The 141739-nt window shown below is 54.0% G+C and overlaps 1 protein-coding gene and 1 long non-coding RNA gene across 2 annotated transcripts; one reads left to right on the top strand and one right to left on the bottom strand.

Annotated features, from left to right (window-relative positions):
- The first annotated feature begins 9373 nt into the window (after positions 1-9373).
- LOC112920840 (uncharacterized) lies at positions 9374-20507 on the top strand. The gene is made up of 3 exons (XR_003235144.2): positions 9374-10787; positions 10889-11001; positions 16518-20507. It is a non-coding gene; the product is annotated as an uncharacterized lncRNA (long non-coding RNA).
- Positions 20508-46626: 26119 nt separating this feature from the next.
- Positions 46627-117722, bottom strand: MGAT5B (alpha-1,6-mannosylglycoprotein 6-beta-N-acetylglucosaminyltransferase B). The gene is made up of 17 exons (XM_025999844.2): positions 117447-117722; positions 113612-113724; positions 105218-105365; positions 91300-91415; positions 90719-90792; positions 89537-89707; positions 88623-88787; positions 87661-87830; positions 70277-70408; positions 68691-68824; positions 64804-64934; positions 56928-57083; positions 55703-55849; positions 55437-55553; positions 50126-50200; positions 48638-48894; positions 46627-48154 (listed from the first exon to the last, which is right to left on the bottom strand). Exons 1-17 carry the CDS (start codon positions 117512-117514, stop codon positions 47956-47958), a joined length of 2373 nt encoding a protein of 790 aa, XP_025855629.1. The 5' UTR covers positions 117515-117722; the 3' UTR covers positions 46627-47955.
- Positions 117723-141739: the final 24017 nt, after the last annotated feature.

A 141739-nucleotide genomic window follows, 5' to 3' on the forward strand; every position in this document is an offset into this window, starting at 1 on the left:
GCTGTCTGGTCACGTACTTGTTCTTCTAGACCTTCTCTGTCTCACTCGTACTCCTGCAAAGCCTGTGCTGGAGGGCCTCTTGCCCGCAGCCTTGCTGATGGACACCGGCTGCCACGGCCATCAACCCAGTTACCCCGGCCAGTCCGATTGGTAAAAAAAAAAAAAAAAAACATGGTGTCTCGGTGTCGTTGGTGGAAAAAATGGTATCTTGGTGTCGTTTTTTGCAAGTGAAGTAAAAATCGCAGAATGCTAACGTTAACCATTTTTTAAAAAGTATTTTATTTATTTATTAGAGAGAAAGAGAGAGGGAGCACAAGCAGGGGGAGCGGGAGCAGAGGGAGGAGAAGGAGCAGCTGGCCTCCTGCTGAGCGGGACCCTGGGATCGTGACCCGAGCCCAAGGTAGATGCTCAACTGACTGAGCCACCCAGATGCCCCTAAAGTCACCATTTTTTAATCAAAGATTTTATTTTTCAGAGCAGTTTTAGGTTCAGAGCAAACTTGAGCAGAAGGTGCAGAGATTTCCCCTGGCCTGCCCCTGCTGCGTGCCCAGCCGGCCCCCCCATCAGAGGGCATGCTTGTTACTCGGCATGAACCTGCACGAACACGTCACCCCTGGAGTCCACAGGGTACGTGAGGCCTCCTCCCGGAGTTGGGCATGCTGGGGGTTTGGACAAATATGACCTGGTGCCATCACAGTGCCATGCAGGAATTTCACTGCCCAAAACATTCTCTGTGCCCCCCTGTTCATCCCTCCCTCCCCGCCCTACCCCCCAACGACGGATCTTTTCATGGTCTCCATAGTTTTGCCCAAATTAGCCCTTTTAAAGTGAACAACTCCGTGGCATTTCATACATTCGCAGTGTTGTGCAACCACCACCTCCAACTAGTTCCAAAACGTTGTCATCACCCCAAAATAAACCTCCATACCCATCAGCACTCACTCCCCATCCCCCTCCCCCACCCCGGCCCCTGGCAACCACCAATCTGCTTCCTGCCGCTATAGATTTGTCTTTTCTGGGCATTTCATATAAATGGAATCATATAATATGTGGCCCTTTTTAAATAATTTCCTCCTCTTAAGTATGGAGTTTCCAAGGTCCATCGTGTTGTAGTGTGTACGACACTCCCTGTGGCTGAGGACCGGTCAGTGATACGGCCAGGCCACATTTTGTGGATCTCTCCATCCGCTGGTAGACTTTTGGGTTGTTTCCATTTCAGTGTAGTTTTAACCTCCCTTTCCCTGGACATGGGCGAGGCTGAGCTGCTTCTCATGCTTTAGATGCTCTTCAGGGTGACCTCCAAACCTGAGGGTGGTGACGGGGGGACAGGATGAAGGGGCTGAGCTGGGGCTGTGCTAGTGTCTCTGGTTCCCATGCTGGTGTCCTCTTGGGGACCAGGGCCTTCTGGGTGTCAGAGGAGAGTGGGCTTCTCTTGGGGATGTCATGCCTGGGCGTCGGGCCTGGTGGTGGGGGGCGCCCAGTGAGTTCACCGCAAAGAGCCACCGTTTATTGAGTGGGTACTGTGCATCTGGAACTCTCTTCATGTATCATCTCCTTCAACCCTTGCAGCAGCTAGAGGTTGGTTTGTGACTCTCCTTCGAAGCCCAGGGGACTGACATGGGAGGCCTTGTGCAACTTGTCGGTGGGTGGCCAGCAGGTGCCGGTTCTGTCAGCAGGCCTGTTGGACATATGCACTGAGTGTGTGCCGCGCACCCTGGGAGGTCTCACCCTCAGGAGGGCTGCCTCGGGGAAACTCATTCTTGGCCTCCCTTCCCCAGCACCTCAGCTCCAGCCCTCTAGGGAGGAACAGGATTTCTCTTTCTCATACATCCTGTATTCATCAGCTACTACGGCTTAACAAAATACTGCAAAGCGTAGCAGCTTAAAACAACAGAAATTCACTATCTCACAGCATCAGAGGGTCAGGATCTGGAGGAGGCTTAGCTGGCCTGGGTTCTAGCTCAGGTTCCCTGATGAGGCTCTGGTCAAACCATCAGCCAAGGCTGCGGTCATCTGAAGGTTTGACTGTGGCTGGAGGACCCGATTCCAAGGGGGCCCCTCACATAGTTAATACATCGGAGGCCTCGATTCCTTGCTGGTTGTTGGCAGGATGCCCCAGTCCCCTGGCATGTGGAGCTCTGTGAGGAGCTGAATGGGTGCCCCGACAATGTGGTCCTGACTTCCACAGAGCAAGTGATCCAGGGGAGAGAACCAGGAGGAAGCCACAGTGCCTTTTGTGACTCATCTTGACGATGACACCTCAACCCTTTTACCTCTTTCTGTCCATTAGAAGTGAGTCCCCAAGTCTAGCCCAGACTCAAAGGGAAGAGAACAAAGCTCCACTTCTAGGAGGGGGAGGAGGGGATCAAAGGATTTGTGGGCACATTTGAAACTTCCACACCCCTCTGTCCCTCGGTTTTGCTCTGGGTCTTGAGTCTGTGCCCAGGTGGTAACCATGCGTGCATGAGTGTGGTGGGCACAGGCCTCAGACTGTGGGCACAGGATGGGGTAAGACGGTTATCCCTCAGTTATCTGGATTTGGGGGTGGTTGGCAAAACTTCTATAGTGGTTGACTACCACAAAATGACTGTGGTGCTTAAGCCATCCGCTGGGTAGTGCTATTTAATGCACTAGTGAAAAAAAAAAAAAAAAAAAAAAACAACACAGCTTTTCTGCTGGTTTGTAAATATTTTGATAACTGTATTTCAATATAATTGGAAGTTGTCTGCTTGGAGGGGGTCCTGGTAGTAAATAGTTCATTCTTACCATCCTTCAGTAGGGGTCCAGGTGTCCATTTACCTACTACCTCCCACCCCGTCTGTGGGCGTGATGTCCGAGCAACTCAACTCGCCTCCTAACCTCTGCCCCCTGACCGGCCCGCTCCACTCTCTCTTTCCCAGCCATGACCTTTTCCCCTTGCCTTCCAGGAAGCTCCTGGCCATCCTTCAAATCCCAGCCCACCTATGACTAATGGTGCCTCCAGAGAGTATTGGCCGCTCCCATGACTCGCTCCTCTGTGGGCACGTCGTGCTGACTGTTTCACAGCCACACCAACTCCCTCAGGAGCTGAGAGCTTCCCGGGTGCCTCAGTCTACTCGTGTTTGAAATTCCAATCCTTGGCACACCATCTGATGCCTACAGAATACATGTTATGAAGGAAGGGAGTTGGCTGAACAATAAATGAACACATCCCAGCCTGCATGAAGCCAGCTCTCCCCCTTCCCCAAATAAGTGTACCCTCTGATTCACACATCACTCATCTGGAATTTGGGGGAAATAAGAGAAGGCCAGACAGGCGGTTACGTTAGCACTGTCCATAATAAATGACCTAACCTTTCGGATCTCCACCGGTAAAACCGGAGGTGTTCTAGAGATTAGAAGGGATCATGCGCAGAGTGCCTGGTACACAGTAAGTGCTCAGGAGAGACGAGTTAGTGTGAATCCTACAAGACAGCCACAGATCACTGGCAGAAAGGTGGTGTAGGTGAGCCCCGTGAGTTCGGAGGAGGGATAAGTCGCACCTGATGAGGCGCGGGAAGATGTGAGAGCAGGAGTTGGATCCCGGTCCTAGAAGGTGCCTGGTGGAAGTGGCAAGGCCGTTTCCATTTCTGAGGAAGGACGGAGCTCTCGGTGGGGCTTGGGTGCCAGGGAGACGAATGAGCGTTCGCTTCTCCATCATCCCCAAGCATCTCATTCGTACATGATGGAGATGCTGATTGCAAATTGTCTCTTTCCATTCATTCCAGAAGTCAGCAAGAAATGGGAGTAGGCAAATTCTATTTTGTTAGCTGTGTTGCCGTGTGGGTTTAAAAAGTTCTTTGAAAGATTGTCCGACAGTGTGTAATTCAGCCTTTTCCCTTAGTAAGACAGCTCGGCCCCAGCGCGTCTACATCAGGGCCGGTTTTGGAAGATGCGAGCCGACAGCTACGGAGGGGACCTCCTGCTGCCCTGGTCCCCTCCTCGGAGATGATCTTGCAGCGCTTGGGGTGACCTCGATCCACGGTCCCTCCCCTTGCTCCCTAGGAGCGGGAAGCTGCAGCCACCCTAAGGCTTGCTGGGCAGTGGGACCTGGTGGGAAGAGTGCCCATCAGCCTGCTTCCAGTCCTGGCCTCTGCCCACTCTTGACTGTGGGGCCTTGAACAGGTTCCTTCCGTGCCTCAGTTTCCACACCTATAAAATGACCATAATAACGGCGCCAGCTTTGCAAGGTGGTTGTAAACATTTGATGAAGGAATGATTGTAAAGTTCGTAGACTAATGTCTGGCCCAGAGAACGCTCTGCCTAAATGTTTGTGAAATTATAATTGGCCATTCACTCAGTATTTATTTATCGTGGCCCCATTCTTTAATTATTATGATTTTTTCTCTTATTACTCATTCAGTTATGAGGCTTCATTTATCCCATGGGCACTGAGTGCCTGCTGAAGCCCAGGCCCTGACTTCTGTAATAGAGACACAAGGATGAACAGGTGGATGCAGCTCCTGCCCTGGGGAGCTTGACCAAGGGCCACATCACACACACACACACCTTGCAGGAAGCATCACTGCACGTTTTCACACTTGAGAACAGTAGGCCTTGTCAGTCTTAAGTGCCCGGCCCAGATTTCACAGCTGGCAGGTGGCAGAGAAGGGTCTGATCCTTGGGGCAGCCTATCTTGTTAGTCCCCCCAGACTCTTGGAGCCCCCCCACCAGCCAGCTGTTGGCAGGAGGCGTCTGAATGAATCTGACATGTTCCTATCAAATGCAAGCGGGGACAGATGGTTCTCAGCCTGGCTCCTGCCCTCCCCGCCACGCACCTGTGGAGCTGCCTGGGACACACGGAAACCCTGGGAAGGAGAGTGGTTACAGGGAGGCTAGACAGGCCTAGCTTCTGGTTCCAGAAAGGCAGCTGGGAAAGCCGTCCGTGGGCACACTTTTGGAGCAGCCCTGCTGAGCATTAATGGTAGAAACACTCGAGGTGTCAGAAAGATTAGCCATCCTCCCCTTCGTATTCAACACTGCAGTTGCTTTGCAGAATCTTCCCTTTGGCGCAGAGCAGGGGAGCCAACAACCCCCAGAATCCTCCAAATCTGCAATAAGTGGGCAGTCCCTATGGCAGATCCCTTGCCCCCGAATCCCTCCCTCACCAAGCTGGCCAGAGTCCCCGATTTCCCAAAGACTCTTGTCCTGGGGGATGCAGTTGCCACTGGGATGCAAAGATTCTTAAACTCTCAGTTGTGTGTGAGTGCGGAGTGTTCTCAGGCCCCGCCTAGGAGGCAGGTGTGAGAGTAGGGGGGTGTGGGGGGAGAGCCCACAGGCCTGGGGCTCTGCACGGAAGGGTCAAGGTTGCAGACTCTGGACCCAGGAGCCTGGTTCCCCGGCCTGCTGGCTCTGGACTGTCCTTAGCTGGGGGGGCTCTGAGTCTTGGCTGCCCTCGAGCCTCTGAAAGGACTGATTCTGCTGACACCTTGATTTCCAGAAGGACGAGGGGGGAGATCTGTGCTGTCTTAGGCTCCAGGTCTGTGGTGCTCTGTTAAGCAGCCCCCAGGAGCCCGGCTGCAGGGTCCCTCTGGCATCTCCCAGCAGGAAGCTCTGCCGGTGAGGTCAGCGCTGTTGGCCAGAGAGGGACCCGTGTGGCCTGTGGCCGTGAAGAATGAGCTTACCCAGGGCAGACCAGACTTGCAGCCCCAAGCATCGGCCCTTGTGGGCTGGGGTGGGGGCAGGAGGCAACCCTCTGGGTGCTGCCAGAGAATCTGGCTGGTTCTCTCTGGCCCGGCCAGAGCCTGTGCCCTCGGGACGTCATGGGCCTCCGCTCAGGTACCAGTTCTGGGGGCCGTTGGAGACAAGGTGGTTGATTCTGGGAGGGTTCAGGGCTGGAGCCACCGACCTACAGGTAGACTATAGAATCTGTCCACCCCACATCCTGGGGAAAGGATTTCTGTTTTGAGATCCAGCAAAGATGAGCGAGGTCTCATACCTGTTTTGGCCAGACTCCCTCCTGCCTCTGGGCACATTTCTGTGAATTTGGTTCCTACTTTCACTAATCCCTGAACAAATAAAAGAACTTAATCAGCATGGATTCCTACATGATTTAAATGACTCCAAATTCTTACAATATTGATTGATGTGCATTTATACACTTTGGAAATAAGCGAGATTAGCCGATGCGCCTTGCTGGCACACCGATAAAGCAGAGTCTGTATTATTTCACCTAAATATTCCTGCGTGCACGTTTTGACGTTTGATCTCTGTGCCTCCTTCCACCGCGCTAAAATACCAGGATTTACTACTACCCGTGGCCCACGTTTGGGTGAATGCTTTTTGCAAAGGCCTTTCTGAGGTCATGGCCTAGAGCATTAATTCTGGAAGAATATGCACAATGACAGCAGGACACGCATCACTGCAGCCCGAGACTGGCCCAGAACTGCCTTAACCAGTTCATGCCCAAAAAACGGTTCCACAATCACAAAGCACCCTGTGAATTAATTAGCACACTCTTTCCAGTTACTCCCGCACAGTCCGGCATGTCTGTTTGTCTCGACCTGGCCCACCCGGCTGCTCACCTGGTACCTGGGCACTTGAAGATCACAGTCAGTGGTGGGCACTAGGGCTGACAGGGCACTGAGCAACTGGCCTGGGGTCTCTGCCATCAGAGCACCAGATGGTACCCTATCCCCCTTCAAGGTCACTAGGTAGATGGGGGACAGACTTTGGTAAAGTACTCACATGCTACTGTTGATGGGGTAGGTTCGAGTGGTATCTGGGAGGGAGCCTGGGGTGAGGCGGGGAGCCCAGTAAAGTCAAGAAAGGTTTGGGGGGCTTCTCTGCAACTTGTAACCCAGCTGCTAGAGAAGACCCAGGGCTGGTGAATTCGATGACATGAACCTCTTGGTATAAACATCCGTCAGGATTGGCCCAGCCATTTAAATATGCAGATTCCTAGGCCCCTCCTGGACCTGCATCTCTTGGGGAATCTGCACTCAGTGCTCACTTTCCAGGGTGAGGCCAACGCTCACTAGTGTTAATGGTCATGCTTGAAAGATGGTGCCCCTCTGGGCAGGGCCAGGGCTCCATTCTCACTGTCATATGCCCTTTGACCTTGGGCCTTCTCACCCCCATCACCCCCAGCTCCTGGTCTCTATGTTCTGGGCTCCAAACCAGTGGAGATACTTCTTTATTAGACAGCGTGCTTTGAATGTTCCTGTCCGTTTTTCCTTTACTGTGGCTGCTGTGACAGGTGGCTCAGTGGCTTAAACAACACAAATGTGTCACCTGACAGTTCTGTAGGTCGTAAGTCAGATGCAGGTCTCACTGGGCTCAAATCAAGGTGGGTTCTGTTCTGGAGGCTCTGAGGAGAACCCATGTCCTTGTTCATTCTTATGCTAGAATTCGGTCTCTTGTGGTTGTAGGACTGAGGTCCCTTGTTTCTTGCTGGCTGTCAACTGAGGCTTGCTCTCATCTGTCGGAAGCCACCACATTCCCTGGCTCCTGGCCCCTTCCTCCATCTTCTAAGGCAGCGATGTCATGTCACTATAAGCCTTCTTTCCCATCATAGCAGGGAAAGCGTCTCCACTTGTGCGGGTCTCAGGGGAAGAGAAGCTTCCCTCTGTCCTCATGTCCTCTGTCCATGACCAGGGCCCGGGAGCTGGGCTGACAAGGGCATTTCATGGAAGAAAGGGCACACAAATGTTATTTGATGTGAATATTTTCATTGTTCTGGGTGCAAATTATATCAGAGTAAGAAGTCAAAGGCCCGAAGAGGCAGTGAGACTCAGGGCACTTATGCATCATTTTAACAGAAGACCATAAACAGGTCACAGAGAAGAGACAAGACAAAGGAAAGCTCTTTGAGCTTCTAGGGGCAGAAGGCAAACATGTGGGGGGAACTAATGGAAGATAGGGTTGCTTGGTGAGGATTTGTTCGTGTGGACTCATCTTGGCCATCCCCATCTCCAGTGACAAAGGTTGCTCCTCCCTTCCAGGTACAAGACGCCTGGCTTCCTGGGAGGCCCCTGGTGTTTAATGCCCCACTGGTGCCCACCTGAAACCCTTAATAATATTTGAACAAGGGACCCCACGTTTTCATTCAGGGGGGCTGAGAATTATGTAGCCGGTCCTGCTCCTTGCATATTCTTATATGCACCCAGTCTGGGAATTTTTGGCTTTCTTGGCTGTGTCTCCTTCTGCAGGCACATGACCCTCAAGTCCCTGTTTTATCTACACCCAGTTCCCAGGAAGCACCTAGTCTATTATGGGAACTGGTGAGTGTGATGCCGAATGGATGAGCTCTCCAAGCAGCAGAGACCGGTCAGGTCTCAGACAGATTCAAAGCCAGCACCCTCCCGCCTCCAACAGATCTGAGGGGAACCCCTTCTTGTGGTTCCAGGTCAGTGGCTCCCCACTGGCTGCCGGCGGGGCCGGGGGTGGAGGGTCTGGAATGCTCCATTTTGTGGGCAGCTAGAGTGAGCATCTGGTTTGAACTCTGCTCCTGGGGGAGAATTTGGCAGCTGGGTTCACAGTGAAATATCCTAAAATCGATACTATGAGATTAATCTAGGGTAGATTTTCACTCATGCAAATGAAGCATCACTTTGCTCATGTAGTGAGCTTGGCAGAAAAACATTCGGGGAACAAAGCGGGCTGGGTGCGTGAGGCGTGTGGGCGAGAGAGCGAGCTGATCCAAACAGAGGGGCCGGGCCCAGAAGGGGCAGCCATGTGTCCCGCCGTCGGCAGATGGGGACAGGCCCGGCCTTCCCAGCAGGCGAAGCAGGTGAAGGTAAGAAGCCGGGGCTTTGGCATGTCTGCCAGGCTCTGTGTGCCAGGCGCCAAAAATAAGGCACAAACGAATAAATTTGTGGTTTTGACACTCTAATTTCATCCTTTTCTCCTGAAGCTCCAGACTGAGCAGCTGTGTACCAGGAAAGGACATTCAGAGCAAGGTAATAAAAAAGTTCCCAAGATGGGGAGCAGTAAGCGGCGTGTGACCGTACCCGCTGCATTTCCAGTTTCTGGAAGACTCCGGGCCCGGAACGTCTGCCCTGCGTGCATATGCCAGACCCACCTCCTCCTGGACCCTCCTGCTCCCTTGCCAGCTTCTGCCTGCCTCCTCCTTTTTTTTTTTTTTTTTTTAAGATTATATTTATTGGGCAGCCCAGGTGGCTCAGTGGCTTCAGTCCAGGTCGTGATCCTGGAGACCCGGGATCGAGTCCCATGTGGGGCTCCCTGCCTGGAGCCTGTTTCTTCCTCTGCCTGTGTCTCCGTCTCTCTCTCTCTCTGTGTCGCTCATGAACAAATAAATAAAATCTTTTTTTTTCCTAAATATTTTTTTTATTTATTCATGAGTGACACAGAGAGAGAGAGAGAGAGAGAGGCGGAGGGGACACAGGCAGAGGAGCAGGGAGCCCGAGGTGGGACTCGATCCAGGGTCTCCAGGATCAGGCCCTGGGCCGAAGGCGGCCCTAAGCCGCTGCACCACTGGGGCTGCCCTGCCCTCCTTCTTCTACCTCGTCCCCTGGTCAGAGGGGAGTCCTCCTCCTCAGGGACATATCAATCCATCCAGAGACACCCCACCTCCCGCCAAGCTCCTTCCCTATCAGGCTCACACTCCAGGTCACCAGGTCACCGTACACCTGCCCTAATCCCTCTAGCACCAGGTGTCAGACGCCTCCAGACTGGCTCCAACCCCCTGGGGCCTGCTGAGATTATTCAGAACAGCCCATCCCAAACCTGCTCACCCTGCGTCGCTAGTTCCTTTCGGTGGGTAACCACCATAGAGGCAGAGGCCCCCCCTCTCCTTGTACCTCCTCACCGGGCCTGGTGCTCCCCGTGGGGCTCCCCTGGCGTGGCGTGTCCCTCCTCTCCCGGGGCCTGTGAGTAATGAGCTAGCGTCCCGACGGTGGTCATCAGAACTGTTTCCTTCCCATAGCTCAAACTCTCTATTCATACACTCTATTTTAAAAACAGTAACACTAAAAAAAAAAACCAAAAAAACAAAACAAAACAAAAAACCCCAGTAACACTCAGGCTCCTTGCCCACCGCGCGGAGAGGCAGGAGAAGTAAACAGATGCCTCTTTCCAACGGTCCATCCATGTACATACTCGTCCAATATTTATTGAGCAATATGGTGCTTGTAAAACATCTCCCGGAGTGAAGCTTGTCCTTTTACTTTGTCACACTGTCCTTAAATTTCAGCGACGTCAAAGATATTTCTCTGATTCTGTATAATTTACGCTCTGGGGATCCGAAGGCCTTCTCTATCTCGGCGTCATAAAGATGTTGTGTATCTTCTCCAAAAAAGATTTAGAGTTTGGCTTTTTTTCACATTTAGGTTTTTAATTCATCCGACTCTTATTTTCGTGCGTCGTATAAGGTAAATACCCATTTTATGTTTGCCTTGGTGGATGGACGGGTGTCCCAACAGCCCTTATGGTATGATGGCTCACTCTCCCCCTCCCCCCAACTGATCGTACTTCCACTTGCTCAGTTTCCACAAACTGATCATCTGCTTCTCGGGTCCCCATTCCACCCTGTTGGTCTGTTTTTCTTAGATCTAAACCGCACTGTCTTATTACCACGTAGCCCTTCGTAATGAGTATGTACGTCTGGAAGGGCAAATGTCTCATCATCTCTTTCAAAATAGTGTTGGCAGTTCTTGGACTTTCATCTGCAGACACGGTGGCAGGCATGTGGACCACGGGAGGAGGACGGTGCTCCACGGATGGTGACACATCCAGATAAACGGGGTCTGGGTCTCTGGACAACCTCACGGATCACCAGTGTTGGCCCTGGAGCACCTCCAGAAGCTCATGTGAGCAAGAAACATCCATTTCGTTGAGGTCACATTCAATTTGCCTTGATACCAATTCAATGCGGCCACGTATTTACCCCAAGTCATTTTTTTTCTTATAGATTAGTATCCTGGTAAAATACTGAATCAAAATGACAGAACAGGAATCCTCATGTTCTTCTTGGCTTTAAGGAAAATAATTCTAATGGTTTATCATGAAGTGTGATGCTTTTAGGTAGGTGTGTCTTATCAGTTTAAGAAAATTTCTGTCTATTCTCAGTTGGCTCAGAATTTTCCTTAAAAAAAAAATCACAAGTGGATACTGCATTTTATCAAATGGCTTCTCTGCATCAAATAAGATGATTATATATATGGACTTTCTCCTTTAATCTTTTTAATGTGATGAATTACTTTAGCAGAAATTTCAGTGTTAAACTGTCTTATATTCCTGAGTTAGAGACTGTGCGCTCACGATAAAGTATTTATATATAGACTACTGGATTTGGTTTGCTAATTTTGATATAGGATTTGTGCATCTGTGTTCCTATTTTCCCTGTAGGTACTGTTTCTGCCTGTTTCGGGCATCAAAACTCAGCTACCCTTATAAAAGGAGCTGGGGAGTCCCTCCTCCTGCCCTTGTCCTATATTTCCCCAAAGGAAATTTCTATGGAACAATTTGTGTTGAATAGGGGTTATGTATTCCTTGAAGGCTTGGTAAAACTTGCTTGTAATACTGTCTGGTCTGATGCTTTTTTTGCAAGTAGATTTATGACTGCTGATTTAATGTCCTAAATGCTTCCAGGTTTTCTATTACTTTTTGAGATCATTTTGATCATTTTTAATTTTTTTTCTATGCATTCGTCTATTTCATCTCTTACAACTCTTAAATCTTTTTGACATAAAGTTGTTCATAGTGCTTATTTTGCTAAAGAATTCTACTGTGTGTTTACGTCTTTCTTTGCGTTCCTGATAAAATTCATTTGATTTCTTTTCTTTTTTTCAATCTTTATTTCCAATAGTCTTTTCACTTTGCCTTCTTGGAGAATTAACTGTGCATTTGTCAATTCTTTCTTTTGTATATTTCCTGTTTTGTTACCTTCTGTACTTATCTTTAGTATTTCCTTCCTCCTATTAAACATTTCTTTCCGGTATTTTTCCCCCAATTTCTTGTGTTAAATACTTCCTTTATTAATTTTCACTATTACTTCCTAATGACGGTTTGCTCTTATGACTGTCTTTTTTTGGAAATCTTATCCTTTCACTGTCTTAATTGTAAATACTTGAGACTTTTTATATTATGCTTTATTTTCTGAATTACTTAGAAGTATGCTTTTTAGCTTGCAAACATTTGGGATTTCTCATTTTATTATTTAGTGTTAGGGGGTGATCTGTATGATATCAGTTGAAACCTCCTTTGCAACCTAATATCAAATTCAGTATTGTTAAATGTCAGATTCGAGTTTGAAAGGAATATTTAGCACCTATGTACGTCTAGCTCAAGCTTGTTAATTATGAGGTTCAAATTAAGCTATGATTTTCTGACAGACACATGCTAAAATTTTCCCCTGTGGATGTGAGTTGTTGGTTTCTTTTGCAGTTTTATTTTCTATATTTGAGACCGAATGGTTAAAGGCATGGAGTTTCAGCATTGGCGTGTTTTCTTAAAGAATTAGTTTATTAGTGAGTAAACACTTTCTGTCTTTTTTTTAAAACAGACTTAATTTATTTATTTGAAGGAGAGACAGTGAGTGAGAGAGAGAGCACAAGCCGGTGGGGAGAGGCAGAGGGAAAAGTAGACTCCCTGCTGAGCAGGGAGCCCAACTCAGGGTTGGATCCCTGGACCTAGAGATCATGACCCAAGCCGAGGGCAGATGCTTAGTAGACTGAACCCCCCAAGTGCCCCACGCATTTTGTCTTAATGACCCCTTTGTTAGTAATATTGCTTTTACTTTCTTTTGTATATATTTTAGGTATACATATCAGCATTTTTTATATGCATTTTTTCAACCTCTCTGTGGTTTCTACTGTATCTACAAATCTTTTGTATAGATAGATTTTTTTCATCCAATCAGTTAGTCTCTGTAATTAATAGGTAAGTTTAATACATTTACTATTATCATAGTTACTAACATACTTGGACTTAATCGATACATTTGGACTTACATTATTATCTTACTTATGTCTTTTCTCCAATTTCCCCTCCCATCTTGCGTATCTTTGTCCAGTAGCATTTTCGTTTCACTTTGTTTTTAACCCCCTTGATTCAGACTGATTATAATTATTATTACTATTAATTACAGTCAATTTCTTATTAGGTTGACTATCATTTAAACCCTTCTGGATTTAAAAACCACTACAACTGAAGTTCTTTCAGTGAGGATCCATGAATAGTAGACTCTTTATTTTCTTTTTTTATTTGAAGATCTAATTGGCTTTATCATGTGATTCATGAGTCAGGCGGCATCCCACCTAGTAGGTGGAGGGGAGCCTCAGTAGGCTCTCTTTTATTTCTATCTGAAAATCTCTCTAGGACATCCCTCACTTTTGGAGGACAGCTTAGCTGGACATATAATTTGTTTTTTTTTTTTTAAGATTTATTTATTTATTTATTCAGAGAGAGTGAGAGAGGCAGAGACACAGGCAGAGGGAGAAGCAGGCTCCATGCAGGGAGCCTGACGTGGGACTCGATCCTGGGTCTCCAGGATCACACTGCAGGTTGCAGGCAGCGCTAAACTGCTGCACCACAGGGGCTGCCCTGGACATATAATTTGGGATAACAGATACACCCCCTCAGTCCTTGACCAACAGGCTAGCATTGTCTTCTGGCATCTATTGGTGATGCTGAGCATTCCATCAATCCAGTTGTCATTTCTTTCCAGGTAGATAATCTTATCTTTTTGGTTGCTTTTAAGATTTCTGTGTCTTTGATGTTTTCTGGTTTCTCCACCATGTATCTCAATGCGTGTTTACCTTTACTTATCCTGTTGGGATAATGTGACACTTCACTCTAATGACTTGGTCTTTTGATTATGGAAAAATCTCATTATGTTTTCATTTTGTATTTGCCCCCACCCCCGTCTTTATCTTCTTCTTCTAGACCATCTATAAGATAGATATTCCACCTACTGATTTTATTTTCCACATTTTTTTATTGTGTTTTTCTTTTTCTTCATCTCTTCATATCTTTGTGCTGCATTTTGGATGATTTCCTTCTATTTCTTTTTTTTTTTTTAATTTTATTTATTTATTCATGAGAGACAGAGAGAGAGAGGCAGAGACATAGGCAGAGGGAGAAGCAGGCTTCATGCAGGGAGCCTGACGTGGGACTCAATCATGGATCCAGGATCACACCCTGAGTGGAAGAGAGAAGCTCAACCACTGAGCCACCCAGGCATCCCTTTTCTTCTATTTCTTGAATTCTCTCTTTGGTGTTGTTACTTCTATTTATCTCATACATTTAGTTTATAATTTCAATGAAGATATTTTTACTTCTATGACTACTTCATTATTTTTTATGTCCACTTATTCTTTTCAAAATGTCCAATTCTCTCCAATTCCTCATTTTAGTTCCCATATCATTTTAAATCCACTTTAATTATATTTCAGGTGTCCAGACTGTGAAAATTAATAAAAGGAAACCTTTGAGCACCTGGTGGCTCAGTGGTTGAGTGTCTACCTTTGGCTCAGGCCCTGATCCTGGGGTCCTGGGATCGAGTCCTGGATCCGGCTCCCCGTAAGGAGCCTGCTTCTCCCTCTGCCTATGTCTCTGCCTCTCTCTGTGTGTCTCTCATGATTAAATAAATAAAATCTTAAAAAAAAAAAAAAAAGGAAACCTCCTTTAGAATGGAGCCTAGAGACCACAGGGAAAGCTCTCACTTTCTATCACTCTTGTCCACTGTCAGCCCAGCAGGAAAAGACTGGGGGCACAAGTACTTACTACCTTAGCCACTACTTTGCTATCCCAGCAGGAGAGAGGAGGTTTTTCTCCTTCCCTAGCAACAGCCCAGGTGGTGAGAGACAGTCACAGCCCAGCCAATGAGAAGCCCTGATACTTTCAATTCTCAGTGTCCTCCAACAGACTTTCTGTTTACAACAGCCCTCCGAGCATCCTCTCTCCTCTATAAAAGAACCAACTCTGCTTGCTCTTTGCACCTGCCTGTGGGTGTGTCCTGGCTTCTGTTTCCTGAAATGTGTCTCTCTGCTATTTCAGAATAAACCCATTTCTGCTGGTTAAGTGACTGGCAGTTTTATTTTTTAAGGGTAACAAGATTTTCTATGAACTCCAGCTATCACGGAGGTAATTTTTGTCCTGTTACTTCTAATGTCTCCTGTTTATGGTGGTTTATGTACAGGTTTTGTAAATTCTCCATTGTGGGTTCATATGAGAGTGCCCCAGCCCTGTGGGAATCTGGTGTGCTTTAGGCCGCAGAATTGTCCCCGTGGAGCGATTTCATATCTGCTTCTGCCAGGGCTCAGGTGCTTAAATGGCTTGGGAATGGTTTTTATGTTGCTCTGTGACTTGGGCTTTTTCCACCTCTCAGTGTGACATCACACCTTGCTCCTCTTTCTGGGACAGGCCCATGGTTTAGATTCCTGATGGGCAAGTTTATTTTCTTTCCAAATCCCTAAATCCTTGGCTCAGGAATTGGAGTTTTGCTGGCCCCCTTTGTGCCGTCTTCAGAGCAGCAACCAGCAGCTCTGAAGACTCCAAGCTTTGAGTTGGGGCTCTGTTCAGGCTGCTTCACCTTGCGTGAGCTCCAGATGTCACCTCAGGTCCCTGTGCTGGAACCTCAGCTCTCCATCTCCAGATCTGAGCAGTGTTGGCGTGTTGACCTCTGCTTTCCTGCTCTAACCTTTAACTCTCAGTCTCCCATCCTGAGGACTTTCCTCTCTTTCTTTTGAGTGTGAATATTTATTATGAAAACCATTTGGTGGTGGCGGCGTATTTTGTTCTACTCATGTCTGCACTTGGTCTGCCATGTGGCTGGAAGCCTGTCTCTCTTCCACTCACCTGTCCTCCACCTGGTTTTAACACAGACACACGTTTCAAAGACCCTTTAGATGGAAGAAGTCAGAGGCAGGGATTGGGACCATCCAGGGAGAAAAAGAGTAGGTAATGAGGGAGGGACTCATGGGCTGAGTGGCCACAGGGGCAATCTCTAGGGTGGATTTGGGGAGGCCCAGTTTGGGGCCAGAGAAGGGCTTACTTACATAGGCAACTCAGGCAGGGCGATCTGAGGGGCCCCTTCCAAACTGTAGATGCCCTGTGTCTAACTGGTACCTCTTCAACTGTAGCACAACCTCGTGGGAATCAGAACGGTGGTTACCTTAGGTCAGCACCACGTGTGGCCAGGGGGAGCCACCTCCCTCCCCCAGAGACCCAGCCTGCAGAGCATCCTGGCCCCCAGCGGGCACACGGAGGCCCACAGCTTTAGAATTGGGGCTGGAAAGAGGACACCAGAGGGAGAGTTTCACAGAGAGCCAGAAAAGTGCTAGGGAGAAGGCATCAATCTCTCATAAAATGGAAAGCTGCCCACTTCCGATCTCCAATCAAGCAAAGGAGACAGAAGTGGCGGCTGTCGCCAAGCTGCCACATCTCCAGAATCACTGCTGAGTAATTGCTGGGTACTTCAAGTCCGGGATGGGGGCTCTTTAAGCAATATTTCATGGGAGAGATATTGAGCCCTCATCAGGACAAGAAATATGGTCGTTAAACAGGCAGCTAATGGTATATCATTCATCCGGTGGCAGATCCGTGAGGTTCATTAAGCTGACCAGCCCAGCTCCTGAAGAGGGATGCAAAATTAGCCAGAGGAAGGAAGAGGTAGGAAGACACTGGAAGGAGGTGGAGTGAAGAAGCTTGTCTTCCAGGTGGTGATTCTGGAACGTGGAAGGGAAGGGATGGGAAGCTCGTCTTCTTCCCTGCTCCTCACAACGTTTTGACTCAGCGGAGCAGATTGCTAGAAGGAATCCCCAGTCAACGCATCTGACCAGTACGCCCCGAAGATCACCAACTTCCATTGTTAAATTCTCACCCGGTGCCACTTTCCCAAACCCGGAAAGCTGCTCTGCAAAAAACCTGCCCAATCAACCCGACCTCTGGGTAATCAGAAAATCAAGAACAAACTTGCCTCATCAGGCAAGAGCCGGGCACCTACCTGCCCTGGGAAATCTATATGTAAATTCAGGCCCATCTGCAGTGTTCCTGTGGCAGGGGTCTTGGTCTCCAGCCAGGTCCCAAGCTCAGATAAGACAAAGCTGGTCCAGAGTGTGGTTCAGAGCAGGAACTGGCAGGGCGACGGTTTGCTGTTCAGGTAGGACAGGAAGAGCGAGGTCAAGGTTTCTTCCCAAAGCCCTGTCAAATGGCCTCTGCTTTGTCCCAGAGAGCCCCAGCTTACAGCTCGATTTCGGTTCTTGTTATTAACACTTGAAAAAAAAAACACGGGTGGAAGAAAATAAAATTGTTTCAGATATTGCAAAGCAAAGCCTTTTCACAGCCAGGCATTCCTCAGCGGTGTGCTGTGTCCCCTTGTCACCATTCGAGTCACCAGGTCACTGGCCACACCCAGGGCCTATGTGCTTGGAGACGTGCAGGCTGCGTCTCCAGGGTGTCACTTCACGTTTACTGTCACTCAGCAAGGCTGTGCTGTGTTATGGTGCAAACTACCCCCCGACTCTCCGTGGATTGTCAGTGGCTCATGGGGAGCAAGGTTTGTGTTTAGCTCACACTGAACGTCCATCACAGTCAGCTCCAGCGGTGCCCCAGGAGGTGATGGAGGCAGAGACTAGAGTCAGGAGACCCCAAGAGCTGGAAGGGGTCTTCCCTAGAACCTTCAGAGCTGACACAGTCCTGTGACACCCTGATTTCTGACTTCCGGCCTCCAGAAGTGTGAGAAAATAAATTGTGCTATCTTAAGTTTGTGGTGCTTTGTTACCTCAAGCACAGAAAACTAATACAGATTTTATCTTTGCTCCAGGACTCAGGCTGATGGAGCAGCCTCTACCCAGACCACTGGGAGTTTTCATCAAAGGGAAAGAAGACAAGGCACAGCGCAGGGGCTGGTTCTCAAGGCTTCCACACAAAGCTGACCCAATCATTCTGCTCACGTTTCACAGGCTGCAACAGGTCTCCTGGAGACCTAAGCATTCAAGAAATAGGGAAATGGGGCAGCCGGGGTGGCCCAGCAGTTTAGTGCCGCCTTCAGCCCAGGACCTGATCCTGGAGACCCGGGATCGAGTCCCACATCGGGCTCCCTGCATGGAGCCTGCTTCTCCCTCTCCTGTGCCTCTGCCTCTCTCTGTGTGTCTCTCATGAATAAATAAATAAAATCTTAAAAAAAGAAAAAGAAAAAAAGAAAAGAAATAGGGAAATGTAATCCCCTACCTCAGAATTTGGCAAACTTCTGTATAAGGCCACATGGTAAGTATTTTATACTGTGGGCTGCATGGTCACTGTTATAGCCACTCAATTCTACCATTTTCATGAGAAAGCAGGGATAGATGAATATAAATAAATGTATGTGTGCACCAATAAAACTTTATTTATAAAACCAGGCAGCGGGCCATATTCTGCTGAAGGAAGGGGCAGTGGACATTGCTGAGTAACGGGACAATCTAGCACACATTCCTTTGTGTTTTTTACTTCCTCTTCTGGTTAACGCTTGCTGTGTAGCAAATCACCCCAAGACTCAGTGGCTCAGAACAACATCCACACTTAGCATCGTCTCTCACAGTCCTGGGGGCTGACTGGGCCCAGGGAGGGGGCTCTTACTGGGGTCTGTCGTATGGTGGTTGTCAGGCAGTGGCTGGAGCTGCAAGCATCAGAAAGCTCACTCAGGTTCGCAAGTCTAGACTAGCCACCGGCTCCCTGGCTTCCTTATGTTTTTGTGTTTCTCCTCGTGCTTTCTACGGCATGGTACCTCTTCCTGGGCAGCTCAGGGCTTCACAGGTCAATGGAGAGAGAGCGAGCAAGAGAGCAACATATGTGGTATTTTGATGGAATTCAATTAAAATTAGATAAAATTTAAAGTTCGGCTGCTGAGGCATCCCAGCCACATTTCAAGTTTTCTTGGGGGCTACTGTGACTGCGAGACAGTGCACCAGGCCAAGGGGGAGCCAGGTAGCCTTTACTGATCTAGTCTCAGAAGTCACACAGCATCATTTTGGACTCATTCTGCTGCCAGGCTCGCCCAGGTCCAAAGGGAGGGAGACTTAGATCTCACCTCCTGATGCAGGGTGGCCAGGTTCTGGAAGAGCACAGGGGACCCAAAATACTGCTATGGCCATTTTTAGAAAGAAATAGGCCCACGAGGCAGGACATTGTAAGAGCCTAGAGATCACCTCCAGGAAGCCTTGAGGGCAGAGGCCAGACCCCTCGCTGGGTGAGGTGAATGCTTCTCTACACAGTACCTAATTCCCGGGTGGTGAGGATGCAGGGAGCTAATCCCGTAGTGTGGTGCCTGACACAGAGTGAGCGCTCAGTAAGTGTAGCTGACATTGTGTCCCAATTTTATTTATTTTATTTTATTTTATTTTATTTTATTTTATTTTATTTTTATTTGTATTTTTAAGATCTTATTTATTTATTTATTCATGAGAGACACACAGGGAGAGGCAGAGACACAGGGAGAAGCAGGCTCCCTGCGGGGATCCCCATATGGGAATCAATTCCAGGACCCCAGGATCATGCCCTGAGCCAAAGGCAGATGCTCAACCACTGATCCACCCAGGTGCCTCCGTGTCCCAATTTTAGACACAGAGCGAAAGCCACGTTGGAACTGGGGTAGAGAATGCCTGTGTCTCTCCAAAACTCCTCTGTTGTAAGCCCAATCCCAAAGAGATGGTGTTTGAAAGTGAGGCCTTTAGGAACCCAGTAGGTCATGAGGGTGGAGCCCCCGTGAATGGGATGTGTGTCCTTCTAGAAGAGACCCCAGAAAGGTCCCTTGAACCATCCATTGCGTGGGCTACCCACACCCCCACTTCCCACCCCGCACCCCAGTCTGAGCTGAGGGAAGGGAAAAACAACCAAGTTCATTTCATTTTTAAAAAGATTAATAAAAAATATTGAAAAAATTATTTTTTCATCTTATATTTGTAAAGATAATACAATTCAGAAGTTTCTTAGAAAACAGACCAGGAACTGCCATCCAGTTTCATCTTTTTATAAAATGAAACTCCTATGATCGATTAAGGAAGGTGGTTATGGCTGGGGAAGGTGGTTTGTGGGAGTTTGTGTTTTCTTTTCTTTTTTTTTTTTAATTAACCATAAGCTTTAAGTTGAAACATTCTTGGATGTTTGGGGGGAAAACATCCTCTTAAAATGGGTCCTTGTGCTTGCCTTCTGGGGAGGCGGTCCTGAGCAGGTGAATCATATGGCATTTATGCATATGTTATATGCGGACTGCACCCACCTCGCCCCCCCCCCCAACCTTTGCCTCTTGGGTTGTTGTGCTTCTTTCCCCTTACTTTGCTGCATTTCTATAGTTAAGTTGGTTTTACTTGAATGATTCATGTTTAAGGGAAAAAAAAATGAAAACACCTTTAAAATTTGTTTCAACTCCTCCTGCAAATAAAAAAAAAAAAAAAGAAAAAAAAGACAACCAAGTTCAGTTGGGGGATGTGACTAATATTATGGGCTGTGTCCGTGACCTGAAGTGGCCATGGGGCTACCATCTTACCATCTGAAAAAGGCCTTGGCATTTGCCAGCCTTTTTCTCTGAGGGATGGGGGACAATGGCTAAGGGGCAGAGGGAGACACAAATGAGGAAGCTCTGCCTTGACAAGAGTCAGCAGGCACATTACATCTAGAAGGAGGACTGGGGTTATCCCCCCAAGCACGAGCGGTGGTTATTTGGGCCAGGGTACGTCTGATAATTGGCTTTGCTTTATTCTGTCTGTTTTTCTCTATTTTGTGACTTTTTTCTACTGGGGAATCTGCATTACTTACATAATTGGGAAAAAAATACTTTTTCTTTTTTTAATTGTGCAAAAAGTATGCCTGCAGAATAGGGAGGTTTTTCTGTGCGGCCAATCCTAGAGTGTTGCCACCACCAAAGGGGCAAAGCGTGGTTACCATCCTGCCTGCTGGGGGGGCCTCCTTGACCCCCGGGCAGCCCCCCTTGTGGGGCACCGGGATTCTCTCTTTTTGAGCTGCATTTGCTCTGCACCTGGATCCCTCCCCAGGGCAGGAGCCCAGTAAGGCGATCTGAAGTGGGCCCAAGATCGTGGGAGAGGAGGAGGAAAATAAAACCTCATTGTCTGGGAGATTTCTGGAGGGCTCTGGGTTAACTGGGGTGCCAGGAACCGTGTGTGGGATCTACAAAGCCCACTCCTCCGCCGTGGCCCCGGCAACTTCTGGAATACTCTTTAATTAATATCTGTCCTTTTCTGCAGTGGTTTCCGGGTCCCTGATCAGACAATTGAAATGTTCTCCTGGAAACAAAGACTCGTTCGGAGGTGCTGGGCTTCCAGTAATTTCTTTCCAGGATCTATTTGTCTGGAGAGGAGTTCACTGAACGGCACATCCATAAATGGAATCACAAAAACACTGGGGGAGGAGGGTGTGGTTGCTACGGTGACAGGGATGGGGTCACACTATTAATTTATAGGGAAGGATGGTGGAGGTCGCTGACCCGCGGCAGGAAGTCCCAGGTTGAAATGACCAAGGTCTCTTCCATTCCCCTCCCGCCCTGTCCCGGTGATGGGGCCATGGGGGGCCCAGTCGGTGCCAGCGCAAGGTAAGAAAATTGCCCCGACTTCTGGGGACCTGTGGGTTCCCTGCTCCTAGTTCTCTGCAAATGTGTTTGCATGATGCATCCCGTTTGCAGCTCTCCCGGGAGCCGCTGCACATGTGGGGGCTGTGCGTTCATTTTTTAAAATTTTTTATTTTTTAGAGGCTGTGCGTTTAAACAAACAAACATCCACCAACTCCGAAGTACAAACTGGGGGTGGATGGGGTGGGGAGACCGACTAGCTCCCTAAGGCTGGGAGGAGGGGGGCTGGGTGGCCTCGGAAGGATTTTCTGGCATCCTGGAGCCTTCACAGTTCTGCAAAACTGATGGTGATTTTCCTTTGATCTGAGCAAGATGCGGAGCAGGAAGGAGAAGCACAGCGGCAAAGGGGAGCCCAGATGAAGCCCCAAGCCCACCTCTGTGGAGCCTGAGGCCCGACTATGCTCACGGAACCCAAAGGGCCTCCCACTTCGTGGCCTCCAGCAACCCCATCCCGGGACCTGGGGCCTGACGGGGTGCGTGGTCTGTGCCCTCCATCCCCAGAACCCATAAAACTTGAATCACACCCAGTCCTGATTCCAGAAAAGCCCAAGGCCAGTCGTGGGGTGTCATCAGCAGTGACCCCGAAAGATTTTCACACCAACTTCTAACAGCTTCTCCCCTCTGCTCCCCATTGATGGACAAAGCGGAGAACAAAGCACACTGACAAGTCCTCGAGACAGGCAGAGGGACCTTCCTCTAGGGACCAACTGCCTCGATGTTCATACTTTGCTGAGGGCGAAAGGCAATCCTAGCCCAACCCCAGGATCCTGTGAATCTACTTTAACATATAAATTTCCTTCAGAAATTTCCTTTATCTCTAAACCCCCAAGGTACGTGTTGGCGATCACCCCCCAGGCACATGACCCACAGATACGCATCTGAAGGTCTCATGACTCAGGTTTTATTAGGCGGTAATGAGTGACCTTTTCCCAACATAAGCCAGCCCCCCCCCCCCCCCCCCAAGGTCCTGGGAACCTTGCTTCCAAGATTCCTTAGAGGCTTGCACTCTCCCTAACCCCCTCCCGGCTCCGGCTCCGGGATATAATCAGCCACCCCTCACAGGCCGGGCAGCCTTCCCCACGGGGCCTGTCCCCGGGCTTTCATAAAACCACCGTTTTGCACCAAAGATGTCTCAAGAATTCTTTCTTGGTCGTCAGCTCTGGACCTCGCCCCCCCAAACCTCACCTGTACTCCCAAAACTTCATCACCATGAAGCCAAGGGCCCGGAGCACCTCCAGAGAGCACCCCGTGGGGTGGGGGACACACAGGTGAAGGAGGCGACTTCTGTCCCCAGGTATCACTGGTCTGGGAGCTGGTGGGACAGGAGACGCGAAGGGAGGCCAGAGCCCGGGGTGGGCAGCTGCCTCTGTGTGCGGCCCACGGGTGGCCGGAGGCTTCTTAGGGCCCGATGTGAGCAAACGTGGGAGCTTTGGTATCTCAGCCCTTTGGGGAAGCTGTCAGACAGCGGGTGAGGCCGGAGCTAGGGTGGGAGCGGGGGGTGGGGGCGGCAGGGGTGGCAGGAGAGGGGCCGGGAAGAACAGCTGGAGCTTGGTGTCTCCCCCAGGGCTTGGACACAACCCGGGGCAAAGGGAACCACCGAAAGGTTTGCAAGGCCCAGCCCTACCATTTGGGGCACCCCAGGACCAGAGAATTAGAGGGAGGTGCACGTACCACATGTCAGGTCTGAGCACTTACAAACTCTAAGTCAAGCTAACAAACCTTTCTTTTTCTTTCTTTCCTTTTTTTTTTTTTTTTTTTTTTTAAGATTTAATTTATTTATTCATGAGAGACACAGAGAGGCAGACACACAGGCAGAGGGAGAAGCAGGCTCCCTGGGGCGACCCTGATGTGGGACTTGATCCCGAGACGCCGGGGTCACGCCCTGAGCCGAAGGCACACGCTCAACCGCTGAGCCACCCACGCGTCCCAAGCTAACAAACCTTTCAATGAAGTATGTTCTGGTCTATTTTCCTACCTTGATGACGGGCCTTTATAAGACCACAAAGGGCAGATTGAAGGTCAGAATTTTCGGACTGCCGGGCTGGAACGTGGTGTCCCTGGGAGAGGCAGCTGGGCCTTCCCCCTTTGCCTTCCCACATCCCAGCCCCACATCCCAGCTGGGTCCATGCCCCCTGCAACCAGTGCTGCCTACGCCCTGGTGCCGACCTTCTGCAGAAGGCCAGGCCTGGGGGTGACAGAGACTCTGGGGCCCCAAGTTCGGGAGCACGGTCTAGATGGGGGGCAGCAGGCATGTCCTCTTGGTCCCATGGACTGTGTGTAAGAAAGACTCCTCTGGCCTTTGTCCTCGGTTCTTGGGAGGTCACCTATAAGACCTTGGAATATTCCAAGGGGTGGAAGTGCCTCTGTGATTTGTGGGGTGGTCCCTCCAACCACATCGGAGAGTCTTTTCCAACAGGATGCCTCAGGATGGAGGCTGGTCGTGTCACCAAGATTAGGGCCCCGCTTCTGGGAAGGGGAGAGCCCGAGATGGAGCTCTACCTCCGAAATGAGATTTCAATAAAAACTTTGGACACTGAAGCTCAAGTGAGCATCCCTGGCTGGCCATGCTCTGCATAACGTCCGTCATGTATCCGGGGGGCGGGGGGTAACATGTTCTGGAGGGTAACAGAAGCTTCACATCTGGGACCTCAGAGACTTCACCCTAACTGTCTCTCCCTGTGGTTGGTTCCGATTTGCATCCTTTTGCTATAATTAGACTATAAACAGAAGTTCAGCGCTTTCCCGAGTTCTGCAAGCTTTTCTAATGAATTATTAAAAACTAGGGGTATTGGAGCCCTAGAGTTGGCAGCCAGCTAACTGGAGGTGGCATTGGGATAGCTCAGTCGGTTGAGTGTCTGACTCTTGGCTTTTGGCTCAGTTGTGATCTCAGGGTCGTGAGATCGAGCCCTGTGCCTGGTTCTGCCCTCAGCTCAGTCTGCTTGAGACTCTCTCTCCCTCTCCTTCTGCCCCTGCCTTTCACACTCTCACATGCTCTCTTTCTCTCTTAAATAAATCTTAAAAAAAAAAAAGAAGTGAAGGTGGCCTGGTGACCCCCCCAGATCTGCAGCTGGTGTCTGAAGTGAGGGCATTCTTGCAGAGGACAGGCCCTTAACCTGTAAAATTTGGTACAACTCTGGGTAGACTCCTTGTCCCAGGGGAGTTTCCCCAGAGAAGGATCAGAGTGGCGCCTTCTAAAACTGGGGCCCAGGGAAGGGGGCCCTCTTGCCTGGGTCTAAGGGTGGTGCTGAGTTGCAAAGGATGGCTTATTTGGGGCAGCACACGGATGGGACTGGGAGGCAGCGAGCTGGTCCCTGATGGCTAGTAGGACTCTGGACAAGGACAGTCAGTGTAGACAGGAGGGATGCTAAGGGAAGCACCGTGGCTCTGCTGCCCTCAGAGTAACCTGGGGTCACAGGGCAAAGGCCATTTTCTGGGGGTAGCCTCGGTTCCTGTGACCCGAGGGCTTCGGGACAGCAAAGCCCTGCAGCACCTTCCCCCCAGAAGTGCAGATAGGGAGCTGCCTGTTGCCCTGGAGTGTTCAGCTGGATTGTGACCCACCTAGGCCCCTGCTTTCTCTCACTGACACTCTTCCGCAGCTCTAAATACAGAGAAAAGCAAAAATCAGATTTAAAAAAGAAAGAAAGATAGACTGGAGAAGGCTTATTTGCATTATAATAATTTCTTCCTGCCAGGCCTAAATTTTCCTGTTAATAGTGAGCACCCCCGGGCCATCGGAAATTGAATTCAATTCACAAAATCCTGACTCACTCCCGGGTTTCAGGGGACAACTCCCCCCGCCCCCCCCCCCCCCCGCCCCTGTTCTGCACTGGTGGAGTCAACCTGGACTCAAAATGATTTGGGGGGGCGTGGGGGGGTGGAGGCGGAAGCCGCTTGCGTCTGACCCATCAGACCCGGGGCCCTGAGGCAGGGTCCCCAAGATGACATTGTTCTTCCCAGGTTTTGTGAAACTGTTGCAATTTCAACTATTATATTAACGAATATATATATTTGCAGCATTTTCTATTTCTGCTCATGAGCTTTTATTCTTTTCAATAAAGGAGAGTTGTTAAATGCATAACAGAATGTGACTTAACGTTTATAGCTGTCTTGGCGGAGCTCCAGAGATGCGCTGTGGCTGCGGCACGTCGGCCAGGAGGGGGGAAGGGGGGAGGGTTAGGAGAAGGACCCAGGAATAGTGGAACCCCCAGGCTGGGGAGAGCTGGCGGGGGGCAAGCCATGGGATCCGGGGCCCCTTCCATCTTTTTCATTTAAATGAATCTTCAAATTGAAGGAGGGAATCCAGGGCCATAATTTTTGGTTCAAAAAGCATAGAGATTTGGGGGTTTGTTTTTCCTGCCTGTTCTCTGCCGTCCCCGAGATGTCTTGAAGTCTCTTTCCAGCCAGGATCCAATTGGTCCCACACACCTGGAATCCGACTGCTATTGCCCTTGAGGCCTGAATGTCCCTTAGTGACCTGGTCACTGCGGGGCCCCGTGTCCCTCTCTGCCCAGCGAGGCGGCCGGTGGGCCTCTTTCCCTGCCTTCTCAGGAAGGCTGTTTGCAAAAGCCTGCCTGGTACTTCTTTGAACAGGAATTGTTCGTGAAAATACCTTTCCTGATCACCCGTTTGCGAACACACGTGAAAGGTTAGCCCGTGCAAGGGCCATTCCCTCCCCTACCTGGGCTGAGAAACCCTCTCTAAAGGGCCTTGGCTCTCCCAGCCGACCCTCTGAGCATGAGGTGCTGAGGGCAGAGCTGGGGCTGGGGTCTCCCCAGGGCGTGTGGGTGGGGGGTTGCCTGCCACCTGTGCACCCCGCCCCCAACCTGTGTGCAGGAACCAGGCACATACTCTCCCTGTTTACACGGGCCCTGCTGTGAGCACACACACCAGTGTACGCCATGTGACAAATGTTCTGGGGACTGGGACAGACTGTTTGCAGGAAGCCCCACCTGCTGTGTGCTGTCAGACAGCCCCTGGGTGTGCCATCAGCTGGGGCTCTTTGCCAATGATGAAGGCCAAATCCTCCTCCCCAGAGCCTGGTTTCCTCGCACTGTCCTTCATCCTTAGAGGGGTCCTCACCCTGATTCCTCTGGGCCCACCCTGTCCATTGGTCTGTTCCAGCCGCTATCACAAATTTCCATAGACTGGGCGGGTTATCCACAAAACTTATTTTCAAGGCTCTGGGAGGCCAGAAGTCAGAGATCAGGGTGCCAGCTGGGGAGGGTTCTGGGGAGGACCCTCTTGCAGGTTGCAGAAGGCCTCTTTCTTATGCCCTCACAATACAGAAAATGAGCTCTTTGGCCTCCTCTTAAAAGAGTGCTAATCCCACCTTCATGGGAGGCCCCACCTTCATGACCTGATTACTTCCCAAAGGCCCCCCCTCCAAAAACCATCACATCCTGGAGATCTGAAGAGCACCCCAGATTACCCATGCGATACTAATCTCTGATTCAAAGTCAGCCTCCTGGGGAACCCCCCCACCCAGTGACGGTGGGCACCAGAAGTGGTCCCCAAACCATCCACATTAGGCTGGATTTTGGAGCTTGGTCATTTACCATCTGGTTGACAACACGGACCCCAACAGTGCTAGTGGGTGGAGCACAGACAGATCTTGGCACAGGTAGCAAAACTTGTTAAAATCTTACCCGTGGTGAACGGGCATAGTCAGGGGAGAAAATGCGCCCACTGGGATAATGTATCTGTCATTTGATAAACACGGAGGAGCCATTTATCAGACAGAGACAGGGGTGCTTTGGGGAAAAAAAAAAAAAAACAGAGAAAAGCTAAATGTACATGGTGGAAGGCCTTCTTGGGGAGACATTAAGAGGCTCTCATCCCTTGGGTTAAGATCTCAGAACACCCAAGACTTAACCTTACAAGTAGCAGAAGTCCAGAGAAGGCTAAACTCTCAATCCAGAAAGATCTGCCATGCCGAGGTCAGGGCCTGGTTGGGAAGAATGGGACCCTGATACACGGGAAAGGCACATTTGGATGATATTCCCTTCTCCCAAGCTCTGTGAGCCTGCAGAGGGGCCCACACACCACCCACCTCCACCCCTGGACTCGAAGGCCATGTAGAGGCCTCCCCTCTGCAAAACGGCTGCATCCCTTTCAGAAACTGCCCCCCTTCTCCTGGCCACCCACAGGTGGGGTAAAGTTGCAGTCCAGCTCCGCGGGGGGCACAGAGGAAAAGGCTCCCACCCCAGAGGAACTGGGGAGGCCAGCCAGCCTGTCCCTGCAGGAGCCAGAAAGAGGTGCCAGGGACATCTGATCAAGTGGGTGGAACACGTCACTGGGGAGGGAGCACTCTTCCAGGACTTGGGGATCAACCCCACAGCAAGGGGCCCAGGAGGGGCAAACACTACTGGGACAGGGCCAGAAGCACGGCCAGTCCACGCCACTAGAGCTAGAAATGCCGGAATTCCCTGCGGACAAGGAAGGAGGGGCCAAGAGCCAGAGACCTGGGCTTGCTTGAAGAGATAACACCACGTGAAGATAGAAAGCCACTAGGTGAGTGGGATCCGCATCAGGGCCCAGAAGACACATGGTTTCACAGAGCGGGAGGAAGGTGCTGGCAAGAGGACAGCAGCGTCCCTGGAAGGTGCAGTGGTGGCTTCTCTGTGAGCCAGGGCTGGTGGTGGGAAGTGCCGCTGCCCCAGTGGCGGAGTTGGCAGCAGTGGGGTGGAAGGGGGCACCCCACCCTCCACTCCCCATCCCCTCCCTCCACTCCCACCCCTTCCCTCCACAAAACAGGGACACCTGGGTGACTCAGCGGTTAAGCATCTGCCTTGGGCCCAGGGCATGATCCCGGGGTCCTGGGATCCAGTCCCACATCAGGCTCCCTGCAGGGAGCCTGCTTCTCCCTCTGTCTTTGTCTCTTCCTCTCTCTCTGTGGGTCTCTCAGGATTAAATTAATAAAATCTTAAAAAAAACAAAAACAAAAACCAGAAGCCTGGGAGCAGCACCTAACCCTCACCATGTGATGGATGCAATCAGCAGAGGGAGCCCGGAGATGGAGATCTATCACAGGGGTGGCCTGTCTGGTGCAAGCTCCCTGGGGGCCTCCAGGCCATATCTATGGAAATTATAAACGCATGCACGCTTGGACCCAGCAAGTCTACTGGCAGTGTGTCCTATAGCTGTCCTACGTTAAGAAAAAGAATTCAAAACTGGGAAATGTCCTTTCAGTTCCTGCTGGGACACATGCCACACCCACTCGAAGATCATCTAATTATCTAGAACATTTATTTGCACCTTGCTTTGACCTACTTTTTACTACTGATTAGGGTATTTTGCAACTCTGAAGGGCAGATGTCAACTTGTAGAAAACTGTTAGGTATGCAAATGATTCTTGTCTAATAACAATTCAAATGAATTTTGTCTGGGAGATATGCAAATGATTCCTGTCCTGTAGAAAAGCTAATCCCAGAGGTTACAGTTTCATTACCCCGGAGGATGTTAACTAGCTTTGTACCTAACACGGCTGTCTTATTCCAGATTTCTCTCCGTGCCTAAATGTATCCAGGCTCTTGAATTCTCTTTGAACCAACTTTACCAGCCTGCTAGTTCCCTCGTTAATGAGTTCAATAAGCTGTAGATACATAATCACTTTATTTTTTTTAAGAGATTTTATTTATTTGAGAGAGAGAGTGAGTGAGAGAGCGACAGAGCACAAGCCCAGGGAGAGGTGGAGGGAGAAGTAGGCTCCCCACAGAGCAGAGAGCCTGACGTGGGGCTGGATCCCAGGAGCCTGGGATCATGACCTCGGAGGAGGGCAGACGCTTCACTGACGGAGCCACCCAGGTGCCCCACATAATCACTTTATATTGGTATAAGAATCACGCCTTTCACTTTTCAAAAATTAAGCTTCGATACCTAGCACACGGATACACAAAGGCATCTGTGGCGTTGTTACTTGTAAGAGAAAAACTACTGGAAACCTATGTTGATCAGTAAGGAACTGGGGAAGTTAATTATGATACATGGACACCATGACATGATATGCAACTTTTAGGAAGGATGGGGAAACCATGGATGTATTTGTATGGAGAAATCTCTGAGATTTCTTTTTTTAAGATTTTATTTATTTATTTGAGAGAGAGAGAGAGAGAGAGAGCACATGAGCAGGAGGGAGGCGCAGAGAGAGAGGGAGGAGCAGATTCCCTGCTGAGCAGGATGCAGCTCCATCCCAGGACCCTGGGATCACAACCTGAGCTGAAGGCAGACGCTCAATCAACTGAGCTACCCAGGAGCCCTCTGAGATTTTTTTTTAAAAGATTTTGTTTATTTATTCATGAGACACACACACACAAATGCACACACACACAGGCAGAGACAGAGGCAGAGGGAGAAGCAGGCTCCATGCAGGGAGTCCGATGTGGGACTCGATCCCAGTACCGCAGGATCAGGACCTGAGCTGAAGGCGGATGTTCAACCACTGAGCCACCCAGGCGTCCCTCTGAGATTTCTTTTTAAAATATTTATTTATTTATTTATTTTAGAGAGAAAAAGTATACAAGTGGGAGGTGTGGCAGAGGGAGGAGAGAATCCACACAGACTCCCCACTGAGTGCACAGCCTGACGCAGGGCTGAATCCTAGGACCCTGAGATCATGATCAGAGCCAAAATCAAGAGTCAGTACTTAACCGAATGAGCCACTCAGGCACCCCAGCAATCTCTGAAATTTAATCTTAAATTTAAAAATAACAAGGTTGGGATCCCTGGGTGGCGCAGCGGTTTAGTGCCTGCCTTTGGCCCAGGGTGTGATCCTGGAGACCCGGGATCAAATCCTACATCGGGCTCCCAGCGCATGGAGCCTGCTTCTCCCTCTGCCTGTGTCTCTGCCTCTTTCTCTCTCTCTCTGTGACTATCATAAATAAATAAAAATTTAAAAAAAAAAATAAAAAAAATAAAAATAACAAGGTTGATGAGGTGCTTGGGTGGCTCAGTCAATTAAGTGTCTGCCTTGGGCTCAGGTCATGACCCTAGGGTCTTGGGATCAAGTCCTGCGAAGGCTCCCTGCTCAGTGAGGAGACTACTTCTCTCTCTGCCTCTGCCCCTCCCCTCTGCCCATGTGCTCATTCTCTCTCTCTCTCTCAAATAACTAAATACAATCTTAAAAAAAAAAAAAAAAACAGCAAGGTTGCGGAACAACCTTGACCTCATTTGGGTAAAAGAAAGAGAAAGAGAGAAAAAAAAAAGAAAAGAAAAGAAAAGAAAAGAAAAGAAAAGAAAAGAAAAGAAAAAGAAAGAAGAAAGATCTATTCAGAGATAGACATCTATCATATCTCTATATCTACACACACACACACAAACACATTCTCTCTAAGTGCGCCTCTGGAAATCTACATAAAATGCTGGTAAAAAAGCATAACACTGTTATTTCTTAACATCTTTCCAGAGAGGATGGGTTATGGGGAAGAGGGGAGCAGGAAGACATACTTTTTACTGCACAACCTTTGTACCTGTTGAATTGTATATCATTTGCATGTATTATTTATTCCAACAAATTAATAACCCTTTACATGGACAACTAGGGAAAAAGCTGTCCAGGACGGAGCACAACAGTCAGCATGTATTAGGACAGGACAGAGGGCTGGAGCCCAGAGCCTCCAAGGACTGGCTTTCTCTAGATGTGGGATTAAGTCTATTATGGCTTCTTTTCCTAAGACAGATTTGTTGAAGTATAGCTAAATACAGCAAAATTCACATGTTTTTTTACATGTCCTGTTCTATGAGTTTTGACAAGTATATGCAGTAAACTACTACCACCACCAAGATATAGAGCATAGTGCTTTGGAGGCTCATCTACATTATTGTCGAAGAAGACGGGCATTCTTGCCTTTTTATGGCTGTATAGGATTCCATGGGTGAATATACCACCCTTTATTGCTTCGTTCTCCACTTGATGGGCTTTGGCATTGTTTCCCTTTGGGAGTGACTACGAACAAAAGCTGCTTGTAAACATTCTCATACGAGTATCTATGCAAACATAGATTTTCATTTTTCTCGAATAGATACCTAGCAGTAGGGTGTCAGTTTTATGCTAAACATGCGCTTAACTCCATAAAAAATGGCCAGATGGTTTCCAGAGCAGTGGTACCTTCTTGCACTCCTGCCAGCTGTGCATGAGAGTTCCCATTGCTCTGTGTCCTCACCAAAACCTGGTTTTGTCATTACTGTTAACTTTAGCCATCCTAATAAGTGTGTAAGGGTACCTCATTGCAGTTTTGATCTGAATTTCTGTGATGACTTATGATTTGAGCGTCTTCATCTGCTTGTTGGCCATCTGCTTCTCTGGTGAAGTGTCTGTTCAAAACGTTTGCCATTTTTTATTGCCTAATTGTTTTCTTATGAGAGTTCTTTGTGTTTATCCTGGATACAAGTTCTTTATCAGATATGTGCTTCACAGATATTTTCTCCAAGTCTGTTTCGTGACTTCTTTGAAGACTTTGTTGGCTTTCTACAACCAACATGAGGGATTTAACTCATCTCCTTCTCTTTCCCCTCTGCCTCTCAAAGTTTGAAAGCAATTTTCGTTGTTTTATTGCTTTCATCATCATTATTGTTTTGGCTCTGTTGAGCACCTTCTAACTCTAACACGTGCACCTGTTTTGTGTTGCATCACGGTCAACAGTATCTCTCGATCCTACGTTGTGACAAGGATATTGCACACTCACCCCACCTCCTCCTCCCCATAATCTTTCCCACTCCTTCTGATAACTACATCTTAATTTTTACAAAATCCTTAACATCTATACTCTGTCTCTGAACTACAACCAAATATTGTCTGCTTGATCCATAGCTTGACTTTAATCATGTCTGTATCATACTATAAATTCTACAGAGCGCCCCTTCCCCCAATCTCAGAATCTTGGTTCCTTGAGCAGCAATCTTGACTGATTGTCTCTAGGCCTAGAGTAACCAACTGTCCTGGTTTTCAGGCATAAAGGACGTAAGCCCTTTTAGTGCTAAAAACAAGAAAGCTTCCTGGAATGAGTTGGTCACTCTAACCTTGAAACTTCCCTTAATTCTTCTTCTAGGTTGGGTCCAGTTTTCTGGAGCTTGTATGTTCCTCTTTATTTATTTCCTGATTTCTCTGAATTATATCATCCAGAAACTTTTGAAGAAAGGGTATGCTGAAGATAAGTTGTGTCCTTCTGTGTCTGAAATGTCTTTATTCTGCTCTAAGGGTTATTGACAGATAGTTTAGCTAGGTATAGAATTCTAGGTTGGGGATAATTTTCCCTTCTGACTTGGAAGGAATGTTTCATTTTCTCCAAGCACCTGGTTTCACTGATAGATAGTAAGGTGTTAGTCTGAGTCTCCTTTCTTTATTGAGCCTGTTTCTCTTTGCTCTTATGTTCTCCACCTATTTCCACTGGCTCTGCATTTTTAGATGATTTATTTTCTAGTGCTTCTATTGGACTTTTAATTTTAGCAAGCATATATATATATATTTTTTAAGTCTCAAGAGGTCTTTAGTTGTTCTCTGGTCTTTTTCTCCCTAACCAAATTGAGTCCTTGTTATATAAATAGAACATCTTCTCTAATCTCTCTGTATATATTCAGCAGAGGTTTTGTGGTGTTTGGGTTTTTTTGTTTAGAAGTTAAGGGGTTTTTAAAAAAGATTTTATTTATTTATTAATGGGATACACAGAGAAAGAGGCAGAGACACAGGCAGAGGGAGAAGCAGGTTCCATGCAGGGAGCCCGATGTGGGACTCGATCCCAGGACCCTGGGATCACACCCTGGGCTGAAGGTAGATGCTTTACTGCTGAGCCACCCAGGTGTCCCTCAGCAGAGGTTTTGAATGCTCTCTGCCTGCCTGTGAATCATCTCTGCTTCCTCCAGCCAGTGTCTTTGTTGTTTTTCTGAGTCTCCCTTCAGGCTAATGGCCCTCCTCAAATGTGTGATGACACTCCATGGCTCATCACGTAGAACAGAAAAGGTCTGCATGGCAGGTTGATGTTTCCTCTGCTACTGGGTCACTGTGCTTCCCTATCAGCTCTGGAGTGAGAATTCTGTACAGGCCAGGGTAAGGGCAGCCTTTATTTATTAAAGCCCCACCACTACCTCCCAGTGCTGGATGGGAGGGCTCTACAATACCCTCTTGGGTGCTACCATCCCACTGGTGGCCTTGCAGCTCAGTGGCTTTAGCTTCCCTGATAATTGTTTCAACTTCTTCATCAAGGAGGCTTCTATGATTGGCTTGGGTGAAAGGTACAGGGGATGGAAGGATCAGCTACCACTGGTGTGGTGTCTCTTAAACAGACCTTCTGTGACTCTCCCCTGTCCTCAGCAACCATTTCTCTTGAGTTTGTCAACCTGAGCCCAGAGTCTCTGGAGGGGCTCTCTCTGTGGTCAGCTGCCTGCCCCCTCCCCCCACAGCTCCATCACAGCATAGTCTGGGCTGTAGTGCCTTCTGCCAGTGTAGCCCAACTAAACTGTCTCTGCCAAGGATCAGTGGCACCCATCACCCAAGGCCCTTTGCCCCTGTGGTTGTATTCCTTTTATGCTCATACATATGCATTTCAGTGAGGACTTGGGAGATGCTCACATCACAGTCCTCAGAATGGAAGCCTCACCCCAAGATTGAACAGGGGCTTGGCAGGAAGTAGAGGCTCTCATAACACAAATGAGATTGAACATTTATTGATGCTCACAACACACCAGGCACAGTTATTCATATGTTTTATCTCATTTATTTTTTATTTCTCTTATCCCCACCTTATAGTTTAAAACTGAGACTTGCTCCCATTTGTGTGGCCTGGGAAAGGTAGGACCAGAATTCCAACTTTCTGCCCTTTTAGCTTGAAGGTCCAGATGCTAAGAGTTCTGCAGCACCCCAAGGCCCTGCAAGACCATCATCATTGGGCAACACAGTCCAGCCTTCAGAAACCAGTGAAGCCCCCACCAGGCAGCAGGGGAGATGGAACACCCAGGCTCCATGTCCTCGATCCATACCCATGTTTATGTTCTAGGAAAATTGTGAACACTGGGCTTACTCCAGGGGTCTCAATGCCCTCTGAGAGGGGCTCCTGGGAAACAATCTGACCAATCCTGGGATAGCTGCAGGGCTGCAACTGGCTCCTTCCTCTCTTCCAGGTCATCAATATGCCTCAGTTAGAACCTCACTCGGTGCTGTAGGAGGAAGGAAATGAGATCTTCTGCAGTGGTGTTCCCCACCATTCCTCACCCCATCAGCAGGAAACACTATCTGATGAGTGTCAGAGTGGTGGCTACTGTGCATTGAAGGCCCATGGTGATCATGTGCACTAACTGCATCATCTACTTTCCCAATAACCCCTTCAGGTAGGGGTGATCATCTCCAACCTTCTCCTCCTCCTCCTCCTCCTCCTCCTCCTTCTTCTTTCTTCTTCTTCTTCTTCTTCTTCTTCTTCTTCTTCTTCTTCTTCTTCTTCTTCTTTTCTTCTTCTTCTTCTCCTTCTTCTTCTTCTTCTTCTCCTTCTTCTTTTTTTTTTTTTAGATTTTATTTATTTATTCACAAAAGACACAGAGAGAGAGAGGTCGAGACATAGGCAGAGGGAAAAACCAGCTCCATGCAGGGAGCCCAATGTGAGACTTGCTCCCAGGACCCCGGGATCATGCCCTGAGCCAAAGACAGATGTTCAACCACTGAGCCACCTAAGGGTCCCCATTCCCAATCTTCTAATGAGAAAACTGAGTGTCAAGGTTAAGGAAGTTGTCCAAGACCACCAATTGGTAAGTGGATTTTATTTTATTTTATTTTATTTTATTTTATTTTATCTATTTATTTTTTGGTAAGTGGATTTTAACCCAGGTCTGGAAGTTGTGCCCAGCAGGGTGCCCACACCATGATGGGACTTCTCCCTCTGTCATAGCCTGAGATGTCCCTGAGAGGCAGCCAAGCCCCAGAGGCTGAGCTCACGAGACCCCCAGCCTGGGCATTCCCAAGGCCATGGTTGTGACCCTCAGGAATTTTGGAGGGTGAATCCTGCGCGCCGCCCGCCTACCCCCCCCCCCCCCCCGCCACTGCCTAAGACACAAACACATTATTGTTGGTCAAATTTCTGGATCAGTCCTTCCTCATCTGCCTGGCCCTGCTGACTGCCTAACTCTGTGCTGCTGCCCCAGCCAGGCGTGCAGTCTCCAGCCCTCGCAGTGCCGCCAAGCAGGGCAAGCAGGGCTTAATGCAGCATTTTATCACATTTGCAGAGCAGGGGGTCTAGCAAATGCAGCCTCACAGGAGGTGGAAAAAACCCAAGGAAGAGAGAAAAGAAAAGGACCAGGAAATAACGTCCAACTTTTAAAGGCATATGTCCCTACAAATGGTCAGAGAGATGGCTTTGGACAAGCACCTAGCTCAGTGCCCCCGCCTCTCTCACTTTGCCAGCAGAAAAGTATGTCCCCAGGGCACAAAGGGGGGTTGGTGGTCTGGGACAGAAGTAGCACAAGGAGGAGCTGGGGGAAGGGGACGGGGCAGCAGGTTAGGGGTGGGTAGGGGCTTCCACAGAGTCACCGGGTGGGTGGTTGACACCAAAAAAGGAGCTCCTGCTCCAAGCCAGGCACCTCCACACCGCTGCTGAGCTCATTAAATTCCCCCTAAGCTTCAGGATGGAGATCTTGTAGTTCCCACTTTACAGACAAGCAGGGGGAAGCCTTGCTCTGGGAAATTTCCATCCTCACCACCAAGAGGAGGAGGCTCCTCTGGGAAGCCTCATCCTGACCCCTCTGCTTCCTTTCCCCCCTGAGAGAGGGAGAAGAAAGGGGTGGGAGTGGGCCTGGGGCTGATTGGGTCCCCTGGTGCCCCCAACACAGCTCCTCATGCATAAAACAGGAGGGACCTTTGCCTCAGAGCTAATCAAAACCTCTGAGCCCAAAGATTGCAAATGCTGGGCCCCTGTCAAGTCATTTCCCTTGCAAACGAAGCAGCTTCTCCAGTGTTTTTTTCCACGCTAATACCTCATAACACAGCAGCCAGGCCAGGGAGCCCAAGGACTTGGCAGCCCTGACCCCACCCCTGCAGCTATTTGGCTCATTTCAATCATCTTGAGAGTCTCTGGTAGACAGATGAAGCCTGAGAGAGACACTCTGATCCCTGACCCCCTGACCCTATGCCTCCCCTTGCCAAGGCCCAGGAGACTGGGCTCCGGCCCTCTCAAGATAATTAGCAGATTTTCAAGTTTGGGGGACAGGTGGGGAGATCAGCCATGGGTGTCAGCCTGTGCCAGGTCTCCAGGCTCTCCTAAGTCAAGGGACTGAGTCGTTGTGGCCAAATTGGGGAGGCCGGAACCAGATGGTGAAGTACTGGGGAGCCCAGGGGCCCACATACCAGATCTGAAGGCAGACCGCAATGGGACCCTGGTGGAGGCAACTTTACCCCGCAAAGCTCAGCCCCAAATAAACCCAGAGAGGAAGAGGGACCCGATAAATCAGGTCAAAGGAGACCTTTCTGAGTTCATCCAAGAGGGAGAGACCCTGGAATTCTCCCACAGGAGCCACCCACTGGGGCAAAAGACTTTCCTTTCCCCACTCCTGGGGCCACCCCCAGCCAGCTGAGCCACCCTGCTCTGTGTTGCCATCATACCAGGACTGCAGCCCTTTTGGTGAGATGGGAAAGCCACTCATCTGTTCCTCCCTGAGGCAGGGCTGGGTCTTCATCTCCCAACATCTGGCACAGCACATATGGAGCACAGTGCCCACCCCCAAATGAATGAGCAAACTCCAACTCTTGGGTTGGGGCAAGAAGGTCCCCGCCCTTGGGAAGCTCATAGCCTGGCTGGATTAGGGACAGGTACTGGGGCCCGCGGCCTTTGAGTTCACCCAATTCCCTAGACTCTGCTTTGTGCAACTTGCCTCTGCCCGCCCCAGCCGGTGAGAGGCTCCTTTGAGAATCCTCTCCCATTTTCATTAATTTCTATTGAATAATTAAAACCAGGAAATTAATACTTTCAGCTTAAACCTGAATTTCAGTGTGTGCTTTTCATAATTGTAATTCTGCTGGAGCATTAACCATTCGAGTGAGCCTCCCTTCTCCAGAGACAGAGGGGACAAAGCTACGTCTTGAGGGCTTAACACACAGTGTTTGCCTCTGGCTGTGCACTCATTCATTGCTTTTTTGTTAGTGGAAGGATGGATGGATGGGTGAATGGATGGGTGGATGGATGGATGGATGGATGGATCAATGAATGGATGGGTGGATGGATGGATGGATGGATGGATGAATGGGTGGGTGGGTGGATGGATGGATGGATGGATCAATGGATGGATGGATGGATGGATGGATGGATGGATGGATGGATCAATGAATGGATGGGTGGATGGATGGATGGATGGGTGGGTGGATGGATGGATGGATGGATGGATGGGTGGGTGGATGGATGGATGGATGGATGGGTCAATGAATGAATGGATGGATGGATGGATGGATGGATGGATGGATCAATGAATGGATGGGTGGATGGATGGATGGGTGGGTGGATGGATAGATGGGTGGGTGGATGGATGGATGGGTGGATGGGTCAATGAATGGGTGGATGGATGGGTGGATGGATGGATGTGTGGGTGGATGGATGGATGGATGGATGGATGGATGGATGGATGAATGGGTCAATGAATGGATGAATGGATAGGTGGATGAATGGATGGATCAATGAATGGATGGGTGGATGGATGGGTGGGTGGATGGATGGATGGATGGATGGATGGTTGGATCAATGAATGAATGGGTGGGTGGATGGATGATGGAAGGATGGATGGATGAATCAACCAATGGATGGATGGATAGTATGATGAATGGAAACAAGGACCCCAAAGGGCAAGCAAGCCGTTTAGAAGCTTCCAAAATTAGAGATGACCCTTAACTACTTTCTGGGCTGGAACCAACTTTGTTTCTTTTGTCAAAGGGTAATTGAAATTGCAGGACAGTGAAAGGCAGAGAATCTGGCCAAAAAGGTTTTGCTTTTCCTTTATTTCCTGACACCACAGCACCTTCCAACTAGATGTCACCTGTCCTGCTTCCAGCCTTCTCTGAGAGGGGGGAATTCTTAAAACCACAGCCTGTCCTAGGCCCAGTAGGGTGTTTACTGATGAGAGGGAAGCAGAGAGGTTGGGTCTGCAGCCCTCAGCACAGCCCCATCAGGGCACAGGCAAGGGACCATTCTAGCAGGTGTGGACACCCTTTTACTACTTCTCCCACTCCTGGCAGAACTTGCAGGTCCTCAGTGTCACCCCAACAAACTTTCATTAGCTTTATTTGGGACTCAGAGGAATAAGCATCTCCTGAATTTAGAGAATCAGAATGAGCAAGGGAGCAGGGCAGCTGCAGATGGCCCACATTCTCATGGCTGATCTCTGGGAGGGGCCCTGGTACCCTCATGTTTCCTGTTAATTCCATCCTTTCCCCCAAGAGAAGGGAAAGGATGCAATCATTATCCAGAGTGACTCATGGCCTCATGTAGTTGATTTTCCCAAGGGGGCCTCAGCAGAAAAGAATAAGGCTGATGCAGCCAGGGAAGCGAGCCGAGGACCCCATTGGAGAGAGATGGAGAGATGGAGGGAAAGCTGCCTCCCAGACCGACCTTGGGGGCTGATAGAGGGGTGGGCGATGAAGAGGGAAGGGCTGTCCACGCTCCACCTGTTCTTGTTGAAGCCTGGGATGGCCAGGTTGTTAGGGTGCGGTCCCCCACCAAATCGATTGTCAGAAGTCCTGGCAAGGGCTCTAGTACAGCATTCTCCCTGCCTTTCAAATACCTCTGCATCTGGGGATCACCCACTGCATCTCAAGGGTCTCATCTCGAGCCAGCACAGGGCTGGGATTTCAGACGGTGGGTAGAGACAACAGTCTGCTCACTCTTCTCCCTCTCTCTGACTCTCCTGCACCCACACTAGTCTCTTTCCTCCATCTTGCAGCTGCCTCAGGGCCTTTGCATAGGCTGTTCCTTCTTCCTGGGATGCTCTTCCTTTTGGCTCACTTCCTGCCCAAATGCCATCCCACTGCGGGTCTTCTTATCAACCTATAACCACCTTCCCATCTTCCATCCTCCCTCTCCTCCTTGCTAGAGATTTTCTCTATAATGGGTCTTAAATATCAGTTTGTTGTCCGTGTTCTACCCAATGCTCTGGGACAGCAGGCACCTTCTTCTGTGGCGGCCATATTCCCAGAACCATGCTCGACATCTAGTAGGTTCTCAACAGTTGCATGATGAGTGAATGAATCACTGGCTAGAGAAGGAGCACAGGGATTGGGTCTGAGATGGGAAAACCTCCCTTTGTACTCAGCTGGCCATGGGAACCCAGTGGTCTGAGCCTGGCACCAGGGGCCTTGTCCTGCCCCTGCGTGGAGGGTGGCCACCTGCTTTTAGGGCATCTGGTTCCATCCCTGCTGGTGACTACAGCTGCCAGCCCTCTCAGACCTGAAGACCCACTCTGAAGACCCACACTTTCCGGCTGCACTTTTACCCCCACAATGAGGACCCTCGCTGCCACCTTTCAAGGCCCATCTGCAAAGTTGGGATCAGAGGGAGATATGGGAGCACCCTCACTGGGCAACAGAGCCAGCTTATTTTTTTTCAAATCAATATTTAAAGATGCCACTTTTAATTATGTTTGAGTGCAATGTACCCCGAGGCTTTTTGTGGTAAAGGGCTCTCAATAAACACAGTTTATTCATTCATTATTATTAATTATTTTCTTGAGTGTGGCTGGGGTGGGGGGTCAGTGGGGGAGGCAGGGGGAGGCAGGGTCCCGCTCGGCCTGTAGTGGCATGTTGCCTGTCTACCCCTCGGCTGAGCAGGGCTCTGAGAAGCTGCCCGTGTCAGCCCTGACCAGCCTGGGCCTGCGGTGGGAGAGGAAGCAGGCCAAGTGCTGCAGGGGCCCCCAAACCACGGGAGGAAAGAAGGCAGAGTAGGAGTGGGGACGGCCGGGCTGGCAAAACCACTGGCTCTGCCAGGGTGAGACTCCACCTGCAGAGAGCTGCTTCCCTGGGTAAAGTGAGGATTCTTGGCCTCGGCCAGAAAGGGAAAAAGAAGAGAGTTACCACCTGCTGAACCGGGGGCTGAAGTGCCTTGCGTGTCTCAGGAAAACAAGATGCAAATAAGACATAAAAGCCCTTGATTTGTAGCATATGCCTATTTCCACAGTATAAATTTTCCCACCATGGCTGGTTTCAAGATACCACCAATTTAGCAACTGGTGGGTAAAAGCCCTGAAAAATCTAACAACCATCTCTGCAGGCGGATGGGAGCAAGCCCCAGCGCCCTGGCATGTGGGGGGATTCAAAACTTCCCTGCGAGGAGGTACGTGGGTTAATTTTATGTGTCAACTTGCCTGGGCCACAGGGTGCCCAGATTTTTGGTCGAGAATCATTCTGGGTGTGCCTGTGAGGGTGCTTGTGGGTGAGGTTGATATTTGAATTGGTAAACTGAGTAAGGCAAATGGCCCTCCGCCAATGCCGATGGGCCTCATCCAATCAGTTGAGGACCTGAGAAGAACAGAAAGGTTGACCGTTCTGTGAGTAAGGGGGGGACCCCTCCTGACTGACTGCCTTCAGCTGGGATGCTGGCTTTTTTCTGCCTTCAGACTTGCACTGAAACATTACCTCTTCGTGGGTTTTGAGTCTGCTGATTTGGGGGATTTTTTGTTTTATTTTGTTTTGGTTTTTTTTTCAAAGATTTTTATTTATTTATTCATGAGAGCCGCAGAGAGAGGCAGACACATAGGCAGAGGGAGAAGAGGGCTCCATGCAGGGAACCTGATGTGGGAGTCCATCCCAGGACCCCAGGATCATGCCCTGAGTCGAAGGCAGACGTGCTTAACTGCTGAGCCACCCAGGCCTCCCGAGTGTGCTGATTTTGGACCGAAACTTACACTCACCTGGTTCTCACCTTTTGGGGTTCTGACAGAGAATATATATATTCTCCAATTTCATTGGTTCTGTTTCTCTAGAGAACCCTAATAGAGATATTTGTAGTCACCAGAATAACGGCCCCGCAAAGATGTCCAAATCCTAATCCCTGGAACCTGTGAATATGTTGTGTTAGATTGTGGGATGGTTAATTTTGCATGTCGACTTTACTGGGCCACAGTGCCCAGATATGTGGTCAAACATGATTCTGGATGTTTCTATGAGGGTGTTTTTGGATGCAACTGACATTTCGATAGGTAGCCTTTGAGTAAAGCAGATTGACCTGCAGGATGTGGGTGGGCCTCATCCAATCAGTTGAAGGCATAGACCAAAAGACCGATGTCCCCTGAGAAAAAAAAAAAATTCTCGGCAGATGGCCTTGAGACTTGAACTGCAGCATCAGCTCTTCCCTGGGTCTCCAGCCTGAGAGCCTAGTCTTCAGGTTTCTGTACGAGCCAGTCTCCATAACCATGTAAGCTGATTTCTTAAAATAAATCTTTCTCTCTCTGTGTATATGTAGACGTCTATATGTGTCTACACACCTGTTTCTCTGGAGAATCCAGACTAATGCACATGGCAGGGAAGAATTAAGGTTGCAGAATTGAAATTGTTCATCAGCTGACCTGAGAATAGGGAGATTATCCTAGATTATCTGGTGGGTAGGATGGAGTCTACCCATCACGGGTAGACTATGCAGCAGGATGAGGCAGGAGGGTCAGCGTCAGAGCGATGAGATGTGGGGGACTTGCTGGCCGTTGTCAGCTTTGAAGATGGTGGAGGGGGTTCCACAAGCCGAAGGACACAGGTGTCTCGGGCAGGTGGAAAAGGCAGGGACACAGATTCTCCCCAAGAGTCTCCAGAAGGAGCGTGGCCCTGCTGACCCCTTGTTCTAGCGGTGAGACCCGTTTTGGACTTTGGCTGAAGAGGAATATATAATAAGAAGAAAATCATAAATGCGTGTTGTCTTATGCCACTAAGTTTGTGGCCACGTATTACTGCAGCGATAGGGAATTAATACGAATACGCGGTATCTGCACTTCCCTACACGAGGGGCTAAAGCTCAGGTTGGTCGCTCAGGGTCACTCAGGTCAAAGACAGGGTGTGAGCCCAGGGCCAGCTGATTCCAAGGTCCAGGTGCGTGTGGGTAGTGTGTGTGTGCACACACGTGTGTTTTTTCCACGAGAGAGGCCATTTTTTAAATGTAAGCCCCTCTCTGGAAGGCCTGCCAACTTAATCCCATATCAGCCTAGGTAACAGGAAAGTTTTCCTTTTTTTTCCCCCCTTTTTAAAAGATTTTATGTGGGGGGCACTGAGTGGCTCAGTAGTTGAGCGTCTTGCCTTGGGCTCAACTTGGGTCGTGAATCCTGGGGTCCTGGGATCGAGTCCCACATTGGGCTCCCCACAGGTAACCTGCCTCTCCCTCTGCCTGTGTCTCTGCCTCTCTCTCTCTGGGTCTCTCGTGAATAAAGAAAGAAAAATCTTAAAAAAAAAATAATATAAGATTTTATTTTTAAATGATCTCTTCACCCAACATGGGGTTCGAACTCACAACCCTGAGATCAAGAGTCACACGTTATACTAACTGAGCCAGTCGGGCACCCCATGGGAAGCTTTTCTTCATAAAACGCCAGAAAAGAAAAGAAACATCACAAACAGCAGTGTCCAGGCGAAGGCGGAGCTGGGCTTGCAGGAAGGCACGGGTCCCCCCAGAGGCCGGAAGGAAGCCAGAGATTTGAAAGCCAGATGGTGAGCGTGCGAGTGTGGCCGCGCAGGCCCTGGGACCAGGGGTTTGGATGTTGATCCCTCCTTGGGGACTAGAGGTGTGGCCTTGATTTACGAGAGAAGAAAGTGGAAGACACATTGAGTTCCAGAACAGAGAGGCGAGGAGGCTAGTCCGTTTTGGTGGAAGAGGCGAAACAGGGAGAGGTGGAGGCTGAGGTGTTTCCAGAATTGATGAAAAAGGAAGCATCAGATTCAGGAAGGCCAGTGAACGCCAGGCTGGACACTGGTGCCCAAGACACAGGCTCTGGATGGGAGACTCCGCACCGTCTGGGCCAAGCGTCGCAGCAAGCCCTCGGGCTGGGGGAATGTTTGTTGAATGTTTGTTGCATGAACGATGGGGAGAAGGAAGAAGGGAAATGAGACGCAGATCCAGCTTTAGACGGGGCTGGGAATTCACCACCTCTAGCTGCCCCCCCACTCCTACCTCCGGGGGACCTGGAACGGGGTGGGCACAGGTGAGGGGGGCCTAGGGTAAGGGCGATGAGCATCCAGGGGTGTCCAGTGTGATCCCGAGGACCCCTCACCGCCTTGTCCCAGCCTGAAACTCCAGAAGCCACATGCCCAAGCCCACGCCGGCCCCGGAGACCCCAGCAAAGCGTCTAGAAGGCAGAGGTGGCTGCTGGCCGGGCCTGGGCGGCTGGGAGCTGACCAGGAGGGCGCCCGGTCTCGGTGCTGCTCGCTTGACACTCAACACGCGAATTATCAGCCGCGCTGCTTCCCCAGCATCACGAACGAGTCTCTTGAGCCCAATATTCAAATATGTGCAGAAGTCAGGGCTGGGCTATTTTTAGCAGAGTCAGAGGGAGGTGATCTAAGGCGGAATCCGCAGGAGGGTGACAGTCCCGGGATCCACCTGGGAAGTCAGGCTCCAGGCCCGGCGCCCTCCGCTCCCAGGGCCTAACCCCCGGGCCCGTGTCCGGGTGTCTGGGGGAGGCTGGGGGGAGGGCGGTGGGCTCCATACTCGGCCTGCAGCCCTGGGGCCTTCTTGGAACTTAGAGAGCGAGCACCGGCACGCTGTTCTGAGAAAAGATGGTCTGGGCCCACGGCCTGGCCAGGGGGACCCTCGGCCCGGGCCTCTGGGCTGGGGGTTACCACCCTCTTCGGTGAGTGTCCTTAAAGGCACCAGAAATCTGGCCCCTTCGGTATTGGTTCCCATGGCCCTGGTGACAAATGATCACAAACTCGGTGGCTTAACACAACAGAAACCTATTTTTCCAGTTCTGGAGGCCCGGGTCTGCTCCCCCGGGAGGCTGGAGGGGAGGCTCCTTCCTGGCCTCTCCTGCCTCTGGTGTCGCCAGCAGCCCGTGGCACCGCCTGCCCTGTAGCTACCTCGCCCCTGCCTCTGTCTCTGTCCCTGTCTGCACACGGCCTTGTCCCAGTGTGTGTCTCGGTCCAAGTGTCCTTCTCACCATAAGGACCCCTGCGTTGGGCTCAGGGCCCACCCCCATCCAGTAGGACTTGGTCCTCTTAACTGATCCCACCTGCAAAGGCTCCCTTTGCAATTAAGGTCACATTCACAGGTGCTGGAGGTCAGGACTTCCACATATCTTTTGGGGGACACAGTTCGACCCACAACACTTTCCATCCCGCCCTCCCCAAGTACAGCTGCATCCCCGTCAGCAGCTGTGGCGGGAGAAGTCCCTCCAGGCTCGGGGTCAGCACACCTGGCGTCCTCATGGTTCCCACCTACCCAGAGGCGGCGAGGAGCTCCTTGAACCTCGAGCAGCTGGAGGGGGTCCTGAGCCTCACAGCCCAGCCGCCCCGGCCGCTCACACCTGCTTGTCTCCCTCCTCGCACCCGGACCTGGACCTGCCCGACCTCAACCCCGCCGTGTCCTAGGATCCTCTCCATCATCTCACGCAGGAGGCACCGAAGTGCAAAGTCAGGTGGGGTCCTGCGGTAGCAGGTGGGGGGCCTGAGGGGCCTTTGGAGGTAGTCAAAGGGAAGGGGGGGGCCTGGGCGCCAGGACACAGGGAAGGCCAACCCCCGCAGCGCCGCCCGGCCCAGCCCCAGCTGAGAGCGCCCTCGGTGACCAAGAGAAGAAATCCAACTGGCCATGCCTCCCAGGCCCCTGCAGATCCCAGAGGGGACCCTGCCCCCTCTCCGCCCCCCAGCACCCCGGGGTCTAGGGAAGGGTGCTTGTCAACAGCTTCCAGCTCGCTCCTGCCCTTGAACTTGGGACTCGGGCTGGGGCCCATGTGCCTTCTTTGCTGCAGGCTGGCTCCAGCCTCCTGCCTCCTCGTTCCCAGGCTCATTGGCTGCAGCCCTGGGGGCCCTGGGCCCTGGAGATGGGAGGGCGAGGCAGGGCTTCAAATGCCTCCTGCAGGCGGGTCCTCAGCCTGATGAGACCCTCGCAGAGCAGAGCCGGGGGGTCGAGGAGCAGACAGGAGCTGTCCGTCTTGTTGGCAGCCCAGTGGTTCGCGTCGGATGCTCAGCAGAGGCACCCAGAGGGGAGCTCTTTAAAACAGTGAAGGCCAGGCCCTGCGCAGAGATGGTTTCATGGGTCTGGGGGCGGCCTGGATGCGGGATGGCCCACCTCCCCGGGTGATTCCCAAGGCTGTGAGGGGCTTCATCACACCAGTTCCACCACCTGTAAGCGGGCAGGATGACGTCACCTTGCAGGGTTAGGGGAGGCAGGCCTGGGCCAGTTATCGCCTCTGATATTCGGTGGTGGGTGGGGGGCAGCTCGCTGAGTGGGGGCCCGGCGCCGTCCAGCGGGGGAGGGCTGAGAACCCACAGCCTTCCTGGGGTCTGCTTCTTCTCTTCCTACCAGCCAGTGCCCCCACACCCTCCGCCTCCACCCCACCTGAGTTCAAAGCCTGCCAGGATCCAGAAGCAGGCTCCTACACAGAGAACTCTTAAAACCCAACAGTAAGCGACACCTGGGTGGCTTCTGCCTTCGGCTCAGGGCATGATCCTGGGGTCCTGGGATCAAGTCCCACATCCTTGCATGGAGTGTGTTCCTCCCTCTGCCTGTGTCTCTGCCTCTCTCTCTGGATGTCTCTCATAAATATATAAATAAAATATTTTAAAAAATGGTAATATAACGGTACCTACCTGATGAGACAGCTGAACAACAAAAAATGACAAATTGTGTGGCCAACACTCTGCCCCGTGTCTGAAGGACGGCAAAGACCCAGTAAGCGTTGGCTAGTATTTCTCATGATCTGCCTCAGGCTCTTATCAAAATACATGTGTGCTCTCTGACCTCCCAGAGGCCAGGCCGAGGTGAACAGAGCCGGGTGCAGAGTCTCAGTGTGGCGCAGCCTGACCCAGAGAGCGCCAGCTCTGGGGCCCCAAGCACCCTGTGTGCAGCAAGTGACAAGGGGCAGCAGGGGCCTGGGGCCCCAACATAGCCAGCCCCTCGCCCTGGGCATCCCAGGAAAAGATGAGAAACAGCACGCTCCTCCTCTGCACCTCACATCCCAATAAAATATTTATTATTTCAAGAAATAAATCTTTAAAAAAAGAGAGAGAGAGAAAAGAGTGTCTCTATTGCTTGCCCTCGACAGGTCAGGTCCCTGGTGGCCATGGAGCTCCTGTGGCCACAGGGGGGCGGTCTTGGATGGGCTCCTCCCCTCTCCCAGCTCTCAGGGCTCCCCGGCAGGGTGGAGGGGCAGGCCTGGGTGGGGGTGGGAGGTGGGATTATAAAACGGGGGTGGGGTGGCAGTGTCTCTGAAGGCCCCACCGGTTTAACCAGGAAGGGCTCTGTGCAGGGGGTGGAGGGGAAGGGGACATCACGGGGCAGGGGCAGGCATGCCACACAGAGATGATGGGTGGGTCCAGAGGTGGTTTGAGGCTGGAGGAAGCTCGAGGCAAAGGACGGGCAGCATTGGAGTGGGGGCTACCTGGGGGCAAGCGGGCCTGGGAAGCCAGGAGCTGGGCTGGGCGTGCCACGAGGCTGAAGCTCCATCCCAAGCCTTTGCCTACAAGAGACGCTGGAGGGGAGGGGAGGGGGCGGGTTCCCAAGCCTGCTGGGGTGGGGACAGAGGCTCTGGGGACAAATCCACGGCCTGGAATCGCAGTCATGCCAGGATGAGTTTCGGGAGAAGCCCAAAGTGGAGAGAGCTGGAGCAAGCAGGAGACAGAAAGAGTTCAACCCAGGGGGCTAGGTGGTCCCCACACTCTCGCTGTGCTCCCCAATATAGGACGGAGGGGGAGTTTGCAAAGGCGGGGGTGGGGGTGGGGCTGAGAGGAGGCAGGAACAGGGTACCCCGCCTGGCCTTCCCCCACTCCCTGGTCCTTTTGGTCCACATCCAAACAACCATAGAGGAATGAGGCTGATCCCTCACACGTCACTGCCCTCTCCCCAGACCCTTGGTGGGGGCGGGGGGGCGGGCGAGCACTGCCCCTGCTCCCTCCTCGTACATTCTGGAGCCCCATCCTGGGCCTACGAAGGGCCAGGGCCGTCAGTCTGGTCCAGAACTGGCCTGGCACGGAAGCAAGGGGCCTCCGAGCACCTGCTCCTGCCGGGCGGCCCTCTGACCGGTCCCACAGCCGCTCGGCCACGACGCTGCCACGAGCTTGGGAGGAGGTCGAGGAGCCGGCCAGGTGGGCACCCGGCACCTGGATGAGTGGCCGGCCCGTAGCCCCGGGCCCGCAGCCCTGTGTGTGTATCTGCTCTGCCCGCTTCCTGGCCAAGGAAGGAAGCTCCAGCGTGGGAGGAGTCGAGGGGAGGGCAGGGCGCTGGAGGTCAGAATCTGCTGGTGCTTTCTCCGCGCAGGGAGGGCCGGACGGGTGGGTGCCCTCACAGACAGTCCTGGCACAGGGCCACTTGGCCCTTGCGGAAGTCTCGGCAGGGACAGAGCCGGTGGTACTTGGTGCTGGAGCCCGCGCAGCTGAAGAGCAGGGGCTCCTTCTGCAGGAAGCACTCGCGGCCGGGCTGGGCGAAGGCCGGGTACAGGTGGTTCATCTCCGACTCCGTGCTGTCACAGGGCACCCGCAGCCTGGACGGGCACCGCGGGCGGCGGTCACGGCCCCAGCCCGGCCCGGCCCGGCCCCAACCAGGGAAGATGATTCTAGGGGACGGCAGGACAAACCCGGGGCCGCATCCCCGCTGGGGGAGAGGGGGACAGGGGGGTGGCTGGGCTGGGAGGAACCCTGGGCCGCTTTCCTGGCCTGGACCTAGGAGATGCCCAGACAGGCTGGACAGAGGCTGAGCGAGGGGTGGGGCGGGGAGGGACTGGCAGCGGCTCCTGTGCTGGTGGTTTGGGGCTGAGGCTTCACCACGGCGGGGGGGTGGGGGGGGGACCCGTGACATGGACACCTGTCCGTGGTCCCTTCTGGGTTCTTCCTGACTCGCAGGAGAGCATCAGCCCCCCTCCACACGTTGGCAGGGCGGTGACAGGGCAGTTACGGGGCGAGGAGCTGCAGGGGAGCGAGGCTGGGTCAGCCCAGGAGGTGGGCGGGCGGGCGGGGGGCTCACTTACTTCTGGAAGGCGTCCTGGCTGTTGAGGAAGGGGAAGAAGGACGGCTCGCAAATCAGCCCATGGTCCAGGCAGGCGTCGGTGCAGGCCCTCCCGGCGGTGGCCAGCCAGGCCCGGAGGGAGTGTGCTGGGGGCCAGGCCCCGGGGGCCACGCTGGCATTCTGGGCCCACTCCAGGTGGGTGGCATTGGGGGCCAGGACGAAGGGGCTCTGTGGGGCTCGGGCCCCTCCTGGGGCAGGGCTGGGGGCTGCACAGAAGTCCTGGCCGGCGGGGAGCAGGGGTGGGGGGGAAGCAGCATTAGACGGGGAAATGGGACCCAGATGGCACCGGCTGACACTTGGGGGCATGGCCTTGCCACCACAGCAGCCACACCACCTGGGGAGCTACCTGAACGCCAGGCAGACTTCCGCACATTATGTCATTTATGCCTGGAGGCAGCCCCAGCAGAAGTGTCCTAACACGTCCCCCGCTATTTTATGGGGCTCAGAGAGGTCACGGGCCCTGTGCCGGCCTCACAGCTGGATGGCAGCGGCCAGCCTGGGTGCCGACCCCCCTGCACCACCTCACTGCTGGTCACACTTCAGCTGGGCTCAGAGTTTCCGCCCTGAGGCTCATGTGCCCTACCTGTGGTGGGGCCGGGGAGGGGGGGAGGGGGGCTGGGGCTGACCGGAGGGGCGCTCCTCGCCGGGGTCAGCTCCAGGGACCATCTGCAGGGCCCGACAAATGTTTCCGTGAGCCTCATGGTGACATCCCTGTGGGAGGCTGGGGGCTGAGAGTCCCAGGTCTCAGTATCCCTGTCCGTAAAGCTAATGGTCTAGAACCTCTCTCCAGCCCTGGATGTTTGGGGACAAGGCGCAGACACAGGCCACATGTGCTCCGTCTGAATATCAAGTAGTTATAAAGCCCCTTACACCCAGTCCCGTGGCCCAGCCGGGCCCTGCCACTCCCGGCCACCCGCCCCAGAAACCCCGAGCCTGGAAGGCCACCTGCCAGCCCTCGGGAGGCTCAGATCCCCTGCTTCTCCAGCAGCCCCGTCCCCTGGGTTCTCAGCAGAGTCCTCATCCCTGGGGGTGGGATGGGGGTGGACGCCTTCTGTACCTGCCACTCAATCAGGCACCAAACTTTCAAGCAAGTTCTTTATCAAAATAAAAATAATGGTCCATGCTTCTGTGTGGTGGTAGGGGGCTGGGCTCTAGAGCTGGCGACCCCAGGGGCTCCCCAGGCCTGGACTCGGAGCAGGAGGAGAGCAGGATGCCCCTGCATCTCCCAACCGCCCCCCACCCCCCACCCCCCCCCCCCCCCGCCGCCCAGCATCTGCAGGAAAAGGAAACTGAGAGGAGCAGAAGCAGGAGTTTACAGGGCACAGAGCCCTGCGTGGAGAGAGCTTCCCCAAGATGATGGAGCTGGCTAGACCCCCTCCTCTGGTCTGATGGGGTTTGGGGTAGTCCCCACCCCCCCATCCCTGGGGCAGAGAGCGGAGGGCCCACCTACTTGGTGCTGGATGTAGGCGTGGATTCGCTCCAGCATCCCCTCACAGGTGTACTCGTAGGGCAGGTAGGGGTCTACCTGTGGGAGAGACGGGCAGACACATGGGGCAGGAGGAGCCCCGGGCCCCACTAGGCCTGGCTGCTGGAGGCTGGCCAGGCTCAGCATTGGGGGGCAGAAATCTGCTGTGCCCAGGGAGCCCACCACCCCATCTACCTGGCCCTCCACTCAGATCTCTAGTGACCCCTCCCGTGGTCCTGGAGGTGGCCCCACTCCCTCTGCCCCTTCCCAGCTGCACAGCTCCCATCCCCATCCCCTCCTGGGCTCTGATGCCTGCTCTTCCCACAGCCAAGCCAGATGGATCCACCCTCCCCTCTTGGGTGACCCCTCCTCCAGGAAGTGGTCCCTGAGCCCCAGCCCCACCCGTGACAGGACCACTTTCCTTCGTGGCACCTGAGAATTCCTCCAGCACCTGTCATCATTTCTGATTTCTCCCTTGTGTCTCTCAGGTTACAGGTCCCTTGAGAACTGGACTAGGACTCGTCCACCATCGAGTCCACCGCCTGGCATAGTGCCTGTATACAGTAGGTGCTCAGGAATCAGCACCTCCAGCTCTGCCCGCATTCTGCCCAGAACATAGAATGTTCACGAAAAGGAACACAGGGGCAGCTCCCGGTCAGATGGAATGAGACGGATCTGTAAGGCTTCCTGCCCGGGCCAGGCACCTGGGAACTATGGAGGGCACCTGCCCCCAGGGGAGGCCACAGGCCATCTGTCTAAATAGCCAACGGTTACAAAGCACCTGCACGGGGGGTGGCTGGGAGCAGATGGGGTGAGGAGCAAGGGGAATGGGGAGAAGCCTGAAAGGGGGTGCCCACCTCCTGTGGGGGGGTACCGCACCTCCTCTCCACTCTTCTAACCTGACCAAGCCCGCCCCGTTTACCCCGCCTAGCACACGGCCCCTCAGAGGAAACCGAGGGCTGGGGGGGGGGCGGGGTGGATGACCCATCCCAGATGCACACGGGCCTTCGACCTCCCTTGTCCCGTGTGTGTGCAAGTGTGTGTACATGTGTGTATATGACATATTGTATGTATGCGTGTCTGTTGTGTGTGCACCGCATGTACATGAGCACATATGTATGTATGCATGCATTTTGTGTGTATGCGTGCGTTGTGTATATGCATGTGCTGTGTGTGCTATGCATGTGCAAGTGTGCACACGTGCATATATGCGTATCTGTTTTGTATTGTGTATATGTGTGTACATGTATGTGCTGTGTGCATTGTGTATATATGTGTGCAAGTGTGTGCACATGTGTGTATATGATGTATGTGTATATTGTGTATACATGTGCATATGTATGTGCTGTGTGCACTGTGTACATATCTGTGCAAGTGTGCGTACACGTGTGTATATGATGTATTGTGTGTAGGCATGTGTTTTGTGTGTATATGTGTGCATATGTGTATCTACGTGTACAGTGTATACATGTGTGTGCACGTGTGCGTATGTGACATATTGTGTGTGTGCATCTATGTTTTGTGTATACGTGTGTATTGTGTAGTGTGTGCACGTGTGTACAAACCTGTGTGTGTGTGCTGTGCGAATCTGCACGTATCTGCGTTGTATGTGTGGGGCTGGGCACCCACCTGACCCGGCCGGATCCTGATTCTTGCCCTTTTCCTGCCAGCAGCCCAGGCAGTGTGGGCTGACACCTGTGCCCAAGGGGGAGTGGCCTCCGTCCCCCCTCGTCGAGCCCACTGGGTGCGCCGCGCGGTCCTGCTCCCTGCAGACCCCACCTCTAAGGGCTGGAGGCCCATCCTGGGCCCTCTGCCTAGGGGCACCCCTGACCGTCAGGCTGAGGAGTGCCCCAGGGGCGCATGGGTTCAGGCCACCAGAAGATTCTTGGGACAAGAGCCCGCCCATCCGGCTCTGCCCTCAGTTCCCACTGTGAGCGGCTATTCTTAATCCAGGGGCGGCTCGGGACCCCCGAGAATCCCAGCACCCACCTCTTGCCGCCACCGCACAGCCCAGCCGCTGCGCAGCCCTCCCGGGTCTACGCCCTCCACGGCCGGGGTTCCCCGGTTCCCCGGACACCCCTGGGGTACAAGACTTCCAGCCCTGGTTATACACCCCCCCAGGGGACAGAGTTCCCCTCCAGATGTCACTCTTCCTGCTCTGCAGCAGCACCCCTCCCTCCATCACCGCCACCCCCCTTGAAGCCCACGTCACCCGCTAATTCGCATCAGCCAGCCACGTCCCACCTGCCATGAATCTCGCCGGAGGAGCCAGCCTGCCTGGAAATTACCCTCATTAGGCCTCGTTACAGGTGCGCACAGTAATCAGTCTCGACGGGCTGGCAGGTGCTGGTCCCGCGCGGCAATGAGCGTGGGAGGGAGGGGGGGTGGGCAGGTGCAAGCCCGGCCTCCCCCCCAGCGGAGGTGCCACTGGCAAACCCACCCACTCGGAGTCTCTTCTAGCTCCTCTTTGTTCCTCTTGTCTCCCCCTCCCCGTGAAAGGCCCCAAGACTCACAGAACAAGCTGCACCCTCAATCAGTTCTCTAAAATAGGATTATGAGAGCGGCCCAGGGTGCTCGTCGAAAATGCAGATGCCAAGGCCACACCTGGTCCTTTAAAATCACAGGACCTGGGGATGGGGTGGAGAAGGCTGGGGGGCTCAGGCGGTAAGTGCCTTCAGCTCAGGTCATGATCCCGGGGTCCTGGGATGGAGCCCCACGTCCAACGGGCTCCCTGCTCGGCCCCCTTCTTCTGGGACATTGGATAGTGTCAGCCGCGATGTCCCCTCTTCTCACGGGAGGGCACCTGCTTCACCTCCCTCTGCCCCCCTCCCCTGCTCATTCTCTCTCTCTCTTTCTCTCTCTCTCTCTCAAAAAAAAAAAAATCTTTAAAATCAGAAGACAGGCCCAGGACCTGCATTTTAAACACCTCCCAGGTGATTCTTGGGTCAGGGGGTGAACTGCCCAGGAGGTGGGATGGGACCCCTGAAGGGGCTAAAGGCAGCAGGTGGGCAGGGTTTGGGGCCCACCTGCCAGTGCCAGCCTGGCAGATTTGCCAAACCTTGGTTCCCGGACCCTTTGGTTACTGTGATCTTTTAATTAACAAAATTAAACAGGTGTTTGTGTAAAAAAAAAAAATCACAAGGAAAAACGATCAAAAGTAAGTTTCCCTCCCTCGGCAGACATCCAGGCCCTTCACCCCGGGGAGCCACTGCCACCAGCTTCTGGAGGCTCCAGCCACTATCTCGCTCCTTTTGCTCGGCACTAGATCTTGCAGGTTGGGCCTGACCTGAGCTCTGGGGGTGGGCACAGGCCTTGCGGGCCTCCCCTTCAACCCCTGTCCTTGTCCCCTGTGACAGAAGCCCTGGAGGATTGCTTTACCAGGGGGAGGGGGGAAGGAGCAGGAGGAGAATGTGGAGGGGCAGGGGGGTCCCCTCCAGGGTAGCCCTGTGCCTTGCTGGGGGGCCTTCTGATGCAGCGGTCACCTGGGATGTAGAGTGCTGTGCCACCACTTGGGGCTGGGGTCGGTCAGGTTTTGGCAGTGCCTCCTTTCTTCTGGACTGAGGCCACCCAGAACGTCCCTCACCCAAGGGCCATCTCGGCTTGCTCAAGGGTCCCCAGGTGCAGCCCTCAGCCCGTGATGGATGGAGCTGGCGGATAAACCCTCCCCCTGGTTTACTCGACTCTCAGGTAGGACAATCTGGGATGTGACCTACCCACCTGTCAGAGTCTCCCCCCCCCCCCCCCCCGTGGGCAGTGAGCACCAGGTGCCAGCAGGGGTGACCTACCCCATAACACACCATCTCACTTGGTCATTCCAGGACCTTCCTCCTCCCTGGGATGACTTCCCAAACCAGCAGCTTGTGCCTTGGGGGTCACCTCCTGGAGGAGCCCCATCAGAGACGGCCCGAGACCTGGGGGGGGCTCACAGTAGACATTCGCTCACGCTGATGCTTAAGGAGTGGGGGGCTCCCCACCACGGCTCGGGGCGGGGCCAGGGGCTCAGCCACCCTGCAGGTCAACCCAGCCGCGTCCATCCATCCATCCATCCGTCTGCCACAACTAGGCTAAGACACAGCAGTGTTCTTCTGTGCACTTCCCTAGACAAACACTCACTCCCGGACTGAAGAACGGAAGGACGAGGGTGTGGCCAGTGGAGGAAGGGAGCAGGCGAGGGAGGTAGGGATTTTCGGGGGGAGGGGGGCATCTGCAGAGGCGGGGAACAAACGCTGGGAGCGAGTGATAGCGAACGCAGGGGCGTGTTACAGAAAAAAAATGCAAGGACAACCAGGCAGGGCCGTGGGCCCGAAGCTGAGCCCGGGGTCCCCCTGTGGGGTGGCCATCCCTCTAGGCTCTGCCCTCGAGCCTGGCAGTGCCCCCAGCTCCCGGGGTCCAGCTGCGTCCCCTGCGGAAGGAGCCTATCATATCACTCCTGCCGAGGCCAAGGCTCTGCAGGCCCCCCAGCCCCCGAAGCCCACCCTGAGCGGTACGCACCCCCGGGGGGGGCACCCAGTGAACGTGGTGTTGGGCAACGAAGGGGACAGCGGCTGGGCTGCTTATTGTCGTTCTGCCTCGCGTCCAGGCTACAGCAAGAAGTGGGGCCCGGGGGTGGGGGGTCACGGTGAGCAGAGCGCCGCCTGCATGGTCTGACCCCCTTTCCAAAGTGAGGGGCCCAGAGGAGCACGGGGCCGTCGGAGGCCGCGAACCGAACTGCGAGGCGACCTGTCAAGCCCCCCGTGGCTCTCTCCCTTCCCCCGCCCGCCAGGGCTCACATACCTGCTGAAGGAAACCCAGAAAGTTCTTCCCCTTACTACTCAAGGGGTGGCCCTAGGCCTGCCGCCACCCCTGACCGCGAGAGAAATGCAGGATTTCAGCCCCAACCCAGACCTGCTGAATCCAAACCTGCGTTTTACCAAGATCCCCAGGCGACCTGTGTGCACGTTTAGAGTTTGAGATACGCTGTCGACAGGCCACGGGCCCACACGCCAGCAGAGTTCAGAGACCCTGCGGGCCCTAATACTGAGAACATTTGCTCAGCCCCAACTCTGGGGGTACCCACGGGGCTTAGCCTCCGACGGTGCTTAAAACGTGATTCCCGACCCAGCGCGGCCATGTAAGGTTGTGCAGGTTGTTCACGGCACAAAGGCATTTCCCTGCCCCTCTCCCCACCCTCCCCACCGGGTCAAATTTGCCAACCCAGGCCTGCGAGTCTGAATTCACCAGGAGGGCCACCTCTTCCTAACCACAGCGAACACCCGCCCCAGCAGCTAGTGGCAGCCCCGAGGGGTCTGAACCTCACCTGCGTTCTCATGATGGCCTTGATGGCTGCCTCGAACTCCTCCGAGTTGTTGTAGTCGACGGTCCACACGTGGGGCTTGCCGATGAAGTTCTCCGCGTAGGGATGCTGGGAGAACACCTGGGGCGCAGGGAGCAGCGGCTTCTCCCCCTGCCCGCCAGGCCGGCCTGGGCGACGGGGAGGCGCCCCCGCCCTCCGGTCCCCCCACGCCCTCGCCCGGTGCCCCTCTTCCAGGACCGGCAGGGCCCCCCCAGGCCCTCCCCGCTCACCTCTCTGGAGGTGGGCTTGCCGCGGAAGAACTCGTGGTTGAGGGAGCTGTGGGGCGGGCTGAAGCGCGACTGCAGGAACACGCAGCCGTTGGCGATGGCCTCCAGGGGCGCGGGGCCCTCGTACGGGAAGCCGAAGCCTATGAAGAGCTGAGAGGCGAGGGGCGCAATGGTCAGGGAGGGCCCCCGCAAGCCGGGGTCAGGACACTGAGGGAGGCAGCCTGCGGGGGGGGTGGGGGTCAAGACGGCCCAGACCATCTGGGTGCCATGGCATGTGCTTCCCCTCTCCAGGCCTCAGTTTCCCCGTTTGTGAAACAAGGAGGTCCGATTAGGTAATATCAGTGGCCTTTCCTGCTCCCGGGGGCTATGGTTCTGGAGGGGAGGAAAGAGAAAACTGAGGGTCTGAAGCTCGGAAGGCTTCACCCACAGCCACAGCTGAACTGGAAGGACCTTTACTCATCCTGGAAACAATCATTTGGCGCCTAACTTGTGCCAGGGGTGCTCATGGGGCTGGGCCCCAGAAGGCAATCGATAAAGGATTCTGAACCCCAGGCTGCTGTGTAAGGTTGTTCAGGTTATTCACTGCACAAAGCCTCTCCTGCTGCCCCAACACACACACACACACACACACACACACACACACACGTCCAGGAAGCCTGAGGAAAGAGCTGTGGCTAGATCAGGAGAGGACCTGGACGCTGGCAGGAGGCCCCCCAGCCTCAGGTGACGCCTCAGGGCCCAGCAGCAGTCTTGCCCGCTGCACCAGCTGCTGCCCCAGGAATACAGCACAGGACTTCCAGAAGCAGTCAGAACAGGAGCCCCAGGGAACTCCAGCCAGGATGTGCCCTCAGCCTGCCCTGCATCCCTTCAGTGGCTCTCAGAGCTAGGCCTGGCCCAGGAGTCCACTGGGCTGCCCTGGTACTGATGGGGTGAGGAGGGCAGCCCACTTCCTCTCCCCCATTGCTGGGCTTGGCTCCACTGGCCCTGCCCAGGTCCCTCCTTGGTCCCTCCAGCACTCCCAGCTCTGTCCCCAGCTCTTTCCAGGCCCCCGAGACTTGGACAGGAGGCTCAGGGGAGCAGAGCATGCAGGGGTACATCGACACATGGAAGGGGCCACAAACAATGGTGGCAGGCACGGTGGGCCCGGAGCAGGGGCACTTGGGGTGCCCCCCTTCGGTGTCTGTGGCCAGGCCAGAGTGAGGATGGTCAGGGCCACGGTGGGGCTCACCTTGGCCTTGCGCAGCAGCTGCTGGAACTCAGGCTGTGGCAAGAGGCCGTGGTTCTTCACGAAGGCCGGGACCTCGGGGGGCCGCTGGCTCTCGTAGTACACGGTGCCATGAATCTCCATATACTTGTTCAAGATGCCCAGGAACTTCTCCTTCCCCTGGAAGAGGAGGAGGTGGAGATGGGAGCCTCGCCCCAACTGTGGAAGGCAGAGCTGTCCGAAGAAACACCCCTGGTCTGGAAGTCAGAAAATGTGGGGCCAGTCTTAGGTCAGCCATCAACCAGCTGCGTGACCCTGGGTGAGGCCCCTCCCCTCTGGTCCTCGTTCTCTTCATCTGTGAGTTGTGGAGGTTGGACTGGACTATTTTTAGCCATGGAACTGTTTTCTTTGCAAAGAAATCCTATGGGGATGCATATTTAAAGGCATTAAATCCTCCGAACTCCTGGTATCTCCAAGAGCATCTGAGGAGCTGTGGGGCCAAGGTTATCCCATCCCTCCATCCCTCCGTCTGTCCACTCATCCCCTCCTTCCATCTACCCACTAACCCCTCTCCTCTCCCTCTCCTCCCTCCAGCCACGTGGCACATTTTTATAGAGCACTTGCTATGTGTTGGAACTGAGCTCGCTGCTGGGAGCATAGCAAGGACATGATGGAACCCGCATCCTTGAGGGGACACCTGGGGGCAAACCCCCCCAAACTAGCAAAGGCTCAGCCCCTCCAGACTGAGTCCCACATCCAGGCTCTGCTTTCTGCCCACCCAGTCTAAGAGGGAGGGAAACTGGCCCAGCTTTGGGGGAAGGGGACAACGGGAGGTAGGGCACAGACAGTAGATAACAGCTCCTCCCCTGGGCACCCATCTGACCCCAGGGCCAGGGCCCTGGGCCAGGAGCTGTGGTCAGTGTAGGACCTCAGTAGGGGTAGGCATGAGGTCCGCCACTGGGCTCTACTTCCTGGGGGCTTTTGAGACTCACAGAGGAGAAGGGATAGGCTGACAAGAAAGGAGCTTCAAGATCACAGAGAAGGCTGGGGCGGGAGGGGTTTTCTTCAGGGAGGGCTAGACCCCTGCAGGCCCTCAGGTCAGGAACAAAGAAGCCAGGTTCTCGCTGTGCTGCTGGCTAGCCCGACGTGGGACAGCAAGGACCTTCGGCCCACACTGTAAACCATTCTCTTGAAGAATGTTATCAAGACATCAAAATAATTAATTCACATCTTGAAACTCCAACAGCATACATTTTTCATAAGGAGGCCTTCCTCTTCGGGGGAATGGTGTTCTCGGTGATGCACACCAGCCCTGCCTCCGAGAACAACCAGGAAAGGTGGGGAAATAGAAAAACTTCTGTGAAGGTAGTGAAAAGTCTAACAAAGCATGAAGAATTACAAGACCAAGATTTGGGAGAAGAAGGGAAGGAGAGCATTGAGGCTGGGGCTGGGGTCAGCATTCCCCCCTGGGGACACCTGCCGATTCCAGAGTCAGCATCGAGGAGACTAAGCAGAGCTTCCAGTCGCCTTGTAGAGCTGAGGGACAAGTGAGAGCTCAGGGTCGGCCAAGGGGGCGTCCCTGCTGGAAAACCCAGGCTTTGGGTTGGAACTCTGAGGAATCACACGCTGGAAGAAAAGATGGACCAGAGCTAGAAAAGTCTCTATACCCAATTGGTATTTGGGGGGAGGAGTGTCTTTATTATTATTATTTTTTTTAATTTTATTTATTTTAGAGAGACAGTGACTGTGAACACAAGCAGGAGGGGCAGAGGGAGACAGAATCCCAAGCAGACTCCCCACTGAGCCCCAACATGGGGCTCGATCCCAGGACCCTGAGATCAGGACCTGAGCTGAACTCTGGAGCCACCCAGGCGCCCCAGGGGCTGAATCTGTTTTAAATAGTCTCAATCCCTATCATTGCTTAAGGTGATCTGAGATTGTTGGAGCCCCACCCACAAGCTAAAAATAAAATCCTAAAATAAATAAATAAATAAATAAATAAATAAATAAAAATAAAAATAAAATCCTCTCCGGAAGAAGAGGGCATCACCCTTAGATTATTTTTAAAATTTTTATATTCATTTTCCAGAACTCCAAAACAAAACAAAAGAAAACAAACAACAATGAAATCCCAGTCTAAACCCCAGGAGGCTTAGAAGAAGCAAGTTTGAGAAAGAAGAAAGCAGGCCGACCTCTGTTCCCTGATTTTAAGACTTAACTGTAAACCTACAGTAATCAAGCTGGTGTGCTATCAGCATCAAGACAGACAGATCAATGGAATAGAACAGAGATTCCAGAAATAGACCCACACATGCGTGGCCAATTGATTTTTGACAAAGGTGCAAAGACATTTCAGTGGAGGAAGGATAGTTTTTTCAAACAATGGTCACAGAATATCATGTATCCACATGCAAAAAAGGGAAACGAATTAGAACTTCAATCTGTACTTCATATCATATATAAAAGTTAATTCAAAATGGACCATAGGAAAAAAAAATGGACCATAGACTTAAACACAAAATGCCAAATTATAAAACGTGCAGAAGAAAGCACAGGAGAAAAAAATCTCTTGTGATTTGAGGTTAAGCAAAGATTTGTTAGATACGACACCAGAAACATAATCCATAAAACACTGGACTTCATTAAGATAAGGAACTTTGCTCTTTGAACGATGCTATTAAGAGAAAGACAAGCCAAAGACAGAAGATATTTGCCAAGCATATATTTGATAAAGGACTGATATTCAGAATGTGTAAAGAACTCTAACAACTTAGGGCGCCTCGGTGGCTCAGTTGGTTATGTGTCTGCCTTTGGCTAATGATCCTGGTGTCCTGGGATTGAGCCCCGTGTCGGGGTCCCTGCTCAGTGGGGAGCCTGCTTTTCCCTCTCCCTCTGCCTGCTGCTCACCCTGCTTGTGCGCGCTCTCTCTCTAATAAATAAATGAAATCCCTAAAAATACAAAACAAAAAAGAAAACAAAACAAAAAATCCCTCTAACAACTCAATAATAAGAAAACAAATAGCCCACTTCTTTAAAGGGACAAACTTTTTGAAAGACACTTTACCCCCAAAAAAGATATAGGAAAAACAAATAAGCACACAAAAATATCTTCACCATCATTAGTCAGAGGGAACTACTAAGTCGAAATCCTAGATACCATCGCACGTCTGTAGAATGGCTCAAATTGAAAAGACGGACCACGCAAGTATTGATGACCTTGTAAGGGAACTGGATTCTCATATATGGCTGGTAGAATCAGAAAATATTACAACTACTTTTTCTAAAATGTTAAACCTATTTCTACCATATGATCCAGCCATTCCATGCCTAGGTATTTACCCAAGAGAAATGAAAGCATATGTCTGTACAAATGTTTGTACACGAATGTTCATAACAGCTTTGTTCATAATGGCCAAATACTGGAAACAACCCCAAGGTCCACTAACAGGGGAACAGATGCAAACAGTGTGGTGGCATACAATGGAATCCCATGCAATAGAATAAGTATTCAGCCATAAAAAGGAATCAACAATTGATATGTGCAACAACACAGATGAATCTCGAAATAATTATACTCAGAGAAAATCCAGACAAAAAAAAATGAGTATATACCATATGAATCCATTTGTATAAAATTATAGAAAATGAAGACTAATCTGTGGTGACAGAAAGGAGATTATGAGCTGTCTGGCTGGGAGGAGGGGAGCGGTGGGAGGAAGCGAACCTGGGGGCAGTGGATGCACCATCCTGACTGTGGCAATGGTTTCACAGGTATGTATGTAGGTCAGAGCTTATAAATTATATATTTGAAACACCTGTAGTTTACTGCATGTCAATTAGGTCTCAGAAAAGTCTGTTAAAAATAGATTTATTTTTAAGAAATATTTAAACAACTTGATTTTTAAAAAAGATTATTTACTTATTTGAGAGAGAGAGAGAGAGAGAGAGAGAGAGAGAGAGAGAGAGACAGCAGATTAAGCCGGAGAGAACACAAGGGGAAGGAGGAGGCAGAGGAAGAGGGAGAAGCAGGTTCTCCCATTGAGCAGGGAGCCCAACATGGGGCTCGATTCCAGGACCCTGGGATCATAACCTGAGCTGAAGGAAGATGCTTCACCAACTGAGCCACCCAAGCACCCTAAACACCTTGATTTTTAGAAAAATCAGGTACATGACAATATGATCAAAACCCAAGAGACGAAAGGGTGCCTGAGTGGCTCAGTCAGATAAGGATCTGACTCTTGGTTTCAGCTCAGGTCATGATCTCAGGGTCCTGGGATGAAGCCCCACATTGGACTCCAGGCTCAGTAGGGACTCTGCTCATGGATCCTCTCTCTTCTTCTCCCTCTGCCCCTCACCCAGCTTGCATGTGCTCTCTCTCTAAAGTAAATAAATAAACTTAAAAAACAAGAAACAAACCCAAGAGACATGGACAATAAAAACAGACCCATGGGAGATCTAAAAGCTGGATTTATCAGATGCAGACTTCAAGATAAATCTGCTGAATGTAGTCAAGGAAATAGAAGATAAGGTTGGAAACCAAATGGAAATGCTAGGAGTAAGAAATCTAGTGGCTGAAATTAAGAACTGAGTGGACAGATTTTCACAGCAGACTGGATCCTGCTGAAGAGATAATTCATTTAATGAAAAAACGAAAGAAAACATCCAGGATGGAGCACAGGGTGGAAGTCACAGAAAAGAATGTAAGAGATGAGGGTATATGCTGGAGTCTAATGTATGCAGAAGCAGAGCCCCAGAAGCACAAGAAGGACACAGAAGCAGAAGTAATACATAGAGAGACACTAGCTGAGGATCTTCTGAGGCTAATGACAGATCAAACCACAAATTCAAAAATACCTACACATGCCATGTAGGATAAATCCAGAGAGAACCACACGGAGGCATGCCATAGTAAGTCTACCGAAAACCAAACACACAGAGGTCTTAAAAGTGATCAGAGAAAGAAGACAAATTACCTTTAAGGAAAAAACAAGGCTCAAAGCAATGACAAAACCCAGAAGGCAAGAGAGTATTTTCATAACACTGAAAGAAAGTAACCGCCAAGCTAGAATTCTGTACTCCGTGAGCACATCCACTAAGAATAAGGCTGAAGTAAAGGCATTTTCAGAAAATCAACATGAAACGAGAGCACACAAGTTGGGGGGATGTAATTAAAGCTTTCTAAGGTTCTTTTATTATCCAATAATGGGGAAAGGTATTGATTTAGACTCGACTTTGGTAAGTCAGGGATGCACCTTGTCATCTTTAGAGCAGCCGCGACAAGACTAGGAGAGAGTATATTGAGTCAGCGAAAAGGGGGGTGAACTTCAAAACACAGATCAGTGTGAGAGAAGGCGCGAGAGAGAAAAGAATGCAGAATGGGCAAGAAAAAGAAACAGAGATCCGTTAGTGAAATGGTAGATTCGAAGCCAAAGATATCAGAAACCACACTAAATGTAAAAGGACCAAATAGGCTCACAGAAGAAAAATCAAACCAAGGATGTAAAGTGTGGAGAGAATGGCTCCACGCCCCCATCACGTCAGCGTCCTTACCCCGTCACAGGAGACAGCGGTTGTTCACAGTTTCTCGTGCCTTCTCAGACTTTTCATGCATTCAAAGCATATTTACATCTTCCTTACAACACATGCACAAGTGGGTTCATGTTACATATACTGTTCAGCAACCATTTTCTTTTTTTTTAAATTTATTTTTATGTATTTATTTTTTATTCATGAGAGACACAGAGTGAGAGAGAGGCAGAGACATAGGCAGGGGGAGGAGAAGCAGGTTCCCTGTAGGGAGCCCAATGTGGGACTCGATCCCAGGACTCCAGGATCACACCCTGAGCCGAAGGCAGACGCTCAACCGCTGAGCCATCCAGGCGTCCCCAGCAACCGTTTTCTACCCACACACACGTTTGTATGTATGCACGCATGTATGTGTGTGCGTGTACGTAGGCATGTGTGTATGCACGCATGCATATATGTAAACTTCCAGTTTCACAAAACAATATTTACTCTTGGGGCACCTGGCTGGCTCAGCTGGTGGAGCGTGCAACTCTTGATCTCGGGGACTGTGAGTGCAAGCCCCACGTTGGGTTGTAGAGATTCCCTAAGAAAAATAAAATCTTAAAACAGTATTTACCCTTAATACACATAAGGCCTTCTGATATTCCTTCTGATATTCTATTTCAGTTCAAAGGCTAACTGGGACTCTCTGAGTTAGAAAAACATAAATACGGCATGGTCCCACTTACACGTGGGATCTAAAAGAGTGGAACTCACAGAAACAGTAGAGCGTTGGTCGCCAGGGGCTGGGGGTGCGGAAATGGGGAGAGGCTGGTCAAAGGGACAAACTTTCAGGTGCATGAAGAGCATGCTCAGGGATCTCACGGACAGCACGGTGATCGTGGTTAATCCTACTGTACCGTACACTTGAAATTTGCCGAGAGAACATTATTAGGTCTTCGGTGTTCTAACCACATACGTGCACACGCGCACACAGATGACTATGTGAGGCGATGGTGTGTTTGGTAGCTTGATCATGGTGAGAAGAAACGATCATTTCACGATATACATATATGTATATGGAGCCATCATGTCATACACCTTAAAGATACCCAATTTTCCCTGCCGACTATACCTCAGGAAAGCCGAGGAGAAAAAGACGCAGAGCTCTGAGCTCATTTCACTATTTATCTGCCGGCTGCAACCTGCCGACCGAAAGGCCCCCCAAGTCGGCCCTTCCGAAGTCGGGCCTGTTTCCTCCAGCGGCAAGGGTGGGACTGCCCTGTTGGCCTCTCCTGTCCCCCATTCCTCCCCACTAGGCCCCAGGCTCTCATAAAGTCGCACCCAGGCCTGAACCTCAAGGCCCGCTTTCCGGGGACCCAGAGTAAGACAGGCCCCCGTGGCACGAAATTCCCCCAAATGCTCGCCCTGACCCCCGCGGCTGCTCCCATGAGGACCTCGCACATCTGGCCTCCTCCGCTTTTCTGCCACCTGGTCCCCTCAACTCTGGGCTGCACCGGTCCCGGGATGCTCCCTCATCCCTCATCCTCTTCATCCGGCCACCTCTGACCCCCTCCAGTCGCAAAGACCAGAGCAATGATGTCTTTTTGGGGGAGCAGTTTCTTGGAGGGCTCGCGCAGAGCAGCGGTGCTCCCGCCTACCACCGAGGCGCCTGAGCTCCAGATGAAGCCTTTCCCTCCCGGATTCATAACTGCCCAGTGTCTTGGGGCAGCTCCTCAGCCGTGTCTTCTGGTAAAAGCAGATGCAGTGTGTGCCACCCCCTCCCCAGCGCCTCAGGCTCCCCGGCAGCCTGCTCTTTGTGCATCACTCGAGAATGATGTCCCATCCCTCCCCGCCTCCCCACACCCCGCAGGGTCAGGGGACCCCCTAGTGAGAGCAGAGGGCAGCGGGAGGAGCATGTGGCAAGCAGGCACCATACCTGGAGCTGCCTCGTTGCCAGGAGGGCACAGAGGAAAGAGAAGAGAGAACAGGTCAGTGAGCAGTGAGCACACAACCTCCCGCACGGGGACCGCTTCTCCCTGAAGAGGGGGTTCCAATCCTTAGCCTCTCCTGCCTTCTGCACTGCCCCCCACCCCTCAGAGGCCCCAAGGCTTGCCTAAGCCCCCCTTCCCAGGCTTACAGCGCCCACTGCCCATCGATATGTTCCCAGGGAGGGAGGGGGGTTAGGCCACAGTCCTCGATAAAGCACATCTGGGTTTGTTGCAGAGCAGGGGAGCCGAGGGGGGCAGGTGCGCGGCCCCCAGGCTGGGTATTTTCACTGGCAGTTAGGGACCTCTCTTTTCTGACCCATCAGCGGGGGACGTTTCCACATCCAGAGCTGGGGTGGTAGACAGAGCCAGATCCTGGAGGTGGGGGGCCCCGGGGGCGCGCTCACCTTCCAGATGCTCGCCTCCTTGCCGTACACCACGGCCATGTTGCTGGCCTTGCCGCCTCTGATGAGCTGCTTCTCTGTCTCGTTGAGCTCCTCGGACACGAAACCCATGAAGGAGTTGTCCGGGGTGTGAGCTGCAGCCAGACCACGGAGTCAGGACAGGGGCCGCCACACAGCCAAGGACACACCCCGGGTCTACCTGGACCTGCCCCATGGGGGGGGGGGGGGACATGTGACAGGGATGGGGACAGGGGGCTTGGAAAGCAAAGGGGTCTGGTGGAGGAGGAGGGAGAGCACCCATCAGTGTGTGTCCCCACCCCGGGCAGCTCCTTCTCCCAGAGATGGTCCCAAAGGCCTGAGCAGCGGGAAAGCCACAAGGTCACCTGGTCGGCCCCCTTGTTCGTTTGCAGGCAGGCACAGTCAGAGCCCTGCGCTGGTCCTCCCGCCTCAGTTGGCTTGGGGCCCAAGCTTGCTGCTCCCCTTTTCTCGCACTGCCTACACCCATCCTCAGAGCCTGGTACCCCAGCGGGACTTCCCGCCTGGCCTCCATCACAGCCGCCCTGGCCCGGGTACCATCCTCTCTGTCCTGGGCCACTGTGACCTGCGGCCGCCCCCATTTCTGCCATTCTCCTGGCAGTGCCTTTTCTCCAGAGCAATCCTTCCAGACTAACATCCGACCAGGTCCCTCTGCCCAAAACCCTTCAGCGGCCCCGAAGCCCAAGTCCCTACAACCATCTACAGGATCTGCCCCAACCCCCGTTTTGGCAGCTTCTCTTACTACCTCCTGCGACCCTGGCAGGTGCACTCCCTCTCTCCGTCCAGGCTTTGCTCACAGGGTCCTGCCGAGAGGTCCTCCCCGGCCCTGGTCACTCTCTGTCCCTTACCCTGCACTCTCTGACCAGATGCGATGCTGTGTATTTAATTGATCATTTATTGGTGTCAGAATATAAGCCGCACAAGCGCCTCTGATCTGCTCCTTTGCAGGACCTCAGCACCTGGGCATGCCCGGAGTCCTGGCTCCTGAGCGTGTGAGGACACACCTGCTGTCCCCTCTGCCTGGAGCACCCTCTGCCCTCTGCTTGGATGAGAAAATACTCCACACAGAGCCAGGGCCCTCCCTTTGTGGCTCCAACCCATGGATCTGTCTTGCTTCAGTGTGGCCCCCACTCTGACCTGCTCACTTGTCCCCAGAACCCGGGGCACCAGGGGCAGGGAATGCGTTTCAGCTCATCCTCCTGTTCCCCGGCCGTGCTAACGAGCTCTGTCTGCCACCATACACCTGCGGGAGGTTTGCAAGGCACGGGGTCCCTCCCCTCTGTGTGCAGGACCTTGAGCTGAATGTGTGCGGAACCCAGTGAAGCCTGCTCCGCCCTCCCGGGTTGGGAGACTACGACAAGGAGGCTGGCGGAGGCCACATGTCCTTGAATTCCCAGAACAGCCCTGATGCCAAGCACCCTATTTCTTCATTTCTGATGCACGTTTTCACATTTTAGCACTTCTAAAATCGAGGTGTATGTGCTTCGATCAAACGTACAGAGTTAACATAGTATTTCTACCCACAAAAGGTCATCAACCCCTGGGGAGCATCGCAGGGGAAGTGAAGGTTTCCTGCCCAAGTGCCCCAGAAAGCTCTTGGGATTCTCGGGTCTGAAAGTCCAACCATAAGGACGGGCCTTTGCTGACTGCAGAACAAAATGATCTTTCTTCCAGAGCATCTGGAACAAAAGGAGGGGCCCGGAGGCCTGGAGTTATTTCTGCGGTGGTCAGGGCGTGTGCAGCTCCCCTGTTTCAGGAGGCTCAGGTTGGGGAGCGGCCCTGGAGGGAGGAGACCAGACCCTCCCTCACCCGCCTCTCCAGGCCTCACCCTCCCACTTAGCTCACGGAGCGGGGGAAACACCTGGCTAGACGGGAAACAGGTCTGCTCGTGAATTCCCTCCTGGACTTGGTACATCATTAAAACCTGCAAGCCTCTCTCTTCCTTTTTTTGCTTTTAAATTTCTTTAATTTATTCAACCAATTAACATTTACTGAGGACCCTGACAGGCTCCAGGGAGATAAAGATAAATCAATCAGTGGCCCCCTTTTTGAGTGGTTCATAATCTTTCGGGGAGTAATAAATGTAAAAGCAAATAACTCTAATATACTGCAACATACGGTTTTATAGAAGTGGATTTAAAAGGCTCGAGTCGTGATCTTGGGGTCGTGGGCTTGAGCCCCAAGCCAGGCTCAGCATGGAGTCTGCTTGTCCCCCTCCTTCTGCTCCTCCCCCTGCCTCTCAAATAAATAAACAGAATCTTTAAACAGACAAACTCTTTTTCTGCATGACATTCCCTACCTCAAGAATCTACAGTGATCCTTGAATCACGATATTTGGCGTAAATTCAGGAAGCGGTGCCGGAAGACCCCACCCTGTGCCCCCAGATCCTCCATGTCCCTTTTACCAGCCTCACATCCCGATGCCTCCCTTCTGACTGAGCTAACCGCCCCAGCTCTGCACCCGCCTCTGCTCCCTGCTATCACACATGCTGCTTCCGTAGCCTGGAGCCCCCCCACCGCTACCCGCACCTGCCCTCCCTCCAGAGTCGGATGTCCAGACAGCCAGGTGACCTGGGTCCTCTGGGCCTCCATTCCCTCCTCTGGGCTCCAAGGAACCTGCCCGCTCCCCACCCCTGCTCCCCTACGCTTCTGGGATCCAATCAAGCCATTACTTATGTGTCCAGAAATTGCATCTGCCTCTAGGATGTCCTAGAACCTGCCGAGTAAGATTTAAAAAAAAAAAAAAAAAAAAGAGCCCTAAGCATCCCAAAGAGGTGCATTAATTTGACAGGCTAAATAAAGACTGGATACTTTACTTCTGAGCAAGTTCCTTGGGACCTTAGTCAGTTTGCTCTTAATTTAGATGCATCCCAACAAAGGTGCTTCGCTGGCTTTCTGACCCAGAGCCTTCAAAGAGCCACAAATTAGATGTGCAAGACGCTGCTGGAGGCAGATACACTGACGACAATTAAATGTGACAGCCGATAGCCTCCCAAACGAGGAGAAAAAGCACCACATCAGTGACAGGAGAGGGGCCACTTAGCAAGGGCACACGGCTCCGCACACCTCTGCTGTCCCCAAAGGGCAGGCTCGGAGAGAAACGACCCATCGTCGTCGTCGTCGTGAAAAAGGATTAAGTTATTTTCACCACGCTGCACGTAAGGGGCAGGTCGGCGTGTGTATATATTTTAGAGACTCATTAAAAATAGCTGAGGCTCGGCTCTAACCACGTTCCTTGCCTGATGTCCACCATCGGAGGGTTTCCACGGGGGCCCCCAGCCTCACTTCCCAGTCTCTCCCATGTTGGAGCCTGCTGGAGCTCTTGTATTTCCAGAACCTTCCAGCGCTTTCCACATCTGTCTCCACTCCATCTGCCCCCACCCCCTGCTTGTAGGAGCCTGCCCATCCCTTTTGTCACCCCCTAAAGCTCTCCAGTGTACTTCAGGCCACTCTCTACAAGGCCACCAAATCTGCTTTGTTCTGGAACATGTGCTCAGCAGCTCTCAGAGAGCGGTGTGTGATTTTGGAGGCAAAGGCCACATCCTCCGTGTTGGAAAGGTCACCGGATTTCTGGGAAGCCAGGCTGGAAGCCCCCACCCGGGCGGCTCCCTCCACGCTTCCTGCTCCCCAGACACCCCAAGAGACTTCCTCTCTGGCTCACACACTTGCTGAAGGGCGAATGAGGCTTTCTGGGAACAAGCAGATGCCCGGTCGGCCCCACTCCCACACCTGCCGGGGAAGGAGAGCCAGGCAGGAACCAGACCCTGCCTCCTCCCATGCACCCCCAGAACCCCGAGGAGGCCCCACCTGCCCCTGATCCCCTGCCCCCCAGGCCCTGAGGCCGGGACACTCACGAAACATGGTCATGAACTGCTTGGGGTTGAGGTTCCAATAACCCCAGTTGGTCCGGTAGCCGTGCAGCGTGGCGTACTCCTCGTGGTTGTACGCAGGCTCTGTCCCGAAGGTGTCAATGACTCGGATTCGGCACCTGCTCCCCGCCCCGGGGTGAGGGGGTACCAGGAACCAGGGTCAGCAACCCTCTGTGTCTCCCCGGGCTGGGGTCCCCCCAGGGTGGGCGCTGTAACCAGCTGGGTACTGGGATGTGTGGTCAGAGCTTGGGCTCAGCCATCACCAAGCTGTGTGACCACAGGCAGGTGCCTTAACCTCTCTGGGTCAGCTCCACTGCCTGTCAAGTGAGGGTAACAGCCCAGCCGTCTCGGGGTTGTAGGGCTACGCCTGAACTGCAGACCAAGGCTCAGAATAGGTTAGTTATTACAGCTGCCCCAAGGCAGCCAGGAGGGAGCACTGCCTGGAGTGGGGGTCCTTCCCCGCTGCCCCGGGGGTCACCTGTAGGGTCTGCACTTTCCCAGACACAAACCCTAAGAGAACACAAAAACCTAAGGACCAGCGTCTCCAGGCAGCAGCAGTCATTTGAGTTCACAGCCCCCCTGCCCAGGAGCCCGACACCTCCAGGATGCCCCGGGCCTATCTGGGCCACGATGCAGAGGGGCAGGGCCCTGGGGGACCGACCAGCCCCGGCCACGGGCCCACCCTTGGGAAGGCGGTGCTCTGAAGCCTCCTGGGCAATGCAAGCTTGGCCACTTCACACGCACCTCCCGGCTGGGCAGAGGCGCTGTCGCAGCCGCCAAACCTCCCCCTCGGTCCGTGCATGCCAGCCCCGGGCGTGGGCACCCGAAGGAAACGGCTGAGACTCAGACGCCCCGCTCCCCCCACCCCAAGGAGCTCCCTCCTCGCCCCACATCCTTCCCGGTGGCCCGGAATTGTCCACAGACTGCTGAGGTCGGCACTATTCCCCCAGAGAAGGGGCACGGGGTGGGAGGCGGAGGCAACGAGTGCATGACGAACACGCATTAATAATAAAAGCAATAACACCGCCTGTCACTTTTTTTTCCCCTAATAAAATCATGTGGGATAGTCAACGGGACCGGAGCAAATGTAATAAATAGCAGGGCTCTCTGTGCTAAATTAAACCCCGTATCCTGCTGGCTGCAGAGACGGGGAGAGATGGCACCGGCCTTCCTCCAAACCCTGGGGCATGGAGGCGGGGAGGATGGGGGGTGCTGAGCCCCCACAAGCCGAGGTCACGGCCCCAAGCAGTGTCCCATTCCTTCCACTGCTCCCGGCAATTCCCCTGCGTATCTCCCCCCACCCCAGCCCCTTCTAGGTCACCTGTGAGCCCCACCCCGGTCTGCCCTGCAGCAGAGGGGCATTAAAGAGACCCCCACGCTGAGGACAGTAATAGGGGAGGGGAAACAGAGGCAGGGTGAGCCTCCCCCCACCCACTGCAGAACCCGGGACAGGGCAGTGCCCCCACCCTGGGGACCAGCTGGCAGGGCGTGAGGGGAGGCCTTCTATGGGACCCGGGGTGGGGCTGCCACGTGCCGGCACCACCCCCACCCGCCCGCCCGCACCCCCTTACCGGTACTTCTTGAAGGACAGTCCCATGTGCTGCTTCATCTGCTGTAGGCCGTGGTAGTCGGTGTAGATGAGGTCGAAAGGCAGGGGCATGGTGAGCGGGCAGTTCCCCCGGCCTGGCGGCACCCCTAAGTTACTGAGAGAAGAGCCCTTCAGAGTCTGAGCCCCAGGAGGGACCCAGGGGCAGCAGAAACCCACCTGCCCAACCAGCCCTGTGTCTAGGGCCCCTGGAGCCACCCCAGTTCTTTTTTTTTCCTTTTTTCTTTTTTTAAATTTTTATTTATTTATGATAGTCACGCAGAGAGAGAGAGAGGCAGAGACACAGGCAGAGGGAGAAGCAGGCTCCATGCACCGGGAGCCCGACGTGGGATTCGATCCCGGGTCTCTAGGACCGCGTCCTGGGCCAAAGGCAGGTGCCAAACCGCTGCGCCACCCAGGGATCCCCCACCCCAGTTCTTACAGCCCAGGATAAACACGGGAGACGGGGCATTGTAAAGGACGGTGAGGTTGGCACATGAGTGCTGGCAGACTTGAAAACGAAGTGAACAGGGTGGCCATGTCCAGTTGCACACGTTTTTCACTGCACAAGAGATTCCAGTGAGAGGAAGTAGGACTGACACTCAGCCTGGGCTCGCTTGCCAAGCTGTGCCCCCGGCCTGGGCGACCGGCCAGGTGGAAGAGGCACCTTTTGCTAATTTGCACAAATGCACTCCCTGCAGGGCTGTGTCCACCCAGAGGGGGCACCTTTATCTAGCGTTAGCAAATTGCCATAAGTGCTCGCTATGGTCCTCAGTGGAGCTTCAGTGTTTGGAGCAGAAAGTCCTGCCTCGGAAGATATAAATCCGCTCTGCTGACCGGCTTGTGGCCCTCAGAGCTGCCAGCCCCGTCCCACGGGGTCACCCTGCCTGCCAGAGCATTCACACAAAAATTTTCCTCTGGTGACCCAGGGCCAGGGCCTTTGGGTCATCTCTCTGGAGGCCAGAGGACACGGCCACGGCTGCCAGTGCAAGTTCCTTTGCCTGGGACCCTCCCCGCCCACCACCCGGGAGCCCCGGCTTGGGCTGACCACCCAGTCCTCCTCCACGGGGTGGGGGGAGGCACTTACATCGCTCATTCAGTAAGTCTGACCCGAGCCCCTGAGCCAGGCAGGGAGCAGAAAACCCCCCTTTCTTTGGGGAGCCCGCAGCAGCCACCCACCTCCCCTGAATTCCCATCTCCCTCAGATTCGTGGCCCAGATGTCTGCGCTGGGAGGGGTCCGGGAGACCTCCCCGTGGGCCCCTTCAGGGACCCGTGTGAAGAGCAGGCTCGGGCAAGGTAGGTGAGGAGCTCTCTCGAGCGAGGTCACTGGCTCAACGGCGGAGAAGGGCCGCGATGGATGAGCTCCCCGGGTCACATCTCCGGCTCCGAGAGCCTGTGCAAGCCAGGTGGAAAAGTACCAGCCACGCTGCCTTCGGAAGCCGGGGAGGGGGCCGTGCCTACATGTCCCCTGAGCCCACTGCCAGAAGCAGCGCCTTTGCAATGAATTAGGGAAACCAGATGACAGGGCCATGATGGAACGATGTCAGGAGAGGCTGCGTGTGACCTGTGGTGGGGTTCGGGGCATCAGGGCTCAGCTGTGACCCTGCAGAGAAGGGTGGCAAGAGGGGAGGGGCTTTCCCTGTGCCTGCTCCCCACCAGCCAGCGCCCCCAGCCTCACCCAGCCGCCCCACGCCAGGTGCTAAGCGCCGAGAGGAGAACACAAAAACCTAACGACCAGCATCTCCAGGTCTCTAACCTACATCCAGAACAGGGGCCAAGGGTTCCCGCCCCAACGCGTCCAGCTCCCACGCGGCCCCTCCGTCCCACCGGACCACCCCACGAGATCGATGCTCAAAAACCAGGACTTATAAGGCAGAGAGCAGGCTCTGTAAGCAAAAGGAGAAGGAGCACAGACCCCGGGGGTCAGGAACCATCACGGATCACGGCTCCCACAGCCTGGACACCTCGTGAAATATTTGGTGGTATTTTTAAGTGCAGAGCAGATTTTGCCTTCCCACTCTGTGGGACATCCCTGTTGTTTCCTTTCTTTTTTAAAGATTTTATTTATTTATTCATGGGAGACAGAGAGAGAGAGAAGGGCAGAGACACAGGCAGAGGGAGAAGCAGGCCCCATGCAGGGAGCCCGACGTGGGACTCGATCCCAGGACTCCAGGATCACGCCCTAGGCCGAAGGCAGGCACTAAACCGCTGAGCCACCCAGGCATCCCTGTTGTTTCCTTTCAAGCACAGGCTTTCTCTCACCCCCTGAACTCCTCCGGCAGGACTAATGACCCACAAAGAAGCTTTCGTTCTGGGCTACAGCAGCTCCGGGCCTAGACAGCCACCGTCACCGCTCCTCACTCCCCTGTGCTCCCCGGAGAGCCGCGGATGGAAGGATAAAGTGATGATTCCTCCGTCCCTTCCTCGCAGAAGCCAGGGAAGGGGGTGGATGCTCCTCCCACGTGGAATTGGGGCCTGGGAAAATTAATGAACAATCCTGAAAGTATGAACTGTAGGTGGGTCTGCTCTGCAGGACGCTTTGTCCACGTTGCATTTCTGGTTGGTTTCCAGGCAACTTGTCCCCCTGTGGCCACGTGTGATGCCAACAAAGTCACGGGACGGGAGGCGGGGGGGGGGGGGTCTTCCTTTTGTTGCCTCAACACTGCTCACGGCCCGAGCCTCTGCCCCAAACTCCAGGACCACTAAGAGGCCAGCGGGGCAGCTCGCAGCTCTCCCCTGGGAGAAAGACTCCCTGATGCTCTAAGGCACATGATGTCACCTTCATCCTGGGGGGGGGTCAGGGGGCTACAATCTTGAACACAGGAACCATCCTGCAGGCTTTATGGTTTATTGATTCATTAAATCCTTTCATCCGGGCAACAACCCTGTGAGGTCAGACCCATTCTTATCCTGCTCCCTCTCTTTACAGATTAGGAAACAAAGAGGCTGAGCGGTGGGCCGAGGACTGCACATCCAGGAAGCTGTGGAGCCAGGACTGGAACCCAGAGCCCACACTCCCACCCGCTCAGCTCTCCTGCCTCCCCAGGCGGCAGACTGCATGACAGTGGATGGTAGGACCACTGCGACATCCCTGAAATCCGAGCCCCAGCTGCCAGCAGAGAGTGGGCTCCAGGCCCAGTTCCATTGCTAAGCCCGGGAGGAGTCATAAGCCTCCTGGAGTCTCACTTTTCTCCCCAGCAACAGACCAATAAAAATGACTCCCTCACAGGGTTCCCGGTAGGAGCAACTAAGGCAAGGTGAGTGCAAGTCCCACTGATTATCATTTCCTCTTGTCATCACTTCTGGACGCACGACCCCCTCACTTAAGGCCCTGTCGTCTCTCACCTTGAGCGAGTCTTGAGATAATTTCCTCTCTGCTATGTCCCTTCAATCTTGACTCCTTCCTAGAAAGATCTTTCCACAATGTAAAGCCGGTTCTAACCCCTCCCAGAAGACTTCTCACCTCCTGGTCCTTGCCTCCTCCTCCAGGAAGCCTTCCTGGGACCCCTGGACAGAGAGAGGTGCTGCTTCTGTGCTCCCCCACTGCCTGCTTCAACCCCTGCCCTGCACTGTCCTGAGTCACCTCCATACCCACCCCTGCCCCCCGGGGCCCGTGAGGCATGAGGACAGGGACAGGGCCTCTTTGGAAGCCCAGAGCTGGGACAGGATCTGGCCAACAAGCTCCTGCTGTTCAGGGACAAGTAAACAAACCCATGAATCAGGTGAACCGTCTTAGGAAGAATTGGCTTCAAGACTGAAAATGAGGCCAAGGAAAGAAAGCATCTCCGGGGAGAGAGAGAGAGAGACAGTCCCAAGGCTGACGGGCGTCTTGGCTCTCGGCTCTCCGGAGGGGAGGGGAGCAGGCTCCCGGGACACCTCGGGCCAGGGACAGCACTGGCCCCGCGTGCCCTGCCAGTGCCAGAGCCATCCCACAGGAAGGAGAGGAGAGAAACCCGCCCGAGCCCGCGGGTCCCCCTCCCAGGAGGAGCTAATGAGGGGCCTCCGGGGCTCCCCAGCCCTAGAACACAAGGCTTTTCCATTCCAAGCGACTTTACTGGAGAGAAGCGTCTGCAGCTGCTCATGACTCTGGTCACAGGGCCTCGGGGCCGCCGGGAGGACAGCGGAGAGGGTCAGCGCGGGGAGGGGCCTGTGCCTTCATGGCTTGTAATGTCAGCTCGCTTTTATGGGCAATTTTACGCTAAGTGGTTGGTGGGAGCGGTGACATGAGCTGAAGAATGCTGGCTCCCGACAGCCTTCGGCCGAAGGTGCCCTCGGAGGCTCAGCGGCACAATCCCACCTTCCGGGCTGACTCTTCTAAAGGCCCCTGTCCAGATGGCTGCTTATTTCCAACGCCAAGTCCCTCGTTCCTCTTTGGATTCTTGGCCCAGGGCTGTGTCAGGGGCAGAGGAGACATCGTGGAGCCTCCGGCGGGGCCGCAGGGATGGGGTGTCAGTCTATAGGGAGAGACAGCAGCTTCCCACGCAGGGACTTCACACACGGCCACTCAGCACCGCCCGCTACCGTACAAGTGCGTGGGAAGGATGGGGAGTCTACATGGAATCGCCAAATTTGGTGGCTGGAGTATATTTCTAAGCGTCCCCAAGCCATCTGAATGGGAGTCTGAATCCAGGATGAAAGGGGTGGGGGAAGGGGGTGACCTAGGGAAACAGTGTTTTTCTACAGCTCGCCTGGCTAATTGGGGCCCCCACACCCAACCCAAATTCATCCACCCATAAAAGCCACCCTGGTGGGAGGGCAATGGAGAGTTAGTGTTTAACGGGGACAGAGTTTCAGCCTGGGATGATGAAAAAGTCCTGGAGACAGATGGCAGTGATGGTTGCATAACCCAGTGGATGCACATAATACCACTGAACCGCACACTTAAAAATGGTTAGGACAGTAAATTTTGTTTTGGGTATTTTACTATAAATTTTTTTAAAAGCCAAACTGTTCACACTCAGTGAACCGTGCCCAGCCCCACAGGGATATATATGCCCAGTACTCTGCCTCCTAGGCGTGCCCGCATCCCCATCTTCTCTAGCACCCCCTGGACTCCCAGCTGGCCATCATGTAGGGACAGCAAATATCCAGAGAAGGGGAGGAGGCTCAGTTTACTCTCAGCTAAAGGATCAAAAGGTAGGATGGGTAGATGGGGCAAGGAGACAATGAAAACAATGATCTATGGTCAATTAGGGGGAAAAAAATCCTCAGGGTGCCTAGATGGTGCAGCCAGTTGAACATCCGACTCTTGATTTTGGCTCAGGTCATGATCTTAGGGTCGTGGGATCGAGCCCTGCAAGGGGGCACTGTGCTCTGCGGGAAGTCAGCTGGAGGTCCCTCTCCCTCTGTCCCTCCCCTGCTCTCTCTCTTTTTCTAAGATAGAAAGAAAGAAAGAAAGAAAGAAAGAAAGAAAGAAAGAAAGAAAGAAAGAAAGAGGAGAAAAAAATCCCTCTGGGAATCCTACTGCTGAGTTCTGGCACAATGAAAAGCACTCCTGGGCATGAGCTCCGTGGCGAACTTGCCGGGTGGCCTTGCACAGACATCAGATTGTTCTGCTGTCCGCCTCCACTCCCCTGATATGAAGCTCGGACAGATCTCCACCATCCCTTCCAGGCTAAAAATTCTCTGGTTTGATTTCTCCCTGTGCCTTTGGTTTGTGGCTGGAAATAATCTCTCCAGGTAGGGCTCAAATTCCGGAACAAAGTATCCTCTCTCCCTCCCTCTCCTCGCTGTGTGGGAAGGACCTAATTAAAAAGAATTCTCACAAAGTGCTCAGAGATCTTTGGCTCCAGGTGCTCAGTGCACTCAGGGAACTTTTACTTTTTTCCTAGACTCGTCTCATCGTGGGGAGCACACTGGCTGGGGCAGCGCAGGGCCTTTCTGCCTCCCCCGGGGGCCTGGTATCCCTCTGACCCCGGCCAGCACCTGTCTCCCGCCCCGTCTCTCTCCCATGGCCTGTTTCTGGAGCAGGCCACCGCCTCTTCCCAAGAGCAAAGGGGGCAGAAAGAAAGGACCCCAGAGAGTTAACCGGGCGTCTAAGGAACTGCTTGGGAAGGGAAGGAATTCTATTGTCCTGCGGCATTTTCTTCTCTCGCCCAGAATGTGTTTTTGCTTTCTGGAGCGGCCACTCCGCCAGAATATGCTCCTTAGTCAAAAGCCAAAAAGGAGCAGGGGCCGGAGGTTTCTAAAAGGGAAGTATAGGGAGCAGCCTCCCCCACACAGGCTGGGCAGCCTGCATAGGGACCAGGGACCAGGGTCCAAGGCGACACTTCCCCCCAGCATTCCTTCCGACTATGCAAACTCAGGCTAAGAATAGGGCCTGGCTCCCAGGAGAGCTACATGAAACCAGACTCCCTCCAGCTCCACGAGGCGAGTAAGTGGTCAGAGGAGGAGGAACACATCCCTTTGCTGTTCTGTCTCCTTCCTTGCAGACAGGCCCCAGTTTACATAATGGATGTCCCTGAACGCTGAGCGCAAAGCCAGCTTTTCTCATCTAAGCTATGCTTTCAAGGTGGCAGGACGGTGGCTCTGGGCCCGGTGCACGTCACAATCACTGAGACCCCTGACAGTTCCTGATGCCCAGGTCCTGCCTCGTCACTCAGGGCTGCGGCCTGGGTGTCAGGATGTGGGTGTCCAGGCCCTCAGGTGACTCTCATGCCCCTGGGGCTCTCACGATTCTTTTTTTTTTTTTTTTTTAATAGAGACCTTATTTATTTATTTATTCATGAGAGTCACAGAGAGAGAGACAGAGACACAGGCAGAGGGAGAAGCAGGCTCCCTGCGGGGAGCCCGACGTGGGACTCGATCCTGGGGCCCCGGGATCACGCCCTGAGCCGAAGGCAGATGCTCAACCACTGAGCCCCCCAGGAGCCCTGGCTCTCAGGATTCTATCCAGTTCCACAAGCCTTTGAGAACCGACCAGCCAGCCCCGGGGGTCACCTGTACCACCCTAGGTTTCTGCCAGCTTCACTGGACTAAATAAGCTCCAAGGCAGTCCCAGCCGGTTCTGAGGCCGGGGCAGCGGGGTGTTGCCCATTCTGTGGGGGCCGTGGGCTCCAGGAAGCCCGTGCTCCTGTCCACCTACCTGTTCTCCAGCCACCATGTGACAAGGTCTCCCTTTTCTCTGTACTTGGTGGGGAGAGAACAGTGGACCCGTCCTCCCCTTGCGAGAACCCGTGGCCCCCAGGACTTGAGGACACGCTCATGCTTCCTCCCAGGACCAAATCCTGCCTCGTTACCCTTCCTTCCAGAGCTTCAGAAGGCAGCCTGCGCCTCGTTTCCGACCTCACTCCCCGAGGTCCTCCACCCCACCTGGGCCTCCTTTAAACGTCTCCTCCGCAGCCCTCTGGCCCCGGTGTGGACCAGGCCGGAGCCGGGAGAGGTGCCCCGGCCACCGCGTCGGTGCCGTCCTGTTTGTCGGCCAATGTCCAGGCTCAGTGACACTTGCAAGAAACAGATCCCCACCCCGGGGGCTCAGAGCGGCATGGAGCGGGAGGCGAGGGGTGGCCTGGGAGGAGACGTCTCTCCTGGACTCTGATGGGGGCTGAAGGCAGGGGCCCCCAGCAAGGTCCCCGACCTTGCCCGGCGATCAGCGGTGCAGACCCCGATCCCACGGCACAGGAGATTCAAACACCTCCTTGGAAAACAAAACAAAACAAAACAAAACAAAACAAAACAAAACAAAAACACCTCCTTGGAATCCAAGGAAGGAGAAGGAAAAAAGGAGAGAGGAGAGAGGAGACGGACTTTTTTTTTTTTTTAAAGCATAAATTAATCATTTGCCTCTCATCTTGGGATGTGTGGCTGGAACGTGTGGCAGGAGAAACGACCACTGCTCACAAGAGTCCGCTAAGTGCCACCCCTGCTAGGTGGGCTCGTCCTCCCTCTTTCTAATCCATGTGCTTCATGTGTTCTACAGCGTTTCAAGGATCCAGAAAATTATAGAAAATAACGTAATGACATAATGAATACCCTGTGTTCCTCCTTCCCAGCCTCGTTAAGTCTTAACATTTTGCCATATTTGGTTCAAATCGTTTCTTTCCTTCCCCCAAGGGATAGCACATCACAAATCCGGGCGGAGCCGGGGGTGTGTCTGTCTTGTCCACTGTCCTCACGGTCGCCGCCCTGGGCGGCCCCAACCCCGGCCTGTGCTCTTCCCTTCCTGGGGTCATCCTCTGGGGTCATCCTCTGGGGTCGTCCTCTGGGGTCGTCCTCTAGGGTCATCCTCTGGGGTCATCCTCTGGGGTCGTCCTCTGGGGTTGTCCTCTAGGGTCGTCCTCTGGGGTCATCCTCTGGGGTCGTCCTCTGGGGTCGTCCTCTGGGGTCATCCTTTGGAGTCATCCTCTGGAGTCATCCTCTGGGGTCGTCCTCTGGCGGCCCCAACCCCGGCCTATGCTCTTCCCTTCCTGGGGTTATCCTCTGGGGTCATCCTCTGGAGTCGTCCTCTGGGGTCGTCCTCTAGGGTCATCCTCTGGGGTCATCCTCTGGGGTCGTCCTCTGGGGTTGTCCTCTAGGGTCGTCCTCTGGGGTCATCCTCTGGGGTCGTCCTCTGGGGTCATCCTTTGGAGTCATCCTCTGGAGTCATCCTCTAGGGTCGTCCTCTGGGGTCATCCTCTGGGGTCATCCTCTGGGGTCGTCCTCTGGGGTCATCCTCTGGAGTGGTCCTCTAGGGTCGTCCTCTGGGGTCGTCCTCTGGGGTCGTCCTCTAGGGTCGTCCTCTGGGGTCATCCTCTGGAGTCATCCTCTGGGGTCATCCTCTGGGGTCATCCTCTGGGGTCGTCCTCTAGGGTCGTCCTCTGGGGTCATCCTCTGGGGTAGTCCTCTGGGGTCGTCCTCTGGGGTCATCCTCTGGGGTCGTCCTCTGGGGTCATCCTCTGGGGTCGTCCTCTGGGGTCGTCCTCTGGGGTCGTCCTCTGGAGTCATCCTCTGGGGCCGAAAGCACCACACTACCCCCTACTGTACCTTCAGCTGCTCCCTTTTCTGGCTCCTTCGGGAGAGCATTTAAACAGGCCAACGCTCTCCCGCCTTGGAAGGTGAACCAGCACGCCTGCTATGGGGTGAGCTGTGTTCCCCCGAAACGTGGAAGTCCGAACCCCAGGACCGGGGAATGTGACCTTATTGGAAATAAGTCTTTGCAGAGGAGGAGGTTCAGATGAGGTCGTTATGTTGGGCCCGCACCCAGGAGGGGTGTGTCTGTCAGAGCTGCTGGCGCCCAGACACGCGCGGGGAAGGCGGCCTGAAGGCACAGGAGAGGGAGGCCACCGAGGAGCTGAGGCCCACGGCGGCACCAAGGCTAGGAGAGCGAGCGGCGCGGGCAGGTTCTCCTCACGGCCTCCCCTCCGGAGCGGCCTCCCCAGCGGCCGAGCGAGGCAGGAGGCAGACGTCCGGCCTCCACAACCCTGACACAATAACCGACTTTGTGGGACTTGGTTTCGGCAGCCCCGAAACTCACACACCTCCCTGTGTTTCTGCTGTTGCCTGCCCCTGCTCCCCTCAGCGGGCTCCCCTCATGGCCTCTGCTCCCCTCATGGCCTCTGCTCCCCTCATGGCCTCTGCTCCCCTCACAGCCTCCGTTTCCCTCAGGCCTCTGCTCCCCTCACACCCTCTGCTCCCCTCACAGCCACACTCCCCGCAGAGGCCAAGGCTTCTCCTCACACTTGCTGCTACCTCAGCAGCCTCCCCCTCGGCCTACAGCCCACCTATCTCTGTCGTGTGTCCCCAAACTGAGTCTTTCTAGGGTCAACAACGATTTTCACGTGGCCAACCTCGTTGGGCAATTTTCAGTCTCCTTCTGGTGAGCATCTGACATCACTGGCCACACCCTCCTTCTAGAGGCATCTTCTCCATGGGCGCCCATGGCTCCAAGCCCTCCTGGCCACCCCCGTCTCCTCTGCCAGAACCTCCTTCCCCAAGAGGCCTCTCGCTGCTGCCGTTCAGGAGGGCTTTGCTCCCAGGCCTCCCGTGGCTCGGCAGCTCAGTCGCACTTGCGCTCCGTGACGCCACCCGCCAGTGCACCATCGCCCCGCCGAGCCGCGGCCCCTCACACAGGTGCCTCCACACGGGCGCCTCTGCTTCGGCGGGTCTGAACCCAAACTCCAGGCCTTCCCTGTGTGTTCTCTTCTTCTCCCCTCAGAGAATCGTGGCTGGTCACGAGGGGGGGTGCTGGGCCGGCTAGTTCAGCCCGGTTCAGGCCAGTCAGAGCCAGTCAGAGCCGGTAGCGCCCTGAGGCCCGCCCCACCTGGCTCCCAGAGGGCTGTGGGGACGTGGGCCCTGCCTCCCTCATTCTCGGGGACCCTCCCCAGCATTCCCCTCAGACACCAACAATGCTGATCAAACAAAAAAGCCAGAAGATTGATTTCCACCAAGTCCCCGTGCTTGACGGCCAAGCGTTGCCCCTCCTCGTCCTCCTATTTAAACATCCTCCTCTCAAGCTTTCATCATTTGCCAGTTAAGTCAACTAATTTTCGACTAAACCCAATTTCACTCATGGATGGAGGAAGAGCTCGGTAATTTTTCCTCATGCCATGTACTATTAATGATGCTTGAAATTATGCAAATAAAATTAATGAGCACTGCCGATTCTGGCCAGGGAGGGAGGGAAAGGCTTAATTCAAAATGTCCCTGGTTGGGGCACTGGGGTGGCTCAGTCGGTGAAGCTCTGCCTTCGGCTCAGGTCATGATCCCAGGGTCCTGGGATCGAGCCCCACGTCCGGCTCCCTGCTCAGGGGGGAGTCTGCTTCTCCCTCTGCCCCTGCCCGCCGCTCCCCCTGCTTGTGCTCTCTCTTTCTGTCAAATCAGTCTTTAAAAAAAATAAATAAAAATAAATAAATAAATAATAAATAAATAATAAATAAAATACCCAAGGAGGATTGGGCATTCAGGAGGACGGAGGCAGGTGCAGGTGCAGCCCATGGAGGCTCTGGCCCTGCTTCCCCTCCCCGGGAGCGCAGTGGTGCGATGGGGCTGTGAGGCCCCCTCCAGGCTCTTGCCCAGCACCCCTCATCCCAGGAAACTTCCTGCAGCCACAAAACTAGATGTGGGCTCTACGCATTACCCCAAACATCACTCCAGTGAGCTGGTTAATTAAAACACCAAAACACGAGGAGCAGAGAAAAGCGGCTCATCCGTCCAGCCTTGTTGCTTAGTCAGTGGTGAAGACATCTGCCGTGAACATCTGTGACAAACCGCATCCAAGCGGCAGCATCTCTGTCCCGTTCCCTTCCCCACGCGGGTCATTTAGCCAGACCAGGAAGGCGCTCTGTCACAGAAGCCACGCCGCGACTCCCAGTTGGGATCGCCTTCACATCTCATTGACCTACTTTCCAGGTAACCAGGTGCTGCCCACAAGGAATGGCTCCCTAAGGCTGGGAGGGGAGGTGACCCGGATGATTCTCCTCCTCCCTGCAGAGCCCACAGCCACGCCACGAGTGTGTCCAATGGGATTTCTGCCCGTGACTCCTTTCCAGGCTCAGTCGGTCACCATCTTGTTATGGGTTGCATCACGTCCCCCCTAGAATTGGAGTCCTAAGCCCTAGTATCTCAGAATGTGGCTTTATCTGGAGACGGGGCCGTTAAAGAGGTCATCAAATTGAAATAAGGCCATTAGGATGTGTCCTAATCCACTGTGACTGGCGCTCTTAGAAGAGGGGGGAACGCTGGACACAGACACATACACAGAGAGAAGGCCACGTGAAGGCGAGGACAGAGAGTGGGATGATGCTTCACAAGCCAATGAACATCACGGGTCACCAGCAAACCACCAGAAGCCAGGGGACAGTCTGACAGATTCTCCCTCACAGCCCCAGAAGGAACAACCCTACTGACACCTCAGTCTTGGCCTTTTGGCCTCCAGGTTGTGAGACAACCCATGTCTGTTGTTTACGCACCCAGTGTGTGGCGCTTTGTTCCAGCTGCCCCAGCCAACTGACACACATCTGGATTGAAATCTCCATTGGAAGGGAAGGCCCGCATTTAGGTCACATTGGGGTGGTCCTGGCAGAATGAGCTCGAGGAGCTCACGGCCCTGGCCTCCATCTGTCACAGGGGCAAAGTACATCCAAGAGAGGGCATGGAACGAGGGACATTCTGGGTCAGCAGGTTCCCACCTGATGCCGTGGGTGAGGCATGAGAGGCCCCGCCATCGGGGCCACTTCCAAGGGGTGCCTCCTCAGCCCACCCCTGCAACCGAGGGTATCACGGGGGCTTTCAGGTATGCATATGTGAGCCTGGGAGGAATCCGCACACGCTTTTGACTAGTCTTCTAGGGACCTGAGCCTGAACCCCAGGCCCTCACCCTGCCCTCAGGACCTGCACTGGGGACAGAGGACAGCTCTTGTGAACAAGCCATGAAGGTCAATGTCCCAACCCCACAGCAGCCCAGATCCTGGCAGTGGGGGACTCCAGGGGAAGCTCAGAAAAGCCACAGCCCCACCTTTTCCACTTGTCAACCTTCACTGCTCATTAGATCACCTTGGGAGCTTTGAGAACTTGATACTTGGAGCCACTCACCTCCCCCAGACCAATTAAATAGACACACCAAGAATGGGCCCAAATGTTGGTACATTTTCTAAGGCTGCTCTGCAGCCAGAGGGGTGGGGGGCAGGAGGGTAAGAATCCCCACCTGAAATGTATTCCAACCACAGCTGATGCTCTTAATTTTGTAGACATAACTGTATTACCTCTCCCGGGGAAGGTGGTTTTCTTTTTTCTGTTTTTATCCTTTTAGTTGTTTCAAAATTGTTTCTGATAACAGATTTAGAAAGCCCCTTCATGAGGCTATTCCCTGGGGTGTCTGGGCTGTTTACAACAGCTCTGCCCTGTCTGAGCAAGAGCATTCACTTGCACCTACACCCCACTGGGGACCAAGGACAGAGCTGTCTGAGCACAGTCCTGGGCCTGCCCATTTAACAAACTGCAAATCAGAGATGAGGTAACCTCTCCCCGGAGCCCCTGCTTCTGGGAATTTCAGACCCACATGAGCCTGACATGAAGTGACATGTTGGCCGGAGGATATGGAGTCTCTGCGGGGTGTGTGAATGTGTGTGTGTGTGCACACCTGTGCATGCATGTGTAGTGCGCTGCATGTCGTGCACAGGGGTGTGTGCATGCACATGTGCAAGGGTGTGTTCGCCTGTGTGTGGTGGTGTGAACTTATGCATAGAAATGTGCATGTGTGTATACGTGCATGAGCTGTGCACACAGGCATGGGCGTGCATATGTGGTTGTATGCTGGGGCATACACACATGCACATGTGTGCATATATGTGGGTCCGTGTATGTAGTGAAAGAAAAGGCAGCAGGAGGTATTTGAGATCTTGATACTTTACACTAGGGCCTCACTTTCAAGACCTCCTCAGTGCAGTGACCTCCCCCTTCACTGCTCTGGCCCTATTATGAGCAATGGCAGCCTCAGCAAACACAGGCTCAGTACCAGGCCCAAGAAGTGGCCAGAGGAGGAAGTGCTCTGGGCAGGTAAGGAGTCAGGATGAAGACTGAGGCAGGAGACACCCCAGCATGGGTTGAGAAGCAGAGCAACTGAGTTAAACTCCCATCTCTTAAGGAGACTTGTCAAACACTTGCTCTCTCATGAAAGGATGATTCTCTCAGCGTGGTTGTTGGCCGTCACAAATGCATGGGAGAGGCCTTCCCTCAGGGAGCAATAAAGGAAGGAAGTTCTCATGTCTCTGGCCCCAGAAGATGCACAGCCAGGAGGGAGGAATCAAGCTGAACACCGTTTGATAAACATGAATTCATCTAATCTTTGAGGCAGGTCAAGGTGTCAGCAATGCTGATGGGATGCTCCACACTCACGGGGGACTTTGTGTGTGTGGCAGAGCCTGGGATGACGAGTCCAGACAGACTTCATGCCCAGGAGTCTTCCCACTGCATCTTGGGGTCTCTGGTAATGTAAGGGAAAAGAGCCCCTAGACCCTTGCTTGCTGCTCTGCCCTAGGCAGGTCTGGCTCACGACTACCCACAGCCCTTGACTGTGCCATCCACAAACTGCCCAAGACTTCTTTGACTTCCAAGACACTGGGTCCTTTTTCTCCTTCCTCCTCCTTACCACCACCATCATCCCCCCATTTGACTTTCCTGTAGGAAGTTTCAAGGCCAGGCAAAGATGGTTCTTTTCATCATTTGCAAACATTAGCAGTATTCTGCTCCACAGTGTTGATGCATCTATGTCTTCTGTTCAGAAGGAGCTGGGGGTGAGCAGCAATGTGTGCTGGCGGGTGGCGAGTGGGCACACACAACCCTGAAGTGGCCCGCACAATGTGAACAGCTTGGTCTGACGATAAAATGCCACCAGGGTGAGAGCCAGAGTGATTCCCTGGTTCCCTCCCAGCGCTGAGAAGCTCATCTACGGGTTCAGCACCAGCAGTCGGGGGACAGCTCCCCACCCAGGTCCTTCCCACTGCGGGGACATTCAGCCAGATTTGGGAGCGGGGGAGGTTTCTCTTCCCAGGTGGCACCACTTCCCCCAGAACCCACTGCCTGCAATCTGGGATTGTGCTTCCCAATACCGCCACAATCGTGCCGCCCCATCATTACTCCCGTCACCTTCTCCTTCTCTATACACTGTTCCTCTCTGAAGACACCTTTCAACTTTCCTAGGCCTACTGGAAAAGTTCATCAGCCTATAAGAATGACTCCAGTGGTGTGAATTGCAAGCCATGGGCATAAAAGCCTTCAAACCAGTAGGTTATTTAGTGGTCTCCCCCTACTCAATACAGCTGGTCCTAGTACTGCCCTCCGATCAAGGTCATGAGAAGCACTCCTTGATTTACTGGCAGGCTCCAAGTTGCAGGGGAAAACTGCAGGGGCTGAGTAGCTGCCCGAGACCACGCTGACCTAAGACTGTCAATGGCTTTGTCCCCATCAGCATCATCCTCTCTCCAACACTCCTGTGCTATGGAGCACCAGCATTCATGGCCAGGACAAAATGCTGATCAGAGAGAGACATCTAGAAGCAACAGACCTTCAAGATGATGGGTGGGCTCTGGACAAGAATGACATTTTAGCTTGAAAACCACCCTCAGGGAATCTCTGGGTGGCTCAGCAGTTTGGCGCCTGCCTTCGGCTCAGGGTGTGATCCTGGAGTCCCAGGATCGAGTCCCACATCAGGCTCTCTGCATGGAGCTTGCTTCTCCCTCTGCCTTTATCTCTGCCTCTCTCTCTCTCTCTCTCTCTCTCTCTCTCTGTGTGTCTTTCATGAATAAATAAATAAAATCTTAAAAAAAAAAAGAAAAAGAAAAAGAAAAGAAAACCACCCTCAGAGTAAGTTAATAGGCTGGTGAAGAAAAGTCGATTTGTAGGCAACAACTCTGGGGCCTTTCTTAGTCATGTCTTATGAAAAAGAGGAATAGAAATCCACAAAGCACAAACCCCTAACCATAAAGAAAAAGAAAAAGATCACTGGCTTTAATTACATTAAATTAAGGCTTCTGTTCCTTGGGCTCCACCAGGGAGTGGGGTGGAGAAAGAAATGACAAAGACAAGCCACAAATTAGCAGAATATTTTTAAAAAGATAAATTGCATGGGCTTTATATCCACCATATATAAAGAACATCTACAACTCAATAAAGAAAACATACACGACCGAGCAGAAAGATGGGCAGATGACATGAGTGGGCATTTCATCAAGAGGAGAGAAGGATAAGCAAATGACAGAATGCTCAGCTTCATTAGTTGTCAGGGAAATGCAAGTTAAGAACCTAACAAGGTATCATGACACCACCCGACACCCTCAATCAGGAAATCTAATACCCCTACATATGGGTGACAACCTGGCCCCTGGGAATCTCCAATGAGTGGGGCTAAATTGGTGCCATCACTCAGGAAAACAACTGGCATTACCTTACAAAGCTGAATTTTCACACAACATCAGTTCCGGCAATTGTATACTTTAGTCTATGCTGAAGAGAAACTCAGTCTACACCCAGGACTGTGACACAGGTACCCCACGTACAAGAACATCTACCATAGCATCACTCAAAACAACTTACAAAAGCAGGGAGAACATGCCCACAGTGTAAACACTGAAAAATAATTATGGACCATCCATATAATGAAATCTCAGGGATCCCTGGGTGGTGCAGCGGTTTGGCGCCTGCCTTTGGCCCAGGGCGCGATCCTGGAGACCCGGGATCGAATCCCACATCGGGCTCCCGGTGCATGGAGCCTGCTTCTCCCTCTGCCTATGTCTCTGCCTCTCTCTCTCTCTCTGTGTGACTATCATAAATTAAAAAAAAAAAAAAAAGATTAAAAAAAAAAAAAAAGAAAGAAATCTCATACAGCAATGAAATTGAACAAAAGAGAGCCCCATGGAACAACATGGATGAATCTTTGAAACATAATAGTTTGATTATGAAGAAAAAGGGTGAAGAAAAGCAAGTCTCAAGCATTACATACAGTAGATGCCATTGACACAAAGCCCAAAGCAAATAAAACTAAACCATATACTATTTATGAATAAACCTGAGTATGAAAACAAAAGAAAAAAATTCTGATGTAAAAACAAAGAAATAATAAACACAAAATCCAAGTTGCAAGTTTCCTCTAGGGGGAAGCAGAGGGATTCATGAGAGAAGGGGCACCAGGTGGACACAAGAGTCCTGGGAATATTTTTTCTTTAGATTGGATCACAGAATCATGGGAGAACACCCCATCCTAACACTTCGTAATAACATCTGTTACAGACATTATTGTGTGTATCAAATATCATAGAAGAAACGATAAATAAATGAAGGAAAACGGTCTATATTTCTATATCCCACAAATGCAGCAGTTAAACCTAATCAGACTCGCATGCAGGCATGCACACACACCCACCCACACACCCACACCCACACCCACACAATCCCACACCCTCTCGTCACCATTTCCCAAGTTCCTCCAAGAACATCAGGGGGACTCTGGAAAGGGAAGCGTCGGGGAAGGGACAGGCATCATTGGCCACCTCACCACCCTGCAGGTCTTACTAGCCCCCAGAATAGGCCCAGGAAGGAGCCCAGTTCCAGAAGAAAAACCCCAAGGGTTTTTCCTGCCACCAGGATGGCAGGCATATAAGACACCATCTACATGACACGGCTCACTTCCCCACACCAATATTTGTCAGCCACTGAGTGCAAATGCTGGGACACCTGTTGGCCCAAGATGGAGACACGGACCTTTGAACAGCACCATGCAAATATGCCTCCTTGGTGCATCCCAGACATGACCAGGTACCAATGTGGAGGAGGAGGAGGAGGAAATTAGGAATGTCACTATCCACTGTATACCACAGGAAGCCTCCCAGGGCCCTGCAGGTGGAGCAGGGGCTCCTGGGAGACAGCCTCCCCTTCCTCCCCTCCCCTCCCCCGGCACTCACCTCTGCAGCTCCTTCAGGGACACTGTGATCCGCAGGCCATGGCCCAGGACATAGAGAGTGGCCAAGATGTCTGCCCACTGCACCATCTCCCCCAGAGGCCCGCCCTTTAGCACCCTTGGGCTGAACACGTCACCAGACTCCTCCGTCAGGAAGCCGATGTGAACGAGGATCTGGGGAGGACACAGGGTCAGCGTGGAGGAGCAGTAGCACTTGCCCTGCCACCCCCAGGGAGACCCGGCCAGCAACGGTCGCTGTCTCCAGGCTGGGCCTGGGCAGGCACTTTCTGGCATCAGCAGGGGGACCAAGAGGCAGAGTGACCACACTGGGCTCTGGGGATCAAAGTGAACAAGATGGTCACGTCCCGCCTTCAAGGCGCTTACGTTCCAGATGGAAGAGGTAGACAACAGTAAACACAGACAAGAGATATATTCATGAAATGAGAGGGACTCTGAAAGAAATAAACAGGTGATGTGAAAGTCAGGTAAATATTTATTGGATGGATGGATGGATGGATGATGAATGGGTGGGTGGACAGATGGATGGATGTGAATGGAGAGATGGGTGGGTGAATAGACGGGTAGATGGACAGATGGGTAGATGGATGGGTAGGTGGACAGATGGATGGATGAACCTACAACCTCCCCCAAACAGGCTACATTATTCCCAATATTCCAGGCAAATGGCATGATTTTTCTGCCTGAATAGAACAAGACATCTACAGAACACAGAGCCCCTAAGTGGTGGAGCGGAGGGTTTGTCATTCTACCCCAAACCTGAAAAGGGCCAAGGGCCACCACATGCATCTATCCTGGACTCTGCCTCCCTTGCCCCAGCTGAAATCCAAATAAATTCCATAAAACCTTTTCAAGGGCAGACCCGGTGCCCACTTGGAGGCCTGGGGCCCTGAGCTCATTTCCTAAGCTCTCTGGGCTCAGCAACCTGAAAGCACAGAGAAGTAGTACCTGCTTCTGGTCCCTCCAGGCGCTTCCCAGCTTCCGTGCCAGCCGCTGGGCAGCCAGTGCCCACTGGGCCGTGAGCCGCTTGGTCCGTTTCTTCATGAAGATTAGAGACTCCTTTCCACTGCCCATCAGCTCCAGGAGGTGGGACAGGTTGCTCCGGAAAACTGCCTGGAGGGGGGCCCAGACATGGGTTCTCCAGCCCTCAGCCCCACAGCCGCACCACCATGGTCACCTGCTGCCTGGGGGCAGGGGCCGGCACCCTCCCTGGGAGGCTGGGGTGTACTCTAGCTTCTCCTGCCCTGTATAAGGGCCTGCCAGCCCCCACAGTCGGGGAGCCCTGCTCTCACCCACCAGCACCAACCCCCCAGCCAAGCCTGTCTCAGCCCAGCCCTGGTCATCCTTCCGTCCTGAGCCCTTTTGTGTGTGTGTGTGCGGGGGGGTAGTCAGCAATGACAGTTCCCAGGGGTCTCAGCTGCTACACGGAGGCCGGGCCCCTCTGAGTGGAGCTGGAGTAACTGGATGCCTTGAACAAATTAACTGCACTCCCTAGACCTCAGAGTTGCCATCTGTTCAGTGTGGTCGCATAAGGGACTGCTGGGAGGTTTACGTACAAATGAAGTGTCTGGAAGCCTTCCAGGAACCACAGCTATCGTTACTATTATTCTAGTCCGTTTAGGGGGTGCCTCCAGGGCCCCAGCTGGCCCCTCAGGTAGGCCAAGTTCTGCAACATCGCCAGAAGGTGGGACGGCACAGTCAGGCTGGCAGGCTGGGATGTGCCCCCCACCAGGCACAGGGGCCGGCCTCATTTTACCAGGGGCAAAGGGGTCCTCCTGCTGTCTCTTAAGGATGCCCCACCTGAGGAGGCTGGATGACCTGTCCACTAGCCCCTCATGGGCCCACCCACTTCCCAGGCCTACCTGGACTTTGGGGAGGGGCTTGGGGGCCGTCTGGGTGGCCGTCTGGTTCCTCCAGGGCAGTGGGGGACAGAACCACTCAACCTCGCTGAGGTAGATGAGGAAGGAGCACTCGGTGCCGTCCACCCCGAAAAAGGCGTAGCAGGGGTCAGAGGTCCAGCGGGCACGCATCCACTGTGGAGAGGGCCAGCCTAGGACCAGGGTGCTGGCAGCAACCCCACCCCCCCTCAGCAGGCTCTTGGCAGGCACGTCCTTGGGGACCCGAGGTCCCTCAGCATAGGGCCTCTGGGGCACACATTTAGAGATGCAGCAAGGGCCAGAAACAGAGAAGACAGAGACTGGACCTGGCCCTGTGTCCTGGTCACTGGGAACCTCAGGGAAGGCCGAGCAGGACCACCGTCCCCCAGGCCCAGAAAGAGGAGGACCCTGGGAGAAAAAGGCCAGGTCCCCACACACTCAGGGAAAGCTCCAGGGCAAACAGCGGAGACCCAGCAGCTCAGGGCCTGGCTGGTCTCCACTGGGAGCAGGTTCCATTGAGGCCAAGGTCAGGAGGAGCCTCCAAGGACAGGAGGGCTGGAGCCAGAGCGGGCTCCGCCCACAGTGATCCCCACATGTCACCGAGGAAGGGGCCTGCTGGGGCCACTGCTCTACCCTCTGAGGGGGTTCAGAACCAGTGAGGAGCTGGCTTCTATGGTGTGGACTGCATTCCCAGATGGACGGGCTCCATGCAGCCATGGGCCCCTGGAAGGGAGCCCCCAGAGGCGGAGCAGTGTGTGGGGGGGGCTATCTCAGTCCAGCTGGTTGCAAGGATGGGGAGGGATGGGGAGACAGGCCCACTCAAGAGATCTAGGCTTTGTCTGAATGTGTTGGGGCGCAGGCTGCTGGAGGGGTTATTAACCGTTTGTTTGCAGGAAATCTGTTTACTGAAAACCCTGAAACATGACCATCCGAGGTAACTTGGGTTGGTGGGCCAGGCGGACGGCCCAAGCAGAGAGGCGGTCACCCCCCTGAGGCTGGCCTCTGCCAGCGGGTACCAGGGTCAGGGGCCGGGCCGGGCAGAGGAGTTCTCACTAGCAGAGACATCCCTGCCAGGAGCAGAACCTCAGAGCTAGTCTGGGGCAGGGTCCCCAAAGAGGAGGCTGCCCCTGGGTCACTTCTACCCCCGTCCTCAGCCCCGGGCCTCACCTCCACCTTCCCTGAGCAGTCAGGGAACTTGGGGTCACTGGGTGCCTCGCACTGGTCCCGCCGGCCTTCCGACACTGCAGGGGGAGAGAAGGTCAGCTTGCTGACGACCTGGGTCTAGCGAGGAGCCCAGTGACGGGTGGGAGAGGCCTGGTCTGCAGGGGGAGGGGTTAGCTCGGGAGCACCTCTCCCTTGAGTCTTCTCACCTGAAAGGCCACCTGCCAGGGGGTCCCCAAGCCTGAGCTCCCTCCCCACCTCTGCCACTGGCCACCACCCTCCACACGGGCTTTGGAACCAGTGAGGAGCTGGCCTGAATGGCTATGACCAGGGTCTCGATAGGCAGACCTCAAGCACCTGCCCAAATGTAACTCTCTGGGGGGGCCCCCAGCCTGCTGTTCCCCACATCAAGAAAAATGGAGGGGGCCACCCGGAGATTCCAGGACTTCTCAGAGCGGGTCACGGTGGGGTGAACCCCAAGTCACCCCGCTTAGAGCCTGAGGCAGGAGCCAGGAGAGCGGCTACAGGGGGCGGGCAGGGCCACCCGCACGCCGGCCTCCCGGGGGCAGAGGGGTCCGGGCCCCCACCCTTGCTGTGCAGGAGCAGGCTGTGGCGCAGGATCTGGTCCACCTTCATGGCGATGTCCGAGACGTTCTGGGCGATGGCCTGGATCCGCTCCATGAGGCCGGCCCCGGGGGCAAACCTAGGGACAGAAGCCGGGGCGGAGTCGGTGGCCTTCGGGAGGCCCTGGTGCATGGGCAAGGGCAGCCGCCAGGCAGCGCTCCTGGCACCCGGAGGCCGCCCCAGGATGAACCGAAACGCCGAGCCGGACAGCGCTGGGCGTGGACGCGGAGGCGTGTGCACGCTCCACCCCGGCTGGGGGATTCTCGAACCATCCATGGCACACACGCAGCCGCGCAGGCCAGGCATGTTGCACGTTCATGCCCACGTGTGTGCGCCCCCCGCGCATCAAGGGGCAACGACTGCGGCTACAGCAAGCAGAGGGGTTCGTGCCAGAGCCCGGAGGGGACCTGGCCCGGGACCCCCAGGCGATGGGGGCCCTTTCCCGGGCATGGCCCGCGGCCCCGAGTCTGTTTCCCTATTTCCTCCCGGGGGGGCTACATTGTGCCCAAATAAATTCCACCCAAAGCAGCCTGGGGACTTGCCAACTATTAAGCCTCTAGTAAATTATCGTTGGGCTCCTGGGCATGAATCCTTCCCAGGATCTTAAACGCATTTACTGCCACTAACATCACAGCCCTCCACCCTCCAATACTCGCCTTGCCTTTATTTTTGGAGAATTTATTTCCTGCGGTTGATTACTACCCAACCCTCAGAGAAGTTTACGCGACACCACCCGCAGGATTTATCTCATTGCAGAGGCCTGCGCGGAGATGGACCCCCCGGCCGGGCGGGGGCTTCCTCCACACGTCGCTCGCTCTCCCCGACACGTTAATTCTGTTCCTTCGCACTTGGCACTCGGCCCTCGGGCTCTGCGCACCCTGTTTAAGCTCCATCCACCCCATTATGAGGACGGGGGCTTTACCGCCCCACAAATTGGGAATTATAGGAAGGAGGTGTCCCCTCGGGTGATCTGTCCACCTGTCCCCTCGGGCCACCCTCCCCTCCCGCCACCACTGTCACCTCCTGCAAGGAGAGGACGAGCTGTGGCCCCATCCCAGAGGGTGTGGGAGACCGGTGGGGGCAAGGCAGACGTGGGCACGGGGAGGGTGGCAGGAAGGGGCAGACGAGCCCTCGATGCACACACATGTATGTACACACACACTCAATCCCGTCAACTCTCTCAAAACCAAACTACTGGAAGGTGGCGTGCCTCTCTCGGCTCCCTGTGGCCACCGTAACGGCACCACAAATCCATCCTCTCGCAGTTCTGGAGGCCGGAAGTCCAAAATCAACATGTCAGCAGGGTGGGTTCCGTCTGGGGGCCCCGAGGGAGACTCCCTCAACTTCTGGGCGCATCACCCAGCCTCTGCGTGCTATCACTCGGCCTCCTGTGCGTGTCCAGATTCTCCCGTGCAGGGACCCGGTCACTGGACTAGCACCCCCCCCCCACCATCCAGTGTGACCCCGTCTTAATCTGATCACATCTGCCAAGGCCTATTTTCAAGTCAGATCACATTCAGAGGCACCGGGCTTCGGGCTTCAGGCGTCGACTTATCTTTCTGGAGGACACACCTGGCCTTCGGTTAGATTACAGATAAGAGGGAGGGGCTAAACGATGATGCTCCTTTTGCTCAAAGAGTCCCCAGACAGCAGAGGAGTAGGAACAGTCCTCCTCGGTCTTCAGGTGGCCGAGGAAGGCCGTGGGGAAGAGCGCGGTGGGCATCGCCCTTTACGGTGAACCAGAAAAAGAGCTGAAGATCCGCCTCTTAGGAGCTGCGTGACCCTGGGCGAGTCACTTGGCCTCTCTGTGCCTCAGGGTCATTCTCTTTAAAAACGTAGGCCTGCACGCGGAGGCCGCTGTTGCTGGCGGCGTGGTGTGGCTGACGCCAAGGCCGAAGGGGCTGGGGCCGGGCCGGTGGCTCTTCTCTACCCTCTGACCCCGAAGGAGCCTTTGTAGACACTTTCCCCCCACTCACTGTCCTCTGTGAAAAGTTCAAACCAGGGGATCCCTGGGTGGCTCAGCGGTTTAGCACCTGCCTTCAGCCCAGGGTATGATCCTGGAGTCCCAGGATCGAGTCCCACATCGGGCTCCCGGCATGGAGCCTGCTCCTCCCTCTGCCTCTCTCTCTCTCTCTCTCTCTCTCTCTCTCTCTTTCTCTGTGTGTGTGTGTGTGTGTCTCATGAATAAATAAATAAAATCTTTTAAAAAAAGAAAAGTTCAAACCAGGGACACGCTGCTGTTCTGTTTACACACTGCGGTCTGCAGGGGGCCACATGTCTAAGATCATTTCCTTCTCAAGAACCAGGAGGCTTCACCCCTGGCGGGGGGGTGACAGGTACCCGTGGAGGATGCCCCCCTTAAGCAGAAGGAGCCCAAGGACCTGACGTCTGGGTTGGGCTCCGCAGTCAGTTCCAGGGAGCCTCCTGGAGTTGCCTTCCCCGCTGACCTGCGGGGACAGGACGGACACCCCTCTGCCCGGAAGGGACGTTCAGCCGACACCAGGAGGTGGCCACCGTGTGGGAGGCCAGAAGCTCGTGGCTGCTGGGCCAGGGCTGGTGCTGAGCATGGGCGGCCGAGGAGCTCAGGGGGTGCTCCCGGGCAGGGAAGGGCCAGGTACGCCCCCCTCAACCTCTAACCAGAGACCCCAGGGCACAAACAACCCTTGTCAGGGATCGAGCAGGACCCCCGCAGGTCCTGCTGGACTTTAAAAGGGACCCCACCCCACTTCAGGCCTCCAGGAAGGTGCCTCTCCCTCAAGGCTCTGCTCCATCCACCCTTCGGGAGCCAGATTGCTCCTCCGAGCCCCCTACATGCTGGGCTGAGGTGGCAAGTGGCTGGCTTGCAACCCCCTGGAGGCCCGGGGCTCCTGCCCGGCTCAGTCAGTAGAGCACGTGACTGTTGATCTTGGGGTTGTAGGCTGGAGTCTCATGCTGCATGTAGAGATTACTTAAAAATAAAATATTTTTTTTTTTTAGATTTTATATATTTGAGAGGGAGTGAGAGACAGCACACAAGCAGGGGCAGAGGGAGAGGGAGAAGCAGGCTCCCTCTGTTGAGTAGCCTGATCCCAGGACCCCAGGATCATGACCTGAGCTAAAGGCAGATGCTTAACTGACTGAGCCACCCAGGTGCCCCCAAAATAAAATCTTTGAAAGAAAGAAAGAAAAAGGAAATAAAAGAAACCCCCAGTCGAGTCCTGCATCTTCAAGGACAGGAACGTGCTTCTGGATGGAGCCTGGCACTGCCCAGCATGGGCCACATGCCCAGAGCTCCATCCCTGAGCTGGGCTGAGTAGCCTTTCCCGCCCCCGCCCCCCCACCCCCGCCAGATTCACATCCACCAAAAACCGAAAAATGTGACCTTATTTGGAAATAGGGTCTTTCTAAGTGTAATTAGTTGAGATGAGGTCATGCTGAATGAGATGGGGCCTCAGTGCAGTCCCTGGTGTCCTCAGGAGAAGGCCACGGGAAGACGTGCTGCAGAAGGCCACCATGGGACGGCGGAGGCAGAGACCGCAAGGACCTGGGTGCGCAAAGAAGGATCCCTGGAGGCTTCAGAAGGAACAAGGCCCTGCTGATGCCTGGATTGCAGACTTCAGCCCCCAGAACTGAGAGAAGAAATAATTTTTATTGTTTTAAGCCATCCGGTTTGTGGTCATTTTTTTTTTTTTTTTATGGCAGCCCTAGGAAATTGATGTATCACTGTCTGCAGCACTGAGGGGAAATGGGTTTTAGACCGTCCCAAAAGGACAGTCTGGGTTCTCCTGGGGCCCCGTGTCAGGAACGTCTCTCCAACCCATGCTCCTCTCCCTGAAGCACAAGTGAGCCTGCAGCTACTTTGACCAGAGATGAGCAGCTGGAGACCACGCGTGACATCTCGAGCCCCGGGCAGGTGACTCCCCATGTTATTCAGAGATTGGGAAGAGCGAGGGCCTCAGAGTCAGAGGTCCTGGACTCACATCCTGACTCCACCAGACAGCTGTGTGACCTTGGGCAAGTTACCTAACCTGTCTGAACTCCGGGGGGCAGCTCCTGTAACAGCTGAAGAACCTCAACTACCTCCGAGGATGAGACACAAGGCCGAGGGTCACGTGCTCAGCATATAGTAGACACTCAGTAAATGCTCGAGACGCTTTCATGTCCCAGCCACAGCCACCACTCCATCCCCCAAAGGAAGGACCATGTGTCCGACCACAGAACAGGGCACTTCACTTTTTGGAGGACGTTCATACGATAAGCGTTTCCTGGGGAGCATCACCAGTGGGGGCTCTGAAGAGGGCAGGTGGCTTCGGTCTGATTTCCCAAGCTCAGCGTGTTCAAAACAGAATGACTCGGCGTCACTGGTGTTAAACTGGACTTAGCTTCCGTGCAGTACTTTCTATTTTCAAATAATCTATGATTAGCCCTCTCTCCCTGGGTGCTCTTTAAAAACTGACAGTGAAAATAGATGCCTCAGGAGACCGCAGACCACAGCAGGGCCGTGGCCGGGGAAGCGTGAAGAAGGGGAGGAGAGCGGGAAGTCAGGGTGCTCCCGCCGGCGGGGCGCCAGACAATCCTCCGGACAGCATCACGGTTCTTCTGAACAGCCCTTTGTACAGAGGAGGAAAGCAAGGCCCAGCAAGGCTGAGTTACTTGCTCAGGGCCACATGGCTACTATGTGGAAAAATCAGCTATCAGTTCACCTGCAAGGGGTCTGTGCCTAGGGGTGGGCGTGAGGGCAGGACTTCAGGACCAAGGCCTTGATCTAGGGAGCGACATCATGGGGGTGAACCCCTCAGTATGGTTTTATTGTGGTTTTTTTTTTTTTTAACATTTTATTTATTCATGAGACACAGAGAGAGAGAGGCAGAGACACAGGCAGAGGGAGAAGCAGGCTCCCTGTAGGGAGCCCGATGAGGGACCCGATCCTGGGACCCCGGGTCACACCCTGAGCTGAATGAAGGCAGATGCTCAACCTGCTGAGCCACCCAGGCGTCCCCCTCAGTACGGTTTTGCACCCGCACTCCCACCCCTGGCCACTGGCGAAGGCTGAAAGAGCTGTAGCAGGAGGCTTCTCCCTGTCAGCACGAATCCTAACCCCGTAGGATCTGTTACCAGGGTACAGACCTGGGGTTGTGGGTGCCAGGCAGGGGGACCTCGGGGACAGATGCCCGCAGCCTTTCCCACCTGAGCTCCCCGTCTCCCTGCTGCTGGTGCAAGTGATGGCGGGCTCTTTAATCCTCCCTACTGGTTGCTTATTTTTATTCCTTTCCTGTTTTATATTTGGTGCGTGCATTTGGTGGCCAAGCCAGAGGCGCCTGACCCGATGGCCTTGTGAGGCACGGCCTGAGTGGGAGTGGGAGACCCAGGGCCACGTCAGGGTGGGGTGGGAAGACGGCCACCCAGAGATTTGGGAGAGGCCCTGGACGGAGGCGCCTTTGCCCTTCACCCTGTAGCAGCGGGTTACTCCTGGGCCAGGCCCAGCAGCTCCCACGGCTCCCCACGGCTCCCCACGGCTCCCCACGGCATGATCAGCAAGAGGAGGGTGAGGTTCTTGGCCCCACCCTGTAGGCTGCGGCTGCCAGGTGGGGCAGGAAGGAAGGGGGCCTTCTGCATTATCAGGAAGCTCTCAGGGCCAGCGGGACTTTGGGTCAGATGGGTGCCACCATCCCTCCCAGCTGGGCAGACACTCCACGAAGCATCATGAGACCTTGTCCCTTGTCACCCCTGACAAACATGGCGTGGTCACGTGGTTGCCGCGGCTCTCAGGACCACAGGGCCACGCAGACCACGCAGGCCGAGCCCCGTCCCCTCCAGGTCTGCCGTATGGGCCAGGCCTTTCCTTGCCTGAGCCAGTTCCCTCACCCGGGAATCACAGGCCTGGGTGGGCCTTATCTCACTGGGCCGCTGGTCAAGGTCAACGTACATAATCAGCGTCCAATGGAGGAGCTGCTTTCACTATTGATCATCATTAACTATTAGCACCGCTGTTTCAGCCAGCTCCGCGAGAGTCCGCTGGAAGCCAGGGCACAGTCCTCGGGCCTGAGGGCCACCCCCCGTGGCGCTGGCTGGAGAGGCCCTGCCCTGTCTCCCAGCAAACGTGCCCGAGTGGCCCGAGCCGGCCTGAGACACCAAGTTGGCCAAGAGCCGACAGGACAGAAATGGGAAGAGGGGAAGCAATGTCCCGGGATCCGCTGGCACCTCCTGAGGCCACGACTGCTCTTGTCGCACAGGAAAAGAGCCAACAGGTGCCCCCCACACCGGGGGCTCCTAGGTGCCCTGCCCCAGTGGGCCCAGACCCATCATGTTGCCTCTCTGGGGACACCGCGGCCCTGAGAACCTGCCCGGGGTTAGGAAGTAGCACACCTCAGAGCCCTGCCAGCCCTGCCTCTTACTGCACGGAGGGGAAACTGGCCAGGAAAAGACAAAATGACATCAGTGACGTCCCCGAGGTCGCATTTGGGCTGGGGATGGGGCAAGGGACTCAGACCCTGGCCCTCTGTGCCAGGCCTTGCTCCTTCCTGCAGCGTTTGCAAAACAGTGAAGCACACCCAGAGCTTCCTGCGTTTGCAGAACAGTGAAGCACACCCAGTGAGCCACACGCGTGGCCCTGTGATTTCTGCACACCTACTAAGCACCAGGCATCCCACCAGTCATTTCCCACTTGAGAAGTGAAAGAAGGCCAAGCCAGGCCTCTGGTCAGCCCACTCCCACCCCCGGGGAGCCACTCGGAGAGGCTCTGGTATCCCTGGTATCTAAAGTTCTCCTGCCCAAGCACCCCTTATCTTGCACCCACAGACGGACCTCCAGCCCCTCCTGCCCGAGCACCAGTGGCCTCCGGGAGCCCCCTGGCAGCCTGCCTCTGCCCCCCAAAGAGGCAGCCGGTCACAGGATGCTCTGTTCCCTCTCCCACCTGGGGTCAGGGCCCCGCGGCCACTTCCCCTTGGGCCCGGCTCCAGCATCCATCCCATCAGGCCAGGCCCCCAAGAGGACCCCGAAGGCCCCAGCCCCTCCCCTCAGCCCCTGAGGCAGTCACCCACTTGGCCCTCATTCCCTGGCCCCTTGAACAAGCTCTCCCGGACGCCCGCCCGGGGAAGGAGGTTTAATTTCATGTTCCTCCCATGATTTATGAGGGTTGCATTCAATTAACAGAGTATCGATTCCGCGCAGCTGGCCGCACGCTGGCTGGGAGTTGTTATTTTATTATCAAACCAGCCGCTTTCCTTTTAAAACACGGGGAGACTCTGCACACGGGGGCCCACACGCACGCTGACCGAGACGCACGGACACGTATGGCCAGAGACGCGAGCGTCACGGACGGGGAGCTGCTCTGTGACTGTCCGTCTGTCCCCCCGTCTCTCACACACCGCATGGATGTAAGGAACCCCTGCCCAGGGCCCAGTCTCCTCCTCGGCTTTTCTGGCCCCAGTCACCCCCATCCAGAGCCCCGGATGCTGTGGGGGATCCGGACGACACTGAGGACCTGCCAACCCCTCCTCAAGCAAGAGCAGAGAGCATTTGTCTCTCTTGCACCAAGAAATATATGTGCATTTATAGCAGATAGACAGACAGACAGACGGATGGATAATCTCCCCACCACTGACAGGAGCGCAGTCAGCGTCGAGCGGTGTGTGGTTTCCACACTGGGCGAAGGGATCGGTGCCCCGTGCACACAGCAAGGCCGGGGTGTGAAAGCTGGACTGGGGGACACAGGAGCCCGAGTCCAGCTCCCACTCCTACACCCCAGGACCTGGCTTTTACCCGGAGGATTTTTAAAAAAAAACATCCCCTATGTATCTTTTATTTAAGACCCGTTGAGATCCTACCGTAGAGGTGTACCTTGCCCGTCTTACCCACAGCAAACGAGGTTGAGAACCTTTGTCTTTGTTAGGATGCTTAACCCGTTCACACTTATCCTCACGTTTGCTAGGTTCCTGCCCTGACCTTGTCACCCAGCTACCTGCGTCCCTTCCCACCCAGCCTGGCCTCCCTCCAGCCTTGGGGCCAGACAAGCGCCCCGATCTCATCCACTGGGAGGCTGTCCTGTCAGGGCCATAGGTGAGGTAAGCCTTTTACTTATTTATTCTTTACAGATTTTATTTATTTATTCGAGAGAGAGTGAGAGATCACAGAGGGAGATGAAGAGGGAGGGGGGAAGCCGACTTGCACTGAGAGAGCGGAGAGCCCGACACAGGCCTCGATCCCAGGGCCCCCCCGAGATCATGACCTGAGCCGAAGGCAGATGTTGAACTGAGCCCCCAGGTGCCCTAAGGTAACCCTTTAAAAGAAGCCCCCAAAGTTGTCTTCCCAGGTTTCGGGTCCCCTCACCTGCCCCCCACACTCACACGCAGACTCCCGAGGCTCCTCGCTCAGGCTGTAGGTGGCCGAGAATGTCTAGAAGCATTTTTGAGGTTTTTTTAAAAAAAAAACTGAAAAACCCTTCATCTCTTTACCCGCAAACAAGAATCTTGATCTGCTGCTGTTTATTGTTACTTTATTTTTATTGATTTCTGCACACTGGTAATCCAACTCTGTTCATAATTATATAACCTCCTCTTCACATTGTCACTTATCACTAAAATCCCCACATGTCCCTGTCAACCTCCTGTTTGATGGCAGCATAAGCCGCACCCAGCAGAGGCACCACGGTCTGCGTGCTGTGCCCTCGCCGGTGGACATTTAAATTGTTGCTCAAACTTTGTGGGTTTTGGTAAGATTTTATTTTAAGTCATCTCTACACCCAACACAGGGCTCGAACTCACAATCCCGAAATCAACATTTGCACACTCCACCGACTGAGCCAGCCAGGCACCACGTTGCTCCAACTTTTTGACACTATAAAAAAGGTATTGGGACGCCTGGGTGGCTCAGTGGTTGCGCGTCTGCCTGTGGCTCAGGGCGTGATCCCGGGGTCCTGGGATCAAGTCCCACTTCGGGCTCCCTGCATGGAGCCTGCTTCTCCCTCTGCCTGTGTCTCTGCCTTTTTCTCTGTGTCTCTCATGAATAAATAAATAAAATCTTTTGAAAATTGAAATAATTTCAATTTCAATTTCAATAATTTCTCCTGAGGCAGATTCCTAGCATGAAACGACCAGGTCGTTACAGGCCACAAGGCGGTGACCGGGCATTCCCAGGCGGGCCAACTCCTCAGGGTCCAGAACGGGAACTCGTCCAGGGCGGGGGTGGCCAGGACACACCTGGCTTCTGTCTCCCTGTCCTGTCGCACACAGTCCACACGCCTAAGTCCCCAGATTCACACGTAACAGAGCACCAAGGGCGCCCACAGCACTCCCGCCTTTCCTTCCTTCCTCCAGCAAGTACTTATTGAACCCTGGGATCCAGAAATGAAATCCAAAATCTCTGCCCTCACAGAGCATACGTTCCAGCTTGGGAGACAGTGAACAAGCAAATCATGAAAATACATAGGGTGAGGTGGAATCTGGGAGACTGGGTACAATTTGAAATAGGTCCCCAGGGAAGGACTCATTGGTGACATCTGAGTAAAAACTGGAGGAGGGGGAGGGAGAAAATGAATTCTTTCACCTGGCCAGATCTGAGGAAAGAGCATTCCAGGCAGAGGGCATGGCCTGTGCAAAGGCCCTGTGGCCAGGGGGAGACCACTGTGCGACAGGAATAGAGAGGAGGCTGGTGGGCTGAAGCTCAGGGAGCAAGTGGGAAGATAGCAGGGCTGGGCACATGGGGGTCACAGGCCACCGGTGAGTGACTGGGAGCCTGGGGGAGGTGGGGAACAGAGGCGGCTCTTGACCAAATAAGTATTTTAAAATAATCTCTCTTTAAAATAAACAGTCGGAGGAGGGCAAGGGCGGTGGGCAAGGGGGAGAGCTAGGATTCTGGGCACACTCGGAGGGTGGGGACAGATTGCCGATGGGCTGGATACAAGTGAGAGACAGAAGGGTCAAGGCTGAGTCCCAGGCCCGAGTCTGCCCCTCACTGCAGGGCTCACCCGCAGTGGGCTCCTGGCGCTTCCAACCCAGCCCTGCGGTCCTGACTCTCCACTGTGCGCACGGCTGGGGGCCAGTTGCCCCCCCACCCCCAGCAGGGCCACTCTGAGAACAGGGCTCCAATTTTGGTCCCCCTGTGCCCGCTCCACCCATTCTAGAAACCCCGGCCCGGACGCCACACACGGTACAGGTCCAGCAGATACGGCCTCGTATTTGACTCGAATGAAAACAGCCCAGAATGTTGGTCGTCTTTGCTGCGGCAGAGAAGCCTTCTGGGAAATTCAGAGATCATTACTGTTTGGCTTTAGGATACATAATATGATGCCATTTGCAGCAAATCTGCAAATAACCCCTAATTAGGTTTTCCTAGGCTAAAAAAGCAAATTTGCTTTCCCTGAGGACACGGGTGGGAGGCAACAGTCCAGAAGCTTCCAGCAGGGCAGGAGTACAGTGGGGGGCTGTTCAGGCCACAGATCATTTCGAAGTGAGATGAACAGAGTTTGCTGGAGACACAGCAGCATGCACGTCCGCAGGACTCCCACCTGTCTGGCCCAGGTGGGTCGGTTCAGGGGGTTAAGGTGGGGCAGGGGCTGCAGTGTTTGTGCAGAGGGGAGACGTGAGCAAGCAGCCCACCCCCCCCCACCCCCGCATGTCCTGGACACACCCACCATTTCTGTCCCCTGAAACCAGAAGCAACAATGTCCCTGAAATTTATGGCTCTGCCTATGGGGTTTGATGGGCTCTGCTGGTCTTGATGGATTGTTGCTATTTCCCGGGATGGAACTAGGAGGTGGCATGGACTACTCCCCCCCAGGAGGAGAGGAAGGGCAGGGCAGGGGAGGGAGGGAGAAGCCAGGACTGGAGGAAACCAGAGAGGTGTTGAAGGAGCTGACAGTGGCTCCCCCACCCAGTCCCGCCCCCAAAAGGCAGGCGACCTGACCCTCACCCTGGCGCCCACGGCAGGCTGCTCAGCGGAGGGAGGGCCAGGCCGGTCCTCTGCCCTCACCCTGGTGCACAGCTCCATGGACAGAGGCTGGGTCTGCAGCCCAGAGGGGAGGCAGCACACCTGGGGGCAGGCAGAAGAGGGGAAAGGATGACATGGGAGTGGGGCTGGATTAGAGAAGATGCACTCCACGCACACAGAGCAGAAAAGGATCTCATGCCCCAGCGGGAACTCACCTTAACCTCCCTCTCCCCATTTTTGCCACCAGCTCCCCTGTTTCCCTTTTCCACACAGCAGTTGGAACTCTTTAAAAAAAAAAAAAGCCAGATCCTATCCCCCCTGGGGTTGTGAGCTCTCTGACAAACTCCCACACGTCTCAGAAGAATGTCCCAAATACCACAAAGCTCCATGCCACCTGCCCTGTTGGCCTCTCCTGTCCCTCACATGCTTTGCCATGTCGGCTTTCTCATTGGTTCCTTTCTTCCAACATACCAAGCTTATTCCTACCCCAGGGCCTTTGTACTTGTTGCTCTCTCTGCTTCAAATTCTCTACTCCTGGCTCCTTCCCACTATTCAGAATTAAGCTTAACTATCACCAACTCAGTAGAGGCTTCCTAGACCACCCTGAGTAAATAGATCCTTCCTCGGCACCCACCCCTAACCCTTCAGAGCATGCATCAGTATCCGACGTAGTCTCACTTATTTCTGTTTCTTGGTTGCTACCCGTCTCCTCCCATAGGAGTGAGGACAAGGGCTCAACACTGGGGCCCCAGCACCAGCAGCAGTGCCAGGCACTCAGTAGGTCCAAAACATGCTTCATGAGTGGATCCGTTACGTTTGCTCTGTCAGATACTGATCCCGGGTTGGCGAGAGGGCATCCAACTGGGCACCCAGCACACGGCCACGCAGCCCACTCAGGAGCCAAGCACTGTGGCAGGCTCCTTGCACTACCATCACGTGTAATCCCAGACTCCAGGACTGTCATTTTACTGCCTACGTTTTCCAAACCAAAAAAACAAAAACAAAAACATCAAGACAGAGATCTGATGAAGGATACTCTTCCCCTGAGCTGTGAGTTAATTGATATGAAAAGTCTTGCAAAGGAATAAAAACTAACCCGCACGCAGCCCCATGTTTAATGAATGGCTACCAAGTGCGCAGTGGTGAGAAACGTGGGCTCTGAGGGGCGCCTGGGGGGCTCAGTCAGCGAAGCATCTGCCTTCAGCTCAGGTCCTGATCCTGGGATCCTGGGATCGGGCCCTGCATCGGGCTCCCTGCTCAACGGGGAGTCTGCTTCTCCCTCTCTCTCTCATGTGCTCTCTCTCAAATAAATAAGTAAAAAATCTTAAAAAGAAGAGAAGAAGAAGAAAAAGAAGGAGAAAGAAGAAAAGAAAGAAAGAAGAAAGAAAGAAAGAAAGAAAGAAAGAAAGAAAGAAAGAAAGAAAAAGAAAAGCGTGGGCTCCGGCGTTCACTGGCCAAGGCCCAGAGCCAGGCCAGCTCCCGAACAGCTGCGTACCTCGGGGTGACTTCCTGATTTTCTCTGTGCCTCGGTGTCCTCCTCAATGTGACGGAGATTGAAGCACCCATAAGGTGGGGCTGACCCCACCACTGAGGGGACGCGGTAAGGACGATGCCGGGCACCCGGTGAGCTGTCCATAAATGCCACTGAATATGCAGCAGGCACGCCGACACCAGATGACCCGACTGGGCATCCAGGACATTCGATCAGCAAGGCCAGTGTGAGGCGGGCGCCGTGGCCAGCAGCCCAGCCTAGGCGGGCTACGGGGCAAAGGACCCCACGGCGGTCCAAAGGAGGGGTCCATCACACACACCCCTTCCTGCAGCCGCCGGGGCGCCCCCATAACCAGGACTGACCGCCTGCACTCTGACTTTGACTCTGCCAAACTCCAAACAGGAAATGCCTGGAGCCTTGGCTTTTACATTTCACGTATTGGCTGAGCTACCGCTTTCCTACAAATTGTCTAGAAGTGTGGATCGCAACTATAGTTTTCAGCAGCAGGACGCTTTCAGCAAATCACACTGGCCAAGATATACAGCTTTTCCGAAGTTGTGTCAAGTGTGGGTTTCAAACTTAGTTTTTAGCAGTTAGAACAGCATCGAGCAAGTCCACCTCACAAAGAACCTCAGTGTTGAAAAGAGATCAGGGGGCGCTCGTCCGCCTGGGACGGGTGGGCAGCAAGCACCTCCCTCCACAGTCTGAGGGCCAACACCCCTGTCCGGATGGGCCTGACTTCACACTCCCTCCTCCTCTGGGTTCCAGATCACTTACGCGCCTAACACACACGATTCGGTTTCACAGCGTGGGCTCCGGGGGGCCGCTCCTGAGCTACCTGGAAGGAGGCTTCTGGACATTCCAGGCTCCGTAGGGGAATATTTAGAATGAATAAACCAAGGCAAAAATGGTCCAGGCCCGTCGGCAGAGGACAGGTAACCACCACTGGGGTCATCCTGTCCATATGCACATCCACATGTGACAATCCACGTGGACAGAGCTCAAATTGCCAGGTTGAGTGAGAGAAGCAGGTGGGGGAAATGCCCTGCGGGATGCCACTCGTGTGCGGCCGGCAAACGCCACACGCCGCGTAGTGACAGCGTGTGCGTATAAAAATACGTCTACGCAAACGGTTACCCTGGACTGGAAGCACTGACACCTAACTCAGGAAGGCACTTGTCTCCATGGGGAGGCAGGTAAAGGGCCCTCCAGCTTTCATCTGTGATTTTTATTAAAAAGGAAAAAGGACGTCAGGCCACCGATATGACAAAACGTTAGCAGCTGTGAAATCCGGGGGTGGACATGAGCTCTGGGTTGTATTACTGTGTGGCTCCTGCATGCTTCTAAGTTTTGTCCGGGTTAGCAGAGAAGGGGGCTGACCGAGAGTGCCCCCGCCAGCTCCGGGAGTGCACGTTGAGGCTGCGCCCCAGTGCCCGGCACGCCGCCTGGTCCGCGCCCCCCCCCCGCCCCCGCGGACCCCTTACCTGTCCACAGCAAAGTGCCCGTTGGCAGCAGCCCGGTGCAGCTCACTGCTGTTCTCCAGTCTGGCCAGCGTGTCCATTCGCTTCACCATCAGCTCCAGCAGGTCGCTCATCTTGCGGAGGACGCCGCGGGACTCAGGCCCACCCAACACTGCAGACAGAGCGCGGGCGCCGTCAGGCTCAGCCGCAGCCTGCGGGCCACCTGAAGCCACCTGGTGGCTCAGACTGCAGCCCCACGCGCACTTCCCAGGCAAAGGAGTTGGGCAGGAGAGTGAGCCCACCTCACCCCTCACCCCTGTAGGACAGGAAATCCCCTCACTTCGTTGTGTGGGGGTACAGAGCCCTGGGCCGACTCTGCTCCCTACCAGCTGGGGGACACGGAGATCATCCTAATGCCTCTGGGCCTCTGTTTGGTTACATTCAAAATGGAGCTTTAGACCTAATCCCAAGTCTGTGAAAAGACAGGAAAAGGCCAGGGGTGGGGGTGCGGAACCCCAGGGCCCCCCAGCACCGAGTTCCAGACAGGTCTTGTGGATCAGGCCTCTCGAAAGTGCAGTCAACCAGCCACTCCATGCCTGAATCTCCTGGCCAGGCTGTTAAAATCCAGATTCTCAGGCCCTAGTCTCGATCAGCTGATTCACACCTCTAGGGCGGCCCAGGAACCTGCACTCTGCTTGCCCCCCACGTGGTGTGCATGTACAGGAGACATTGTGAGCGTGTTCAAGGGGCTCGGGGCCCGAGCAGACCCCTGCCCCATTCCACTCTCCCAGACCCCGCCATAGGAGACCATCGTGAATTAATCCCGACTCTCAGCTGGCTTTCAGGTTCCCGAGGATCCACTCCTGGGCTGAGGGGCAAGGGAGACTTTGTGAAGAATAAAATTAAATGAAAACAAGGCACTTCACCCAAGATCCCATTAACCAGCTGGGCTTCCCCAAGATTTCCCTTCTAGTGATTCCCGCATTTTGGGGCCACACATGCTGGAGGGGAGAGTGGTTCCTGCCTCTCTTTTCAATCAAATCACATGAAGGTTTTAACAGCCCCTCCAGAGGTCTACAGATACTCAGGTTCCAGGCTCTGCAATCCCCAACTTGGCTCCCCAAAACCCCCAAGGGTTGGCTCTGAACCTCTCACAGCAAATGAGCCAAGTCACGGAGACCTGAATGCTTCCAGGGGCTTCCGGGGCACAGGAGGGCCTTGGGTTGGGTTTCCCAGAAGCAAACCTCAAGACAAGGGTTGGAGGGCAAGTCGTTTATTTGGGAGCTGTAGGAAATCTTGGTCAGGGAGTGAGGAGGTGACACAGGGGAGGGGAGGCGGCCCAGAGAGGGTGAGCCACCACACTGGGGAAACCAGCAGGTGCAAGTCTGCACATGAGCATGGAAATCCCGAAGGCCAAGGGGCACCAGCAGCATGTGCTTCTCAGGAAAGAAAGGGCCAGGGCCCAGGGAGCTCAGAGAGGCTCTCACCTGCCTCTGCCACCCCCACCCATGTGGCCATGTGGCCAAGGGACAGTCATGGCAACACTATCAGCTTCGGTGTCCCCAACTCAAGTCAACAGTACCGGGTCCCATCTGCCATCCATGGTCACAGAGCCAGGAGGGGGCGGAACAGAGCATGGCAGAGAACCAGGGGCAGAGGTGGGGAGAAGAGAGGAGGCTGGAGGAGGGGCTGCTCCAACCTTAGGACAGAGCTGAAGAGGGGGGCCAAGGCGCACACGCATGCTCACACACACGGAGTCGCCTGAGAATGAGAAGGCTCGGGGTGGGGTGTTGGTGAAAAATGCACATCTAGAGGAAGGAAAGAAAGAAAAACTGCCTCTACCCCATCTCCACACCAGTCGCTGAAGTAACGAGCAGCCTTCCCACTTCGCCTTCCCAGGAAACTGGGTGGGTTTTTAACAAACCAGTTGGGATTGGGAAATTTCACCGCTGTGTCAAGCGAAGCAGGTTTCTCCCCCCGCTCTGCTCCACCCCACTCACTCAGTACTCCATGGGTTAGTCAATCAATCCAAGAAGATAAAAATAGCTCCCGCTCTCTTTTCAACTCCATAGAGCTGGGGTGATGGTGGGTCTTTCAAATCATTCTCATCCCTGGGACCCCCCACCCTCCTACCCAAGCCCATCATCCATCCAAATGTAATACCCGACTTTCAACTGGTGCTTAGAGCACAGAGTAGAACAAGGGGAAGGTTCCCATCATCTCAGCTAGAAAAATAGGGGAACATCAGAGGATCTGACCGGGCCGCTGCTTGGTACCTACTCCTGGAGTTGTGCGGTGCACAGCCTGCCCGACCTCCCTGGGCAGCCCTGATGAGCCAATGCTCACAGCTCAGGCTGGGGTGGCCCCTTCCCCAAAAGCATGGGATGAAACCAAGGAGACAGACCACAGCTGGGGACACCCTAAGTCAGAGCCTGTTAACAAGGCCCTCCAACCATGACCTGGCCAGGGCACCCAGGGCCACCTGGACCACAGAGCCCAGGCAGCAGCTGCCTCATGCAGATGCGGCGCCCCAGCGACGCTGAGCCCACATCACGGCTCCTGGAGCAGTGCTCTGCTCCCCGGAATGCCTCAGGCCTGGCACCCTGCCCTGTCACACTGCTGCCCCTGTGTCTGAGCTCATCTCAAGCTTCCTTTGCTCCTCCTCACTGCCTGAGCCCCTCCTGGAAAAACTGCACCATCTGGCCAAGAGCTGCAGGACCCCAGGAGCCAAGCAGAGCTGGGGCAGCCCCGTGGCTTGGGACAGGCTGGGTGGGGGTGACAAAGCCCGCCCTCCACCTGCTCCGTCACCGGCCACATGGGCACGGGATGGGTGGGCATGTCGGCGTCCTTCTCTGGGCCTTAATTTCTCCTCCTGTAAAATGAGGGTGTCAGACTTACTGCACCCTGAGGTTCTGTGGGCTGGGACTCCTGGCTTGGTGCTTGCAACCTGCTTCTCGAGATTAGGGCACCAGGAGAGGCAAGAACTGTTCCTCTAGAAGCTGCCACAATCCCCTTGGGGAGAGAGTTGAGTTCTGTTTTCCTAAACCCTGGGTGGGCCAGAGCAGAGGAGTGAGGTGCCCAGAGCAGTGAGACAAAGAGAAAGCTAAATGACTCTGCATATTCAAGTAGGAAGGAGACTGGAGATTCCTCGTTAGATCTGGGAGAAGAGGAGAGAGAAGGAGGCCCAGGGGCTCAGAGGCGGGGGCGGCAGGGCAGCCAGACGGGTGATGTGGGGTGAGGGGGGACTCCAGCTGCAGGGAGGCCAGAGGTAACTGTCATCCACTTGCTGTGCCCGAGCAGCGGTCCCAGCCCCCACACCGTCACCCTACTCTGGGCAGGGGCTCAGGGGAGCGGGTGCCCTTCCCGATAGGTCAGTGTCGCACGCAGGAGCAGGATAATTCGCAGAAGCAGGAGATCAGACCAAGAGGGGGCCGGGGAGACCTAAGCTCCACCCCAGAGAGTCCTTGGAGATGGGGGGTTCTGGATGGCGCCTCATAGGAAGGATTAGCCAATTCCTTAATGTCAACAGAAAGAGTGACCCCAGAAGACCGCAGGGTTTAGGGACGTGGCTAAGGAGACACATGGCCCCTCCCAGATGGGTCCCTAAGGAAGCATCCATCACACTGGACCCAGACCCGGGCTCCAGGCTGGCCCTGCTGCCTGCAGGTGGCACACACTGGCTGCCCCCACCCACCCGGGGACTGGCAGCGGAGCAAGCTCCCGCCAGCTTGCCCTGAGTCACCTCACTGCTCTGCTCCGGGTGTGGGCTCAATTGAAATGTATTTAATGTGAAGGCCCAGCGACACCCGTCTCACGCGCGGTCCCCCATATTTCCATATAAATAAGGAACGTGGGGATGCGGGATGCGAGAGATTCAAATGGCTTCTCAGGGTTACAGACAGAGGCGCTTTATTACCCACCCAGGCCCCTCCCCACCCCTCCCCTCCTGTCTCCTCCCCTTCCTTTCTCTCCCCTCCCCTGCTCTCCGCTCCCCTCCCTTCTCTTCCCCCCTTCCTTTCCCTCCCCCCCCCCACAAGCACACGGTTTCCGTGTCTGTCTCTCCCATCCTCCCTGTCCCCACCTTGTCCTCCTTTCTTATCCCCACCCCAACCCTTTCTCCCTGGTCCCTCGAAACTGAAGGAGCCCCCACCTCGCCAGATAAGAGACCCCCCCACCCCCGGCCCTTGAGACAGAGACTGTGACTTCGTGTTTGCACAGCTGGAGACACGAGTACATTTGTCCCTCCTTACACAGCCGCCCCGCAGAAACCAGCTGAGGCCCCTGGAGCTCTGGGCTCTGGGTGGCCCAGAGGAGACAAGGGCAGGCCCTGGGTCCCCCAGCCATCACCAGCCTCTGCGAGGAAGGGCTCCTGGCACCCAGGTCCAAGGCCAGAGACAGCCACGGAGCAGGGAAATATTTTTCTGATATTCCCTAGGATCGAATCCCAGCTGGGGGGCAGGAAGGTCTAGCAGGGCCAAGCCACAGGGTAACCTCAGGGCGGCTACAGGCAGCTGAACCAAGGCCCTTCTGCCTCCAGGCCTCTCCCCAGAGACAGCCTCTGGCCTTCAAGACAAGATAGAGAGCTGGGGAACAGGGGAGAACAGCCAGCCACACACGCTTGAGGAATCTGCAGCCACAGCAGAGGCCTCAGCTACAACTTCACCCCCCACCCCCCACTGTCCCTAGGACAAGAGAGGGGAAGTGGAGCCAGGAGGCAGGGAGGAGGGCCTGGGGTCTGCAGGGAGCACGCAAAAAACCCTCCCCCAAGGCCCAAGTCAGGCCCACCTGAAGCAAGAGGGTATTAGGTTAGACTTCTCCATGAAGTGCTTCCTGCCAGCCTCCTTCCCCCTCCTGACTCTTAAGATGAGTGCTCAGAACTAGAAGGACATGATCCCCAAACTAGAGAACTTTATCACAAAATATAAACCGGCCCAGAGGGGAGCCCAGAGCCTCCTCCGAGAGACCACAGCCCACAGAGGCTCCAGTAGGGCCCTCCTCGTTTTAGAGAACACTCCTTCTTCTCCTCACCCCTCCGCAGCCTCATCCTGGGGGGACCTCCTTCCCCCACAGGCTTGACGGGCCAGGACAGGACAGACTGTCTCCCGCTTGTGTGCTCACATGGTTTTGTTGACCAAAGCAAGGATTTTTATTTTTTCCTTAAATGGCACTGCCTTCCTGAGTTTCCTTCTCCAGATTCTGCCCCAGGGCTGCACAGACACGGGGATGCCCCTGCAATGCAAACACCCAACCCCCCCCTCCCATGACCTCCAGGATCCCTCCCCAGGCCCCTCCCACCTGCCCCCCTTCCAGCCCCAGTGCATGGCTCAGGTGGCTCCTAGGCAGAAACGCTGGCACCTCTTAGGTTTCCTGCAGGGCGGCTTCCTGCAGGGCGCCTCCAGGCACAGTGTGGGGGTGTCTTTTGAGGAGGTGTGTTTTGCAGGATCAGGATTTTAAACCCACAGTGTAAACTTGGGGCTCCTCCAAGTCCCTGCTTTGGGTCTTTCCAAAAGAATCAACTTAATCCAATGACATGAAAGAAACGGGGAGGGACAAAGAGAATTGGGATATGAATCGAGTCCGGGTCAGTTTTCCAGAGCTCTGAGGCCTCCCTCCTCATCCGTCCCCTCCTCCCCACCTTTAGTTCCACATTTGAGGTGCCTAGTCTCCAGCCCAGGGGCTCAGGAAATGTGAAAAGGCTTTGACTTGGCTGAACTTGCTCTGAGAACTGATGTCACAACAGACAGGAGACCCAGCAACCTCGCCCTGTGTGTACCCAACCGCGATGCCTGCATGTGTCCCCCAGAAGACAGGTACCAGAATGTTCCCAGCAGCACTATCCACACAGCCCCAAACTGGAAGGAACCCAATGTCCACCACCAGTTAGAGAGATAAACATCATGTGGTGCGTTCACACAATGGAATTCACACCACAGCAGTGAAGACAAATGTCTACAACCACACACCACGACACGGATGACTCTCCCAGATGTAATAATGGGAGGGAAAAAAAGACATACACAAAACCATATCCACTATGTGATTCCATTCTCATAAAGTCTGAAAAACAGGCAAAACCCTGTGCTATGGGAAGTCAGGGTCCTGACATCCCTGGGGAAGTAATGGGTGGGAGGAGGCATGAGGGCACTTCTGGGGGCTGATCACGTTCTGTTTTTTTATCTTGATGCTGGTTGCATGGATGCATTCAGTTTATGGATATTACGCTCCAATGGAAAGCTTAAGCGTGGGGCAGCCTGGGTGGCTCAGTGGTTTAGCGCCGCCTTCAGCCCAGGGCCTGATCCTGGAGACCTGGGATCGAGTCCCACGTCGGGCTCCCTGCATGGAGCCTGCTTCTCCCTCTGCCTGTGTCTCTGCCTCTCTCTCTCTCTCTCTCTCTCTCTGTGTGTGTGTGTGTGTGTGTGTGTGTGTGTGTGTCTCATAAGTAAATAAATAAAATGTTAAAAAAAAAAGAAAGCTTAAGCGTGTGCATGACTGCGTGCTCACACACACACACAGCCACACACATGCCTCTAATCTAATTGCATGACCTTGGGCAAGTCCCCTCCCCTTTCGGGCTCTGCCCACCACTAAGACGCAGATCTGGTAGGAGTTGGACTCCTACCACCTCTCCAGACAGAAATGCCCAATGCATGGTACGGCAGGGCTCCCACAAGGTCATGCCAGGGAGATGAGCAAGAACCAGAACCACACTCCTCCTCTTCCAGCCCCCAGTTCCCATCTCTTGGATCCCTGACCTTTCTGAAGGTCCAGCTTCCTTAAGCCCCCCGTAGCAGTCACCCATGCAGACACATCCCCTTTGCAGGAGTGGCAACCAGGTAGCTTGAGTATCGCTCCCTACAACCCATCTCCGTACTCTCCACATCCCCATCATCCCCCCACCATGGCCTCCAGTATCCCTCCCTGAGCTTCCCCGCAAGTGCACCTCCACAACTAGCCCACCCCCTCTTCTAGCCTCAATGCACACCCATCTCCTGTGCAGAAATCCCTGCATCTCCTCCACCCTCTTCCCTAAAACAGCCTTTTCTGCAGTGTCCCCATCTCAGACTGAATACATCCAATAAATATTGATGGAGCTTGTCCTATTTGCCAGATGCTGCTCAAGCCCCTTCATATGTGTTATAGCAACACCACACGTGACAATCCTGGGCACACAGGTATTATCCCCATTTATCAGAGGAGAAAACAGGAGCTCAGAGACCAAAGCATCTCTGCGAGTCAGAGGTGGGATACGTTCATTTACATGTAGGCTTGAATGACTAATAAATGTGAAATTGCTGCCAGGAGCTTTGCAAGTTTAGAGTACATGTGAAACCAAAGGAATAAACCTAATGATGAGATGCCAGATGGCAGAACAAGTGCCCCTCAGAGCATCCACCCTAGGTGACAGCCCATTCTACTTGACGGTATATTTGCCATTGGGAACAGGGGAGCCACACAGCCGAGCTCTGGGGGTTTGAGAAAGTGGACTTCAAACAGAGACTTCCCCAGAGCAGCAGGAGAAAGCCCATCGAGCCAGCCTGCTGAAGAGCTCCAGAAACCCTATTTGCCTCAGCTGCCCCACTACCCTGAGGTCCTCCTTCCCACTGTTACCAGAAGAGCCCCCATGACACACTGACCAGGACTCTGCACCGTTTGCCATTCTTCACTGCGTAGAAAGAGAAGGGAGGAGGGCCCATCTTTTAGGAGGTCTCCTAGGTCTGAACCCCGCCATACCACCTGCTGGGAGCTCATTCAATCCCATGCCTGAAGATGGTCATTACTTTTCTTCTCTGTGAATGAGTTAAGTGACTTGGCCAAGGGCACACAGCTGGTAGGTAATGAACCGGGGTACAAACCAGGTCCATCCGGCCCCCAAAGCCCATGCTCTGAACCCCTTTCCACCGCCTCACAAGTATCATGTGGGCAAGGAGCCACAAAGGTCTGAACTGTGTCCCAAAAGCTCAGAGATAAGACATGTGAGCCCATGGCCACGACTGCCCTCTGACTTTCCCCTCTGCCCCCTTGGCTGTGGCCGCAGCCTGAGTCAAAAGCACAGAGTGGGTGTGTCTCAGAGGGACAAGTATTCAGAAACACTCCCCCCAACACACACACACAGTAAAGAAGCCACTCAAGCAGCCTCTTCTGATGCCTGGGAAGCCCTGACTCAAGGCCCTTCCCTGGACTGACAGTTGGCCAGAAGAAGCCTGATGATCATAGCCAGGACCAAAGGCAAAGCACCATTCAAGGTCACACAGCCTAAGCCAAGGCCCCTCTCCATTCACACATCCATTGATGAGGTGGCCAGGATCCCTGGGACAGAGTCCCAGAGAGTTCCTTGAGTCGCTTGGTTCAGAGGCCTCCTTCTCCTCAACCCACAAACACCTGCATCCACTCCTGACTCCCCTTTCCCCACCAAGATACCTTCTGTGCGGATGGTGAAGGGGGAGTCCCCCGGGCGCCGGGCAGAGAACTGGCCTCCCAAAGACGTCATCAGGAAGCAGAGTGAGAAGAAGCCGATGCCCAGGACAAAGAGCCTGTGGAGAGCAACAAGGCAGGTCAGAAACAGGTCACTGGAATGCCCCCCGCCCCCAACCAGCAAGGGCTCTGTACAAAGGAATGGGTGAGGGAGTGAGGATGGAAGGGATGGATGTGGGAACAAGAGATCCAGGGCTGAGCTCCTGGACCACGTCCCTCATCGCTACAGAATAAAGAGAGCTCGACTACAAGGGGCTGGCCGTGAGCCTCACACAAAACCCCAAGGGACAATGACACAGGCATAGCTCAGGCAAGTTCTAGCCTTCAGAGAGAGCCTGGCTCATGAGCAGAGGTCCTCAGTGTGTGATCCCCCAGACCAGCAGCACCGGCATCACCTCGGAATTGTTAGAAATGCAAAATCCTGGGCTCCAATCCTAGGCTTGCCAAATCAGACACTCTGGGGGTGGCACAAGCACCGCGTATTAACAAGCTCTCCAGGCAATCCTGATACATGCTTAAGTTTGAGAAGCGCTGGTATAGATGGAAACAGCAGGAGCTGGTGCCAGCCAGAGGGCAAGGAATTGGTCCAGACAAAACCCACCTGGATCCCATCAATCACCTGGGCCCGGCTCAGCGCTGTGCTCACAGGTCTTGCCACCACAATCAGTCATGAGTTGGCTTGAACACCTCCTTATCATGTTCGAGGGGGTGTGGCATGTGCCCCCATCCCTACCAGAGGGTAAGATCTACAAGCGCAGGGCCGTGTGGCCATGTGGCCACGTTCCATGCCCAGACTCTTCCTAACTCATATCTTCACCAGGCAGGCACACAATAGTTGTCAGCACTGGACTGGTCAGAGTCAGTGGACCCCTGTGCATGGGGTGCCGTCTGGGGCACGGGCCCAAACAGGACTCTTGCTCATTCCTTCAACACATAGTTGCTTATTTCCCAGGTGCCAGGCACGGGAGTAGCCCCAGGGAGACAGCAGGGAACCCCAGGCTCCTACTGCTTTCATACTAGGTTCTGGGCCCCAAACAGGAGAACTGAGCTAACCAGCCCAGCTTTGGGGAGCTGTTCTGGAACCTTGAATGTGTCAGAGGACTTGCAGAACTGGCAGGGCTGAATGGGGAGCCCCTCGCCCTGGTCAGGATGAAGAAGCCCATCTCCTGTGGAGCCAGCCTCACCCCACAGAGCCCCACAAGTCATGCTAGAGGCCTCCAGCCCTCTCACCTCCCCCCACCACCCTCAACCCCACATTCATTTTTATCTCCACGCAAGACTTGCTTTATGCATTTTAATCTTCATTATTTGAAGCTGGCAGAGCAGTATTTAATTAAAACTTGGCCCATTAAAGAAAACACACAATTGCAAAAGAAAATAAAAGCACAACAAAAATTCTCACCCCGTATTTAAATGAAACTGTTAGAGATTAAATCAGAGAGGGTGCTGAACCCCAAAGTAGAGAAAGCAGTGAGGGCTTCCCCAGGAGATGACAGCGAGGACAGGAGAGACTGCACGAGAGACACTGCTCCCTCACCTCCGAGGGACCTCTCACTGAATTCCACCAAGCTCGGGGCTGGGGCCCTGGGATCCCCAGATGAAGCCAGGCTGGTCTCAGGACAGCAGCCAGAGAAACGGTGGAGGAGGCCGGTGGTTGCACACCCAGGAAGATCCTGAGGGAATCAGCTCTTTGTCCTCCCAGCTTGACGACAAGGACAGAAGCCTCAAATTTATTGTCCCTCACTTCCCCAAACACCCTCTGCAGCTATGGAATCATATTTAGAGCTAGAGGCCTGGGCCGCAGGGTCCGAACACCTGTTATGAGAAAGGGATCTTATACTTTTAGGCCAGAATCTGAAGTCCTCGACACACATCATCGACAAACTTCTCTGCCAGACCTCAGTCCTAGGGCCATTTAGAGCAGATTCGAGTTAAAATGGTTCCATCCCCCATGTATCTATTGAGGCAACATTCCAGGAGCAACTACAGAATAAGGGTCCTGCCAGAGGCTCTGGAAAAAGAGAAGGAACAGGGCCCCCTGTTAGTTAAAAACTAACAAGTAGAGGTGCTGAGGTTGGAGGCCAGCCCCCCTCCATCTGAAGGGGACACAAAGACTCCACTGGTGGCTGTGGGTCTCTGGGCAGCCTAGGGACACCCTAGGTGAAGATACACAACTTGAGGGCAGGGGAACCTCTGCAATCCCACCTCAAAATCCCGCCTTCAGATAAGAGCCTGAAAGAACCAGGACCCCAGAGGGACGCAGCACGGGGAGTGGGCGCTGTCCGTGGTGCTGGCTCCCGCCGCCTCCAATTGCACCAGAAAATGTCCAGCCACAGCTCGGTCAGTTGGCTGGTCCTCCCCTGACGTGGACGGCGGGCTCGACACGGGAAGGGGACACTCTGACCGGTCAGCATCAGCCAGGGACTCGAGGATTTCCCTGGAGGAGTAAGGCCCTTTCCAGAGACGCCTGCTTACCCCCCTGCTTCCCATGGGAACCCTCTGTCGGGGCTCCAGCCACCTCCCTGTCGCCTGCCCAAGGCCCTACCCTTGGCACCGCCAGCTCTACGACCCTCCCTTCCCACGTCCTCCGGAGGCGGTGGTCCATCCTGAGCCCTGCCGTCGGGAAAGCGGTCTCCTCAGCTCCACACAACAGGCAGGCCCACCGAGGAGGTGCTGGGAGGCCCGGAGACACCAGGGTCTCCCGGTCAGGGGCTGGGAGGGGGATCAGCCAGGGCCTGGCAGGGCGGTGGCTCAACACCTGCTCCCTCTGGCAGCCCAAGCCTTTGTGGGGGGGGGGGGCTCTGTCTGCCCAGTTCCTTCTCAAGCGGAGCACAGCAGCATCCACACCCCACCTGTGGCCGCATCCGGAGTGCGACCCCCGCCCCTCCCTAGGTGCCCTCTGCCTGCTGCCCAGCACCCTGCCAGGTACACGTCACTTAGCATCTCCTCCCCGACCGGGGCAGCAGGCAGGCTCCATGGGCTCCAGGGAGAGGAGGGAGCTGCCCCGGTCCTGCTGGGCTCTGGGGGTCCCTGGACTGGGGTCAGCGGACAAGCCAGCCCTGCCTGGCCCCAGCCCTGCCTAGCCTTGGCCGCGGGAGGTTGGGGTGACCGAGTCGGTCCTCACTTCCATCCTGCCCCAAGGTTCCAGGAGGTCCGGGCTCCGCTGCCCTGTGCTCCACAGCACCTCCCGGGCCACCAACTCCCCACGGCCGGTGACCGAGGGTCCAATTCCCAGCCGAAGGGTGGGGGGGGGGGCGATCCTTGCTCCAATCTGGGGACCTTCCCTTGGAGCCAGGCCCGCACCCCGTGGGGAGGAGGGGGGGTGCGAGCAGAGGGCGGCGGCAACGCGGCGGCGCGGGTGCAGGACTGAACCCAGGGCTCGCGGCGCCCTGCTCGGCGCCCTCACTTGGCCCCGGGGGTGGGGCGTCTGCAAAGTGGGGAGGCCCCCGAGGGGCAGGAAAGGGGCGCCCTGGCCGAGGCGACTTCCCGGGCTCAGGATCACAGCCTGGGCGCCTCTGTCCCCTTCCCACCCTCGCATCCCGAGTCCTCTCCCCGCCAGACCAACTCGGGACGTGTCCGGGCTGCTCGCGCGCGCACGCACCCGAACCCGAACCCGAACCTCGGCTCCGGCCCCCGCGGCCCCACCAGGGTCGAGCGCGAACCGCCCCCTCGGCCACCGGGAAGGCGCCCTGGGGGGTCGGGGTGACCTCGCCCGCCCCCGCCTGCCCCGCGCCCCCTCGGAGGGAAGGAGCCGCCCGCGCCGACGGGGAGAGAACTTTACCGAAAGGGTCTCAGGGTGACCAGGCATCTTCTGACCATTATCTTCCCATCCGGGCCGACTGTCATCATCGTGCAAACTTGTCTGGGCGGCGGGCGGCGGGCGAGGCCGGACGCACCGTCCCGGGCCCCGCTCCCGCCGCGTGGGAGCCGCGTGGGAGCCGCGTGGGAGCCGCGTGGGAGCCGCGAACCCGGTGCGGGCCGAGGCCGAGGCCGAGGCCGGGCGGGCGGGGCGGAGAGGCGGCGGCTGCGGGGCCGAGGGCGCGGGCGCGGGGCCGGCCGTGGCTGCGCCTCCGCCCTCCCGCCTCACGTCCCCGGGGCCCGGGGCCGCCGCGCCCCCCGACCGCCGGCCGCGCGTCTGCCTGCTGGGGCTCGCTCGCTGGGCGGGACGGCGCCGCGGCGCGCAGACGGGCTCCCCGCCGCGGGCGCCCTCATCCCCGGCCCGCGCCCCCGGTGCCGGCTACAGGCGGCCCCGCGCCCGCGCCCGCGCCCCGGCCCCCCGCGCCTCCGGGCCGCGCCGCTCCCCGGCCCCGCAGCGCGCCGCGCCCATGGCTCTCGGCGGGGCCCCGCGCCGCTCTGCGCCCGCTCGCCGGCGGCCCGCGCTCGGGAGGCGGAGGGAGGCGGGAGGGAGGGAGGCGGGCTCCGGCCCGCGCCGCGCTACGCCGGGAGGCGCCGCATTGTCCTCGGAGGAGGCGGCCGAGCGGCGGCTGGGGCGGCCCGGGAGCGGCCGCCGCGCTTCCTCGTGGCGCCGGCGCCACCTCGCGGCTGCGGCCCCGCAGCGCGCGCTCCCGGCCCGGTGCGCGGGGGCGGGGTCCCTGCGCCTCCCCCAGCCCCGGGCCCCCCAGGGCCGAGGGCCACGGCGAGGGGGCGCTGGGCCAAGACGCCCCTTCCCCTGGCCGCCGCCCTCGGCCCCTCTCCCCCGTGGGAGCTCTGATGTCGCCCCGCAGCCCTCACCCCTCCTGCGGCCCTCTGGGGCGCAAACTGCCCTGGCTCCCCTTGGCCAAACTGCCCTGGCTCCCCTTGGCGAGCGAGTTCCAACTCCGCCTCCTGCGATGGGGCGCGCGGTGTGCACCGAGGTCCCAGTCTCAGATCCCACTGGGCCCAGAAGCTTGGGCGCGCGGTGTGAACCGAGGTCCCAGTCTCAGATCCCACTGAGCCCAGAAGCTTGGGCGCGCGGTGTGGACCGAGGTCCCAGTCTCAGATCCCACTGAGCCCAGAAGCTTGGGCGCGCGGTGTGGACCGAGGTCCCAGTCTCAGATCCCACTGAGCCCAGAAGCTTGGGCGCGCGGTGTGGACCGAGGTCCCAGTCTCAGAACCCACTGGGCCCAGAAGCTTGGGCACGCGGACGAAGGTCCCAGTCTCAGATCCCACTGAGCCCAGAAGCTTGGGCACGCGGTGTGGACCGAGGTCCCAGTCTCAGATCCTCCATTAACCAGTGACTGACACCTGCAAGTGGCGGACACTCCAGAGCCTCGATTTCTCCACTGTGAAATGAGAGTGACCTGAAGCTGGCTAAGGCTAAGGCCAAAGCATCTACACGCCCCTTTCCCCAACCCCCTCCTCTTCTTGACTTTGGACATGTCTCTGCCACTGCAGAGGGAGGCGGTCAGCGGCTCCTCCCCGCGCACCAAGCCAGGGCAGCCACCTGAGCCAGACCCAAAAGAGCACTTGGACAGAAACAGCACCTGCTGGACCCGACATTGACCAACACAGACATGGAAGCACCTTGCTAGGAAGAGGCCCAGGCTTCAGACCATGTGTATGAGGACGGGGATGACCCCGAGGATCTTTCCACCCCTGGCGGTGATTCTGCAGCCTGGCTTTGAAGAGGAGAAAACCTTTGTCTTCAGCCACTTGGCCCAGGTCCTGTCCCGCCTGCGGCCCTCACCCGCATCCCCTCTGCTACCCCACCTCCCAGCCCCACGGCTGAGCCATTTCTCACCAGCGGTGACTCATGCTTCTGCTTTTCTTGCCTCTTCTTCATCAAAATTCACCTGTCCTGTGTTCCATTATCTCGCCTTGCTCTCTGCTAATGTGAAAACCGATGATGAATTGGTGTTGGCGGATTAATGCGTTACTCCGGCTAGGTAACAAATTTGCATTGAACAAGGACATGCTGACTGTGCCTCTGTGCAGAGAAGTGACGAATGGTGATGGGAAAAGGCACCGTGGCAGGTTGGCCCTGCGAGGGCAGGGGTCTCGACCAGGCCCACAAACCCGGACACTAATATAAGCCCTGATGTGGAGGTGAAAGCCTTATCTATCTACACTTGGGAATGAAGTGGCCCTTCCCATTGCGTGTCCCCCCCATAAGCTCGGGGCATTTGTGCTTTTGGTACTTCAGGCCAAAGGGGAAGAGAGACCCAGCGCTGTCTGGTTTGGCTCAGAAGGTAGGAGTCTCCTGCATCCCCTCTGGGCCTTGCCCTCTAACACGCGGGCTTTGAGGTCGGCAGGGGAAAGTGCCCCCTGCCATTTGATGAGCAGGCTGTGGCCAGGCAGGGAGGCGTGGCGCAGACAGTGGAAGATTCTCTCCGAGCCAGACCACCCAGCCGCCTCCTCTCAGACTGTCGCCCTCTTGACGACCTCTCGTCTACAGGAGAGATCCGCGTGAGTGGTCCTGTTTGCTGTCTGTTGTAGACATGAGGAGGAAGTTTCTGAATCCATAGTCCTGCAACCTCGGATACGCGTGCCTCAGTTTCCTTGGCAGTCAATCCGGCCCTTAGAGCCTGTCTCCCAGGAGGACGTGAAGATGAGCCCGTTGATGCACATAAGCAGCCCGCTGCCTGGCGCCTATGAGCCCTCACGGTGCAGCAGTTATAATTTTTCCTGTTACTGTCTACCTGCAGCGGATGCCACCCTTTCTCTGGGCATCCACCTCTGCAGGCCAAAAGGCAGATTGCTGACGATACAGGCAACACTGCCTGAGGCTTTGTTTCCGGCTGTGGGAATACGCTAGGATACGCAAGAGCAAGACAGAAATGCCAGGAATCGGTGCTCCAGAAGCAGCCCTCGAGGAATGAACAGATACCCATTTCCCTGTCGCTCAGGTGGGATGCCAACATAACCGGCTGGGATGGGGAACCACTGTTCTAGAATAATACCCATGGCCTTCTGAGAAGGAACCAGAGTCACCCTGAGCAAGCTAGAAGAGATCAGGGGAGCAGGAATTGGGGGCATGTTGCTGGGGGGCACATCCAAGGAATGATGCGACAGGTCATACCAGATTCCAGAAACATCCCCTCTCCACTCTTTTTCTCTCTCAGAGGCTACAAACAGAACCACGGGCCAGCCCATTTGGGCATCAGGGCACAGACTGCCCCAGCTTGGGCACTCTGAATGTGGCACTTCCTGGCTCTCAGCCCAAGGCCTGCCCGGAGGCTCAGAAGCCCAGAGCAGCAGGAGGCCCTGACCAGGCTGGAGGGCCTCTGTCCAAAAATGGGGAGTAGGACTCAGGGGGAAGGGATTTGGGGAAAATGGGTGATGCACTCCCTGGCAGGGGTGTCATACTCAAAATACCCAGGGATAGGCCAGGCACAGAAGGGAAGGGGCTCTAGTAGTCTCCTAGGCCCAGCACAGGCGGGGCACTTAAAACAAGAACAATTAATTCTCTCCCAGTTCTGGTGGCCAGAAGTTCTCAATCAAGGGTTTGGCAGACTCGGTTCCTTGTGCTGGCCCTGGGGGAGAGTCTGGCCCAGGCCTCTCTCCTGGCATCCGGAGGGGGCCAGTGATCCTTGGCTCTCCTTGGCTGGCAGCTGCATTACCCAGTATCTCCTCCATCATCACGTGGCCTTCTCTGTGTGTGTCTCTGTGTGTCTCTGTGTGTGTCTCTCCTCTTCTTAGAAGGACACCAGTCATTGGATTAGGGTCCACCCCACTCCAATATGTCCTCATCTGAACAAACTACTGCACAGATCCTATTTCCAAACAAGATTATGTTCTGAGGTTCCAGGTGGACCTAAATTGGGGGTGGGGGGACAGGGGCACCCTGTTCAGCCTACTACAGGGACCTAGTGGGAAGGGGCCACAGTGGCCAGGCAGTGCCAAGAACCAGAGGTCCTCAAAGGGGACATGCACCATAGCTTTGTGTGAATACAGGCCCAGTTATTTCAAGAATCAGGAATCTGGACTTCCCACGTGCAGTCACATAATTGTAAAATGTGGACACAATATTTTTAGAACATTATGCAAGACCAATAAAATCCACCAAAGGGCGGCCATCCGGGTCCCCTGGGGTGTCAGCCCAGGGCAAAGCAGGGAGCCCACCAGCCCTGCCCACCCAGCAAGCCCAGCTTCTCTGGGCCAGCCCCCACTGTGAACAACTCCCCCCCCACCCCAACCCCCCCCCCCAGGAAGATCAACACTCCAGGTGCCTTCAAGGGCCCCCCCACAGGGCCCCCACCCCCTCACCAGCCCCCCTGAAGCCTCTTGGGCATCAGAGCCTTGACTGCCATCCCCACCTCCTCAAGGTTCAAGGTTGCTTCTGAAGCTCACAGACAGGGCCTGGGTGGGAAGAGGAAAGAAGGAAACCGTTTACGGTGCTTGAAATCCTCACTTAATGCGCTCCGATTGCCGCCGCAGACAGCACATTAAGAGGCAATAGGCCATTGTCCTTCGCCGGAGTGCGGAGCATTAATAATGTCATAACAGCATTTACTGACACTGGGCACAAATCATCAACGGCCTCACCGGGTGGGAACAAGCAGCCCCACACAGACGCCAGCCGCCTGGAGCCATGCAAGGCGGCCGAGAAGTGGGGAGAGCTGTTTCTCCAATGCATATTTCATGCTTTCTGTTTCACAACATTTAGGCTAATCCTCTGATTGAAAAGCAGCGTCTGGGGTTTATTTTTATTTATGCCAGAAGGCCACTCTGCCACACAGCTTGTGGGAGCTGGAAGCACAGCTATGGTTCTTTCCCTGTTCTGCAGGGAAGTTAGGGGCTAATGTCTGTGTCTGTGTCTGTGTTTTGCATGCATGTGCGTGTGTGAGTGTGTGCGCACGTGTGCGTGGGGGCTGAGTGGCAGAGAAGCCAGGGACAGATGAGACAGGGGACCCTCCCATGTGGCCCCATCCCAGACCTGGGGGCACAGGCGACCTCTTCATTGAACATAGTCATGAGATCTCATTGACCGAACATCTACTATGTGCCAGGAAATGCCCCCGGGATTTTAAATACGTTACTAAGTTGAAGTCGCTATTTTACTTAAATTTGTTTTAATAGGGCAACTTGGGGAAAAAAAAAAAAAGACCCTTTGTCTTTCTAGACAGTTTCCCCCTAGACCCCAGATCAGTGCAGGAATATGGGAGCAGCCATGCAGGGTTAGCAGGACCGTGGTCTCCCAAAGATGGTCACGTCCTGATCCCCAGAATCTGTGATTATGTCACATGACAGGGCAGAGGGGGATTTAGATTGCAGATGGAATTAAGGTTATTAATCAGCTGACCATCCTGGATTATCTGGGTGGACCTAATGTAATCAGGGTCCTTAAATATGCAAGGGGGAGGCAGTGATGAGACATGAGAAAGATTGGACTGGCCATTGCTGGTTTTGCAGATGGAGGATGGGACCACGAGCCAAGGGATGCAGGTGGCTTCTAGAAGATTAAAAAAAGCAAGGAAATGGACTCTCCCCAGAGCCCCCACAAAAAAATGTAGCCCTGTCCCAGGGTGTCCTGAGAGTACCTTTGTCCTTGGCCAGAGGAGGAGTCAACATGACCATGGGGCCCCAGGGCTCTAGGGCCATCTGTCCCCCTGAACAGCTAGGACCTAAACCTAGATGGCAGGAGACATTCTTGCAGCCAACAGGGTCTGTCCACCTGGCGTTGATGGCCCTGTTCCCCTAATTTGATCCATTTATCAACCAGGTTCAATGTAGTCCTCAAGCCTGACCAATGGAGATGAATATACTCTTTCTTCCTGTCTCTTAGAGAAAGCAGGCACTGAGCCGGGGGACCAGAGGTAGGCTCAGACTTGCAGTGGGCTCCTTGAGCGATGCTGGCACCCCCTCATCTGCGAGCCACCCAGCCTGAAGATGCCGCAAGGCTGAGGTTAATGACAGACCTTGCCGTTTCCTCGCGCATTTCGAAAATAGTTATTTGTAGGCATTGTTCAGAGTTTGCCCCTAGGTGCTATTTTCGTTGACTGTGGTGTACCGCTGACCTGCTCGGGGTAGGTGTCCTGTTGACGTTCCCCCCACTTTGCCCCTGGAACCCAGGAAAGCCAGATCCCCAACGGGCAATGAACAGAGACACGGGACAGCAGCGTGCACTTGGCCAGGGCACCCAGGACTCCTGACCTTCCAGAATCCGCAGTATATGGACAGAGCCCTTCCTGCTGAGCTGGATCTTTCTGGCTTATGTTCTTTTCTTTTTGAAATCAAAGTGAAAACTCACATAATATAAAATCAGCCACTTCTAATTGTACCAAATACACAATCCGGTGGCACTTAGCACATGCGCTTTGTTGTGCAAACACCATCTCTGCCTTGTTCCCAAACACTTCATCACCCCAAAAGGAGAGCCCGTATCCACTAAGCAGTCACTTTCCATCCTGTCCTCCCCCAGCCCTTGGGAGCCACTGATCTGCTTCCTGTCTCCGTGGATTTGCCTATTCTGGATATTTTATATAAGCAGAATCATACAACACGTGGTCTTTGGTGACTGGCTTCTTTTGCTCACCATTTTTTAAAAAATATTTTTTATTTATTCATTTGTGAGAGACGCAGACACACACAGGCAGAGGGAGAAGCAGGCTCCACGCAGGGAGCCTGACGTGGGACGCGATCCCAGGTCTCCAGGATCATGCTGGGGGCCAAAGTTGACGCCAAACCGCTGAGCCACCCGGGCTGTCCCACTCACCATGTTTTCAAGATTCATCCATACGGTAGCATGTATTAAAATGCCATTCCTTTTTACGGCTGAAAAATATGCCATTGTGTGGATGGACCACATTTTGCTGATCCATTCATTCGTTGATGGACACTTGGGCTGCTTCCACCTTTTGGCTACTGAGAATAGTGCTGCTCTGGCTCTCCCTCCTCTTCCTCCTCCTCCTCCCCTTCCCCTACTTATTCTCCTCCTCTTTCCCTCCTCCTCTTCCTCTTATTTATTGTACTTAAGATTTTGTTTGGAAAAGTAATACTTGCATGTGGTACAAAATTTAAAACTATCTCAAAGGGCATATGGTACATTGTCTCCCTTCCTCCCCTGCCCCCTAGCCATCCTCTGCCCTCCATGGAGACAACTATTGTTACCAGTTTCTTGTGTCTCCTTCCATTCTGCACAGTGTTTGTAACCACAGCAATAGAAAACAGGCACCTATTTTTTTTTTTTTTTTTTGAAAACAGGCACCTATAACTCTATCTATCTCTGGAAGGTTTGCAGAAGGTAATTGGAAGAAGTATTTAGCCAGAAAGGGGACATTCTCTCACAGGCTAGAACCTCCCTCAAGAAAGACTCCAAACCCTGAAAGCAAAGACCCTGTTATGGGGGATTAGTTAGGAAAATGTATCCAGGGTGGTAGAAATGTTATGAATACAGCTGTAAGTTAACAGCCGGCAGAGAAGAGAGAAGAATAAGTAGTGGAGGAGGAGCGTTTCGAGGCAGATTCTGCAATCCCCATTCAACAGCTCTGTCTGAAGTACGATGGAAATTTCTCTGGCAGAGAGCAGGGCAGCCGGGGTCCCGGCTGGTCAAAGAAGAGAGGGAACTGAGGTTCAGTAAGTTGTTAGGGAAAGAAGACTAGGGCAGGTGACATTAGCCATCTGAGACGTCTCACTAGGTCCTGGCTGCTATCTCTAGAAGGTCCTGCTTGCAAAGTTGGTTTGGAGCTGGCATCTGGGCACTGAGCCCTTGAACCATTCTTTCCCTAACTCATAAGGATGCTTTAATGTGCCTACACTTGTTTGTACAAACAATGTGGTTTATTTTTTTTTTTAAGATTTTATTTATTGATTCATGAGAGACACAGAGAGAGAGGCAGAGACACAGGCAGACGGAGAACAGGCTCCCCTCGGGAAGCCTGATGCGGAATTCAATTCCAGGACCCTGGAATCATGCCCTGAGCCGAAGGCAGATGCTCAACCACTGAGCCACCCAGGCGTCCCAGACAATGTGGTTTATCATGAACACCTGCTTTGCTTAAAGGAGCCTGGAATTTTGGCAATTGCTCAGCAGAGATGCTGACGTGACCAGTCCCTGGAGCTGAGTCTTTAACAGATATCCCTGGGCAGACACATCGCATACATCACTGCGTCCTTTGTTGCTCTGTGCCCCTCACAGGAGCAAGGGAGCATCAGAAGCCCGTGCACACATTTCTTGGGACTCTGCCTGCATCTTTTTCCTCTGCTGATGCTGTGGCATGTCCTTTTGCTATAAAAATTCCTTAGCTACAGGTACAACTACGTGCTGAGTCCTGCGAGTCCTTCCAGTGAATCGCCAAATGTGGGGGCAGTCTCAGGGACCCCAAAACCCCAGGGAACTCATGGAGAAAGAAGAAGACTAAATGGGAACCCAATAAAAACTGTCTGGATCCAAAACAGGAATAGGTTTGTGCTATATTTATGGGTTGCCTTGGCTGCCAGCGGTCTGAAAACTTAGAACTCCTTTAGCAGAACCGTCATGGAAACTGGAAGGGGCTGTCCAGGTGAGGGCTGCAGCGGCAGAAGGCACAGTAGCACCTCAGAAGGGCATCAGAGTGGGGCGCCTGGGGGGCTCAGGCGGTTAAGCATCTGCCTTCGGCTCAGGTCATGATCCTGGGGCCCTGGAATCGAGCCCCGTGTGGGGCTCCCTGCTCAACAGGGAATCTGCTTCTCCTTCTCCTCCCAGCTCATGTGCTCTCTCTCTTTCTCTTAAATAAATAAATAAAATTAAAAAAAAAAAAAAAAAAAGGAAGGGCATCATAGGGAATCAAGCCCTCACAGCACTGTTCAACGCCCCAGTGAGTTGTCAGGCATGAGGGAGACAGTCTATTCTTGGGGGACACCCAGCCATTCTCCACTGTTAGGATAGGAATGCCCCAGGGCAGAAATTGTGTCATCCACCCACCCCCCCCAATGGTAACTTTGGGCAGCTCCAGGCCACGGGGCCTGACCACAGCCATTCTCTGTGGGCCTTCCCTGCCACCCTCTTCCAGGGCTGTGGATTCCAACCTGTCCCACGGAAGATCTTTCTGGTAATTTGTCTCTGCGGCTGTACCCCTTCCTGCCTCTGTAATATGTTTGGTCACCTGTGATCCCTCTTCAGGGGGACTCCACTGGGTAGTGCACTGTCCAGGGTGAGACTCACCTCCTCTCCTCTTGACCCACAATGCACATAGGGCATCACAACTTGGCAGCGACCTCCAGAAGGTCTCCGACAATGAGAGTACCCGGCAGGCATGACTGTGACCGTGGGGAATGGTGGCCACAGTGTGACTCAGAGTCCCAGAGAGCACCTGGCCTGCGGGGTGCTGGAGCTCGTCCATCCACTCTCTGCTTCCTCACTCTCTCATCACAGCACAGCACAGATTGTTTGGGACAGTCACAGGCAAGGAAACGCAAGGAACGCAAGCCAAGCTCGGCCGCTCCGGCCCTGACCAGAGATGGATTGATTTTCTGACATCCCTGTAGAACGCCATGCTGTCAGAGCAAAGGCAGCAAAAGCAAAAATAAGCAAGGGAGCCCACAGCAATCCAAACAGCTTCTGCACAGGGAAGGAAACGTCAACAAAGAGAAAAGACAACCTAGACAATGGGAGAGAATATTTGCAAACCACACATCGGAGAAGGAGTTAACATCCAAAACACACAGGGGACTCCGACAGCTCAAGAGCAAAAAAGAACATTTTAAAACTCAACTTAAAAATAACACAATTTAAAAATGAGCAAAGGACCCGAACAGACACACAGATGGCCAACAGGTACATGAAAAGGTGCTCAGCACCCCTCATCATCAAGGAAACGAAAATCAAAACCTCAATGAGACATCGCCTCAGGCCTGTTAGGATGATCAACATCCACAAGACAAGAGATAACAAATGCTGGGCAGGAGGTGGGGAAAAGGAAGCCCTGTGCGCTGCTGGTGGGAATGCCAATTGTGGAAAACAGGATGGAGCGTCCTTAAGAAGTTAAGCATTTCTACCACATGATCCAGCATCCCACTTCTGGGTGTCTACCCAAAGAGAATGAAATCGCTGTCTGGGAGAGATAGCGAACCTCCCATGTTCACCGCAGCGCTAATCACAATAGCCAAGGTATGGAAACATCCTAAGTGTCAATCAGCGGATGAAGGGAAAGAAAATATATCTACACACACACACACACACACACACACACAATGGAATATGATTCAGCCTTTAAAACAGAAGGAAATCAGGCCATTTGCAACAATATGGATGCACCTACAGGGCGTTACACTAAATGACATAAGCAAACAGAGAAAGACAAACACTGCATGGTATCGCTTATATGTAGCATCTAGAAAAGAACAAGCAAGAAATTGAATTCATAGAAAGGGAGAGGGGACAGGTGGATGCCAGAGCCTAGGGCGTGAGGAACAGGGAGAGGTTGGTACAAGGTACAAAGTTCCAGTGGTAAGATGAGTAAGTCATAAGGCCTGAGAATCTAATGTATAACCTGGTGACTATGGTGGATAATACGGTCTTGTGTAGTTGAAATTGCTATGGGAAGATACAAAGTTAAGGATTCTTACATTAAAAAGATAAACAGGGGCACCTGACTGGCTCAGTTGGTTAAGCATCTGCCTTTGGTTCAGGTCATGATCCCGGAGTCATGGGATCGAGCCCCGCATCAGGCTCCCTGCTCAGTGGGGAATCTGCTTCTCCTTCTCCCTCTCCCTCTGCCCATCCCCTGTTTGTGTTCTCACTCTCTCTGTCAAATAATTAGATTTTTTAAAACTTAAAAAAATAAAAATAAAGAAAGTAAACGTGAGGGGATGAATTTGTTAATTAACTGGATAAGGAGAAGTCTTTCACAATGTGCACATACATCAAATCACTACACTACACACTCTAAAAATATCACCATTTTATTTGGCAATTATACCTCAATAAGACTAAAAAATATATATATGTATGTCTTGATTATGGTGTCAGTGACAAGGCAAATACATTGGTCAACACACTTACAAGTTGTGCATTTACATTTTGAAAGCTATATTTCAATAAAGCTGATTTTTTTTTTTAAGCAAGCAAGCAAGAGCATACTGTGTGCTCCATGGGGCGGAGGGGGTGTAATTCAGTCTTAACGCTAAGCCTGATCGATGTTTCCCGTTTGTACACAGGCCAGCATGAGATACACAAAGGAACACACACGCTGTATGAGGATTCCCGTGGGCACACCTCACACCCACCCGCGTGGACCAGCGGGGCTGCATAACTGAACCTCTCCCCCAGATGCCACTGGATGTTCCAACACTTTGAGGCCAGGCCGGAGGAGAAAGCCCAGCTCCATCTGACCACCTGGCCACAGGTGGGTCCTGAAAGCCTGACCCCTCCTGGGCCTGATCCAGGGCTGGATGAGTCTCCTAGGGCCACCCTAACAAAGAATTGCACACAAGGTGGCTTAAATGACAGAAATCTATTTTCTCATACTTCTGGAAGCCAGAGTCTGAAATCAAGGTGTGGGCAGGGTTGGTTTCTTCTAAGGCCTCTGTCCTTGGTTTGTAGGACCTTCCCAGGTTTTGCTCTCTGTGTCTTTGTCCTAATTTCTCTTCTTACAAGGACATGAGTCATATTGGATTAGGGCCCACCCTAATTATCTCATTTTAACTTAATCTCTTCTTTAAAAAAAAAAACAAAACAAAACAAAAAAAAACAACCCATCGCCAAATACAGCCACATCCCGAAGTGCTGGGGGTTAGGGCTTCAATAGGTGAGTTGGAGGACGGGCACCATTCAGTCCATAACAGGTGCCCACTCGGGGAAACTCCCCCTCCCCCCACTCAGCTGCAGAGGGTTAAAGTGAGAAGCCAAGGATGGGGGCTAGGGAGGGGGGAGTGTGTGCCTGCATTAAGCAGATTAAGGGGGAAATACTGCTCAGAGGCTCAGCTATAATTAGAGAAATTAAAGTCAGGGCTGACGAGAGCAGGCGCTCTCTTGCCTTATAATTAGGATGAGGCTGTGCTCACAGAGAAGTCTGGGTTTGCTGCTACGGGGCTCTGCGATAAGGGGAGGGGGCAGCAGAAGTAGGCAGACCCCAGCCAAAGACATTCACATTTGGCTCAGGACAGACCTGGGTCAAGGGGAGACACTATCCCGAAGCCCCTGGATGACCCCTGGTCAAAGCATCCTCCCTCTGCCTTCTAACAAAGGAGAGCTGGGCACCAGCTCCAACCTGGTGAGGGCAGGTCAGCCCTGCTCCCCAAGAACAGCTGAATTCGCTCCCTGAGCCAGAAGAGGAGGTGTTTGTGTTTTAATTTTTTTAAAATTCAATTAATTAACATATATTATTGGTTTTAGAGGTAGAGTTCAATGATTCAGCAGATGCATGTAACACCCAATGCTCATTACATCACGCGGCCTCCTTAATGCCCATCACCCAGTTACCCCGTCCCCTGTCCCCTTCTCCCCTCCAGAGACCCTGTTTGTTTCCTATGGTTAAGAAGCCCTTATGGTTTGTCTCCCTCTCTGGTTTCGTCTTGTTCTATTTTTTCCTCTCTTCCCCTATGATCCTTTAGTTTGAAGAGGAGGCGTTTGAAACCTAAAGATACCAAAGGACGAATCCAGGCACCCCGGACCCCCTGGGTCTAGCAGGAAATACTCCCAAGGATGTGTCTGGTGGGGGGTGGGACCAGGCCAAGTAATCGAGCAGAGTTGGGACCCCCTTGCAGGAGCCGACATGAGCAGCAAGTCCCAACTTCAGCTTGGGACACCAATGATGTGACATGGACATCTCTCACTCAGGAATCCCAGCTGCTGCGCTTCCTCCTACCCTCTGCCCAAAAGAGGGGGGAAAAAGGGGAGTGTCCAGGGGTGGTGAGAGCAGAGCCAAGCCAGCAGGGGTGAGAGTGTGTGAGCTGGACCCAAGGCCACTCAAGTATTTTTACTGGGAGCCCAAAGATGAGCCAGATGAGCTCAGGCTTAGGTTCCCAGAGGGCAGCCAGGCACACGTCCCATCTCAGAGCCTTGTGTGTTCTCTAAAGGCCATAGGCTGTGTTTGGGGGACAAGACCTCCCTGAGGAGGTGAACTCAGACTCAAGTGAGAGGAGGAGACCATGCAAAGGTGGGAGGAGCGTCCTGAGCAGCAGGAGCCCTGGCCATGAGGCTGAGCTGGCCCAGAGAGGCCACAGCACCAGAGGGGGGCTTAAAAGGAGGTGGGGGTGGGGTGAGAAGCAGGCAAGCAGGATCACAGGTGGGGCTTGGAGGCCATGGCCCAAAGGTGGATTTTCTGGGGCCTTTGGAGTTGCAGGGAGCAAGGTTCTAGGATTCTTGCCCTAAATGGATCACTCAGGTTGTTGGGTAGAGGAGAGTATGCAAGAGAGTTGGGGAGACAGGGAGGCCAGCTGAGGTGGCCGGAAGTGTTGCTTGGGGAAATGTCTGGAGGGAAGAGCCCATCTCAGGGCTGAGATGTTTAGAGCAAGAGAAGGAAGGAAGCGAATATGCCTCCTGAGCGTGGGGGCTGAGCAGTTCGGTGCTTGGGGTGGCTTATCTGAGACAGGGGGCTGAGATCAAGAGTTTTGGCACAGTAAACGGGGTGTGCCTGCCAGGCACCCTGCTGGGCTGCCAGGAAGGCAGCCCGAGATGGTTCTGGAGCCCAGAGCAGGTGTCAGTGCAGGGAGTCGAGATCTCGGAGACAGCAGCAGATGTTTCAAGAGCCCTAGGGTAGCACAGCCCAGAACCAGGGTAGCCACAGCCACGGTGGCTAATTACATTTACATTAATGAATGAAATGAGAAGGAAACGTCAGCGGCCGGCCACTCAGCAGGTGCACACGTCCCGCACCCCACAGTGTGGACAGAAGACATCTCCTCCCCACCATTGTAGAAAGTTCTATGGGGCAGTGCTGGGGGGTGGAGAGGACAGCCAGGGGCCAAGTCTGGGGCAGCCAGCCCTGGGGACCACGGAAGGAGGGCGTGGCCGGCAAGGGAACCCAGAAAATGTGGTGCCCTAGAGGCAGGAGTCCACGGGCCAGAGGCCAGCCCCCGAAGTGGATTGCAGCGGGTTGGGGAGAGAGTGGGAGACGCAGCAGTGTAGCCAGAAGGGGGAAGAAATGGGCAGAGCGCAACGCCAGGAGGCAGGAAGGACGCTCCGGTCAATGTGGTCATTAAGGAGGCAGGACGGGGAGCAGGGACAATGTCCAGCAGCTGACGATGCCTTTTCCCAGGTGTCCTCGAGAGGCTGGGAGTCAGCAAGGGCTGGGGCACCCTGTCCCACCCCCGGGCTGGCTGCCCTGCTCTGCTTTCTGCTGATCCCGGACCCAGGTTTTACTGGCACACTCCCGAGGCCAGGCTGAGCTCTTCAGTGGGGACACAGCTGCTCCCAGGGGTCTAGGCCACCGGAGCCATTTGTGCAAGGTCAGGGCTTGCAGAGGACCCGCTCCCGGCCCCGTGCCTGGCAGGCTCTGAGCTGCTTGAGCTCAGGGCAAAGGGAGCCCCAGCCCCCAGCAGGCCGAGCGGAGGGTAGGGGCAAGCCCTGGGCAGGGGTTCTAAGGCTGGGCCCCTGCTGCCTCTTGTGGCATCAGAGCCATCACCCCACAGATTGCCCCGGGGAAGCAGCCCGGGTCAGCTGAAGGCCCCACTGCACTCGTACCCCTGTTCCCACAGTGGGGATCAGGCCCAGTGTGTGAGCTTGCTGGGGCTGCTGCACAAAGTCCTGCGGCCTGGGGTTGCCTAACCAGGCCTTGATTCTGTCGAGCTCCTGGAGGCTGTAAGTCCAAGGTCCAGGCGCGGGCAGGGTGTCACCTTCTCACCCCTTGTCGGGGGGCTTCCTTTTTCCATCTGTGAAATCAGGATAATACTGCTTCCCAGATAAGTGGCTGGATAATTATATGATATATTTTTTTAAGATTTTATTTCTTTATTCATGAGAGACAGAGAGAGAGAGGCAGAGACACAGGCAGAGGGAGAAGCAGGCTCCATGCAGGGAGCCCGACGTGGGACTCAATCCCGGGTCTCCAGGATCACACCCTGGGCCAAAGGCAGCACTAAACTGCTGAGCCACCCGGGCTGCCCCATAATTATATGATATTATGTCAGCGGTTCTCAACCATTTTCTCCCAGAATCCCTTTTACCTTCTTAAAGATGATTGAAGATCCCAAAGAGCTTTTGTTTATATGCATGATATTGATCAATATTAACTATATAAGAAAATGAAATTGAGAAATTGTGAATTTTTGTCTAACTCAAAAATAGTAAGTGCAACGCAATAAACTAGTGTATGTTACCATAAGTAACATTTTTTAGTGAAAAAAAATTCTAGTTTGCAAAACACAATTTTAGTGGAAAGAAAGGTATTGTTTTACATTCATGCGATTCCCTTCTATGTCTGGCTTAATGGAAGCCAGGTGGATTCTGGTGTCTCTGCATTTGGCCAGTTTCGAAGGAAGCGTGTAAAGAAAGCCTCATGGGTGAGATGCCTGGGTGGCTCAGGGGTTGTGCCTCTGCCTTTGGGCTCAGGGTGTGATCCTGAACCTGGAGTCCCAGGATCAAGTTCCACATCGGGCTCCATGAGGAGCCTGCTTCTTCCTCTGCCTGTGTCTCTGCCTCTCCCTCTCATGAATAAATAAATAAAACCTTAAAAAAAAAAAAAAGAAAAGAAAAGAAAGAAAGAAAGAAAGAAAGAAAGAAAGAAAGCAAGCCTCATGGGGACCCCAGGTTAAGAAGTGCTGGTGCATGAAGGCTCTGGCACCCAGTGTCCAGCAAAAACAGGAGCCGTGAATAGGCGGGTGCCCTGGGGTTTGGGTCCCTCATGGACACTGACCCTGTTGCTAATTCAGCCGCACAGAGGTGGCCTTATACCAGGTCCCAGAGACAAAGGGAAGTGACAAGATTAGAGACAACGGGAGGGTCGGGAGGTTGATGAGAGAGGATAGAATCGACCTAGAAAAGCAAACTTTGATTTGCTAAAAATATCCATCGGTTAGGCAGCTGCCCCCCCCCCCCCCCCCCGCAGCTGCCCCTCCCAATTCAAATCCACAAAAAAAGCCAAATGCAAGGCGCCAAGCCAGGATTGAGATCGTGCAATTAGACCATTTAAGACAAGCTTTCAAAGCTCAGACTCCCAGACATTTCAAACACACAAAGAAAATGTGTGCTCTGCGGACACAATGAGAGCAAATCCTTTTCCCTTTTTTTTTTTTGTTCTCCTTCCCTATCCCTGCTCAGAGGCAAGCAAAGGAAGAAAATAAGCGCAATTCAGCACAGATGAGACAAAAGTTAAGTTTAACAACAAAGAGACTATCTTTTAAGGAGGTTCAGAGATGATTCGGCCACATTGCGGGTAGGGGATAGTTTCCCCCAGGGAGCAGCACCCTGGGGTGCCCACCCGCCTAACCCCTGGGTCCACAAAGGCCATGGGATGACAGAGGCCAGGTGGGGTAGGGGCGTACCTGAAGGCAATGTGCTGGAATCCAACCATTCTCGGAGCGAGGGGGGGGGTTCTTGCTGCAGCTGCAGGGATCTGTGGGGTAGCCTCAGGTTAGAGAAGACCCGTTTTTGGTCAGGGATGGGTGAGTGTCCTCCCAAACCGCCCTCAAGATCTCTGCAGGAACAGAATTTGCAACTGGCTATTGGAAGAGCATAATCCAATCACTGCCCAGAGACACTTAGTCTTGCCCTGGCTCAGAATGGACCTGGTGCCTTGCTCTCCATCGTAAGAGGCCACCAAATGTCAATCAGTTACTGTCCCTGCACCACCTCTAACCCCTGCTCGACGACAAGAAGGATGCTTCTCCTCCATCCAAGACTCTGGGCCCCAGCCTCCAGCGGAAAGGGACGTTTTGTAACTACACTGGATGGTAGCTCCCGCCATGCAAGGCAGAAGCTTCCAGAGGGACAGTTTGGAAGGCTCTCTGCTCAGCTGTCATAATAAAATACCACACACTGAGTGGCTTAAACGGAAAGATATTTTCTCACAGTTCTGGAGGCTGGAAGTCTGAGATCAGGGTACCAGCATGGTCAGGTTCTGATGAGAGTCCTCGCCCCGGCTTGTAGACGTCCGCCTTCTCACTGTCCTCACATGACGGGGGAGAAAGCAAGCTCCCTGGCATCTCCTTTACAAGGACAGTACTCCCATCGTGGAGGGCTCCGTCATCATGACCTCATCTAACTAATTCATCCCAAAACCCCATCTCCCAATACCATCACACTGGGGGTTAGCACTTCTCTATGAAGTCGGGGGGACACAAGCAGTCCATAACACTCTGTGACGCTCCTTCTCCACTCCCCCCCCCCCCGCCCCCACACACACAGAGGGCCAGGCCGTAAAACTCACTGCAGAGGAACGGACCAGGGCTGTCACCGGGGAGGGGGCTCCATCAATGCAGCAGGCCCCCTGCAACAGGAGGTCCTGACCCTCCTAGGTTCCTTCCCTATCGGGAAGCATTGCTTCGGGGGCTGGGGAAAAGAGAGGAGAGACTTGATATTCCATGTGACCCTGGAGTGTCTGTCATCGTGCCAGGCTCTCTGCATAAATCATTTAATCTTCACACAACCTCACTAGTAGGTGGTATGATCCCTGCTTTATAGACAGGAAAACTGAGTTCTCACAGCTGGGATGTGGGATGTCAAGAAGCCAGGACCCTAAAGGGTCTGTCCTACCCCCAAACCACGTCCTTTCCACCACATCACACTCCCAGAAGAACCAGAGACTTCCCCAGGTTGAGGGGGGCTCCCCCAAGGGGCAATAGATTATTGAGGTGGGAGGGGAACAGACATAGAGTCTGGCTGATGGTCCTGACCAGAAGTGGTCATTCTTGGGGGCGGGGGAGCTTTAGTTAAATTGAATTTAGCACAGCCTGTGAATCCTTTGGATTCTAAGTTGCTTTAAAGTACATACTTGTCGGGCAGCCCCGGTGGTGCGGCGGTTTGGCGCCGCCTGCAGCCCAGGGCGTGATCCTGGAGACCCGGGATCGAGTTGCACGTCGGGCTCCCAGCATGGAGCCTGCTTCTCCCTCTGCCTGTGTCTCTGCCTCCCTCTCTCTCTCTGTGTGTGTCTCTCATGAATAAATAAGTAAAATCTTTAAAAAAAAAAAAAGTACATACTTCTTTAGGAAAGAGAAGAGGCCTGATTCCTGCTCACCCTCCCTCGGTGGCCAAAGGAACTGACGTGGGCCGCTCGGTGAGGACGTCCCCTTGGGCCAGAGCTGACGCTTGCCACGTCGTTTTCACCAGCAGTGGAAGTGGAGAGCACGCTATGTCCTAGGACCTTGATGACACTAGGGGAAGTGTGATCACGAGGAAGCGTTAACGCAGGTCCGGCCCAGCTGCCTCGGAAGACAGTCGCGCTCCCCTTGCCTCTCAGGCACAGCCCCCATCTGCAAAGTACAACCTTTGGCAAAACATCTTTTCATGCTGACATGATAGAGCTGGCATTTTCATATCCACGCTGCTACCTGCTGTTACATATAGCTGTAATTTGTGGTTTTTAACTGGATGCTCTATCATCGACAGAAGCAAGTTGTTCACAAAGTGTAAAATTTGATAAAGTCAAATAAATTAATAGACCGCAGAGGAGGCCTATCCCTTCCAGATAGCCAGAAAGAGAATGTTCCCGATCTATTAATGTGTGGGTGTTAATAGCTCCCCCGACACGTGCACGTTCCCATAAATAGTGGAGACTCTAGGAAGCCTCCAAGATGGCCCGAGCGACCCTCACCTCTGCGTCCTACTGGGATCTCCTTTGCTTGAGTGTAGGCTGGACCTAATGACCTGCTTCCAACATATGGAATATATGATAGTGGTGGGATGTCACTCCCAAGACTGGGCTACAAAAAAAATCTGTGGCTTCTGTCTTGCCTGATCCTTTCTTGCGCTCTCAGGGAGGCTAGCTGCCGTGTTGTGAGCCGCTCTATGAAAAGGCCCGTGTGTCAGAAAACTGAGGGCAGCTTCTGACCGGTAGCCGGCAAGGAGCTGAATCCTGCAGGCAACCTTGTGAGAGAGCTTGGAAGTGGATCCTCCCCCAGTCTAGCTGTCCGACGAGCAACCAGCCCTAGCCAGCACCCTGCCTGCAGGCTTCATGAGCTAAGCTGTGCCCAGATTTCTGACCTCCAGAAACCGTGAGACAGTGTTTGTTGTTTCAGATCTCTACGTTTTGGGGTAACCTGTTATATAGAGCAGCTATCTAATACACAGATATATGTACGTGCACCACATCACGAGCAAGACATACACTCCCCTCCCCCCAAAAAAACCCCACGTATGAGTACAGATGTCTACATCAAATCTTCAGGGTTAATTGTTGCATTGTCATTAATATTAAAACCTTCCAGGGGCAACCGGGTGGCTGAGTCTGTTGAGCGGCTGCCTTCAGCTCAGGTCCTGATCCAGGGGTCTTGCTCAGCAGAGAGCCTGCTTCTCTCCCTCTCCCTCTGCTCTCTCTCTAATAAATAAATAAGATCTTTTTAAAAAATATTAAACCTTCCAAATTCTTCCAAAGTCAGAGGGAATCACTTGGCCTGAGGCAAGAGGAAAGGAGGGGTAAAGGCAGATGTCCTTCACTTTCAGATTTCTGAAGCCAGGAAGCTTGGCTTGTCCAACTCACCTCTGATGACTCTTCGTCTCCTCCCTAAAACTTAGCCTGTCTGGGGGAACTTTAAGTAACAGCCAAAGAGGTCTCTACCCTGCCTACTGTGGGACATATCATTTCTATTTCTAATTTAAGCTTTTAAGGATAATTTGAATTTGAATATCTTAAATGCATGAGAAGAATCAGCCTGCAAAACAGACTCCTCAATATTTCATTAACTCAGATCCAAGCCAAATTATCCTGGACAATGCTTGCCTCCCCTTAGCCAGGCAAGTTGCAGGCATCAACATGGAGAGGGGAGAGCTGGCCTCATCCGCTCCGCCCAGACCCAAAGCAATTACCCCTGCACCAGGTCCCACTAGCTTTAGGATTAACTCCATACCTCTGGTGATACATTTGAGTGTTCACTATCCTGAAGGCAATTAAAAAAAAAAAAAAAAAAAAAAGGACAAAAGCATTACCATAACTACAGTTTGTCTTTTTTTTTTTTTTTTTTTTAGATTTTATTTATAACAGAGAGACAGAGAAAGCACAGCAGGCAAAGGGAGAAGCACGCTCCAAGCTGAGCAAGGACCCTGATGCGGGGCTTGACCCAAGACCCGAGGATCATGACCCAAGCTGAAGGCAGACACTTAACTCACTGAGCCACCCAGGTGCCCAACTAGAGTTTGTCTTAAAAAGAGCCCCACCATCCAAGGAAAAACCTGTATGGGTGCTGGTTCACCATAGGCACCTGGGCTCACCTTGGCTAAGTGTGGATCTCAGACAAGCTTGGAAACTGAGTGTGGGGAAGGGAGCATGAAAACAGTAGACCCTGAAGGGAGGGCCAGCAGCCTTGAAAGAGAAACTGGCCTCAGCGGAGCCAAGGGTCTGAGAGCCTGGGGTGAAGCTAAAGGGGTGAATGAAGGGGGCACACGGGAAGGGGCCGATTGGGAGGACAGCCTGCGTGGGGAGGACAGCCCAGCTCATCTGGAGCATCAGTTTCGGGTCCGAAGGGGCCACCCTAGAGATTCGGAACGGTGTCCCCGGCCCTTCCCAGCACCGACACTGCCTGAAGTGGCCGGCATTGCTGGGGAGGGGGCTGCCCAGCCTGGCCCTACAGCTCCCACGTACGCAGCAGCACAGAAGCACAATGTGGCTGCACGTGGACGACAGTCACGAAAACCCACGCTGATCCTCCACAGCCAGACGACGGGGCATCGCACAAACGCCCCTGAGCACCCAGGTGCACACGGCCCAGAAGCCCGTGGGGACCCGCACCCGTATCCAGATCTGCGCTGGGTGCCCCAGAGCCTGGCTGGGGTGACAGCTGAGCCCCCAGGACCTCCCTGGAAAGGTGGGCCCTCTCGGAATAAGACAGAAAGGAACAGGAGGCTCCGTGGGAGGAACTTTCTAAAGAGCTCCCCTGTTGACCGCCCGGGAAGGGCATTTCCCTTCCAGCTTTAAGGATTAAGCACATCTCTGATGATACAAAGGAGTATCCCTGAGGCTTCCCGAAATGAAGCTGTTCAAAGCCTCTGAAGGGACCAGCTACTCGACTCCGCCCCCGCCCGACCCCAAACCCCAGGCTTGGAGCAGCACCCCCAAAAGAAAGGCTCTGGGACATCAAGAATAAGAACGCCGCAATGATTGTTTGCTCCCCTGGAAGCTGGTAAATAATTCAGGAGAAATGCTTTCTCCCGTTTTAATTAATCCACACAGAATTTCATCGGCAGACATGCACATTCACCCCGGCCAGGAAACAGCAGGTGCCGAGCCTCATTACCCAGCGCTTGATGCCGGGCTTGCAAATAGAGACTTCACAGGAAGAAACCCTCCATTGCACTGAAAGGATGAGGCTGCCCTGAGCAGGAGATCTGGGGGCTTCGGAAACACTGGGCCTCACTCCCCACCCCACGGTCTCGCCCTCAGAGCAGAGTGGGGAGAGAAGGAAAGTCTTGCTCCCCTTCACCTGGAGGACCCCTCGCCTGCAGAAGAGGCAAGGCGCACCTGCTGGTTCAATCCCCCCACCGCACCCCAGTCTGCGATCGTGGTGCAGCTGAGCCCAGAGAAGACGTGCCTCGCTCAGCGTCGTTAGGCAGCTAGTAGGGGTAGAGCCAAGACCCACCCAGGTCTGTTTGCCACTGCAGACGTGAGAAAGGATGCCAGGCACTTGGTCAGGCCACCTTTTAGGGATTCCTGGTGATGTGGGACACAAAAGCAGAAGAGAAATTATGAAATTTCCTCACTATCTACAGCCCACGGACAAGTCCTTGAAACAGGCAGAGTGACCTTCCTCTAGGGACTCAGCTGCCTCGATGTTCATACTTTGCTGAGGGCAAAAGGCAATCCTAGCCCAATCCCCAGGACCCTGTAAGTCCATTTTAACCTCTAAAAATTCCTTTGGAAACTTCCTTTATCTCTAACCCACCGAGATACATGTTGACAATCATCCCCCAAGCACATGACCCACCGATGTACATCTGAAGGGTCTCATGACTCTGGTTTTATTAGATGGTAATAAATGACCCTTTCCCCCACAGCAGCTTGCCCCCCTCAAGGTCCTGGGAACCTTGCTTCCAAAATTCCTTAAAGATTTACCCTCTCCCTAACCCCCTCCCAAGTTGGAAGGATATGATGTTCCACTCCTCACGACCCCAGGGCAACTCTTTCTGCCCACGGGTTTTGTCCCTGTGCTTTAATAAAACCACCTTTTTGTACCAAAGATGTCTCCAGAATTCCTTCCTGGCCGTCGGCGTCGAACCCTAACGTCTTCCCTACATCACTGGGAAGGTGCTGGCAAAGGTCATCCAAAAAAGTGACTGCCGAGTAACTCCTGAACTGAACCCAGGCACTCAGAAGCTCCTCCTGCCCCTCCTGTCCGTGGAATGTGGGTTCTGCTTCCCTCTCCTGCTCCCAGAGGCTTCTCCAAGGATAGTCGTGAGATCCAGATGTGGTGTTGAGGACATCTGTACACTATATATGACTGAACCCAGTTAAATATGGCAGGTGGGTATAGGGACCCATTCATCTTGCTGCCACCCAAGACAAACCTCTTATGGAGTGGCCTGCCAACCTGGAGTGGCCTGCTTCTCTTTGGTTCCTCCCTGCCCTCCACATACAGGATGGCTTCAGATTACACCCCACAAGCTCCCTAGAGGGTTTCAGATCAACAAAGTGAAGGACAGCTCAGAAACAGCAGTGGCTGCTCACCAAGCACATTCACTCTCTGAATGGTGACCGCCCCCAAATGTATCCACTCCCTGAAACCTGTGCGTGGGTCCTTATTTGGAAAAAGAGTCTTTGCAGATGTCATTAAGCCAAGGTCTCAAGCTAATCCTAAATGATCCAGTTGGGCTTACATCCAACAAGCGTCCTTATAAGAGAAAGGCAGAGGGAGATTTGGGAGGGGGAAAGAGCCACGAGAAGACAGAGGCAGAGACTAGAGGGACTCAGTCACAGGCCAAGGACCACCTGGAGCCACCAGAGGCTGGAAGAAGCAGGAAAAGACCTCCCGGAGTCTTCAGATGGAGCGTGCCTCTACTGGCATGTTGCTTTGGTGCCTGCCTTCCAGAACTGTGAGAGAATAAATTGCTGTTTCTTTAGGCCACGCAGGTTGGGGTACTTCTTTATTGCAGCCCCAGGACAATAATGAGCCTCCCAGGCTCAGCCTCGTGAGAGGCCAGGAACGGCTGGACCTATGGCCATCCGATGGCGCGGGCGAGGGGCCCGCCTCGGCTGGGCAGCACCGAGAGAGAGGAGCCCACCAAGGGAAGGCAGGCTGGTGCTGAGCTCAGGGAAACGGAGAGGGGGACCCCTTTGAGGGGGTGCCAGGAGGCTGGAGGCAATGCTGCAGGGAACCGACAGGAACCCAGAAGGCCAGTGAGGCTGGATAAAATTTAGATGGGGTGGGAGCAAATCAGCCCAGTTTCAGGACGGGCTGCTGCCATGCTCCACCATCTGGGAGCCACAGAGAGGGAACAGCAGGGACAGGCAGGTGTGCTCACGCATGCACGCACCTGTGTGACCACCTGCATGTGTGTGCGCACACACATGCAAGGAGGGCAGGGTACAGAATATCAGGGTATTAGGGGAAAGTCACCAAAAGAGTAATTTGACCTTCTTCTGGCACTTTGCCAAATATACTTGATTTTTCTCACATTTTTTTTTAAAGATTTATGTATTTGAGAGAGAGAGATCATGAGCAGGAAAGGGTAGAGGGAAAAAAAAAAAGGAAAGGGTACAGGGAGAAGCAGACTCCCCACTGAGCAGGGAGCCAGATGGGGGACTCGATCCCAGGACCCCGGGATCATGACCTGAGCCGAAGGCAGCCGCTTAACTGACCGAGCCCCACAGGCACCCCTTTGTCATATATTTTTGACAAAATATACAATTTTTGAATACTTTCAAAATTTTCTGAATCGAAATATGCAATTTCAGTCTATGGGAAACATTATGACAGTTCGCCCCTAAATATATCAGCGTACAAAATATAAGGACACCTTCATATACATAATCAATTATAAAGATAGTTTCGTACATAATCAAAACACTGTAATCATGCATTAGAGGGTTAACAATAATTTCATAATGTTGTCCAACGATCTACCGAATCATCTAATACTTCATCCATAGCCAA

Source organism: Vulpes vulpes, chromosome 2, assembly GCF_048418805.1.
Source record: "Vulpes vulpes isolate BD-2025 chromosome 2, VulVul3, whole genome shotgun sequence".
Lineage (NCBI taxonomy): Eukaryota > Metazoa > Chordata > Mammalia > Carnivora > Canidae > Vulpes > Vulpes vulpes.

Excerpts from the sequence above, each read along its gene's own strand:
- MGAT5B (XM_025999844.2), bottom strand. The coding sequence starts at position 117,514 with ATGATGACAGTCGGCCCGGATGGGAAGATAATGGTCAGAAGATGCCTG. Across the intron at positions 88,788-89,536 it reads AGCCCCTCCCCAAAGTCCAG|GCAGTTTTCCGGAGCAACCT; the intron begins GTAGGCCTGGGA and ends GCCCCCCTCCAG. Across the intron at positions 70,409-87,660 it reads TCCCTGAAGGAGCTGCAGAG|TAACTTAGGGGTGCCGCCAG; the intron begins GTGAGTGCCGGG and ends CTCTTCTCTCAG.